Source organism: Balaenoptera musculus, chromosome 3, assembly GCF_009873245.2.
Source record: "Balaenoptera musculus isolate JJ_BM4_2016_0621 chromosome 3, mBalMus1.pri.v3, whole genome shotgun sequence".
Taxonomy (NCBI): domain Eukaryota; kingdom Metazoa; phylum Chordata; class Mammalia; order Artiodactyla; family Balaenopteridae; genus Balaenoptera; species Balaenoptera musculus.
Window position 1 is genome coordinate 163,571,537 of NC_045787.1, and position 135,056 is coordinate 163,706,592.

The 135,056-nt window shown below is 52.7% G+C and overlaps 7 protein-coding genes across 25 annotated transcripts in view; 2 read left to right on the top strand and 5 right to left on the bottom strand.

The window, feature by feature from the left end:
• Positions 1-686: 686 nt before the first annotated feature.
• LOC118892044 (GTPase HRas-like) lies at positions 687-44,920 on the bottom strand. The gene is made up of 5 exons (XM_036846074.1): positions 44,810-44,920; positions 44,455-44,645; positions 44,190-44,349; positions 43,445-43,659; positions 687-850 (listed from the first exon to the last, which is right to left on the bottom strand). The coding sequence occupies exons 1-5, from the start codon at positions 44,918-44,920 to the stop codon at positions 793-795; spliced, it is 735 nt and encodes a 244-aa protein (XP_036701969.1). The 3' UTR covers positions 687-792.
• A 1,869-nt stretch (positions 44,921-46,789) lies between these two features.
• Positions 46,790-47,884, bottom strand: TIMM29 (translocase of inner mitochondrial membrane 29). The gene is made up of 2 exons (XM_036846072.1): positions 47,693-47,884; positions 46,790-47,601 (listed from the first exon to the last, which is right to left on the bottom strand). The coding sequence occupies exons 1-2, from the start codon at positions 47,784-47,786 to the stop codon at positions 46,913-46,915; spliced, it is 783 nt and encodes a 260-aa protein (XP_036701967.1). The 5' UTR covers positions 47,787-47,884; the 3' UTR covers positions 46,790-46,912.
• Positions 47,885-47,923: 39 nt separating this feature from the next.
• On the top strand, positions 47,924-53,569 carry YIPF2 (Yip1 domain family member 2). 5 transcript variants are annotated; one of them, XM_036846067.1, is made up of 10 exons: positions 47,924-48,024; positions 48,180-48,240; positions 48,975-49,129; positions 49,224-49,304; positions 50,287-50,374; positions 51,629-51,745; positions 51,839-52,005; positions 52,084-52,266; positions 52,355-52,492; positions 52,589-53,569. In XM_036846067.1, the coding sequence occupies exons 2-9, from the start codon at positions 48,210-48,212 to the stop codon at positions 52,472-52,474; spliced, it is 942 nt and encodes a 313-aa protein (XP_036701962.1). In that variant the 5' UTR covers positions 47,924-48,024; positions 48,180-48,209; the 3' UTR covers positions 52,475-52,492; positions 52,589-53,569. The 5 variants fall into 5 exon arrangements, with proteins under 5 accessions (XP_036701962.1, XP_036701964.1, XP_036701965.1 ...); XM_036846069.1 differs by having other exon boundaries at positions 52,572-53,214; XM_036846070.1 differs by having other exon boundaries at positions 52,117-52,266; positions 52,589-53,214.
• CARM1 (coactivator associated arginine methyltransferase 1) lies at positions 52,992-93,461 on the bottom strand. Of its 3 annotated transcripts, XM_036846065.1 has the most exons (16): positions 93,096-93,461; positions 69,223-69,348; positions 66,806-66,912; positions 65,753-65,857; positions 63,790-63,900; positions 62,529-62,706; positions 60,310-60,400; positions 60,047-60,128; positions 56,147-56,232; positions 55,863-55,952; positions 55,281-55,418; positions 55,101-55,190; positions 54,892-55,004; positions 54,662-54,739; positions 54,352-54,420; positions 52,992-54,189 (listed from the first exon to the last, which is right to left on the bottom strand). In XM_036846065.1, the coding sequence occupies exons 1-16, from the start codon at positions 93,319-93,321 to the stop codon at positions 54,047-54,049; spliced, it is 1,833 nt and encodes a 610-aa protein (XP_036701960.1). In that variant the 5' UTR covers positions 93,322-93,461; the 3' UTR covers positions 52,992-54,046. The 3 variants fall into 3 exon arrangements, with proteins under 3 accessions (XP_036701960.1, XP_036701961.1, XP_036701959.1); XM_036846066.1 differs by lacking the exon at positions 54,352-54,420; XM_036846064.1 differs by having other exon boundaries at positions 52,992-54,420.
• Positions 93,462-94,945: 1,484 nt separating this feature from the next.
• On the bottom strand, positions 94,946-105,095 carry C3H19orf38 (chromosome 3 C19orf38 homolog). 2 transcript variants are annotated; one of them, XM_036847983.1, is made up of 8 exons: positions 105,003-105,095; positions 103,635-103,943; positions 101,546-101,638; positions 100,545-100,572; positions 99,764-99,807; positions 98,496-98,530; positions 96,394-96,401; positions 95,456-95,514 (listed from the first exon to the last, which is right to left on the bottom strand). In XM_036847983.1, the coding sequence occupies exons 1-8, from the start codon at positions 105,031-105,033 to the stop codon at positions 95,508-95,510; spliced, it is 555 nt and encodes a 184-aa protein (XP_036703878.1). In that variant the 5' UTR covers positions 105,034-105,095; the 3' UTR covers positions 95,456-95,507. The 2 variants fall into 2 exon arrangements, with proteins under 2 accessions (XP_036703876.1, XP_036703878.1); XM_036847981.1 differs by lacking the exon at positions 96,394-96,401 and having other exon boundaries at positions 94,946-95,514.
• Positions 105,096-111,181: 6,086 nt separating this feature from the next.
• On the top strand, positions 111,182-114,650 carry TMED1 (transmembrane p24 trafficking protein 1). Its single transcript, XM_036845737.1, has 4 exons — positions 111,182-111,475; positions 112,172-112,269; positions 112,409-112,592; positions 113,659-114,650. Exons 1-4 carry the CDS (start codon positions 111,293-111,295, stop codon positions 113,875-113,877), a joined length of 684 nt encoding a protein of 227 aa, XP_036701632.1. The 5' UTR covers positions 111,182-111,292; the 3' UTR covers positions 113,878-114,650.
• The window catches only part of DNM2 (dynamin 2), a 90,083-nt gene continuing 69,450 nt past the window's right edge, over positions 114,424-135,056 (bottom strand). For 7 of the 12 annotated variants that reach the window (XM_036845725.1, XM_036845727.1, XM_036845724.1 and 4 more), the window contains 7 exons: positions 131,826-131,939; positions 126,018-126,127; positions 123,123-123,234; positions 122,362-122,526; positions 118,046-118,278; positions 116,719-116,973; positions 115,205-116,136 (listed from right to left, as the gene is read on the bottom strand). In XM_036845725.1, coding sequence (XP_036701620.1) covers positions 116,067-116,136; positions 116,719-116,973; positions 118,046-118,278; positions 122,362-122,526; positions 123,123-123,234; positions 126,018-126,127; positions 131,826-131,939 — 1,059 coding nt within the window. In that variant the 3' untranslated portion in view covers positions 115,205-116,066. Of the gene's footprint in view, positions 114,787-115,204; positions 116,137-116,718; positions 116,974-118,045; positions 118,279-122,361; positions 122,527-123,122; positions 123,235-126,017; positions 126,128-131,825; positions 131,940-135,056 lie in introns of those variants that run through there. The other 5 variants (XM_036845733.1, XM_036845726.1, XM_036845732.1 and 2 more) reach the window with 2 other exon arrangements.

A 135,056-nucleotide genomic window follows, 5' to 3' on the forward strand; every position in this document is an offset into this window, starting at 1 on the left:
CCACTTTCTAACACACTCTCTGATTTCCTTATTTACTATGTCAATCATGTATTGACTATGCCAACAGCCTCTGTCCTTCGTGCCCCTCCACCGAGCGGAGTCTTTGTGTTGTTCACCAATGTATCCCGTGTGTCTGTAATAGTGCCTGGTGTGTAACAGGTGCTCAGCAAACACTAGTCAACTAAATGAATTCACCTGAACCACCAATAGGACCCTTTGGTTTAGAATTTGAAAGGTGTTCACTGAGACGAGTGACCAAAATGTGAATGATTTTTAATTATTTTTAAGTTAATACTTTACATTTAAAAAACACTAGGGCTTCCCTGGTGGCACAGTGGTTGAGAATCTGCCTGCCAATGCAGGGGACACGGGTTAAAGCCCTGGTTTGGGAAGATCCCACATGCCGCGGAGCAACTAGGCCCGTGAGCCACAACTACTGAGCCTGTGCGTCTGGAGCCTGTGCTCCGCAACAAGAGAGGCCACGATAGTGAGAGGCCCGCGCACCGCGATGAAGAGCGGCCCCCACTTGCCGCAACTAGAGAAAGCCCTCGCACAGAAACGAAGACCCAACACAACCAAAAGTAAATAAATAAATAAGCCTACACCTTTAAAAAATATATATAATAATAATAATAAAATGGCAAACTAGGGAAAATACCCATCAAACACCAAAGAAGACCGTAATGGAGAGATTAAGAACTAAAAACATATAGGTCATATAGAAAAAAGTAGCCCAATGCATCTCACAGGAAATGTTTCTCCAGCATTGACCATGGCATTGACACTGGAGATTTAACATCGAGAAGTTTCTCTTGTCCTCAGGGATACATTATCCTCCAGACACATCCATCTGCAACAATACACAGAGATTATTGCCAGCCTGGAAAGTATCCCCAAGTCTCAGTGTTCAGAGCTTTTACTGGGGTTTCTTAGGTAGGAATCACTGATTGAATACTTACATGATCAAATTATTGCCCACATGGCTGAATCTCCAGCCCCCGTCCCCACCTCCCCTCGCTGGAGGTCAGGCTGATATCACGTGACTCCAACCCTATCCATCTAATTACATGGTTGGTGTTTCTGGCATGGACCCACCACGAGTCATCGAGTTAGCATAAACGATCCAGGGGCCCACCATGAGTCACCAAGTTAGCTTAAACTGTCAAGTGTGTTCCGTCTAACACCATATACAAAAATAAACGCAAAATGGATTAAAAACCTAAATGTAAGACCAGATACTGTGAAACTCCTAAAGGAAAACATGGGCAGAACACTCTGACATAAATCACAGCAATATTTTTTTTGGATCCATCTCCTAGAGTAATGGAAATAAAAACAAAAATGAACAAATGGGACCTAATTAAACTTAAAAGCTTTTTCACAGCAAAGGAAACCATAAACAAGAAGAAAAGACAACTGTCAGAATGGGAGAAAATATTTGCAAACGAAGCAACTGACAAGGGATTAATCTCCAAAATATACAAACAGCTCATAAAGCTCAATATCAAAAAACAAACAACCCAGTCAAAAAATGGGCAGAAGACCTAAATAGACACTTCTCCAAAGAAGACATACAGATGGCCAAGAAGCACATGAAAAGATGCTCAACATCACTGATTATTAGAGAAATGCAAATCAAAACTGCAATGAGGTATCACCTTACACTGGTCAGAATGGCTATCATCAAAAAATCTACAAACAATAAATGCTGGAGAGGGTGTGGAGAAAAGGGAACCCTCATACACTGTTGGTGGGAATGTAAATTGACACAGCCACTATGGAAAACAGTATGGAGGTTCCTTAAAAAATTAAAAATAGAGCTACCATATGACCCAGCAATCCCACTACTGGGCATATACCCTGAGAAAACCATAATTCAAAAAAACACACACACCCCAATGTTCATTGCAGCACTATTTACAATAGCCAGGACATGGAAGCAACCTAAATATCCATCAACAGAGAAATGTATAAAGAAGATGTAGTACATGTATACAATGGAATATTACTCAGCCATAAAAAGGAATGAAATTGGGTCATTTGTAGTGATGTGGATGGACCTAGAGAGTGTCATACAGAGTGAAGTAAGTCAGAAAAGAAAAGTAAATATCGTATAGTAACGCACATATGTGGAATCTAGAAAAATGGTATAGATGATCTTATTTGCAAAGCAGAAATAGAGACACAGATGTAGAGAACAAATATATGGATACCAGGGGGGAAAGTGGTGGGGTGGAAGGAATTGGGAGACTGGGATTGATACATATACATTATTGATACTATGCATAAAATAGACAGCTAATGGGAACATACTGTATAGCACAGGGAACTGTACCTAATGCACTGTGGTAACCTAAATGGGAGGGAAGTCCAAAAGGGAGGGTATATCTGTATGTGTAGGGCTGATTCATTTTGTTGTGCAGTGGAGGCTAACACAACATTGTAAAGCAACCATACTCCAATAAAAATTAAAAAAAAAAAAAAAGCTTTTGCACAGCAAAGGAATCCATAAACAAAATGAAAAGACAACCTACAGACTGGGAGAGAATATTTGCAAATGATGCTACCAACAAGGGATTGATTTCCAAAATATACAAACAACTCATGCAGCTCTATATCAAAAAAACAAACAATCCAATCAAAAAATGGGCAGAAGATCTAAACAGACATTTCTCCAAAAAAGACATACAGATGACCAACAGGCACATGGAAAGATGCTCAGTATCACTAATTATTAGAGAAATGCAAATCAAAACTACAGTGAGGTTATCACTTCACACCAGTTAGAATGGCCATCATCAAAAAGTCTACAAATGATAAATGCTGGAGAGGGTGTGGAGAAAAGGGAACCCTCCTACACTGTTGGTGGGAATGTAAATTGGTGCAGCCACTATAGAGAACAGTATGGAGGTTCCTTAAAAAAATTAAAAATAGAGTTACCTTGTGATCCTGCAATCCCACTCCTGGGCATATATCTGGAGCAAGCTCTAATTCGAAAAGATACATGCACCCCAGTGTTCATGGCAGCACTATTCACAATAGCCAAGACGTGGAAGCAACCTAAATGTTCATCAACAGATGAATGAATAAAGCTGTGGTATATATATACAGTGGAACATTACTCAACCATAAAAAAGAATGCAGTAATGCCATTTGCAGCAACATGGATGGACCTAGATATTATATTAAGTGAAGACAGAGAAAGACAAATATCATATGATATCACTTATATGTGGAATCTTAAAAAATGATGCAAAAGAACTTATTTACAAAACAGAAATAGACTTACAGATATAGAAAAAAAACTTATGATTACCAAAGGGGATACCAGGATGGGAGGAGATAAATTAGGAGTTTGGGATTAACACATATGCACTACTATATATAAAATAGATAAACAACAAGGACCTACTGTATAGCACAGGAAACTATACTCAATATCTTGTAATAACTTATAATGGAAAAGAACCTGAAAGAGATTATATATATGTATAACTGAGTCACTTTGATGTACACTTGAAACTAACAGCAAAAAAAGTGTGTTCCATGGGGCTTTCCAAGAATAGCCAATACATCCTATCACTTGAAGAATCCCAAGGGTTTAGAGGTTACCTCCCAGGAGCTAGGACAGAAGCCAGACCTCTCTTTGGGTAATTCTTCACTATACAGTGTTACACTTCAATTTAAAGTTTATCAAAATAATAACTCTGGACTTCTCTGGTGGTCCAGTGGTTAAGACTTCACGCTTCCACTACAGGGGGCGTGGGTTCGATCCCTGGTCAGGGAAGATCCCTCATGCCGCCTGGCGTGGCCAAAACAAACAAACAAAAAACCCCAAACTCCACATGTAGTCCAATTGTAATAAAACTGTAGAATATCTAAAACAAAGAGATGACTTTCAGATCAGCCAGAATAAGAACAATTATACAGAGCGCTGACATTGCAGAAGCAGCATTGGAAACCAGAAGACAAGGAATCATAACTTCAATAAGTAAACAAATTTTGGATTCTGAAACACCAAAGTCAACTTTGCACTGAAAACAACTTTCAAGAACATAGTAAAAGGGACTTCCCTGGTGGTCCAGTGGTTAAGACTCCACACTGCCAAAGCAGGGGGCCCGGGTTCAATCCCTAGTCATGGAACTGGAGCCTGCATGCTGCAACTAAAGAGCCCATGTAGCCAAATGAATAAATATTAAAAAAAAAAAGAACATAGTAAAAGGCAGACATTTTCATTCAAATAAAAAGAGAGAGTTTGCCACTAGCTGACCTCCATAAATGACGTTCTGGACTTCTCTGGCGGTCCAGTGGTTTAGATTCCACACTTGCACTGCAGGGGGCGCAGGTTAGATCCCTGGTCAGGGAAACTAGGATCCCTCATGCTGCGGGGCACAGCCAAAATTAAATAAATAAAAAATAATAATTTTAAAAAATAAAATGGTATAAGAAATTATATTATAAGAAATTTTTTTTTAAAAAAGGACATTCTTCAAGCAGAACAAAAAGTGATCTGAGGGAGAAGGACTGAGAACCAAGAAGGAATGTTGAGCAAAAAAAAAAAGTGGTAACTGTGGATAAATCTAAACACATGTTGAATTGGTAACACTAGTAATAATGCAACGTATTTTTGAAGTTGAAAATAAACAGTTTAGAACTATTTTTTTAATTAGTATGGTGGCCAGAGTTGAGCAGACATTTCTCCAGCATAGAAGACAGACCAGGTCCCTGATGTCTATGTGTCAGGTCTGGGGATGTGACATGCGAAACCTGAATGTACAAATCCCTCTACAATCTCCCTGCGGTAAGTGCTCCGAAGGCAGAGTGTATAGCAAGAAGCCAGAGCCTGAAAAGCTGTCCTTGGCTAGAAAGATGCTGCAGGTGACACCCAAAGATGGAGCTGGCCTTAAGGCAAAGGGTGGGACCAGTGGGGCCTGGGGAGAGAGAGCCGGCCTCTCAGCACAGCTGGCTTCTGCGTACATGAAGAGTTTGAGCTTCCAGGGGATCGCGTGTCAGAAGTGGTTTTGCAGCTGCCATCGGCCCTCCCCAGCAGCTGAACCTGTGTGTCCAGGTGCCCTGGGCCCAGCCCAGGTGTGTGTATTTTCGGTTTCTGAAGAAGAAAGAAGTCACGCTACAGCACAGAAGATGCATGAGAACCAACTTGAGCATCCCTGTCATCTCTGAAAACAAGTGGCTGGCTGTTATGTAAGCTTAGATACGTTTCTGTCACCTTGAAATCATTTCCAATGTAAAAATATTTCCTCAACAACACTAATCGTGAGGGAAATGCAAATCTAAACCACAGTGAGATACTGCCTGACACGCATTAAGATGTGGAGAGGGCTTCCCTGGTGGCGCAGTGGATAAGAATCCACCTGCTAGTGCCGGGGACACGGGTTCGATCCCTGGTCCGGGAAGATTCCACATGCCGCAAAGCAACTAAGCCCGTGCACCACAACTACTGAGCCTGCGCTCTAGAGCCTGCGAGCCACAACTGCTGAGCCCGCGTGCCACAACTACTGAAGCCCACACGCCTAGAGCCCGTGCTCAGCAACAAGAGAAGCCACCGCAATGAGAAGTCCGCGCACCGCAACGAAGAGCGGTCCCCACCCGCTGCAACTAGAGAAAGCCTGCAAGCAGCAACAAAGACCCAACACAGCCAAAAATAAATAAACTTTTTAAAAATACGCTCTTTAAAAAAAATAAAACGTAAAAAATTTTTTAAAATTAAAAAAAATTTGTTTCACAGCAATTTCCAGACTAGGGTACTGGTGAGATATTTTCTTTTTCTTCCTTTTTTTTTTTTTGGCCACACCACACAGCATGCGGGATCTTAGTTCCCCAACCAGGGATGGAACCCACGCCCCCTGTAGTGGCAGCGCAGGGTCTTAACCATTGGACTGCCAGGGAAATCCCGAGATATTATTATTAACTTAAGGTTTCAAACCTGCAGGTTTCCTGTGTTCTCCATTTAACCACCTGACCACTTAAAATCAAAGTGATTTTCCTCTCATTGGACATGTCAGCGCACCAGCTTGTAAGTCCCCCACAGCAATGGAAGGGTGGCCTTTATGCAGGTAGCCCTGGGGGTGAGGACTGCAGGGGGAAGCCACCAGGTTGAGGTTTTTTTTTTTTAATATTTATTTGTTATTTATTTATTTGGTTGCACCGGGTCTTAATTGCAGCAGGCGGGCCCCTTAGTTGCGGCTCACGGGCTCCTCAGTTGTGGCATGCGAACTCTTAGTTGCGGCACGCATGCGGGATCTAGTTCCCTCACCAGGGATCAAACCCCGGTCCCCTGCATTGGGAGCGTGGAGTCTTATCCACTGCGCCACCAGGGAAGTCTCCAGGTTGAGTATTTAATCCATCTTCACTGTGAACGAAAGACACCTCCTTCCTCCGGCTGCGCTCGGAGACCCCCGCAGGTAAACCTGTTTTGGAAGTCACATGGTTGTGTGGCTGGAATGTTCTGTCCCTGCCTTCGCTCTTCTTTAATTAAGTCCCTGACCCATGCCTCCATCTACCTACGCCATGATTTAAATTTTAAAAAAAATTCTATGGTTTGTACACTTGTGCTTTCTTCATTCTGATTTTATGATAGTGAGACCTATCAGGAATCTACTCAAAACAACTAGTCTGGGGCTTCCCTGGTGGCGCAGTGGTTGAGAGTCTGCCTGCCGGTGCGGGGGACACGGGTTCGAGCCCTGGTCTGGGAGGATCCCACATGCCGCGGAGCAGCTGGGCCCGTGAGCCACAATTGCTGAGCCTGCGCGTCTGGAGCCTGTGCTCCGCAACAAGAGAGGCCGCGATGGTGAGAGGCCCGCGCACCGCGATAAGGAGTGGTCCCCGCTTGCCGCAACTAGAGAAAGCCCTCGCACAGAAACGAAGACTCAACACAGTCATAAATAAATAAATAAATAAATAAAAGAACGTGAATTTCTTTAAAAAGAAAAAAAAAAAAACTAGTCTAGCAACATTACTAGGATTAGAAGCTGATCTCGTATCTCATGCCTTCTGTATGCATAGAAGTCATAGTATAATGGATAAAGGCGCTTCACAGGAGACTTGGCTCTGTTTACTAGCCATGGGACCTTGGGCAAGTCATATAACCTCTATACATTATCTTCCTCATCTGTAGGGCGCTATTGGGTTAAAATACGAATACTGTACTAGGAAATCTCTTGTACATATTATAATAGTTTAGTATTTAGTATACTGATTAATATTCAAAGCCCTTTGTTACCATGAAAAATTAAACATCATAGAGTGTATTGTGGTTATTAAACTAAAGAATGTATGTAATACACTTTAAAGTTTTTTCAACAGAAATGTTAAAACAAACTTGCAATCCTTAATTATTCTATATGTGTCTAAAAATTCAATAAACTACAATTTATGAGCCATAAAAAAAAAAAAAAGCCTGCAAATCTGAAGAAGGCAAAGCTGGCGTGCAAATACGTAGCACAAAGGGCTTCATCCAGGTCATCTCCAAAGTCCCTTTCAAGCAAAATTCTCTGCCCAGAGGTTGCAGACCAGGGACTTCCCTGGCGGTCCAGTGGTTAAGACTCTGCACTTGCACTGCCAGGGGCACAGGTTCGATCCCTGGTCTGGGAACTAAGATCCCGAATACCACTCAGTGCTGCCAAACAAACAGAGATTGCAGACACAAATACCAAAGGACAAACGGGAATGACCATGAGCTGAGAGCAAGCATCTGCTCTTAAACCTTCCTTCATCAAACAGGGAGCTGGGTTCCGGAGGGTCCCTGCTTGCGGCTTGAGCTGCCAGGCCAGGTCCCGCAAAGAATCGCCAGCTCCAGGCCATACAGAAGCTCATCCTTACCTTTAGCCTTGGCTGTACTCCTTTTGGGCAGCTCTGAGGTCACTCCGTTTTCAACAATTTCATATCCCTGATTTTGTAAAAACTTGTAATACATATAATATAAAATTTACCATCTTAACTACTTTTTTAAAAAATTATTTATTTATTTATTTATTTTTGGCTGTGTTGGGTCTTCGTTTCTGTGCGAGGGCTTTCTCTAGTTGCGGCAAGTGGGGGCCACTCTTCATCGCGGTGCGCGGGCCTCTCACTATCGCAGCCTCTCCCGTTGCGGAGCACAGGCTCCAGACGCGCAGGCTCAGCAATTGTGGCTCACGGGCCTAGTCGCTCCGCGGCATGTGGGATCTTCCCAGACCAGGACTCGAACCCGCGTCCCCTGCATTGGCAGGCAGACTCTCAACCACTGCGCCACCAGGGAAGCCCTTAACTACTTTTAAGTGTACAGTTCAGTCTTGTTAAGTATATTCACAACGTTGTGCAACCAACCTCCAGAACGTTTTTGTTTTGCAAAAGTGTAACTCTCTCCACATTGAACACTCACTCTCCTTCCCCCTCCCCCAGCCCCTGGCACCCACTCTCCTACTTTCTCTCTCTGTGGATCTGACTCCTCTAGGGACCTCATATAAGTGGAATGATACACTATTTGTCTTTTTGCATCTGGCTTATTTCACTGAGCATGATGTCCTCAAGGTTCATCCATGTTGTAGCAGGTGTCTGAATTTCTTTTCTTTTTGAGGCCGAATAATATTCCATTGTATGAAAATAAACTCAAAATGGATTAAAGAATTAAATGTAAGACTGGATACTATAAAACTCCTAGATGAAAACATAGGCAGGGGCTTCCCTGGTGGCGCAGTGGTTGAGAATCTGCCTGCCAATGCAGGGCACACGGGTTCGAGCCCTGGTCTGGGAAGATCCCACATGCCGCGGAGCGACTGGGCCCGTGAGCCACAATTACTGAGCCTGCGCATCTGGAGCCTGTGCTCCGCAACAAGAGAGGTCGTGATAGTGAGAGGCCCGCGCACCGCGATGAAGGGTGGCCCCCGCTTGCCGCAACTAGAGAAAGCCCTCGCACAGAAACGAAGACCCAACACAGCCATAAATTAATTAATTAATTAATTTTTAAAAAAAATAGGCAGAACACTCTTTGACATAAGTCACAGCAATATCTTTTTGGATCTGTCTCCTAGAGTAATGGAAATAAAAACAAAAATAAATAAATGGGACCTAATTAAACTTAAAAGCTTCTGCACAGCAAAGGAAACCATAAACAAAACAAAAAGGCAGCCTACAGAATGGGAGAAAATATTTGCATTTTCAAATGCAAGGGATTAATTTCTAAAATATACAAACAGCTCATACAGCTCAAAATCAAAAAACAAACAACCCAATAAAAAAATGGGTAGAAGATCTAAATAGATATTTCTCCAAAGAAGACATAAAGATGGCCAACAGGCACATGAAAAAGCACTCAACATCGCTAATTATTAGGGAAATGCAAATCAAAACTACAAAGAGGTATCACATCACTCTGGTCAGAATGGCCATCATCAAAAAGTCTACAGATAATAAATGCTGGAGAGGGTGTGGAGAAAAAGGAACCCTCCTACACTGTTGGTGGGAATGTAAACTGGTACAGCCACTATGGAGAACGGTATGGAGGATCCTTAAAAAAACTAAAAATAAGCCTACCATATGATCCTGCAATCCCACTCCTGGGCATATATCTGGAGAAAACCATAATTCGAAAAGATACATGCACCCCAATGTTCACTGCAGCACTATTCACATTAGCCAAAACATGGAAGCAACTTAAATGTCCATCAACAGAGGAATGGATAAAGACGATGTGGTACATATATACAATGGAATATCACTCAGCCATAAAAAGGAACAAAATAATGCCAGCGTTGGTGGTATAGTGGTGAGCATAGCTGCCTTCCAAAATAATGCCATTTGTAGCAACATCGATGGACCTAGAGATTGTCATACTGAGTGAAGTAAGTCAGACAGAGAAAGACAAATATCATATGATATTGCTTATATGTGGAATCTAAAAAAAGGCTACAAGTGAACTTATCTACAAAACCGAAATAGAGTTACAGATGTAGAAAATAAACTTATGGTTACTGGGGGGAAAGGGGAGGGGAGGGATAAATCGGAAGATTGGGATTGACACATACACACTACTATATGTAATAATAAGGACCTGTACTGTATAGCACAGGGAACTCTACTCGATACTCTGTAATGGCCTATATGGGAAAAGAATCTAATAAAAAGTGGATATATATATTTGTATAACAGATTTACTTTGCTGTACACCCGAAACTAACACAACATTGTGAATCAATTATACCCCAATAAAATTTTTTAAAAAAGATACATGCACCTCAATGTTCATAACAGCACTATTCACAATAGCCAAGACATGGAAGCAACCTAAATGTACATAGACAGATGAATGAATAAAGAAGCTGTGGTATATATATACAATGGAATATTACTCAGCCATAAAAAAGAATGAAATAATGCCATTTGCAGCAACATGGATGGACCTAGAGATTATCATACTAAATGAAGTAAGCCAGACAGAGAAAGACAAATATCATATGATATCACTTATATGTGGAATCTTAACAAAAGAAAGAAAAAGAAAAAGATACAAATGAACTTATTTACTAAACAGAAATAGACCCACAGACACAGAAAACAAACTAATGGTTACCAAAGGGGAAAGGGGAGGGAGGGATAAATTAGGAGTTTGGGACTGACATATACACACTACTATATATAAAATAGATAACCAACAAGGACCTACAGTATAGCACAGGAAACTATACTTAATATTTTGTAATAACCTATAAGGGACAAGAATCTGAAAAAGAATATATATATATATATATATATATATATATATATATAACTGAATCACTGAGCTGTACACCTGAAACTAACATGACATTGTAAATAAACTATACTTCAATAAAAATATATATATTCCACTGTACGGATGGACCACCTTTTGTTTATCCAGTCATCTGTTTGATGGACACTAGGCTTACTTCCACCTTTTGGCCACGGTGAATGTGGGTGTGCACATATCTGTTCAAGACCCTGCTTTCAATTGTTTTGGTTCTATACCCAGAAGTGGAATTGCTGAATCACATAGTAATTCTATTTTTACTTTTTTGAGGATCCATCATACTATTTTCCATTGTGGCTGCACTATTTTCCATGCCCACCTGCAGTCCACAAGTGTTTCAGTTTCTCCACATCCTCACCAAAGCTTCTTATTTTCTTTGTTGTTGTTTTCTTATACTAGCCATCCTGATGGGTGTGACATCTCACCGTGGTCATCCTCCTGATATTTCAAAAGTGTTTTAACTCCATTTGTTCATTTAAATAGGTTTTATTACTTTTTTAGAACAGATTAGGGTTCATAGCAAAATTGAGCAGAAAGTTCCCTTTTGTCCCCTGCTCTGTCCCCCCAATCACACACACACACACACACACACGAGCTCAGAGCCCCCCACTCCCAACTATCCCATGAACATCCTGCACCAGAGCAGTGTGTTGGTCACAATCCATGAATCTACAATGGACACATCATGATCACCCAGAGTCCAGAGTTTACAGTAGGGTTCACTCCTGGTGTTGTACACTGATGGATTCTGACAAATGTATCTCACCATAAGAGTATTGTTGGAGAGGAAGAAATTTTTCTCTACCTTTCTAGGTTCTTCTGGCTGCTCTGAGAATTAAATTGACATGAGACAGATGAACAGGAGGAAATCAAACTAAGTTTAATAACACATATGCATGGGAGAGACCCAGGAAAACTGACTCAGTCACCAAAAGTGTCTTAACTCTGTAGCAGCTTTTGTAAAACCCCCAAAAAGTAAGCCTTATAGGATTATTTCAACACCCAAATGGCTGTGTACAGAAGAAGTGGGGAGACTTTTCAGAGGACTGCTCCCTCATCAAGGCCATGGGTCAGAAACCCAGCTGGGAGAAATCAGAGCTGCAGATGTTACATGCACCTAAACCAAGAATAGTGGGGTCCCTGCAGGGGTGATGAGAACCTCCCAAAGGCAGTTGTCCCCAAGTGGAGTCAAACCCAACCTTCGGAGCACTCTGCCTACACTGAAATCAGTCCATGCTGGACTCAAACAGTGAAAAACTCTAAAAATTCTAGCATGAATAACATCCAGAAGAGCTGGGTTCTCAGAGCAACCCTCCTTGTTGGATTTTTTTTTTTTTAATTCAAAGGACTATGAGAATTTCAAATAAATATTTTTCATTTAATTATTTGCCGTAAAGGGTTACAGCCACCTATGAAACTTGAGGACACAGTCCACCCAAGACCGCCCTCCTTTCTGATATCAATTGCAAGGTCAGGGGTCCTCGAGACCACCGTCAGGTTTGGTAATTTGCTGGAAAGGCTCACAGAACTGACCTGAAGCTGTTATGCTCACAGTTACGGTTTATCACAGGGAAAGGATATAGATCGAAATCAGCCGAGGGAAGGAGGTGCATGGGGCAGAGTCCAGGAGAAGCACCAGGTGCACAGCCCCTAGTGCCCTCTCCCCATGGAGGCATCATTTCCTCTCCCATCATCGATGTGTGATGATGTACACAGAGTATGGCCAACCATGGATGCTCACCTGGGCCTCAGGTTCAGAGTTTCTACTGAGGCTCCATTATGTGGCCACGATTGATTGATTGTTTGGTAGCCCACAAGGTTGATCTTAGTCTACAGGTCCGCTGATACCGTGTGACCCAAAGCCCCCACCTTAAATCACACCGTGGGTCTTTCTGGCCCCCAGCCTAAGTCATATCATAAGACTATCCATTGATTACATGAAATTTCTAAAAATCTTTAAAAAATAAATAAATAAATAAGACTATCCATTGGACCCAAGGCCCCCAGGGAAACAAAGACACTCCTATCAGGCCTGACATCTTAGCGATTATCTCCAGGAGCTTGAGACAAAGGCCAGACCTCTTTTGGGGCAAAGTTAAACTCTTTACTACACAGGTTTCCTCCAGAAAATGGTAAACTCCATGAGGGCAGGACTAAAACTATCTTTGCTGACTTTCAGCGCCAGGGATTTTGTTGGATTCCAAGAGTGGAGACTATTTTAAAAATTAAAAAAAAAAAACAAAAAGTTCTCTTTCAGTATTGAGGCATTTGGGTTATTTATTGGCAAGGGTCAGGGTGTGAATGCAAGGTGATGGCATTAGGAGGTGGGGCCTTTGGGAGTGATTAGGTCAGGAGGGCGGAGCCCCCGTGAATGGAAATAGTTCCCTTGTAAAAGAGACCGCGCAGAGCTTTCTCGCCTTCTTTATGCTGTGTGTGGATTGGATGAGACATCCAATCCAGAAGAGAGCCCTCACGTTGTAAATGATGCTACTGTGAACACAGGTGTAGGGGAGACCCTGCTTTCAGTTCTTTTGGGAACATGCCCTGAAGTGGATCATATGGTAGTTCTGTTTTTAACAATTTGAGGGACTGCCATGCCGATTTCCATAGTGGTTGTCATCACATCTGTTTTTACTCTTATCTCCTATTTAGAGCAAGTGATACTAGCTGCCACATAGGCTAATAACAGAAAATTTACTGTGCGAAAATTCAATACATGAAACAGTGAGCCCACTGAAATAAAACTAAAAATCTGCTCAAAAATCTAGGTGCAAAAGCATGTAGAGGGACTTCCCTGGTGGTCCAGTGGTTAAGAATCCGCCTTCCAATGCAGGGGACACAGGTTCGATCCCTGGTGGGGGAACTAAGATCCCACATGCCACGGGGCAGCTAAGCCCGCACACCCTAGAGCCCGTGCGCCACAACTAGAGAGCCTGCGCACCGCAACTACTAAGCCTGCGCGCTCTGGAGCCTGTGCGCCACAACTAGAGAGGAGCCCACTCACCGCAATGAAAAATCCCGCATGCCGCAAATAAGACCCGACGCAGCCAAATAAATAAATAAATAAATATTTTTAAAAAAAAAGCATATAGAGGCATACACCCAGCTGCTCTTTTCTTGAGGTTGATTTGTAGACCCACTATGAACTTTCGAGGTGGGCTTTTTTGTTCTTTATCTTTCCTCTTTTGTGTTTACGCTTTAAAACAAATGGCACAAACATCTCTGCTTTATCAGGCAATTAATCTGGAACAAACCTTCAACAAAGGGTACATGGGAAGGTTTTTCTGGCATCCTCTCTGGCAATTTTGCATATTCCATCTTCACAGTGGTTCCAGGAGATATTCGTGGATCTGTTGGTAGAAACACAAACTAACACAGAATTTGTAGCAGTCGCATGTCCTTGGAGCTGCTGGCAAATTAATTTCTTCACACCCTTTTTGCCAGGATAATAGCTAGAATGATTGCAGCTAATAGCACCAGGCCCAGCTGTCTCCATGGTAATATTATACCCTATCAATGTCACTTGCATAACTCCAAGAACACGGTTCATAGGATCAGTCCCAGTCATCTCCATGGTAACATTGTACCCTATCAACATCACCTTCATCCCCCCGGGAACACAGCTGCCCAGGGACCAAGGCAGACCTGGGAGAGGAAAAGATACTGGTACATTTTAAATCTCCATTAAAACTATCTCCATCTCTGTAGGTCAAGTTTACAATGTTTTAAGAGCAGAAAGGGCTCATAATGGTCTCAACTGTTTTGCAAGGTGGCATTTCAAAGCAGAGTTACATGGAGTAATGGCCTGAAATCCTACAGGTGAAGGGATCTTCCAGTGACCACATGCTGAAGTGGAGCAGCCTCCAAGCTATGGTCTCAAGAATAGAGAAAATTAGGAATCTTGGTCTTTGAAAAAGATGTGGCATTATGATGGCAGGGAACCTAAATATAACCTATAGCCACTGGGACCTAATGCCTGGGATCCAGTAAGTGCCAATAATTGCTCAGTGAGTGGGTGGGATTTTCCATTTGCTGTCGTTGTGAGGTCATTGTAGAGAAAGCCTTCTCTGCAGAATGTAAGGTGCAGGATGTAAATTCATTCAACTACAGATAATGACTGTCTTAGTCTGCTCAGCCTCCTAGAACAGAATACCATAGACTTAACAGTTATAAACAACAGAAATTTATTTCTCACAGTTCTGGAGGCTGAGAAGTCCAAGATCAAGGCTTCAGCAGATCTGATGGCTGGTGAGAACTCACTTCCTGATTTATAGAGGGACATCTCACTGTGTCCTCACATGGCAGAAAAAGGGGGCAAGAGAGCTCCCTGAGTTGCCTTTATAAGGTCACAAGTCCCATTCCTGAGGACTCCAGCCTCATGACTTAATCACCTCCCAGACTCCCCACTTACTGTACCATCACACTGGGGGTTAGGGTTTGCACATATGAATTGGGAGGGAACAAGCATTCAGTCCGTAACATTGACCGAGAGTGTGCACTACAGGCCAGGCACCAGAGAGGAAGTAGTGAACGAGGGAGACAGATCCCTGCTCCTTCAGACCTTCATCCAGTGGGGGAAACGGACACAGAAAACATCACTGAATACTTGGGAGAGGGCTTCCCTGGTGGCGCAGTGGTTAAGAATCCACCTGCCAATGCAGGGGACATGGGTTCGAGCCCTGGCCCAGGAAGATCCCACATGCTGCGGAGCAACTAAGCCCGTGCGCCACAACTACTGAGGTTGTGCTCTAGAGCCCGTGAACCACAACTACTGAGCCTCGTGTTCCACAACAAAGAAAAGCCACCGCAGTGAGAAGCCTGTGCACCGCAACGAAGAGGACTCCCGGCTCGCCGCAACTAGAGAAAGCCCGCAAGCAGCAACGAAGACCCAACGCAGCCAAAATAAATAAATAAATAAATTTATTAAAAAAAAAATACTTGGGAGAAAGACAAGGTAGAACAGGAGTCTAGAGAGGGATCTCAGCAGGGTGGTCAGGAGAAATCTTTTGAATAAGGTGATGTGGATCAAAGCCAAGGTGAAGGGATGGAGCCAGACAGGCATGTGGGGAAAAAAAGCTTTAAGGCTGAAGAAACAGAAAGTGCAAAGACCCTGAGGTATAACCAAGCCTGGGAAGAGCTAGGAACAGTGTGAGCAAGGAGGGCAGGAGTAGAAGATGAAGCAGGAGGGGTGTACAAGACACTGTGAAGACTTTCATGGTTAACAGATAACCTATGCTGTCCTCATAGTCACTGGAAACCATTTAGCAAGTGTTGAGGGCTGAAGAAAAGGCCATCTTGTTTCCTCCTCCAATGTGGTATGTGCTGAAAATTAGTTACCTTAAATGCCTTCTGAACAAGATGGAGAGTTCTCTGTTTTTGTATTTTTTATTTGGGGGGGCATGGTTAGGCTAAAGCACATGGTCTCACTTAACGCACGTCATCTTACAGGGTCTCCTGCCCCCTGGCCCCTGTATCCTCTTAGGTAACTAACCAAGAAGTCCCAGGGTGATGTGCTCCACAGAGGTGAACTAATGTAGAGGTCATGGCCAGGGCAAGGAGGGGCAATGGTTAAGACCTCAGACTTCAACCAGCCTACCTGGGTCTGAATTCAGGTCCTGCCACTTGCCTATAAATTGGGAACAAGGGGACAGCAAGAGTACCTGTATGAACAAAAAGAAAATATCAATAAAGAGATATAAAACTTAAAAAAAGCCGAAAAAGAAATTCTAGTGCAGATTTGAGTCGGTAGAAAAAGAATCAGCATAAATGAAGATAGGACAATAGTAGTTACTGAGTCTGAGTAACAGAGAGATAAAAGAGTGTGATGAAAAGTGAATGGAATCTTTTATTTTTCTAATTTTATTTTATTCTTTTTTTAAAATAAATTTATTTATTTATTTATTTTTGGCTGCGTGGGTCTTTGTTGCTGTGCGTGGGCTTTCTCTAGTTGCGGCGAGCAGGGACTACTCTTCGTTGCGGTGCGCAGGCTTCTCATTGCGGTGGCTCCTCTTGTTGCGGTGCACGGGCTCTAGGCGTGCGGGCTTCAGTAGTTGTGGCACGCAGGCTTCAGTAGTTGTGGCTCACGGGCTCTAGAGCGCAGGCTCAATAGTTGTAGCGCACGGGCTTAGTTGCTCCGCGGCATGTGGGATCTTCCCGGACCAGGGCTCGAACCCGTGTCCCCTGCGTTGGCAGGTGGATTCTTAACCACTGCGCCACCAGGGAAGTCCCTATTTTATTCTTTATACTTTGTTATTGTTCTCTCCTTTTGGCTTGTCCCCCCGTCCTTTTTTTTTTCTTTTTTCTGTTGTGGTTTTATTTTACCTTGTTGCAGTTGTTTCCATTTATAGTTTTATTTTTCCTAATATATTTTTTATCTTTCTAATTTTATTTTGTTTTTTATTCTTTGATATTGTACTGCTCCTTTTTTTCTTTCTTCCTTTCCCTTTTTTTTTTTTTTTAACCGCGCCACGAAGCTTGCCGGGTCTTGGTTCCCAGGCCGGATGTCGGGCCCAAGCTCCTGTGGTGGGAGCTCCAAGTCCAAACCACGGGACTAACAGAGAACCTCAGACCCCAGGGAATATTAATCAGAGTGAGGCCTCCCAGAGGTCCTCATCTCAGCACCAAGACCCAGCTCTACCCAACTGCCTGAAAACTCCAGTGCTGGACATCTCAGGCCAAACAAGCAGTAAGAGAGGAATACAGCACCACCCATTAAAAAAAAAAGTTCGAGCCCTGGTCGGGGAGGATCCCACATGCGGCAGAGCAACTAGGCCCGTGTGCCACAACTGCTGAGGGTGCGCCCTAGAGCCCACGAGCCACAACTAATGAAGCCTGCATGCGTAGAGCCCATGCTCCGCAACAGGAGAGGCCACCTCAGTGAGAAGCCCGCGCACCACAGCAAAGAGTGGCCCCCCTCGCTGCAACTAGAGAGGGTCTGCGTGCAGTAACGGGGGCACAACTCAGCCAAAAATAAATAAAAGAAAATAAATAAGTTTATTTAAAAAAAAAGAGAAAGAAGAACAGAAAAACCCCAAAGTTAGCAGAAGGAAAGAAATCATAAAGATCAGATCAGAAATAAATGAAAAAGAAATGAAAGAAACAATAGCAAAGATCAATAAAACTAAAAGCTGGTTCTTTGAGAAGATAAACAAAATTGATAAACCATTAGCCAGACTCATCAAGAAAAAAAGGGAGAAGACTCAAATCAACAGAATTAGAAATGAAAAAGGAGAAGTAACAACTGACACTGCAGAAATACAAAGGATCATGAGAGATTACTACAAGCAACTATATGCCAATAAAATGGACAACCTGGAAGAAATGGACAAATTCTTAGAAAAGCACAACCTTCTGAGACTGAACCAGGAAGAAATAGAAAATATAAACAGACCAATCACAAGCACTGAAATTGAAACTGTGATTAAAAATCTTCCAACAAACAAAAGCCCAGGACCAGATGGCTTCAAGGGTGAATTCTATCAAACATTTAGAGAAGAGCTAACACCCATCCTTCTCAAACTCTTCCAAAATATAGCAGTGGGAGGAATACTCCCAAACTCATTCTACGATGCCACCATCACCCTGATACCAAAACCAGACAAAGATGTGACAAAGAAAGAAAACTACAGGCCAATATCTCTGATGAACATAGATGCAAAAATCCTCAATAAAATACTAGCAAACAGAATCCAACAGCACATTAAAAGGATCATACAACATGATCAAGTGGGGTATATCCCAGGAATGCAAGCATTCTTCAATATACACGAATCAATCAATGTGATACACCATATTAACAAATTGAAGGATAAAAACCATACGATAACCTAAATAAATGCAGAAAAAGCTTTCAACAAAATTCAACACCCATTTATGATAAAAACTCTGCAGAAAGTAAGCATAGAGGGAATCTACCTGAACATAATAAAGGCCATATATGACAAACGCACAGCCAACATTGTTCTCAATGGTGAAAAATTGAAACCATTTCCTCTAAGATCAGGAACAAGACAAGGTTGCCCACTCTCACCACTATTATTCAACATAGTTTTGGAAGTTTTAGCCACAGCAATCAGAGAAGAAAAAGAAATAAAAGGAATCCAAATCAGAAAAGAAGAAGTAAAACTGTCACTGTTTGCAGTTGACATGATACAATACATAGAGAATCCTAAAGATACTACCAGAAAACTACTAGAGCTAATCAATGAATTTGGTAGAGTAGCAAGATACAAAATTAATGCACAGAAATCTCTTACATTCCTATACACTAATGATGAAAAATCTGAAAGAGAAATTAAGGAAACACTCCCATTTACCACTGCAACAAAAAGAATAAAATACCTAGGAATAAACCTACCTAAGAAGACATAAGAGCTGTATACAGAAAACTATAAGACACTGATGAAAAAAATTAGAGATGATACAAACAGATGGAGAGATATACCATGTTCTTGGATTGGAAGAATCAACATTGTGAAAATGACTATACTACCCAAAGCAATCTACAGATTCAATGCAAGCCCTATCAAACTACCAATTTTCACAGAACTAGAACAAAAAAATTCACAATTTGTATGGAGACACAAAAGACCCCGAATAGCCAAGGCAACCTTGAGAAAGAAAAACAGAGCTGGAGGAATCAGGCTCCCAGACTTCAGACTATACTACAAAGCTACAGTAATCAAGACAGTATGGTACTGGCACAAAAACAGAAATATAGATCAATGGAACAGGATAGAAAGCCCAGAGATAAACCCGTGCACATACGGTCACCTTATCTTTGATAAAGGAGGCAAGAGTATACAATGGAGAAAAGACAACCTCTTCAATAAGTGGTGCTGGGAAAAACTGGACAGCTATATGTAAAAGAATGAAATTAGAACACTCTCTAACACCATACACAAAAATAAACTCAAAATGGATTAAAGACCTAAATGTAAGACCAGACACTATAAAACTCTTAGAGGAAAACGTAGGCAGAACACTCTATGACATAAATCACAGCAAGATGCTTTGTGACCCACCTCCTAGAGTAATGGAAATAAAAACAAAATGAACAAATGGGACCTAATGAAAGTTAAAAGCTTCTGCACAGCAAAGGAAACCATAAAAAAGATGAAAAGGCAACCCTCAAAATGGGAGAAAATATTTGCAAACAAAGCAACAGACAAAGGATTAATCTCCAAAATATACAAGCAGTTCATGCAGCTCAATATCAGAAAAACAAACAAAGTAATCCAAAAATGGGCAGAAGAACTAAACAGACATTTCTCCAAAGAAGAGAAATACAGATTGCCAACAAACACATGAAAAGATGCTCAACATCGCTAACCACTAGAGAAATGCAAATCAAAACTACAATGAGGTATCACCTCACACCAGTCCGAATGGCCATCATCAAAAAATCTACAAACAATAAATGCTGGAAAGGATGTGGAGAAAAGGGAACCCTCCTGCACTGTTGGTGGGAATGTAAATTGATACAGCCACTATGGAGAACAGAATGGAGGTTCCTTAAAAAACTAAAAATAGAACTACCATATGACCCAGCAATCCCACTACTGGGCATATGCCCTGAGAAAACCATAATTCAAAAAGAGACATGTACCACAATGTTCGTTGCAGCACTATTTACAATAGCCTGGACATGGAAGCAAAGTAAGTGTCCATCGACAGATGAATGGATAAAGAAGATGTGGCACATACATACAATGGAATATTACTCAGCCATAAAAAGAAATAAAATCGAGTTATTTGTAGTGAGGTGTATGGACCTAGAGTCTGTCATACAGAGTGAAGTAAGTCAGAAAGAGAAGAACAAATACCATACGTTAACACATATATATGGAATCTAAAAAAAAAAAAAAAAGGTTCTGATGAACCTCGGGGCAGGACAGGAATAAAAACACAGATGCAGAGAATGGACTTGAGGACACGGGGAGGGGGAAGGGTAAGCTGGGATGAAGTGAGGGAGTAACACTGACATATATACACTACCAAACGTAAAATAGATAGCTAGTGGGAAGCAGCCGCATAGCACAGGGAGATCAGCTCAGTGCTTTGCGACCACCTAGAGGGGTGGGATAAGGAGGGTGGGAGGGAGATGCTAGAGGGAGGGGATACGTGGATATACGCATGCATATAGCTGATTCACTTTGTTATACAGCAGAAACTAACACAAAATTGTAAAGCAATTATACTCCAATAAAGATGTTAAAAATAAACGAATGGCGCCTGGGGCTTCCCTGGTGGCACAGTGGATAAGAATCCACCTGCCAATGCAGGGAACGTGGGTTCAATCCCTGGTCAGGGAAGATCCCATGTGCCGCGGAGCAACTAAGCCCATGCACCACAACTACTGAGCCTGTGCTCTAGAACCCGAGAGCCACAACTACTGAGCCCACGTGCTGCAACTACTGAAGCCCACATGCCTAGAGCCGGTGCTCCGCAACAAGAGAAGCCACCGCAATGAGAAAGCCCGCGCACCACAACGAAGAGTAGCCCCGCTCGCGCTATCTCCTACTTCATGACTTAGGACTTCTGGCTCCTGGAGGCAGGCAGGTATTTAGGTGAGATTTTTGTTTGCTTGGTTTTTACTTTTTTTTTTTTTTTTTGGCCGCACCGCACACCTTGCAGGATCTTAGTTTCCTGGCCAGGGATCGAACCCAGGCTCCCGTCAGTGGAAGCCTGGAGTTCTAACCACTGGATCACCAGGGAATTCCAAGATTTTTTTTTTTATTGAGGTATAGTTTTTTAAAATTAATTAATTAATTTATTTATTTTTGGCTGCTTTGGGTCTTCGTTGCTGCGCGCGGGCTTTCTCTAGTTGTGGCGAGCGGGGGCTACTCTTCGTTGCGGTGCGCGGGCTTCTCATTGTGGTGGCTACTCTTGTTGTGGAACACGGGCTCTAGGCATGCAGGCTTCAGTAATTGTGGCACGTGGGCTCAGTAGTTGTGGCTCGTGGGCTCCAGAGCACAGGCTCAGTAGTTGTGGTGCACGGGCTTAGTTGCTCCGTGGCACGTGGGATCTTCCCGGACCAGGGCTCAAACCCGTGTCCCCTGCGTTGGCAGGCAGATTCTTAACCACTGAACCACCAGGGAAGCCCTATTGAAGTATAGTTGATGTACAATATTATATAAGTTACAGGTGTACTATATAGTGATTCCCAATTTTTAAAGGTTATACTCCGTTTATAGTTATTATAAAATATTGGCTATATTCCCCATATTGTACAATATATCCTTGTAGCTTATTTTATACATAATAGTTTGTACCTCTTACTCCCCTACCCCTATGTTGCCCCTCCCCCCTTCCCTCTCCCCACTGGTAACCACTAGTTTGTTTTCTATAGGTGAGATGCTGTATGAGGGTCTGAGGAACCCAGGTACCACTGGAGTAGAAAGGAAGTAGATTTCGTTTGTCCTCTTTGGGGTCAATTTATCTTTGTCCAGGTTGCTCCAGATTCACCAGAATGAACTGATATCATTTTCCTTAAAAAGGGATGAAGGCGAGAGACTAGGAAATAAGGAATGAAAAAAGAGTTTAAAAGTTCCAGCTTCAGGAATTCCCTGGTGGTCCAGTGGCTAGGACTCCCCGCTTCCACTGCAGGGGGCACAGGTTCCATCCCTGGTCGAGGAACTAAGATCCTTAATTCCTCAAGACACCGATAAATAAATAAATAAATAATAAAAGTTCCAGCTTCACTCAAGTTTTCATGGGAACACTTACATGGCTTTAAATGCATAATCGTCCCCAATATGATTCAGTGTGTAATAAGTTATCATGAACTAATAATTAAAAACCTATTTGTAGGCATAAGATTCCTTATTCTGAGCCCTTAATAATACATTCTGAAAAACTCGATCAGTATTTCTGGAACAGGCACCATCTTCCCTAAAGAGCCATAACTGAGAACACAGGGCGAAGACAAGGCACGCATCACCTGCCCTGAATCCACGCAGGGAGCCCTGCACACACCCGGGAAGGCAGCTCTGTCTGCAGCCGGCAACAGCAGCTTAACGTAATCAATAGATAGAGGAAGGGGGGTGTCCCTCGGACCAAAGATTCCAAGCCATCACCCCTTCTGCTGGGCCCCTGATTTCTCATCCAACCAGATGCAAGCATCCTTGGGCAAGGGGTCGCTGGCATTGCAATCATGGGAAATCAGGCTCCGGGCTGCTTTTCCTCCCCCCCTCCCCCTCCCCCCAACAGCTAAGTTCATCTCTACAGATGGCAGATCCAGCTGACTCTTCAGTTAACTTCTTTGGGGGAGAGATTCTGGACAAGCCCCCATAAATACTCAACAAAGCACTACCCCTTCCCCCCCCCCCCCCACGCGTCATGCATCTAGTCATGAAACCCTGGTTTTTAATCCGAAGAAAACAAGTCCAACTTAATTTTTCCCACAAGTGGTTTCCAGATCAACCCTAGTTCAAGGCAAAGACCCGATCAACCCTAGCGCAGGGAACAGTGGGGTTAGGACAGGGGGGAAATGGCTAGTACCGTCCTGGTTAGAGAGAAGGGGGAATCTGGCGCCCTCTGGTGGTCACCACGCGCCACAACTCGTCCTGCTGTGCCGCTCCGTGGTGTCTGCCAGAACCCGCCCAGTCAGCTCTGAGGATGTCTTTCAATAGGTGAGCGGATACACACACGATGGTACATCCAGACAATGGCATATATTCAATGATAAAAATAAATGAGCCATGGTGGAGGGATGGATTGGGAGTTTGGGATAAGCAGATGCAAACTATTATGTAAAGAATGGATAAACAAGGTCCTACCGTGTAGCACAGGGAACTATATTCAATATCTTGTGATAAACCATAATGAAAAAGAATAAGAATGTATTAGAATATATATTTGTAACTGAATCACTTTGCTGTACACCAGAAACTAACACAACATTGTAAATCAACTATACTTCAATTAAAAAAAATATATATATATATATATATATATATCTGTTGTAGGTTCATCAATTGTAACAAATGTTCCTGACTAAAGCAAAATGTTAATAATAGGGGAAACTACTGGGTGGGGGAACAGGGGCTGGCGGGGAGTCCGTGGAGAATTTCATTACTGTATGCTTAGTTTTTCTGTAAACCTAAAACTGAAGCCTATTAATTTTATTAAAAACAGCTTTATTGAGGTATAGTTGACATACAGTAAACTGTGTATACTTAAGGTGCACAGTTTGATTCACTGTGTCGTGTGTATATACCCATGAAGCACCTGTGAACCACACTCCTCTCTCCCTCCAGACAACCACTGATGTGCTTTCTGTCACTAAAGACGGCTGCGTTTTCTAGACTTTTAAATAGCTGGGAATCATCCACTATGTACCATTTTCTTCTGGCTTCTTTCACTCCACCACGTTATTCACAGATAGGTGGCAGCTCGGATCAGGAGTTGGTTTCTTTTCACTGCCACGTGGTATGCCACTGCGGGGACATCCTCCCCTGTGTTCATGCATTCCCTGCGAGGGGCACTCAGGTGGTGTCTGCCTGCCCTGGTCCGCTTGGACTCTCAGCTCCACCTCCTCAGCTCCCTGGGCTCTCAGGGAGAGAGCGGTGCGTAGGTTCAGTAGTTGTGACACACGGGCTTAGTTGCTCCGAAGCATGTGGTCCCCAGCACCACAGCCTGGAACTTTCTCAAGCAGCACACTCGTGCGGTCATGTGGGTCTCAGGAGCCACTGTCCCTCCAAGACATGTCCAGTGTCTTGAAAACCTTTCATACATCTTGCCCAATCTGGGAGTTGTGTCAGACGGGAGAGGAAATCTGGTCCCTGTCACTCCCTTGGCTGGAGGGGAAGCTTCATCCCTCAGCTCTGGACCCTTCTCCTCGCCTTCCACCTTCCATCCTGTCCACTCTACCTCTGTGTCCCCAGCTCCCTCCCTTGTTACCAAAGCATCCTCTAGTCTACTGCCAGCTCTTTAAATATTTATTTAACTTGAATTATAGAATTACATATTTAATGTAAAATACTTAGGAGATATTGGTAAGCAACAAGGATATTGGTAAGCAACAAGGAAAAAAATCCTAATTCATTCTCCCACCACAGGCAAAGGACCACTGTTAGCTGACATTTTGTTCCCATCCCCCCAGATGTGCTGTCCTTTCTGTGATGGTGTCTGACTGCCCTGATACTCTGCAGGGCAAGTATTAGATCATCCTGGTGTCCCCAGGATCTAAGATACAGTCTGGCCTGACCTGGCACAGGTGGATGGTGACTGACTCAATCCCCTGCTCTCCTTTTCACACGCTTTGTTTTTTAAATAAATTTATTTATTTATTTATTTATGGCTGCGTTGGGTCTTCATTGCTGTGCGCGAGCTTTCTCTAGTTGTGGCGAGCGGGGGCTACTCTTCGTTGCGGTGTGTGGGCTTCCCATTGCGGTGGCTTCTCTTGTTGCAGAGTATGGGCTCTAGGTACGTGTGCTTCAGTAGTTGCGGTGCATAGGCTCAGTAGTTGTGACACACGGGCTTAGTTGCTCCGAAGCATGTGGGATCTTCCCAGACCAGGCCGTGTCCCCTGCATTGGCAGGCGGATTCTTTTTTTTTGGCCCCGCTGCGTGGCACGTGGGGATCTTAGTTCCCTGACCAGGGATCAAACCTGTGCCCTGCGCAGTGGAAGCGTGGAGTCTCAACAACTGGACCGCCAGGGAAGTCCCGGAAGGCGGATTCTTAACCACAGCGCCACCAGGGAAGTCCCTCACACACTTTAAATACAAGGGAGAGGGACTTCCCTGGCGGTCCAGTGGTTAAGACCCTGGGCTTCCACTGTAGGGAGTGCAGGTGCAATCCATGGTTGGGGAACTAATGGTCGGGGAACTAAGATCGCATAAGCCGCACGGGGCCAAAATACACACATACATACATACATGCAAGGGAGAATCATGTCATTGCCTCCCTTCTGTGACTTGCAGAATTCAATCACTACAGTATCTTGGAGAATTTAGTGAGAGAGAAACCCAAGGCATCCTTAGCTGAACAGCAGAGAGGAGTGTTGGATTTTTCACTTAGGATGAGCCTGGGTCGTAGGGCAGGGGGATTAAAAGGTCAGTATGTGTTTAAATTACACCAGTGTTTGCAGCAAGATGGGTGGAACTAGAGATTATCATACTAAGTGAAGTAAGTCAGAAAGAGAAAGACAAATACCATATGATATCACTTATATGTGGAATCTAAAATATGACACAAATGAACCTATCTACGAAACAGAAACAGACTCACAGATGTAGAGAACAGACTTGTGGTTGCCAAGGGGGAGGGGGATGGGGTAGGGATGGATTGGGAATCTGTGATTAGCAGATGCAAACTATTATATATAGAATGGATAAACAACAAGGTCCTACTGTATAGCACGGGGAACTATATTCAATACCCTGTGATAAACCATAATGGACATATATATAAACTGAATCATTTTGCTGTACAGCATAAATTAACACAACATTGTAAATCAACTACACTTCAATAAAAAAATTAAAAATTAAAAAAAATTACACCAATTGGGTCATTTGCAGAGACGTGGATGGATCTAGAGACTGTCATACAGAGTGAAGTCAGAAAGAGAAAAACAAATATCGTATACTAACGCATATATGTGGAACCTAGAAAAATGGTACAGATGAACCGGTTTGCAGGGCAGAAATAGAGACACAAATGTAGAGAACAAACGTATGGACACCAAGGGGGGAAAGCGGCAGGGTGGGGGAGGGATGAATTGGGAGATTGGGATTGACATGTATACACTAATATGTATAAAATGGATAACTAATAAGAACCTGCTGTATAAAAAAATAAATAAAATAAAATTCAAAAAATAAAATTACACCAGTGTTTAACGCAGTGTGGAAAGATTTCCCTAAATTGCTGCATGATGTTTCAGGACCTGAGGGGTAGAAAAACCCAGTACAGTTCCCGCTTGGTATCCAGGGGGACCGGTTCCAGGACAATCCCCCCTGTCCACGACCTGGGGATACCAGAATCCATAGATGCTCAGGACCCTGATATAAAATGGCATAGTGTTTGCATATAACCTACACACATCCTGCCATAAACTTTATTTTTTTATAAATTTATTTATTTTTATTTTTATTTATTTTTGGCTGCATTGGATCTTTTTTGCTGAGTGCAGGCTTTCTCTAGTTGCGGCAAGCGGGGGCTACTCTTTGTTGCGGAGCACAGGCTCTAGGCGTGCGGGCTTCAGTAGTTGTGGCTCACGGGGCTCTAGAGTGCAGGCTGAGTAGTTGTGGCACATGGGCTTAGGTGCCCCGCGGCATGTGGGATCTTCCCGGACAAGGGCTTGAACCCGTGTCCCCTGCACTGGCAGGCGGATTCTTAACCACTGCGCCACCAGGGAAGCCCTCTCCCATATACTTTAAATCATCTCTAGATTACTTACAACAGCTAATACAGTAGGAGTGCTATGTAAATAGTTGTAAATGCAATGTAAATATGTAAATTCAAGTTTTGCTTTTTGGAACTTTCTGGAATTTTTTTTCTCCTGAGTATTTTCCATCCATGGTTGGTTGCAAGGCAGGAGATAGATGGGTCCCAGGCTGGGCAGGTGGAGTTTGTCCCCTGTGGACAGACACTCCAAAATAGCAGGAGGGAGAAGAAGCTAAGCCCTGCCCAGGTTAAGAGACCACATATTTCTCATTCTTGAGGTCAAGAATACCTTCCTGACTACACACGCACAGAAACGCTCCTTGAAGGTCAAAAAGGGAGGGAGTGCCACCGATATAGTAGGTGATGTCAACCTACCCATAGGCCACTTAGCCAGAATCCATCTTGCCTAAGAGATGTGCACCCACACATGTGAGGACCCTGAGATAAACCAAATTTGGACTCAGAACCAGGCAAAGCAAGATGACTGGCCAAAGGAGACCCGGAAGAAATGCCCCATATGAGTGATACAAACTACCACTAGGGCGAGACTCTTTCTCTGAGCCCGCCCATGTGTCTATCCACACATACCCTTTTTCCTCCTAATAAACACTTTGCTTGCTTCACTACTTTCTGTCTCTATGTGGAAATTCATTTCTACACAGCTGACGGGCCAGGGCCTTGCCACCGACCACTGGTCTAGTGGCTAGGATTCAGCGCTGTCACTGCTGTGGCCTGACTTCAATCTCTGGCCTGGAACCGAAATCCTGCTTCAAGCCTCTGCAGGCTGAGGCCACCCGAGATCAGTGGGATCCCAGCATGTGGAACCCGTGGATACCCAAGGCTGACTCTAGCGCCAAGCCCCTCATCCTGCCATCCCTGTGGCTCTCTAGTTCTGGCCAGAATCTTCGCTCTCACCCCTCCTGAGTCTTAAACACCTTGTAGGTGAAGCCTTCCCAAGGGGAGAGGGCTGTTATCACTTTGCCTTCAGACAAGAAGTCCTTGAAATCTGGCAATAATGCATCAAATGTCTTAAAAGCATGCAGAGCCATAAGACATAAATCCCTCAAGTCATGTGTCATTTACAACACCATCTATCTTTTTTCCCTGTTTAATTTTGGTTTTTTTTTTTTGGCTGTGCCATGCGGCTTGTGGGATCTTAGTTCCCCAATCAGGGATAGAACCCCAGGCCCTTGGCAGTGAGAGCACGGAGTCCGAACCACTGGGCCGCCAGGGAATTCCCTCTCCCTGTTTTAAATTTCTGAGTTTCTTAAGCCTACACGCTTTTACTGGCTTCATGCTAAATAAAGGAATTCCATGTTTTGGCCTTAAAATACCATCTCCAAACTGCTAGTAACAGAACTGCTAGGAAGATAAGGAGACAATTGTCTCTCTCACTATCCCTTTTTTTCACAGCTGTAGAAAAGCAGGCTGCATCGGAAATATGAATTTGCAAATATATCTTACAAAGGGAGGCCTGTAAGACACCCATACAACAAAGATTATTTCTCTGTCCCATGAAAGTATCTTTAATCACTTAACAAAAAAATCTAATTCAGACTATTTATCTTTTTAAGTTGTTGTCCTGGTCATATTAAAACCATCGGGTAGCTTCAGAAGTGTTTAAATACTCCTGAGTTTTCTTTGCTAAACCTTAAGATGATTCTCGATGTTTCCCTTTTCCCGTTTGGAAATGAAAGCAAACAGAACTGAAGACTCTGCTAGCTTTTTTTGTTTAAATCAATTTCCAAAGTCACCCCATTTAAACTAGCAATTCTAGGTGGACGGAGGGGGCGGGAATCAAAGATATATGTACAAGAATATTCATTATAACTTTCTCTAGAAAGAATTAGCCGATAACAGATTAAGTAAATTGTAATGTAAAACTCACGTCGTAATACAGGTATTTAATAGATCATCAAGACGGCATCTCAATTGTAAATCAAGTATACTTCAATAAAATAAATTTTTTTTAAAAAAGACAGTATCAGGAACTCCCTGGCGGTCCAGTGGTTAGGACTCTGCACTTTCACTGCTGAGGGGGTGGGTTCGATCCCTGGTTGGGGAACCTGCATGCCGCACAGTGCGGCCAAAAAAAAAAAAAAAGACAGCATCTCAAAACTGTGGAGAGGGCTTCCCTGGTGGCGCAGTGGTTAAGAATCTGCCTGCCAATGCAGGGGACACGGGTTCAAGCCCTGGTCCGGGAAGATCCCACATGCCGCAGAGCAACTAAGCCCGTGCGCCACAACTACTGAAGCGTGCGTACCTAGAGCCCGTGCTCCACGACAACAGAAGCCACCGCAATGAGAAGCCCGCGCACCACAACAAAGAGTAGCCCCCGCTGGTCACAACTGGAGAAAGCCTGCGTGCAGCAATGAAGACCCAATGCAGCCAAAAATAAATAAATAAAATTAAAAAAAAAAAAAAAAACCTGTGGAGAAAGGACAGAGGGTTCAATAAATGGTGTTGGCATACGTGAAATAACAGAAAATATATTGGTCTCTGGCTCTGGATCCTGGCTCCGGACTCCTGAACCTGTTGTCATTTCCTGGGTGACAGGAGTGCCTTTTGTTCTAATGAGGCGACCCTGGGTGAGGCCCTGGATAGTTTCAGGATGGGGGCTGGGCGCCAGAAGGATCAAGCCATGGTGAGAAGCTTGGAACTTCAGCCCCACTCCCCTCCTCTGGAGATTGAGCTAATGATCCCTCTTGCCTACGTGATGAAGCGCCATAAAAATCCCAAAGGTTTGGAGTTCAGGGAGCTTCTGGGTTGGTGAACACGTTCACGTGCCCGGAGGGTGGTGCACCCCAACTTCATGGGGACAGAAGCTCGGGACCCTTCCGGACCTCACCCTATGTATGTCTTCATCTGGCTGTTCATCTGTATCCTTTATTATATAATAAACTCGTAGGCATGAGTAAGTGTTTCCCTGAGTTCTGTGAACTGTTCTAGCAAATTACCAAACCTGAGGAGAGGTCGTGGAAACCCCTTCTTCAGCCAGTGGGTCAGAAGTACCAGGGGCAGCCTGGGACTTGCAGCTGGCATCTGAAGTGGGGACAACCTTGTGGGACTGAGCCCTGAACCTGTGGGATCTGGGATGTGAATATTTTTTCCTAGTAAGTTTTTGACTTTGGCCACAAAGAAGTTTATTTTATGGAGTCGGATTTATCAGAGTTTCATCTTCTGGCTTTAGAGCCATACTTAGGAAGGCTTTTCCTAAGAAAAGCTTAGAAAGGGATAATCCCATGGTTTCCTCAAATAACTGTATGATTTCCTTTTTCCTCTAAGTAGCTTGTGTGTGTGTGATAAAATACACATAAAACTTAACATCTTCACCATTTTTAAGCTGCCAGTTCAGTGGCATTAAGTACATGCACATTGTTGTGCAACCAACCCCACCATCCATCCTCAGGTCCCTTTTCACCTTGCAAAACGGCAACTCTGTTCCCATTAAACACTAATTCCTCATCCCCCTCCCCCATCCCCTGGAAACCTCTAATCTACATTCTGTCTCTATGACTCTGATTACGCTAGGCACCTCATATAAATGCAGTAATACCATATTTTTCCTTTTGTGGCTAGTTTCTTTCACTCAGCATATCTTCAGGTTTCATCCATGGTGTAGCACGTGTCAGAATGTCCTTCCTTTTTAAGGCTGAATAGTATTCCACTGTATGGATGGACCACCTACATCTGAGGATGGACACGAGGGTTGTTTTTACATTTGGCTATTGTGAATGGCGCTGCGATGGACATGCTTGGATGAGTATCTGTTGGATTCCCTGCTATCAGTTCTTTTGGATACACACCTAGGAGTGGAATTGCTGGCTCATACAGTAATTCTACACTTAGCTTTTTGAGGAATCACCAAAAACAGCAGCTGCATCATTTTACATTCCCACCAACAGCGCATTTTGTTGGGTTGCATTTTCTCCACACCCTTGCCAACACTTGTTATTTTTGAGGTTGTTTTTTTTTTTTTTTTAAATTGTAGCCACCCTAACAAGTGTGAATGCACACATCTTTTAACCCAGCAATTCCACTTTGGGGAATTTAAACTCTTCCAAAACTTGCTTTTGTTAGTTCATGACATAACCTGGCCATCCTTCCATGTTGTGCATATAATTCTCACCCTCTTGTTGTTGACTGTGCTATTTCCTAAGAAGGATGGACCTGGGGTTAACTACTGTTTCCTCATGGACATTTACACTGATTTCAATTTTTAGACATTGCCACACTGCAACAAGTATACGCTTTATGGGACTACTCCAAGAAATACAGTCCTTAAAACCTACTTCCAAAAACCCAGCTTTCACTCCTTAATTTGCTAAGCACCCCTGAAAGACTGGAGTCTGTGGGCTGTTTGCTTTCAGACCGTGGTTACATGAGAGCTCCTGCACAGTCGGTAGGTCTCTGCAAACTCTTCCCCCAAATAATAGAGCTTTGGTGCCTGGACCCAAATTTCTGCTGAACATTTTGGCAAAGGGGATAGAGGTAGTTTCACGCTCATCTTTAATTCCAAACTGTGATTTCCCAGAGACCCTATGCCTGGGCGGTACTGAGCAGGCAGCAGGTGACCTCATCCGGTGAAAAATGAAAGACCAGCCAGCTACTCGGCTGCTGTTCCCTTGACCCACTCCCAGTTTCGTCTGATGTTCCACATTTCACTATGCAAAATTTAAGAGATGCAAAACTATGAAGACTCACACAACAGACATCCACATACCCACCCCCCAAGCTTTTCCAAGACAGCTCAAGTCTCCAGCCCGCCCCTCCCCAGAGGCCAGAGACAGTGGCTGTCTGTCATGAATCACACCAGTGTTTAGTATACCCTGACTCCCTGTATATCACCACAGAGAATTGGGTTTTGCTGGCTTTTAGATTTTTTTTTTTTTTGCTCTTTTTTAAAAATTGAAGTATAGTTGATTTACAATGTTTCAGGTGTACATCAAAGTGATTCGGTTATATGTATATATCAATATCTTATTTTCCGGGGCGTGACTGTAGCCGGTATGGTGTCTTTGGTTTCCACGCCATTGATCCTTGTCAGCAGGGAGGTGCCCGTTGACACATATATGGGTTTGCTGAGCCCTCTCTGTCCTTCTACACGTGTTTTTGTCGATACCCTGTAATCTTCTAAAGTCAACCATGTCCTCTGCAAACAGGGAGTTTTATTTCTCCTCCCCTCTGGGGAGGAGGCTTAGACGCCGAGGGGTGGGACAGGATGGACGGGGGCCGTGGCCTGTGGGGTCTCCAGGCCAGGGTGACTGCTGTGCTGGGGCCAGGGTTCAAGGGCGGGAGCAGGAGGCAGGAGAGGGCCGGCTGAGCAGGATCCAGGCTCTGGGGGTGCCGCCCCTCGTCCCTGCCCCTGGGGAGTGAGGACCTGGGCTGTCGCTGCCTGGCCCGTCCCTGTGGGTCGGGGGCTGCGCAGGGGGAGGGCCGTGGGCGCAGAACCGGCCGAGGCCACAGTCATTTCCAATTCTGTCTTGTTTCCTGTCCTATGGGGCCCCACCTGACACCCTGACTGCGGGGCAGAAGCTGACAGCTAGCGGTGAGTTCACGTCCCGGGTCCCCAGCCACCTCGACCACTGGGACTGGTCAGGGGCGCCTGGCACGGAGGGTCTACCCAGTCCCACTGGCTTGGGCTCCAGTCCTTCCTGTCATGAGGACGGAAGGCAGGGGTGAGGGATGGGAAAGTCTGCTGATTCCTGCCCTTCTGGGCAGTCCTGGAGCCCGTGCCCCCGCCCCTCAGTCTGTACCCCCAGCCACTCCTAGACGGAGTTGGGGGGCAAATCTGGGGAGCACCCATCCGCTCCAGCTCCTCTGGGTGCAGAGGAAGAGCAGGACGCCTCCCACACAGGCACGCACAGGCCTCCTCGGGAGCCAGAGCTGGAGGGGGACACCTGTGCCAGGTGACGTGGTGGAACCAGGCCGACAGCACAGGGAGGCTGGTGTGGTGCCCACGCAGGGCCTTATTCACGTTGCTCTGCTTTAGTGGGGTCTTGGTTCTGAGAAGTTACAGAGACCCCCGAACGCCCTCCTTGCAGGAACTTGACCACGTGCCCAGCCCGCCGACCCCTCCCCACGGCCGGGGGGAAGTCAGAGACCACACGGGCTGCCGCGCCCTGAGGATGTGTGCGACCTGAGTCGACGACATGGAGGAGCCCCAGGAAGATGTCGTGCCAGCTGTTTCGAGACTTAGAGGAGCTGATTCGAAAATTCACATGCAGAATAACTAAGCAAGAACAGCTGGGAAAACCCTGTAAAAGTGTGAATGAGGGACTAGGCACACCAGCTACAAGACATAGATAAAGGTTACACTAATGCTACCGTAATTACCCAAAGCCTCTCTAAGTCAGACAGAATCCTAGATTCCACTTTAAAAAGTGGCTGATTCAACCACATGAAAATCAAGTGTCGGCATGGGGGAAAAATCCCTAATCAAACTCAAAGGAACCATGAAACTGGGGAAAAATATTTACAGTTCTAATGCCCTTAATGGGTGAGGACTTTCTACAAATCAATTTCTTACAAGGCAAAAATATGAGAAATGATAAGAAGGGATAGTTCACACAAAAAAGGAAGGAATGATAAAATATGCTTGTTCACCTCGCTCCTAAGAGATGTGCACAATGACACCAAATCAATGTCACCATGCCCGTCTCACCTCAGCAGCGAGGTCACAGCTATGAGGGAAGGTCGAGGAATCTCAGAGGGTTCTGGTTGGGGGTCATCGGGTACCATGAACACACTGTTAAAGCTAAGAGCACAGAGGTGACAGACAGCATCCTCTACAGGTGGGAAGAGCATGAGCTTGGAGCCCTCCGCTGGCCCTTGTGCATTTGCCAGATCAGAAAAACATGAGTGCCCATCAGTAAGGAACTTTAATAAAATCATGATGGAAAGCAGCAACAAGTACAACCATATCTAAATGTAAAACTGTCATTCTGCAAAAGACACAGTTAAGAGAATGAAAAAGCTACAGAGTGGGAGAAATGATTTGCCAATCGTATATCTCATGAAAGAGTCGCGCAGAATAAGAACCAAAGTGCTGGAGGGGATTAACCAAGATGGCGGAGTAGAAGGACGTGCTCTCACTCCCTCTTGCGAGAGCACCAGAATCACAACTGGCGGCTGGACAATCATTGACAGGAAGACCCTGGACTTCACCAAGGAGGATACCCCACGTCCAAGAACAGAGGAGAAGCCACAGTGAGACGGTAGGAGGGGCGCAATCAGAGTAAAATCTAATCCCATAACTGCTGGGTGGGTGACTCACAGACTGGCGAACGCTTATACCACAGAAGTCCACCCACTGGAGTGAAGGTTCTGAGCCCCACGTCAGGCTTCCCAACCTGGGGGTCCGGCAACGGGAGGAGGAATTCCTAGAGAATCAGACTTTGAAGCCTAGTGGGAATTGATTGCAGGACTTTGGCAGGACTGGGGGAAACAGAGACCCCACTCTTGGAGGGCACACACAAAGTAATGTGTGCATCGGGACCCAGGGGAAGGAGCAGTGACCCTGGGGGAGACTGAACCAGACCTACCTGCTGGTGTTGGGGGGTCTCCTGCAGAGGCGAGTGGTGGCTGTGTTTCACCGTGGGGATAAGGACACTGGCAGCAGAGGTTCTGGGAAGTTCTCCTTGGCGTGAGCCCTCCCAGAGTCTGCCATTAACCCCACCAAAGAGCACGGGTAGGCTCCAGTGTTGGGTTGCCTCAGGCAAAACAACCAACAGGGAGGGAACCCAGCCCCACCCATCAACAGTCAAGTGGATTAAGGTTTTACTGAGCTCTGACCGCCACAGCAACAGTCAGCTCTACCCACCACCAGAGCCTCCCATCAAGCCTCTTAGATAGCCTCAACCACCAGAGGGCAGACAACAGAAGCAAGGAAAACTACAATCCTGCAGCCTGTGGACGAAAAACCACAGTTACAGAAAGATAGAGAAGATGAAAAGGCAGAGGGCTATGTACCAGATGAAGGAACAAGAAAAAACCCCAGAAAAACAACTAAATGAAGTGGAGATAGGCAACCTTCCAGAAAAAGAATTCAGAATAATGATAGTGAAGATGATCCAGGACCTCGGAATAAGAATGGAGGCAAAGATTGAGAAGATGCAAGAAATGATTAACAAAGACCTAGAAGAATTAAAGAACAAACAAACAGAGATGACCAATACAATAACTGAAATGAAAACTACACTAGAAGGAATCAATAGCAGAATAACTGAGGCAGAAGAACGGATAAGTGACCTGGAAGACAGAATGGTGGAATTCACTGCTGCGGAACAGACTAAAGAAAAAAGAATGAAAAGAAATGAAGACAGCCTAAGAGACCTCTGGGACAACATTAAACGCAACAACATTCGCATTATAGGGGTCCCAGAAGGAGAAGAGAGAGAGAAAGGACCAGAGAAAATATTTGAAGAGATTATAGTCGAAAACTTCCCTAACATGGGAAAGGAAATAGCCACCCAAGTCCAGGAGGCGCAGAGAGTCCCATACAGAATAAACCCAAGGAGAAACACGCCGAGACACATAGTAATCAAAGTGGCAAAAATTAAAGACAAAGAAAAATTATTGAAAGCAGCAAGGGAAAAACGACAAATAACATACAAGGGAACTCCCATAAGGTTAACAGCTGATTTCTCAGCAGAAACTCTGCAAGCCAGAAGGGAGTGGCATGATATACTTAAAGTGATGAAAGGGAAGAACCTACAACCAAGATTACTCTACCCAGCAAGGATCTCATTTAGATTTGATGGAGAAATCAAAAGCTTTACAGGCAAGCAAAAGCTAAGAGAATTCAGCACCACCAAACCAGCTCTACAACAAATGCTAAAGGAACTTCTCTAAGTGGGAAACACAAGAGAAGAAAAGGACCTACAAAAACAAACCCAAAACAATTAAGAAAATGGTCATAGGAACATACATATCGATAATTACCTTAAACGTGAATGGTTAAATGCCCCAACCAAAAGACATAGACTGGCTGAATGGATACAAAAACAAGACCCATATATATGCTGTCTACAAGAGACCCACTTTAGACCTAGGGACACATACAGACTGAAAGTGAGGGGATGGAAAAAGATATTCCATGCAAATGGAAATCAAAAGAAAGCTGGAGGGCTTCCCTGGTGGCGCAGTGGTTGAGAATCTGCCTGCTAATGCAGGGAACACGGGTTCGAGCCCTGGTCTGGGAGGATCCCACATGCCGCGGAGCGGCTGGGCCCGTGAGCCACAATTACTAAGCCTGCGTGTCTGGAGCCTGTGCTCCGCAACAAGAGAGGCCGCGATAGTGAGAGGCCCGCGCACAGTGATGAAGAGTGGCCCCCCCTTGCCACAACTAGTGAAAGCCCTCGCACAGAAACGAAGACCCAACATAGCCATAAATTAAAAATAAATAAATAAATAAAAATTAAAAAAAAAAAAAAAGCTGGAGTAGCTATACTCATATCAGATAAAATAGACTTTAAAATAAAGAATGTTACAAGAGACAAGGAAGGACACTACATAATGATCAAGGGATCAATCCAAGAAGAAGATATAACAATTATAAATATATATGCACCCAACATAGGAGCACCTCAATACATAAGGCAACTGCTGACAGCTATAAAAGAGGAAATCGACAGTAACACAATAATAGTGGGGGACTTTAACACCTCACTTACACCAATGGACAGATCATCCAAAATGAAAATAAATAAGGAAACAGAAGCTTTAAATGACACAATAGACCAGATAGATTTAATTGATATATATAGGACATTCCATCCAAAAACAGCAGATTACACGTTCTTCTCAAGTGCGCACGGAACATTCTCCAGGATAGATCACATCTTGGGTCACAAATCAAGCCTCAGTAAATTTAAGAAAATTGAAATCATATCAAGCATCTTTTCTGACCACAACGCTATGAGATTAGAAATGAATTACAGGGAAAAAAACGTAAAAAAGACAAACACATGGAGGCTAAACAATACGTTACTAAATAACCAAGAGATCACTGAAGAAATCAAAGAGGAAATAAAAAAATACCTAGAGACAAATGACAATGAAAACACGACGACCCAAAACCTATGGGATGCAGCAAAAGCGGTTCTAAGAGGGAAGTTTATAGCTATACAAGCCTACCTAAAGAAACAAGAAAAATCTCAAGTAAACAATCTAACCTTACACCTAAAGAAACTAGAGAAAGAAGAACAAACAAAACCCAAAGTTAGCAGAAGGAAAGAAATCATAAAGATCAGAGCAGAAATAAATGAAATAGAAACAAAGAAAACAATAGCAAAGATCAATAAAACTAAAAGTTGGTTCTTTGAGAAGATAAACAAAATTGATGAGCCATTAGCCAGACTCATCAAGAAAAAGAGGGAGAGGGCTCAAATCAATAAAATCAGAAATGAAAAAGGAGAAGTTACAACAGACACTGCAGAAATACAAAGCATCCTAAGAGACTACTACAAGCAACTTTATGCCAATAAAATGGACAACCTGGAAGAAATGGACAAATTCTTAGAAAGGTATAACCTTCCAAGACTGAACCAGGAAGAAATAGAAAATATGAACAGACCAATCACAAGTAATGAAATTGAAACTGTGATTAAAAATCTTCCAACAAACAAAAGTCCAGGACCAGATGGCTTCACAGGTGAATTCTATCAAACATTTAGAGAAGAGCTAACACCCATCCTTCTCAAACTCTTCCAAAAAATTGCAGAGGAAGGAACACTCCCAAACTCATTCTATGAGGCCACCATCACCCTGATACCAAAACCAGACAAAGACACTACAAAAAAAGAAAATTACAGACCAATATCACTCATGAATATAGATGCAAAAATCCTCAACAAAATACTAGCAAACAGAATCCAACAACACATTAAAAGGATCATACACCACGATCAAGTGGGATTTATCCCAGGGATGCAAGGATTTTTCAATGTACGCAAATCAATCAATGTGATACACCATATTAACAAATTGAAGAATAAAAACCATATGATCATCTCAATAGATGCAGAAAAAGCTTTTGACAAAATTCAACACCCATTTATGATAAAAACTCTCCAGAAAGTGGGCATAGAGGGAACCTACCTCAAGATAATAAAGGCCATATATGACAAACCCACAGCAAACATCATTCTCAATGGTGAAAAACTGAAAGCATTTCCTCTAAGATCAGGAACGAGACAAGGATGCCCACTCTCACCACTATTATTCAACATAGTTCTGGAAGTCCTAGCCACGGCAATCAGAGAAGAAAAAGAAATAAAAGGAATACAAATTGGAAAAGAAGAAGTAAAACTGTTACTGTTTGCGGATGACATGATACTATACATAGAGAATCCTAAAACTGCCACCAGAAAACTGCTAGAGCTAATTAATGAATATGGTAAAGTTGCAGGATACAAAATTAATGCACAGAAATCTCTTGCATTCCTATACACTAATGATGAAAAATCTGAAAGAGAAATTAAGGAAACACTCCCATTTACCATTGCAACAAAAAGAATAAAATACCTAGGAATAAACCTACCTAGGGAGACAAAAGACCTGTATGCAGAAAACTATAAGACACTGATGAAAGAAATTAAAGATGATACCAACAGATGGAGAGATATAGCATGTTCTTGGATTGGAAGAATCAACATTGTGAAAATGAGTATACTACCCAAAGCAATCTACAGATTCAATGCAATCCCTATCAAATTACCAATGACATTTTTTACGGAGCTAGAACAAATCATCTTAAAATTTGTATGGAGACACAAAAGACCCCGAATAGCCAAAGCAGTCTTGAGGCAAAAAAATGGAGCTGGAGGAATCAGACTCCCTGACTTCAGACTATACTACAAAGCTACAGTAATCAAGACAATATGGTACTGGCACAAAAACAGAAACATAGATCAATGGAACAAGATAGAAAGCCCAGAGATTAACCCACGCACCTATGGTCAACTTATCTATGACAAAGGAGGCAAAGATATACAATGGAGAAAAGACAGTCTCTTCAATAAGTGGTGCTGGGAAAACTGGACAGCTACATGTAAAAGAATGAAATTAGAATACTCCCTAACACCATACACAAAAATAAACTCAAAATGGATTAGAGACCTAAATATAAGACTGGACACTATAAAACTCTTAGAGGAAAACATAGGGAGAACACTCTTTGACATAAATCACAGCAAGATCTTTTTTGATCCACCTCCTAGAGTAATGGAAATAAAAACAAAAATAAACAAGTGGGACCTAATGAAACTTCAAAGCTTTTGCACAGCAAAGGAAACCATAAACAAGATGAAAAGACAACCCTCAGAATGGGAGAAAATATTTGCAAACGAATCAACGGACAAAGGATTAATCTCCAAAATATATAAACAGCTCATTCAGCTCAATATCAAAGAAACAAACACCCCAATCCAAAAATGGGCAGAAGACCTAAATAGACATTTCTCCAAAGAAGACATACAGACGGCCACGAAGCACATGAAAAGATGCTCAACATCACTAATTATTAGAGAAATGCAAATCAAAACTACAATGAGGTATCACCTCACTCCTGTTAGAATGGGCATCATCAGAAAATCTACAAACAACAAATGCTGGAGAGGGTGTGGAGAAAAGGGAAACCTCTTGCACTGTTGGTGGGAATGTAAATTGATACAGCCACTATGGAGAACAATATGGAGGTTCCTTAAAAAACTAAAAATAGAATTACCATATGACCCAGCAATCCCACTACTGGGCATATACCCAGAGAAAACCGTAATTCAAAAAGACACATGCACCCGAATGTTCATTGCAGCACTATTTACAATAGCCAGGTCATGGAAGCAACCTAAATGCCCATCAACAGACGAATGGATAAAGAAGTTGTGGTACATATATACAATGGAATATTACTCAGCCATAAAAAGGAACGAAATTGAGTCATTTGTTGAGACGTGGATGGATCTAGAGACTGTCATACAGAGTGAAGTAAGTCAGAAAGAGAAAAACAAATATCGTATATTAATGCATGTGTGTGGAACCTAGAAAAATGGTACCGATGAGCCGGTTTGCAGGGCAGAAGTTGAGACACAGATGTAGAGAATGGACATATGGACACCAAGGGGGGAAAACTGCGGTGAGATGGGGATGGTGGTGTGCTGAATTGGGCGATTGGGATTGACATGTATACACTGATGTGTATAAAATTGATGCCTAATAAGAACCTGCAGTATAAAAAAACAAACAAAACAACTAATACTAAACTTTCATTGGGTTATTTGTATGGAAATATGTTAATATAAATGTTTCAGACATTACATGAAATTTCTAAAAATCCTATATTTGTATTTGTATGGAAATATGTATGGAAATATGTTAATATAAATGTTTCAGACATTACATGAAATTTCTAAAAATCTTATATTTGTATTTGTATGGAAATATGTATGGAAATATGTTAATATAAATGTTTCAGACATTACATGAAATTTCTAAAAATCTTATATGTTCTGGTATAATGTTATAAGTAATAATCCTAGTTATTACTTTAAAATGTATATCTCAGAAATAACTAATTTTCTTGTCAACTGAATTATTATGAACTTTCATCAAATCTTTAACCATGGTCATTTTTAAGTCTTTTGTCATTTACAGACAGTTCTGGGTGTACTCTGATGATTTTGCAAATATGTTCCTATAAAAGGGTTTCATCTTCAAGAAATTCATGGAAAAGACTCTGACAAGTACAGGTTTCTGGTAACTGACTGTACTGCTGAACTGAATGAATAAGCATTTTCAGAACTCTAATGAAAAACTGATGAACTCATAAAAGTGCTAACAAAAGATCAAGATGAAAAAAAAATTAATTACATGGGACTGAGTGAGCTGATGAGGATGAGTATAATTTTTGTGACTTTCTCTCTGAATTTAAAAAAATAAAATCCCACAAGGACTCAGAGGCAAAGAATATACAAATCAATTTTCACTGCAAAGTAAAGGAGCTGTTACAGTGGAGGATTACTGGACTGAATGTCAATATTATGACATAGTATGAGTGTGTTTCATGTTTGGTAATTGCAATCATTGTTGCTTTTGTTGTGGTCATCCATGTACAATGCTTGGTGTCAGTCTATTTATCTCTTGTAAAAATAAAATACAGTGTGTGTGTGTGAAAAAAAAAAAAAAAAGAACCAAAGTGCTGGCGAGGACGTGGAGCGACAGGAACTCTCGTCCAGCACCGGTGGGGATGCATATGGCGCAGCCACCGTGGGAGACAGCTTGCCGGTTTCTTACAGAACCGCACACACCCTCACCACGTGCTCAGCAATCATGCTCCTTAGGATTTACCCAAAGGACTTGAAAACATACATCCACATAAAACCTGCATGCAATCTTCTTTGCTTTGCTCATGATCGTTAACAACTGGAAGCAACCAAGATGACCTTCAAAGAGGGAATGGAAAAACCATGGAATTCCATGAAACGGACTACGATTCAGGGACACAAAGGAACCAGCTATTGATTCACTCAAAGCATGGGTGAGTCTTAGACTTGTTTTGCTAAGCGAAAGAATCCAGACCCATGTATGACTCCATTCACAGGATGTTCTGGAAAAGGCGCAGCCCCAGGAGGATAAGCAGCAGTGGCTGCTGGGGCTGCGAGGCTGGGGGCTGACGCTGGAGCGTGGATGCGGTGGCCCTACCCTTGTGTGAAACCCACGGGCCGTGCATCCCAGAGACTGAGCTGTTATGTGTGCAAACTGAAAAAATAAAGAAAATCAAAGCTCGTTCACACTGTACAGCCCTCACCTCATCTGCTCTTTCCAGAACATTCCCTCGAGGAACATCAGCTCCACGTCTGGCCTGCCGGCCCGCAGCCCAGGACAGCCCTCAGGATTGGCTGTTGCCACGGAGATGGAATTCCCTCCCAAACCTCCCAGTGAACCATGAGGCCATAGGCAAGTGGCCCGCGGACATCAGCTTTCAGCCAGAATGCAGGGTCCCTTCCCCTGCGGCACTTGGCTGGGCCACCCCCAGGGCCACACTACAGGCCTGGCCCTGCAACCCCACTGAGGCCCCTGCCACCAGCTCTGCCCAGCCTGACGAAGACAGCGCCGCCGGGCCCAGGACGCTCCTCCTGCCCTGTGGCACCTGCAACCAGTGACCAGCACGGCCACAATGGAGCCGGGGCAGCACCCCAAGAGCTGCCGCAAGGCCGCGCACGTGCCTACAACCCCCTGACATCTGTGTCCTCAGTGAAGCTGGACACACACAGGGACCTCCAGAAGACAAGGTGACTGTGAGCACAGTGACCCCGAGGCCCCGGGAAGCCAGCGACGCGCCCTGCTGCTTCATGCTGGCCTTCCCGGAGGACGGTGCCCCCCTTGCACGGCACGAGTCCCTGACCCAGAAGGGATTGGCCTGGCCTGAATTTGGGCCCCGGGAGGGCAGGCACGCCATGACCACCTCCCCACCCAGGATGATGACTAAAGGGGCCGCCCTGGCCAGTCCAGAATTCTGGCCCAAGGCCAGGCGAGCCCTCTCAGAGCCGCATGTGGCCAGCTGGGGCCTGGACGTGCCCCACAAGGCCACTTCGGTGACCTGAGGTGGCTCTGGGAGCAACAGACCACCTCCACTGAGGGGGTGGCAGGGGCAGGTGGGCCGACCGCACCCCCATACACATAAGGAGGCAGGGCTGGCCACATGCCAGAGCCCCGCAGCCACCTGGTCCCCGCGAGGCAGAGCAGAGGGTGCTGCTGGGTGGGCTGGACCCAACAGCCTGCACCCTTGCCTTTACCAAAGTCAGTTACTGCCTTGCAGGGTCCCCAAAACTCAGGAGATACACCCCAGCCGGAGTCCAAATGAGCTCCCTGTCCCCCGAGCCCTTCCCTATGAAAGCCTCCCTCTCAGGGGAAGGGACAGCCTTTGTCTCAGTTTTCCCCTTTGCTGGTTGAAGGTGAATAAAGTTTCATGTGTTACATGCTAGACTGGCCCATTCTTGCAGCACCCAGGGGTCTCTGCAGGACGCCCCCGGGGCCCCCAGAGGCAGAGGGACCGCCAGCTGGATGAAGCTGAGGTTCCCGCATGCCTCCTGGGGGGCCACACACACAACAGCCTCCCGGGCTCAGCCAAACACCAGGGTCAAGACCATCAGATACTTTACAGTGACTCAGCATGTGCCCAGTGGGCCTGTATGGGGCTGGAGGAGAGTGATAGCTGGGGGGCCAGTGGCATCAGTTCACGACAGTCTGTGCAAAGCGTCCCGGCAGACCCATGGTCTATCTGTCACCTACCTGGGCTGGCTGGGCTCCGGCGGCGGCACTTCCTTCCTGCCCTGCATCTTCCCTGCTTGTGCCTCTTCCACGCCTGTCGCCTGTGCCTCAGTCAGGAGAGCAGGCACCTGCAGCTCAGGCAGCCCAGGCCGCCCCCGTCGGGCGGGCGGGCTCAGCTTGCTCGCCTTGTGCTGCCGGCTCTTGAACTCCAGCTTGTAGAAGGCATCCTCCACGCCCTGGGAAGAGGGGACCGGCTCGTTGGGGGGACCACTGTCTTGGCCTCAGCTGGAACCCCAGCCCCTTCCTCACCCCGCCCCGCAAACGGGGAGCTGGGCCCTGCCCATCTTGATCCCCAAGGCCACCCCGTTGGGAGGCTTGTCCTCAGCAACTCCCCCACGGCCTCCTGGGGGGTTGGGCCAATTGGGACCTACTTGCTGCTCTGGGGGTACAGGGGCCGGGGCCCCAGGGTCACCGCTCCAGCCTGGTCAGGGCAGCTCTCTCCGGGGACCTCCACATCCCCCGGGAGCTGTGTCGGCCCGGACCCGGATGCTAGCCTCCCTCGCTGCCCTGACGTCCGGGGAGACTTACAGCATGAGGGGCTGCTGGGCAACGGGGGTCTCAGAGGGTCCAAGAGGGTCCTGGAGCTGGAGCCAGAGCCAGAGCCAGAGCCAGAGAGGCTGCCCTGCGTCAAGGGAGAGGGGGCGGTAAGAGCTGCTTCTGGGCAGTGCCGGGCCCTGGCTGGCTGCAGGGCAGGGGGTGGGCGCACCTGGCACTTCTTGGCCGAAGTCTCCATGTACAGGACGCCATAGCTGCGGGCCAGGTCCTGGGCCTGCCGACACTCCACGGAACAAGTGGCCAGGTCACACTTGTTCCCCAACAGCACCCTGGGCATGTCGTCTGATTCCTTCACCCACTCGATCTGCTCCCTGAAAGGGGGAAGGCGTGAGCCAGCCAGTGAGCTGCGGGCTCGGCTGCACCCGGGGCACACAGAGAGAGGATGGGAGGCCCCCAAGGGTTGCCGGGCAGCTCACCTGTACTGGCGGATGTCCTCAAAGGATCTGGTCCTTGAAAGACTTGGCGTCGTTGACGGCAAACAGAGGAAGCCCTCCCGGGTGCGCATGTGCTGGGCCCGCATGGCACTGTACTCCTCCTGGCCCACCGTGTCCAGGATGCCCGGCAGGCACGTCTCCCCATCGATGACCACTTGCTTCCGGTGGGAGTCCTGGGGAGGACACTGCTTAGAGACAGCCGGCCCTCCAGGGATGGACCCTCCCTCGCTCCTCTCGTGCCCTCCAGGACCAATGACAAGGAGACCCCTCCTGCAGTGCGGTGGGAGACAAGCCCGTGTCAGGAGCTGGGCTGTGGACAGGAGCTGGGCCGGCTCACCTCTACGGTGGGATGGTACTCATCCACAAAGTGGCTCTGGGTGAGCTGGATGGTCAGGGCACTCTTCCCCACGCCTCTGGCACCCACCACCGTGAGCTTACACTCCGTCATCAGTCCTCAAGGGACCGCAGCACAAGGCACTGCAGTGGTCTCCTGTCCCACCAGCCAAGGAAGCCTCACTCAGCATGGCCAGACCAGCAGGGCACGCCCGCTGAGCTCCCTGGGCCAGCCTGCCCAGGCCCAGCCTGCCCTCTGTGCCCAGACACCCAGGTAACAGGGGCCCCAGCAAGAAGAGTGGCCCAGACGCTCACCTGTGATACCTCCAGCCCAGAGGTGGGTGGGGTCCGACCTCCAGCTGCACTTAATGACTGTGTCAGAGAAGCAGGGAGCCGGCCCCCCAAACACAGGGCGGACAGCTGAGAGCATCTCCCAAGCAAGCACCTGAATTAGAAGCTGCTGGGTAGGCAAAAGGCCTGAACTGGAGGTGCCATGGGCTGAGGGTACCAGTGCCCCACGAGAACAGGCCTTGCCACAGTGGAGGGCACAGCAGTGTGCCGGGATTGCCAAGTGGCAGCTGACAAGCAGCTCCAGCCATCCCCTACCTGGCATGCTGGTGCATTTGACAAGTATTCACTGAGCGCCTACTGCAGGCCAGGTGCTGCTCCAGGCGCAGGGTGACAGGCAGACAGAAAGAACCCCTGCCCTGGCAGGATGAGGCTCTGCTCCAAGGAAAAGATCTACATAAAGGGGAAATAAAGGGAAACCCACGAGGCCCCAATGCCAGAAGAAGTTTGGAAAACATAAGGCAGGTGAGGAGGTGGGCAGGTGCGGGCCAGAGCTCCAGGAAGCAGAAGCTGATCACAGGAAAAGCAGGAAAAGACTCAAAGGAGGTGTGGGAACAAAGGGACAAGTAAAAAAGGAAAAGGGCCTGGGGCCAACGCTCCTAGCTGGGGTGTCCCCATTTTGTGATGCTTAAAGAAAGGGGTCCCTTACAGGGTCAGTGGGCAGTGATTTTCTAAACTCCAGGTTTGCCTGGTGTGTGTGATGGCCATGCGGTGCCCGAGCTCTTCGCAGGGGTCCATGGGGCTCCGGCGGGTGGGAGACCGGCCTTGCCCCATGGTCACGGGTGGGCCTCCTCTCGGGGGCACCCAGCACACTTGTGGGGTCCCGGAAAACAGGGCCAGGGACACACAGCCAGAGGAGCTGGCCTGGGTGAGGCAGAGCGGAGCACCTCTGCCCGTGTCTCACCTGCGCCCCCGCGTGCCTGGCAAGGACAGTAGGCACCTCGCCCGGCCCGGCTCCTGCAGCCCCTGAGGACATCTAGAGGCCAACTCCTGGACGGGTCTGGAAAACTGAAGTGATTCAAGCTACTTAAGAATGAAAAGAAAAACAGAGAACTGGAAAATGTTCCTGTTACAGCCAAACATCCTTTTGTTCTGAGAGAGAAGCGAACCCAGGCTCCTGGCTCTGTGGTCCTCCATTTACTGAGCACTTCCCGGGGCGGCCCTGCAGGGCTGCAGGTGAAGCTGGGGAGCGCTTCCCAAGGTCGGGCAGGAAGGGTGTGGAGTCAGAGCCGCAATCCTCCCCACTCAGCCCCACTGCACACCGCGAGGGCCTGCTAGGTACCAAGTGCTTTCTGCTGGTCTCTGATTTTGCTAACACCCCGAGCAGACTGCGCTCCTGTTTACAGAGAAGGAATCTGAGGCGTGGAGAGGGCGCTTCACCTATCCCAGGTCAGTCTCAAAGTTCTTAGTAGAGCTTGGCAGCTACCTAACAACTGTGATACCTCAGGCTGTGAAGCCCAGTGGAAAAAGGCTTATTTCGGTCTAATGCTCCTTACTAACTCTGGCAGTGCTAAACGTGACATGGCATGCCGCTCTGCTCTCCCCAACTCCTAGACCAAGGAGGCCCTGAATTAGCGTCAGCTCACAATCAACAGGTGAGAGGGAGGCCCCCGATTTTGTGAAAACGCAGGGAGAGAACAGTGCAAATAATTTATTTCCGTCACTCAGCGTTTGAGGCTCACTCGCACCAACTGCACAATCCCGGGCCAACAGTCTGCCGGGGCTCAGAGCCCAATCGGGACCCAGGCTGGTCTGGGTTTCATCTCGCGACTTCCGACGGCACCAGCGGGTCGGCCTGGCTCAGGGCGAGCTGGTCCTTCTTCTCCTTCTGCAAGACCTGCTCCTCCCACAGCGCCTGGTCCACCTGATCGTCGGTGAGCACCACGGGCTTGAACTTCTCGTCGAAGAGCCGCTCGTTGGCCTCCGAGTGCAGCTGGTGGGGCCCGACGACGCGCAGACGTGCCGGCAGGTGCAAAAACTCGTCGTCGTTGATGTCGCAGTCGCGCATCCGGGCCCCCAGGACCCACCAGCGGCCCACGAAGCCCACATCCAGGATCCGGTCCGGGAAGTCGACCCAGCGGGGTTGCAGGTAGCGGCAGCGAGCCTGGTAGAGGCTGGCCTGGGCGTCGAAGGGCGCCTCGTACACCAGCGAGCAGAGGCCCAGGCTCACGTGACGCAGGCAGCCGCGACCCCGCAGCCAGAGCAGCCGTTGCACGAACGCCTCCGAATCGCGGTTGCGCGTGGCGGGCGCCAGCAGCAGGAGGGTCCCCGACGCGTCGAGCAGCGCCTCCTCAAAGGCCGCCTCGCTCGGCGCGAGGGCGCAGCAAGCCGCCGCGCCACCCAGCAGCCCCACGTACACGGCCGCCCGCACGGGTCGGGCCCTCGCCGCCGCCGCCGCGTCCCCGCAGGCCTCAGCGTAGTCCCGGAGCAGCGCGCGGGCCCAGGCGCCTGAGGGGAGAGAAGCGCGATGAGGGCGGTCCGGCCGCTGCGGCCGCCCACCCCGCCGCCTCCCGCCCCGCCGCCTCCCGCCGCTACTCACCCAACCGAGCCCACACGCCGGGCTTTGCGGCCGCAGTGTCACCAGTCTCTCCGCGGCTTCGGGGCCAAAACCTCTTCAGAACGGCCGCCGCCATTGTCTTCCGGCTTTGCGTGCGTACTCCGAAGAGAAACGCAAGGTAGGCGAAGCAGAAGGCCCGGGGAGTCTCTTCTGCTCAAGCGTCAACACTGCCGGAAGTGGCTTCCCATCGGAAGAGAGTAGAATACGGACCGACGCCGGATGTTGCTGTCAGATCGGAGTACGGCCATCTGTGGCTGGCAGGCTGGTTGCGCAGGCGCAGAGAGCCCAGGCCCCGCCGGTTGAGGTAGCCGCAGGTGAGGGGGCAGTGGGTGCACCTGTGGGGCGGGAGCGACGAGTTCACGCCCCGGTGGGTGCCGTTAGCCGCTAGACCGGGCTCGGGGCTGAGGCTAGCCTCCAGGAGGGGCCCCGAGAGAGGTCGGGGGCGGGCCTGATTGGCCTCTGTCCTCAGAGCGGGATGCGGTGACGGCCCTGAGCGACCATGGCAGCGGCAGACGAGCTGGCCTTCCACGGTGAGTGCATCCGCGACCGGGCCCGACTCCTGCTCCCTCCGCTGGCCGGAACCTCCCATCCAGGTTCCAACTCAGATCTAACCCGAACCCCAGTCAGCTGTGAACCCCGACCCAGGCATGAAACCCATCCCTAACTCGAATCCCGCTCCCGCCCTAAACTCAGGCCTCAAACCCGAGCCTCTACCTCATTCCAGAATCAGCCCTCAGTTGCGGGCCCATGTTAGAAGGGAGGGGACACACCTCCTTCCCACTCACCAGAGTTGAGGAAGACGTGCCCTGAGATGGGGGTGAACACCCAAGTGGTCACGGTTAGCGTTGGCCCCCAGATGAGCAGTGGGCAAAACCAAATTGTTTCGTTTGTTTTTGATAAATTTATTTATTTATTTATCTTGGTTGCGTTGGGTCTTCGTTGCTGCGCGCAGTCTTTCTCTAGTTGCGGCGAGCGGGGGCTACTCTTCGCTGCGGTGCGCAGGCTTCTCATTGCGGTGGCTTCTCTTGTTGCAGAGCACGGGCTCTAGGCGCGTGGGCTTCAGTAGTTGTGGCTCGCGGGCTCAGTGGTTGTGGCGCACAGGCTTAGTTGCTCCGCGGCATGTGGGATCTCCCCGTACCAGGGATCAAACCCGTGTCCCCTGCATTGGCAGGCGGATTCTTAACCACTGCGCCACCGGGGAAGCCCCAAAACCAAGTTGTCTTGACTCCCAAATACGCCTATGTCCCATATGCCTTTTCGACAGAGTTCGAGGAAGCTACTAACCTGCTGGCCCAGACCCCAAATGAGGCCACCACCAGAGGTGATCAGCTGGTCCCCCAGCGGCACGTGGCTGTGGCCATGGACTCAGGTGGCAGCTACGGAGCTGAGGACGAGGTGGAGGAGAGTGACAAGACCGCGGTGAGACCCATAAGTCCCCGTGCCCTGCCTCTTGTCCCTACCACCCACCCCTGCCCCCCCCCCACCTCCAGCGCTGAAAGCCTGCACTCTGCAGCTCCTACAGGAGGAGAAGCAGCAGCCTGGTTTCTGGACCTTTGGCTACTATCAGAGCTTCTTTGACGTGGACACCGCACAGGTCAGGCCGGGAAAGCTGGTGGGATGGGACTTGGAGTCACGCTTGGGGTTCAGCCACTAGTCACCGAGCACTTCTTGTGCACCAGGCCCTGGGCAAGTGCTGGCAATATGCACCTGGGAGAACAAGAGCTCCTACCCAGGCTGGTAGGTGTGACTATGTGCACTGCAGGGATGTGGCGTGACCGGGACTCTTGGGAACACGGGGGACACAGGTGATATGGTGGGTTAGGGAAGGGCCCACTGGAGGAGGTGAGCAATTTGCTGAGGCTTAGAGGAGAAGGTAGACCTAGCCAGGCAGAGTGGAGGGAAGCATAAGTATGTTCCAGGCACAGGGAACAGCATATGCGGAGGACCAAAGGTGAGAGAAGGCACACACTACTGCAGAGGCTACCTGTCACTCAGGCTGGAGAGTGAGGTGGGGGACTGGCGGAGAGAAGCCAGATCACCAAGGGCCTCACGAGCTATGTTAAGGAGTCTGGGTTTTATCCTAAGGGTGCTGGGGAGTCATGGAAGGGTTTAGAGCAGGAGAGGCTTGAGTAGCATGGAACATGGATTGGAGGCCCCAGGCCAAGGTGGGAGATGGTAATAAACCAGGGCTGCGGAGTAGGGAACACGTTGGGAGAGATGGGGGAAGGAGAACGCCCAGGACTAGGACTTGTTGACGACTGTTAATGGGGTGGGGGGAGAGAGCAAAAAGGGGAGTCCGGGGCAGCCAAGCTGGAGGAGGAGGAAGCAAAGAAGAAGATGGCAGGCCCTGAAGCGTCCTTCAGAGTGGTGGGACGCTGGGGTATTGCGTGGGGGCTGCCCCGGGGAAGGGGCGGGCTCCAGGCCATAGGAAGACAGGAGCCCCTTCTGGCAGAGTGTAGAGAGAGGAGGTGGGAGGTCAGCAGGGAAGGAGCCCCTAAGGAGCTTGACCCCTCCCCTCCTGGGTGGTGAAGAGCCCCAGGCGGGCTTCCATCCTAGGCCCCGGCCTTGTCCCCTAGGTCCTGGACCGGATCAAAGGCTCGCTGCTGCCCCGGCCCGGCCACAACTTTGTACGGCACCATCTGCGGAATCGGCCAGACCTGTATGGTGAGTGAGGTTGTGCATTCAGTTCATTCGATTATTCATTGAACAAACGTGGACTGAGTGCCAGGCCCCAGTATACAGCTGAGAACAAAGCAGAGTCACTCATGGAGAGCGTGAAACTTACACTCTGTTCAGAGAGATAGAGCCAAATGAGGCTGCAGAGGGCATTGTGGCTAGGAAGAGAAGCACAGGGTTTAGAGGATGGGAACTGCGATTTCGCACGGGTTGGTCAGGGAAGACCCCTCTGAGGAGGGTGAGAGAATGAGCCTGGTTGGTGTCAGGGCGGGGTGTGGGGAGACCCCGGGGAAGAACATTACAGAAGTGGGATGTGGTAGAAACAGGCCTGAACTGCAGGGCAGCACTGTCATTGGACTGGAGTGAGCTGCCAGGAGGCCACAGAGGTGACGGAACAGGTCACACAGGACTCCTATGCTGTGGTGAGAAGGGATCTTAGTTAAGTGTCCTTAGGTGCTCTGGGCCCGGGGCAGGAGCGGGGTGGGGGGGAGGGCAGAAGCTGGGAGACCAGGGAGGAGGTGACTGCTGAGGTCCAGCACGGGATGATGGGCCTGGCCTGGGGTGGAGAGAGCCGGGTGTTGGATTCTGGCATACGTCAAAGATGAAGCCAACACGTCAGATGTGGGGTGGAAGGAGAGGCGATAAGGAGGCTCCGGAGTTTTTGGCTGGACTACCAGAAAGCGGGAGTTGCTATTTACTGATGCGGAAAGGCGGGCAGTGTGGTGGGCTGGAGTGGGAACGTTGAATAGGAGCCGCAGGTTCAGGGCAGAGGCCCAGACTTGAGACATTTGGGGGTTGTCGGCACAGAGGTGGCATAAGACCCTGAGGTTGAACGAGATCACACAAGGGGTGAATGAACGCAGAGAAGAGGTTTGAAGACTGGGCCCCGGGCCGGCTCCCCGCTGTTAAAGAGCTCAGAGAGTCAAAAAGGTTGAGGAGTTGCCAGTGAGATGAGACAAAAGCAAAAACGTAAAGTCCTGGGAACCACATGGAGAGTGTTTCCAGAAGGAGGGCGTCAGCTATGTCAAAGGCCATCAAGAGGCCAAGAACGATGAGTGCTGGGCGCCAGCACTGGATTCAGCCGCCAGTTTGTCGCTGGTGTGACGCCGGGTCGATGAGTGGGGTCGATGGGGTGGAGGGGTGGAGGCAGCCTGGAGCCTGGGAAGAGGCTGGGACAAGATGGGACAAGTCACCTGTCCTGGGAGCTCCCACCCTGGGAGCCTGACCGTGCCCCGCCCGCAGGCCCCTTCTGGATCTGTGCCACACTGGCCTTCGTCTTGGCTGTCACCGGCAACCTGACCCTGGTGCTGGCCCAGAGGAGGGATCCCTCCATCCACTACAGCCCCCAGTTCCACAAAGGTAAGCGAAGTGGGCAAGGCCTGGTACCTGGCGGGGGGGCGGGGGGGGGGGGCGGTGCCGTGGCCCGGGGGCGATTACCTGCCTTGCCCGCAGTGACCGTGGCCGGCACCGCCATCTACTGCTACGCGTGGCTCGTGCCGCTGGCGCTGTGGGGCTTCCTGCAGTGGCGCAAGGGTGTCCGGGAGCGCATGGGGCCTTACACCTTCCTGGAGACGGTGTGCGTCTACGGCTACTCCCTCTTTGTCTTCATCCCCACTGTGGTGAGTGGGGCTCAGGGACGGGTGGGCCCCGGGCGCCACGGGGACAACCTGGTAGCCAGCTGCCTGTGTCGTGCCCAGGTCCTGTGGCTCATCCCTGTCCCCTGGCTGCAGTGGCTCTCCGGGGCCCTGGCCCTGGCCCTGTCAGCCGCGGGCCTGGTGTTCACCCTGTGGCCCGTCGTCCGTGAGGACAGCCGGCTGGCGGCTGTGCTGCTGCTCTCCGTGGTGGTGCTGCTGCACGCCCTCCTGGCCACGGGCTGTAAGGTACCCGGCTGCGGGGGTCACAGGCTGGGCCTGGGGTCGGGCGTTGGCTTGCTGCCTCTGACGCTGACCCAGGGCTGTCTCGGTTCAGTTTTACTTCTTCCAGCTGCTGCCTCCGGAGCCCGCGGCACCTCCCCACCAGGCCACATCTCAGCCCCCAACCGTACTACTGTCACCGTCACCGCCCCCGCCAAGGTCCGCAGCAGCCTAGGAAGGCTGGAGCCCGCAGGTGAGGAACTGTTTCCGGCTGTGGCTGAGGGGGTCTCCGGCCCCCATCCCAAGGTTAGAAGTCATGGGGCCACTCCTAGGAGTTTCTCTCTTTCAGGCCCAACATAAGGGGGTGCCTCTGCCTGCCCTGCCCCCCAGACGGTGACTGAAGGCTCCCCTGAGACCTCGAGATGATTTTGCTACTTTCCAGACTTTTCTTACAAAGCAAACACTTTTATTTTCTATGCAAAGGTGATTCAGAGAATTTATATAAAGGCGGGAGAGGGGCAGAGCAGGGAGCTTCCAGGGCAGCCATTGCCCCACAGGCCACCTGCCAGGACGGGCGGGCAGCGCAGGGGGCCACCCCAGCCTCGGCTGTGCCTGCTCTTCCTGGGGGACCCAGTTAGTGGGCCTTGGGCCTAGCCTGAGCTCCACCACATCCGAGTTTGGGGTGTTAGAAACGGGGAGCAGAAGTAGAAGAAAATTGCCTGTGCTGAAATGTACATTTCCTTCTTTATTGGTTTTTTTTTCTTTTCTTTTTTTCTTTTTTTGGAGAGGTCCCTGCAAGGCCCCTTCCCAGGCTGGGGAGGGACCAAAATGCCATCATAGTAGTAGGGACTGGAGCATCTACAAATACTGAAGGGGATACACAGGCCTAACGTTAGCTACAAGGAAAAAGGATGCCTTCCACGACAGACCCTTGAGGTTTCTGTGTCTGCTCAAGCGGCTGACAGTGACCCTTCCCTCCAGGCCCAGGGCCCACGGGGCCACCTGTTCTAGCTCTTGGTGTGGGTGTGGGACCTGCAGGGGCTCAGGGACAGGACAGCAGCAAGTGGCAGGGGCCGAGGACGGAGGGCCTTCCCGACAGCCGGGTGGGTTGTACATTCAAGTGTGAGGTGAACCCTTTGGTGGGAGGGGGCCGAGGGGCTCCAGAGGCCTGGCCCCGCCCCATCCTGAAGACTCGGCAGGGCTGCCCCTCGCCACCGAGCCTCTGAGTTGGGGAGAGGGGCTGCTGGCTCGGCCCGGCCGGCCTGATGTCTCGGAGGGTCTGTGGATTGACACTGGTTCTTTTCGTAAAAAAATAAAATTAAAAAAAGCAGCATGTCACGCCCATTGTGACCAAGGCCTGGTAGTTGAAGGGGAGGCCCCGCCTGGCCAGGACTGCCTTCCCACTGGAGGTAGGCAGGGGGCAGGCCTGAGGGGCCAGGGGATGGGGTTGGGGGGCGGGCGGCAGCTGCTCCCCTCCCTCCCTGCCAGGCCTGCAGCTGTCAGGCCCGGACACACCTGTTACAGAAGATTTCAAACCGAGGTCAGGGTGGAGAGGGCAGGAGCGGGTAACAGGGCTCCCACGACACGATCGTGTGTGAAATATGGCAGCGACACGCGCTCAGGGCCAAGATGTGGGCGGGCAGCGGGCTGGGGGCGGCGGCAACATCGTGTAAAAAAGTGTTCAAGTTCCCGTAGCAAAGAGGGCTGTGAGCGGGTGTTTGGGGTGAGAGCCACCCGGGTGGAGGGGGGGTGGGCAGGGTCTTCATTTGGTTTCCTGGTGCTGTCAGTCCGTTCCACGCTGGAGGGCCTAGCTCCCGTAGTGCATGGTGTTGGTTGGGATGGACGTGGGCGAGGCCATCGAGATGGCGGGGCCGCCCATGGTGAACTGGCTGTTGGCCGCGTAGTGGGCGCTGGAGCTGCCGCCGCTGCTGCCCTGGGCGCCGGAGGACCCTGTGGGGCGGGGCGTGGGCACTGAGGGGCCAGCTCTGCCCCCTCGCCCGCCCAGACCCACGGCAGAGTCAGAGAGAGAGAGCGCAGGCGAGAGGGCAGGCGGGCGCCCGGCGGTGGGCACCCTCACACCCGCGGGACCCTGCTCCCCCCGCCCACCGTTACCTTGGACAATCCCCGTGCTCATTATGGAGCCCATCCGGGAGTGGGTGTGATTGACAATCCCCGTGTTGGCTGCGCAGCAAGAGGAAGGAAGGAAGGAAAGGAGATGGCGTCACCGCCCCCAGCCCGCCCGGCCCACGTGCCCGGCGTAGTGGGTGCTCACACTCGGGTGTGGGGAGGGTGGGCGTGGTGCTGGCAGAGCGAGACAGAGAGGAACGGCGCGGGGGACCTCAGCCCCCAGGAAGAAGAAAAGGGGGTGAGGCCGAAGGCCTGAGCTCGCCCCCAGCGCCCCCCCCCCCCACCCTGCGCTCACCTAAAGGAATCAGGTTGTTATGGCCCACGCTGGAGCCGCCGGCGATAACACTGCTCAGGTCGTAGGCGGTCGGCATCCCTGTGCCGGGGAGGGAGATGTCAGGGGTGGGGGACAGTGTCCTGGGCAGGGATTTGAGGGGCCAGAACTGCCAGCGTTTACTCAGGAAGCACCGCAGGTGTGTCCCGGAAGTGACGCTGGCACCTGCCCCACCCACACGCGGGCCTGCTCACCAGCCACGGCCATCCCGCTGCTGAGGTTGTAGGTGCTGCCGGTGTTCCACATGTTCTCCGAGGGGGACGTGTAGTGGGAGCCAGGCGGCGGGGAGGGCGTCGTGCCTGTGTATCTGCGGCAGAGACGGACCGGTCGACAGGGCTGAGGGGCTGCAGGCGAGGAGGGGCACGCCCCCTCCCACCGCGTGCAGGCCAAGGGCCCATCCTACCTGAAGAAGGGGTTTTTCAGATCCAGGAGGTTACTGGATTTGGAGCCTGTCTGGTCTACCTGGGCCACAATACTGATGTCGTAGCTCTGTCTGTAGAGAAGGCAGGAGGGGCCAGCCATGAGCCGGCTGCGTGGATGGACTGGACCCCTGCCTCCCCCAGCCCCGGCCAGCAGCTCGCACCTTTTGTTGGCAATAAGCAGACATGTCCCTGAGAGCGTGTCCCCGGCCTTGGCGAACAGTGGTGACTGGAACAGGCACCGGACCTGGTACCAGTGGGTCAGGGGCTCCGTCGGGGCCGTGGACAGCCACACGGTCATTCTGCCAAGCAGGAAGAGGCACGCGTTTGCCTGGGCTGCGGCCCCCACCTCGTGCACCCTGAGCTCTCCCCAGGCATCTGTGCCCCGCCACCCAGGGGTCCCCTGGGGCCCTGGAGCCGAGACAGCCTGGCTGTCCAGGAAGTTAACACATAGCCCCACAGCCATGGGGCACCCACTCACCCTGACATACATGCCAAGAGACACAGTCAGGTCCCGTGAAGAACAGTCACTCAGAACAGGGTAGACACCCACCCTGCCACAGCAGCCTACTGGGTGAAGGCCAGCGCCCACTGCCTTTGGAAGAAACAGTGGAACCCAGAGGAGTCGGGTCCTGCCCTCGCGGCCCCAGTTCATCATCTGAGCCAGCCAGGCCTGGGCTTCCCAACTGCAGGCAAGTCCCTGGGGCCAGGGGCAGGGGCCACCTGCTCTGCCCTGTTACACTCACATGGAGCCAATGAAAGCGACGTCAAACCAGAAAGCCAGACCGTGAACCAGCCCGGAATGCAGCATGTGGAATTTGAATGGGATTTCTATCCTGAAAGGCAAAGGGCAGTGATTGCTGGGGAAGCTGAACAGGGGCTGCCAGGAGAGAAGAGGGGTATCCGGGTGTTGAGTCTCGAGGGCCCTGCCCGCCTGCCCTGGGAGGAGAATTCTGCCTGAGGGAGCCGGCTGCGGCCTTGACCTCTGGCAGGAGCCAGGCCCAGGAGGACGGGGCATGGGTGCCAGTACCTGTGCAAATCTCCTTCTTTGGCTTCTAAGAAGTTCACCGTGTACTTGACAGACTTGGCCATCAGGATCCGGATGTCAAATGTGTCCTGGGAGAGATCAGAGATGTGACCTGACTTCAGGCACGGGGTGAAGTCCTGAGTCTGGCTGCGGCCTCTAGGCCATTCAGCTAAAACCAGTTTGCCCCTCTCAGACATGCTGGGGGAGGAGGAATTGGTACAACACAATGGAGGGCAATTAGGTGACAGCTCGCAAAATGACAACCATTCATCTGCATTAAAGACTTGGCAGTTCCACTTCTGGGATTTTAACCTACAGATCTATGTGCACATGTACAAACTTACACATGGAGTTACAGATTGCCTATAGTAGCGACACGCTAGAAACCATCTAATGAAACGAGTGATGGCCCAACAATAAAAGATTATGTACATGAAAAAGAATGAAGAGGCTGTTTATGATGGGGAAAGATCTCCAAGATAAACTGTTAAACAAGTTCACACACACACACAAAAAAAACAAGTTAGAGAACTGTGCACTGACGTCCACTCCCAGCCATGACGGAGATTTCTTATCAGACTAACACTCCTGCCAAGAACTATATGAACTGAATAAAAAACAAAGGAAAAAAAACCCCAGTTGTCTGAAATCACTGGAGAGCGACCACAGCAGCCACAGCTTTGGGGCCAAGATCCGAGAGAGAGAGAGAGAGAGAGAGATGCTTTTCGGCCTGTGCCTTTACTCTTGGGATGGGGCCTTTCAGCAGCCTCCCTGGGTGGGGAAAGCAAAATGGGGACTCGGGATTACCAAGGCAGCTAGCACTCAAGGGGCCAAAATGCTAAAGAAAACGGAAATGTGGAAATTTGAGGTGGACATTCTGCACGTGATTCCACTTCGTGGCATTTGCCAATTCCTGAGCTACATGTGGGATGGGGGTAGGGAAATCAAGCAGAAAGCTGCTTCTATGAGATTAAAAAGCTAATGAAAGGTTCAGCACCATGTTGATGCTGGGAGGCTGGAACAAGGGGCCCTGTGAACCACCAGGCTCACCAAGACCATGAAGACTATGCCCTAAAGCAGCGGTTCTCAAAATGTGGTCCCTTCCAGAGCACCCTCAAGGTCAAAACTATTTTCACGATATAACACTGTTTTCTGCCCTTTTCATTTATTCACTCACCTGTGATACCACAACAGATTGAATGCACAAGCAGAATCCAGCTGTCTTCTGCTAAGCCAGCCATTAAAGAGATTTGCAAATTTAAAATGTCGCTAATTCTTGCTGGAAAGTTTTGCAAAATAGTTTTCTTTTTAAAAATGCTATTTATGTTAACATGTAATGGGTTATTATTATTATCCTTAAATTAACTAATGTGTATTTTTAAATTTCTTGGGTTTAGTTTTTACTGTCAATAGATATTGACAGTACATCATTCAATACATGCACACAAAATTTCTTTGGGATCCTACATTTTTGAGAATGTAAAAGGGTCCTGAGACGAAAATGTTTGAGAACTGCTGCCTTACAGGGAAGCCAGGCGATATACCAGTTAAGCAGAGTCTGAAAAGCAACCTCCAAATGTCTTAAATGCCTCATAGGACCAAGGTAATCTGTCATTATGGCTTCTTGCCTGAACAAAAACGAATCCTTGGAAAGAAAAACATCATCCAGAGCCTCTGTAATTTTTCATGCTAGCATTCAATGACCAGGCATACCAAGAGACAGAACCAAAGTACCAAAAACCAAGAGAAGAAAAAACAGAAATACAGTTACCACTTATCCAGATACTAAAAGTGATCAGAGACTTAGAATTAACATGTTTAAGGAAAAAAGGTGAACAAGTTTCACAGAGAACTGAAATAATAAAAAATAAGCAAAATGAAACTCTAGAACTGAAATTTTAGAAAACCAAGCGGGGAGGAGGAGTTGGATGGGCAGTCAAAATGAACTACAAACTTCTAGTTATAAGTAAGTACTAGGGATGGAATGTACACCATGATAAATATAATTAACTCTGCTGTACGTTATACATGCAAGTTGTTAGGAGAGTAAATCCTAAAAGTTCTCATCACAAAAAAAATTTTTTTTTCCAAAAACAAAAAAGAAATTCAGATTAGACATAGTGATGAGAGGATTGGAACTAGGAGATGGATAAGGAGAAAACATGAAAATTATGCAATTGGGATAGAAAAGTATAAGTATAGAAAAGAGTATAAGAATCATCCGAGAAATGGTGAAAAGGTCTAATGTATACATAATCAGAGTTCCAAAAGAAGAAAGAGAATGGGGCAGAGGTAGTGTTTAGAGATGCTGGGCTTCCCTGGTGGTGCAGTGGTTAAGAGTCCTCCTGCCAACGCAGGGGACGTGGGTTCAAGCCCTGGTCCAGGAAGATCCCACATGCCGCGGAGAAACTAAGCCCGTGCACCACAACTACTGAGCCCGTGAGGCACAACTACTGAAACCCTGCGCACCTAGAGCCCGTGCTCTGCAACAAGAGAAGCCACCGCGATGAGAAGCCCGCGCACCGCAACGAAGAGTAGCCCCCGCCCGCTGCAACTAGATAAAGCACGCGCACAGCAATGAAGACCCAACGCAGCCATAAATAAATAAATAAACTAAAAAAAAAAAACAAAAAACTGTAAGGCAAGAAGTACTACTAGAGATAAAAAAAGACACTTGTTATAGTGACAAAAGGATCAATCCAACAGGAAGATATAAAAATAATCCTAGGGCTTCCCTGGTGGCGCAGTGGCTGAGAATACGCCTGCCAATGCAGGGACACGGGTTTGAGCCCTGGTTTGGGAAGATCCCACATGCCGCGGAGCAACTGGGCCCGTGAGCCACAACTACTGAGCCTGCGCGTCTGGAGCCTGTGCTCCGCAACAAGAGAGGCCGCGACAATGAGAGGCCCGCGCACCGCGATGAAGAGTGGCCCCCGCTTGCCGCAACTAGAGAAAGCCCTCACACAGAAACGAAGACCCAACACAGCCAAAAATAATAAATAAATAAATAAATAATTAAAAAAAAAAAAAAATCCTAAACCTGTATGCACCTAATAACAGTAATGTCAAAAAAAAATAACGCAAAAACTATCAGAACTAAATGGAAAAATAAATCTACAATCAGTAATAGATAGGAAAAGCAGACCAAAAAAAACAGTACAGATAGAGAAGACTTGACCAACATGATTAACAAATGTGACCAAATTGATATTAATATAACAATGTACACAACAAGTGACTGGTATACATTTTTCTCAAGTACAGAGGGAACATAAACCAAGAGAGACCACATACTGGGCATAAAGCAGCTCTCAACAAATTTCAAAGGACCAAAATCATACAGTGTATATCCTCTGAACACAGACAAACTAAGACAGAACAATATATTGATTATGCTATACTTTGAAAGGAAAAAAGGTTAAATATATGTATATTTGTATAGGCACATTTAGATATAAGACTTATAGAAGAATACACAACAAAGACTGTTTGCCTATAGGAAAAAGAACTGTGTGGCTGGAGATGGAAGTAGGGAGGCTTTCCACTTTTATACTTCTTTGATTTTTGAACCATGGGTCTATACATCAGTTCAAAAATCTCAATAATTAAAATTAATCAAATAAAAGCAGTTCACCAAGGATCAATTCATCTAATGACAGTAAACACGTTACTGCATGCTTACTATGCACTAAGCACTCTACATGCATTGCTACTTAATTCCCAACATCCCTGTGTGAGAGCTCCGTGCAGGGGCAGAAGCTCAGAGAGCAACGGTGGCCTGCCCAGTGCTGCACAGCTTGCATAAGGCCTTACAGGAAAGCCAATGCCCCTCTCCCGTCACCCCAGAGGAGGGCCATGCCCCGTGCTACTGTGGTAGTGAGTGCCCTGGGTGCCCCCACTCACCACCACAGGCTGCCGGAAATACTCGTCCACCGCAGCACCTCGGAGAGCTGACAGGTCCACTCCATGGAAGGATGGCTGGTACCTGCAGAAAGCCCCCACCCCCCATGGCAAGGTCACCAGCAGCAGGACACAGTTGGGGCAGCCTGCCTTCTCTCCCAGCTGGCCCTCATCCAGCCCAAGTCTTTTAGGTCCTACTGAGGATAAGGAATAAGAGAAAGGTGGGGCCATCCCTGAGAAGGCAGGACACCCAGGGGCACACTCACCAGAAGTTGGCCTTGGTGAACTGCTCCATGTAGAGCTGTTCATCCGTGAAGGGTGCGAGGTGGACATCACCAATGGTGGGGAACATGTTTCCTGGGAGTGGGGGCAGGGAGCGGTGCTGGCGTCAGGGTGGGACATCCAGCAGGACCTGGCAGAGCCTCCAAAGGGCCCCAGGACCCCAGCTCTGGGCCTTCCCAGCCTCTCACTCATCATTCACTCATTCATGCACTCATGCAATGAAGAGATACTGAGCACCTACTCTGCCAGCGGCCACTGAATACTTGACATGCACCTCCTCACTAAACCTGTACAGCTAGCCAGGGAGGAAGGAGGGCCTGGCCTCAAGTCCCATTACAAGGGCTGGGAGACAGGAAAGCACCTGCCAGAACCTCAGGGGTAAGTAAGCAGTGCCTGGGGTGTGGCCAGGCCTCCAAGGGCCCTGCTCCGTCAGCCAGACAGTGTCTCTCGGATAGGCGTGCAGCAGGGAAAGCAAAGGAAAGTGCTGTGGACAGAGCAAGGGTGAGCCCCAGGCTATGGCATCACGGGCCCCAGCTGAATCCCCACCACAGGACCGCCCAGGCTCTGGCAGGCAGGGTGGACCACTTGCATGGCCTGAAACGGGAGGGGGACTCAAGGAACAGACAGATGAGTCAGAGCCAGTGGCAAGGAGAGCCAGGGCTCAGGAGGCCCCGCCTACTTCGAGAGTCTAGGGCCCCCAGTCACCTGGCCTCCAGATGTGGGCCTCCCTCCCTCCTCTTATTGCCGGGGAGAGTCCCTGAGGTGCTGGGAATCTGCCTTCTCAAGCCTTCCTTCAGCTGCAGCCACTGGGGTGGGGAAGGGAGGGGCTCACTGGCCCAGAGGCCACAAGCCAGGCCCCCTGCCCAGGAGGAGCCCATCAGCCCCCCGGAGCGTCATGAAAAAGTGCCCCCAGCCCTGAAGGCACCTAAAACTGTGCAGCTGCGGGGAGGGTTCCCTTAATCCCCCGAAAGAGCTTCCTGAGATGGAATGAAGCCACACTCATGCAGGCTGAAGGGGAAGAGGTTAGCCCCAGGCCCGATCCTGGACAGGCTGCTTGACCAGTGGGGTGAGTGTGCAGCTGCCCCCCGGAGCCTGACTCCTGTCTGTCCTTCCGTCCCATAAGGAGGAGCCCACACCCTGCTGGGGCTGCTGCTCACCACCCCCCCCGACTCCCACCGCCCCCCCGACCCCACTGCCCAGCTAGCTTGGCCCATCAACAGGGCAGAGCATGAGAGCAGGTCTAGGACAAGCCTTGGGGCAGCCTGGCTTCCCACACACCTGGGTCGCAGGACAGAGCTGTGGGGAAGGGCAGCCACCTCCTACCTCCCACCTCCCAGAGTGGAGCCTGAGGCAGGCCCTTCCCCACAGACCAACTCCTCCCCTGCCCTCCACGGGGCCCGCAAGTGCACGGGCCTCCCGTGCTCTGCCCTGGCAGGGGTCGTCTTGTACCACACACACACACACACACACACACACAGCCCCTTTCCTGTACAGAAATACTGAGAACGTGCCCAGAACTGAGCAGAGAAACGGACACGTCGGCAGATGTTCAGGGCCCCGCACAGACCAGACCACCAGTGACACAGATGGGCAGGTGTCAACAGTGACCCAATGACCCCAGAGCACAGACAGGCAGGTAGTGACACAGACAGGAGACCACAGACATCAGCTGCTCCCCAGTGCACAAGAACACCCATCCCACTCACACACACACACACCCCACCCCATGGTGATGAGCGCAGGAGCCCGTCAGGCTGAGGGCAAGGTCTACAGCGCTAGGAATGAAGACGACAGGGCAGTTCCTCGGGGAAGGTGCCGGCCACAGAACATGTCCTGCTCCGACCACAGCCCAGCCAGACACTGTCCCCCATGGGCCATGAGATGCCAGAGGCAGCCCAGTGGCTCTCCGCGGGCCTGAGGGGAGCCCCTCCGTACCCTGACCGAGCAGGCCAGGCAAGTGGACACGTGGCCTCGTTTGGGGCCCAGCCAGCTGAGGTCAGGTCCGGGTAGGGAGCGGGGGTGAAGGCCCAGATGCCTTCTGTACCCCAGGCCGCCAGCTCAGGCCAGTGGGGAGCTGAACCACACCTGTGCTGACTAAGCGGCAGCCAGGGGCTCTCTGAAGGGGCCCCCGGGGGCGCACCCCTGGCCTCGGGCCCAGGGAACGCCCACCCAGGCAGTGGCCCGCGCCGGCAGGGACACTCACCCCCAGGCCTCAGGTACTTCTTGGCGTGGAGGTAGCTCTCGAGCATGCGCTCGTTGAAGAGCATGTAGCCCATGGGCTCCGAGATGATGATGTCCACCTGCTCGGGGAGCGAGACCTCCTCCACCTTCCCGGGGATGACCACGATGCGGTCCGTGAGGTTGTTACTTTTCACCAAGACCTGAGGGCGGGCGAGCCACAGGGGTCACGGGGGTCCTCGCGGGGGAGGGCCTCCGTCCACACTCGGCCACCAGATTCCCCTCTGCCTCCCTGTCGGGTCGCCCCTCCTGCAGCTCCGCAGCCTCCTGATGTCACCTTGGGGACGAGGACAAGTAGGCCTTGCTACAGCTGCCAAAGCTAAACCTGGACACACCTTCCGACCCAGCGATTCCAGTGCTAGGAATCTGCCCTACGGACGTAACCTCACATGGAGAGGGGACACGTGTACAGGGGATTCGGTGCAGCATTTGTGCTCCAGACTGAGAAGCAGCCTCAGTGTCAATTACAGCCTGTGTCTCAACACACAGTGGTCCGTCCAGGCAAAGGGATGCTCTGCAACCACTAGAAAGAGTGAGGAAGCTCTTTACATGATGACACAGACATATCCCAGATGTATCGTAGAGAGAGCAGAGCCAGGTGCAAGACGGTGGCGTGTACATTCGTGTGGGAGCTGGCGGGTGGAGAAGCCCATGGGGGCTCATGGAGTGGCTCTGGGGAGCTTCCACATCCGTCTCTCTCCCTCCAGTGGGGGGGGATCTAGGTGGTTGGGAGCCAGAGGTGGGGGAGGGAAGCATCCTTACTGTTTACCTTTGTAGCTTTTAGGTTTTAAACTTTGTGGTGAGGGCTTCAGTGCCAAAAAAGCATCAACTGACAAAATGAAATCCTGTCGTCATCCACCTCTCAAGTGGGGCTCAGAGAGGTGGGCGGCTTGCCCCGGGCCGAGATCCCACCCTGGTCTGTGTGACTGCACAGTCCAGACCCTGAAGCACCAGGCCATCAAGCCCCTGAAGACCCCAAATCACCCCTGAACGCATTGGGCCACCACCCGTCATGGAAGGGAGACTACCTCAGGCCCAGCAAGCCCCTCCCCCTGAAACCACTCAGTTTCAGGGACAAGAGACCAAAGTAGAGAATGACATTCCCAGGCTCCCCTGGACCCAGGGGTCAGGTCTCCTGGGGGCTCCCAGCAGGGCTGGCTTCCCCAGGCTGGAGCAGGCACAGAGCTGGGGCACGGAGACAGGTTGGGCCCCCAAGGGCCACTGACCTCGGCGTGCTGGGCCATGGTGCTGGCTTCCACCGCGTAGATCTTCCTCGCTCCAGCCTGGGCGGCGAAAAACGACAGGATCCCAGAGCCGCAGCCAACGTCAAGAACAATCTGAGGGAGGAGGGGGCAGTGAGGACAAATTAGTGGTAAAGTGACGTGATCGTAAACATGTGTGTGTCACGGGACGCTCCCTCCCCGCAGACCCACCCACGGAGCACGCTCTCTGCCCTGTGGCCTGCTTCCCCTCTACACGGCCAGCTGCCCACGAGGGTGCTTTCTGAGAGCCATAGGAGGCTGCAGTTTGGATCCAAAGGTGGTAGAGTGGGACTTCTGAGGACAGCTAGGATGTTAAGACCGGTACACACTCTCAGACCCGATTCAAGAAGGAATGGTGTGCGCGGTCTATGCAGCACGTGGGAATGAGTGCTCACTAGGTAAGGACACCTCTGAGCCCCGCAGCAGAACCACTGAGACGCAGGGCTGACTGGCCAGGGCCACGCGGCCAGCAGGAGGAGGGCGGCCTCCCACCCCAGGCCCCACAGGGCAACCCCGCAACCTGGGAAGAGCCCCGGGGAAAGCTCCCACTCGGGTGCCCTCTCCAGGGCTGCTGGGCCCCAGAGCCCAGGCTCTGGGAGGAGTCCCGGCTAGCGTGTGGTAGACTGTCCCACACTCTGGAGTCGTCTGACTGCTTCCGCGCACAAGCGGAATCAGGATAAACGTTTCTGGTGCACGGGTGCTAAAGGAGACCTGCTCTGGGCACGGCGGTGGGGCACAGGGCGAGCGCCCAGCAGGGGCGCTGGTGCTGTCGGGTGGGAGGGCCTCGGGTGCCTCTCAGAGCTCTAGATGAACTAGGAAATGGATCTGCGTCCTGGGAGAGCTGGAAGAGGCTTTGCTGAAGGGACATGGGCTTCCCGGGCCCCAAGCACTGCCCCAACGCTGCCCACGCCAGCCGTCAGGGCATAGGGATGGCCGCTGTGTCGAGGATGACTCCTTCCCAGCCTGTGGGGCTCAGGCCCTGGGACCGGGAGGCTCAGTCACCTGTGGGGATTCTCAGCAATGCTGGGGGAGGGCATCACCAAGGCGCCAGATGAAATAGATCCACGTGCATCATGTGGAGAGTCCCCTAGATATGTCGAGAAAACCACAAGCTTTCATGTGGTTAAAAAGGAAAAACAAACTCTAGGCCATGGGAGGAAGAGAACAGAATAAAATTTCACCTCCGAATATATATACTCTGGTCTCTTTTTAATCACGAGTATATAGTTGATCCTTGAACAACGCGGGAGTCAGGGACGCCACCAACTCCACCACCCGGTAGAAAATCCGAGTATAACCATACAGTTGGCCAGCCATATCTACGGGTCTGCAGCCGTAGATTCAGCCAACTGTGGATCGTGTAGCACAGTTGCTCATATCTATCGAAACCAGTCTGCATGTAAGTGGACCAGTGCAGTTCAAACCCATGCTGTTCAAGGGTCAACTGCTCACTACTTGGTAACAGCAAAAAGATTTTAAAAGGAACTAGGGAAGTGACTAGATTACACTACATCCACGTAACTTAACAGTACATGCCAAGACACAACATTAAGTGGGGGAAAAGTATTTTTCAGGAAGCGAATGTAGAATACAGTCCTATTTTGTATATCTGTATTTTTAAAAGATTATAACCCTAAACTATATATGCTGGTATATGCATGGGGAAAATTTTGGAAGAAGAGAGCTTTACTGTTGGCAGTGGTCATTCTGGAGGGAAATGACAGAGGCCTTTCATGCCCATCTGATACACACTGGGCTTCTACAAAAAGTAGATTTTGCTTTCGCAATCTGAAAAAATTAAAGATAAAAATCAATGAACAAAGCGGGGGGAAAAAAAAAAAAAGAGGCTACTGAGCCAGTGAGGCGGGCACGGAGCCTGAGGGAGAGGGAGGAAGGCAGCAGGGTGGATGCAGCCGGCCCCGCTCACCTTGTCCTTGAAGTCCGTGTGGTTCTGCAGGATCGCGCGCTGGTAAGTGCCTGTCCGCACGTAGTCCTGCATCATGTTCTGCTGCTGGGACAGGTAGCCATAAAACTGGAACAGAGACATGCCAATGGCACAGGGCACGCAGCAGACAGATGGCCGAGGCCCTGGCCGACCCTGTGGCAGAGAAGGGTCCACTTCGGGCAGAGATCTCCCTGGGGAGGCCGCACCCCCTCTGCTGGCCTGGACTCCCCGGCTACCTGCTCCAGTAGAGGGAGCTGGAAGCTAGAGGCAGCCCCCAGGGAGGACACCACCACCGTCACCGTGGCCAAAGGACACAGTTGGTTGATACCTGGTCCTGGAAGCAACCCAGGAGAACTGAGGATATGCCACACGCAGGATTCTGGGATCAAGGGCCACCTGCCCCATCTTAGGGGCCCCAAAGAAGTGGAGGAGTGGATCAAACAGAACCCTAGAACTCAGAGCGCCAGGCAGGTGAGGTGCTGTGGGGTCTCTTTGTAAGACAACAGGCGATCGGGAGGCAGCGTGGCACCTGGGCAGGGGCACAGGCTTTGGCATCAGGCAGACCTGGCTTCCCATCTTGGCTCTGTTGCATAATAGCTGTGTGACTTGGAGCAAGTCACTTAACCTCTCTGAGCCTCAGTTTTCTCATCTGTAAAATGGGGACAACAATAGTACTTACCTCCTAGAGTTGTTGGGAGGGTTCAAGTGCTTCCGTACGTGTCAAAGCGCTGGGGCCAGTGGCTGGCATGCCCTACGTGTTCAGGACACTGTAACTATGCTATCATTACTCAAAATGCCTGTGGACCTGAGCTTCACCTGCACTCAAATCCTTCCAGCAACCCTCATAGGCAGGCACTGGCATCTCTGTTTCACAGATGAGGAAACTGAGGCCCAGCAAGCGGAGGAAACCTGCCCAAGGTTACTCAGCGAGTAAGGGGCAGAGCCAGGACATGAACCCGGGTGGGCCTGCCCTGTGCCGCGCGGCCTCTGGGGGCCACCGGGGGCAGCAGCCTGGCCCAGGCAGTATGTACCCACCTGGAAATACTGCACAGCAGAGGACTCCTCCGTGCGCTCACTGAACACCGACCGCTCCAGGGTGTGGCCCCGGCAGGTTTTCAGGATGTTATAGAAGGAACAGAAATCTGGAAGGGGGAAGCCAGGTCATGTGTGGCCGGCTCAGGGGTGGCGGGCTCTGTCTAGGCGTGCACCCCGACTTTTCTACCTTGAGCATGAGTGATCTGAAACCCCCCCACACACATACACATACACACAAATGTTGAAGAGTAAGGAAAAGAAGAAGGGCAGCCAAGCCTGCCTCTTGGTGACTGGCACGGGAGAAGGCAGGTGTCAGGGGCGAGCGTGCTCCACGCGGCTGGCGCTGCTTCGCCAAAGGGCAGCTTGGCCAAAGCCTTCAAAGGATGACCCGGCCGTCAAGTCTCTGGGACTCGCCCCAGCAAATACCCGTGGGTCCACCCACAGCTCACGGCAGTGTCTGTGGGTGGCAAGTGGACACAGGGACGCCACCCCAGTGTCCGGTCAGAGGGGACTGGATGGACCCCAGTGGACACTGAGAAGCACATGACAGAACCAGTCACCAGGGGTCTGCAGGACCAGATGTTACGTGGCAAATGAACTATGTTTATGAACACAGACCACTAAGTTGCATCAAGAAAAAGAAGCAAAACAAAATCATGAAGACAGATAGGATGGTGGGGGCCAGGGGCTGGAGGGGACAGGGAGGGGGAGGGGGAGTTAGTGTTTAATGGGAACAGAGGTTCAGTTTAGGAAGATGAAAATGGATGATGGAGATGCATGGTGGAGATGGCTGCACAACAACGTGAATGTGCTTTAATACCTCTGGAACCTGGACACTTGAAAATGGTTGATGGTAAATTTTACGTTAGGCGTATTTTAACACAATTAACTAAAAGACAGGACTTCCCTGGTGGCGCAGTAGTTAAGAATCCTCCTGCCAACGCAGGGGACACAGGTTTGATCCCTGATCCGGGAAGATCCCATGTGCCGTGGAGCAACTAAGCCCATGCGCCACAACTACTGAGCCTGCGCACCACAACTACTGAGCCCTCGCGCCACAACTACTGAGCCCATGCACCTAGAGCCCGTGCTCTGCAACAAGAGAAGCCACCGCAATGAGAAGCCCGCGCACTGCAATGAAGAGCAGCCCCCGCTCACCACAACTAGAGAAAGCCCACGTGAAGCAATGAAGACCCAATGCAGCCAAAAATAAATTAAAAAAAAAAAAAGACACCTAAAAGACAATATCTTAAAAATATACAGTTTGGGAAGACAAAACCGTTCTGGAGCTGGATGGTGGTGATGGTTGCACAATATGAATATACTTAATACCACTGAAATGTACACTCAAAAAGGGTTATTAACATGGTAGAATTGTTGCTATGTACACTTGACCGCAATTTAAGAAACTGACAGGATTGAAAGGAAAAAAAATCAGAATGTAACTATCCATGAAGCAGAAGAAGACTAGGCGGATCTAAAACATCAACTCTTAATGATAACCCTGGTGGTGTTTCTGTAACTTATCTTTTTAAACATTGAGTTGGGATTGATTTTGTATAAAGAAGGAAACGGAATGTGGAGCTCCTGGCGGGAGGTGGTCAGCCATGTGGCTGCTTTCTCCCAGCCCGGCGTCTCTCAGCTCTGAAGCCAGGCCACCTGAGGGCGGGCAGTCCTGAGGGTCTGGGCTGGGGGAGCCTCCTCTCTCCATCGGGGGCACTGAGACAAGTAAGAGGGCTCTGGGGAAGCTGGGGGCAGCCGTGGGCAGGCGGCCTCTCCAACCTGGGCTTTCCTGCCCCAGCCCCTGCGCCGACCACCAGGCCCACTGACTTCGGCTCTGCAGGGACCAAGTCCGGTTGCTGGACCCTTCGAGGGGTCTCCAGCCCAGGGCGGCTCACCACCTCCACTGCTGACCCCCACCCAGAGCCACCAGCAGCACTCGCCTGGGGCTCCGCAAGCCCTGCTCGTGTGTCCCCCAGATGGGTCTGCTTAGAACCCTCCAGAGTCTCCTCTGCGCTCGGAACAAAGCCTCTGCCAACCTCAGGACCTTGTCTCACCCCATCCACTGCTGCGGGAGGGCTGGGCCCCTGACCCCCATCTGACCGGCTCCTCCAAGAGGCCTGGGGTGTGGGCAGGTCAGGACAGGCCTCTCAGAGGAGGGGACATATAAGCAGAGCCCAGAAGGACCCAAAGGAGCCGGCGAGGTCTGGGGCAGAGTGTCCAGGCAGCGAGCACGTACTCTTACCGTGGACATATTTCCATTTGGGAATATTTCTGATGTTGGCGGGTCATTCGCTGGGTCAGATGAACGGGCTATGATTTACCCGGGCTCCAGGCCCCCCGCCCGCCACGGCTGAGAGCCTAAGCCCCCTGGCTCTGGGCGCTCCGTGTGCTGCTGGGACAGAAGGGAGACGTACCGCTGGGCGTGGCGAACTGGATGAGGACGCTGTTGCAGCCCAGGGTGATGATGAAGGACTGCTTGCCCACACGGCTGCACTCCGTCTCCCGGGACACCGAGCACTTGAACACACAGACGTCTTCATCTGCGAGAGGAGGGAGGCGGGCGTGAGCCGCCAGGTCCCGGGGCCACCTCCCCCACCCGCTCACGGCACCCCAGATTCTTCCAGGGTGCCCCAACACCCGCCCCACGAGCGCTGCCATGTGCTCTGCCTGCCCAGCCTACGCTGAGGATGAGGCGCTGACTGATCAGCGTCCCCAGCGGGGATACAGGATGCAGTCTGTCCAGCAGGAGAGGACAGTTGTCCACAGGGCAACCGGGGCTGAGGTGGGGGGACAGGGAGTCGCCAGGCACTGGGGGGCCCAGGGGGGGCACCTGTGCCAGGACGTTCCCTCACGGAGCACCTGCTGGTGCCAGACCCCCTGTCGCTCCTGGGCACTGCGGTGGGAAGACACAGGGGAGAGAAGGGCAAGTCTGGCAGGCTCAGGGGGTCACGGGAACCCAGCGGGCAGCCCAGGCCCAGCTGAGGGAGTCGGGCCTTCAGCCACCAGCCCCTCCGTGTCACATGGGGGCGTCGTCGGCCTTCAGAGCTGAGCAGGGGTTGGGCGGGGGTCAAGAAAGAAATGCCAGTGGTGCCTCTGCTTCCTCCCGCTGAGCCCCTTCCTTCTTGCACGTATTTTGAGTGTGGCCACAGGAGCCTGACGGCCCGTGTTCATGCCCCGTCTACTCCACTTAGTGTGTCACCAGGGCAGGTCTGAGCCCTCAGTTTTCTCATCTGTCAAGCGGGACTAACGGTGGGGCAGGGGTCGGGCCCAACACATGCATACAGGAAGCACTGCATCCCCACGCCCACCACTACTACTGTTACTAGTCATTCACTCAACAAGCATGGGGCACCCCACCTCAGCCGAACCGTGAGACACGGCATCACCAGGAGACAAACCGACCCGATGCTGTAGCCCGGATGTGGGGCAGCGGGACAGACACCCTGGTCCCATCACGAGGGGACAACAGACAGTGCCAGATCACAGGGCCGTCTGCAAGACAACTTCCCTGGTTGCCTCAAAACGGTCAAAGTCAGGAAAGGCAAAAATTGCTGGGAAGTATTCCAGAGTGAAGGAGACTAAAGAGACGTGACCGTCAAACGCCAGGTGTGGTCCTGGACTGCAGCCTAATGAACACCGTTCAACAGCTACAAAGGACACGTGGGGAAATGTGTGGACTGCAGGAGCCACAACTTTAAATGATCTAGATGTGACAGGAGCATTATTCTGCAGAAGAATGTTCTTATCATTGAAAGATACATATGGAAGGAAAGTGAATTCTTGTGATGTCTGCAACTTGCTTTCAAGTGGTTCACCAAATCAACAACAAAGACAAAATATATTTATAGAGAGAAGCATGAGTACAAATGTGCAAAGTGTTCCCAATCACCCTCATAACAGCCAAAACAATCTTGAAAAAAAAAACAAAGCTGGAAGACTCACACTCCCCGATTTCAAAACCCACTACGAAGGTATGGTAATCAAAACAGAACAGTACTGGCAAATGGAGAGACACATACATCAACAGAATTAGAGTCCAGAATAAACCCTATGTTTATAGTCAATTGATTTTTTTGTTTGTTTGTTTTTTATTTTTTGGCCATGCCTCACAGCACGTGGGATCTTCGTTCCCCGACCAGGGATCGAACCCATGCCCCCTGCCTTGGAAGCACAGATTCTTAACCACTGGACCGCCAGGGAAGTCCCGTATAGTCCACTGATTTTTAACAAGGGTCCTGAGAACATTCAAGGGGCAGAAAATAGTCTCTTCAACAAATGGTGCTGGGACAACTGGGTCTCCCTGTACAAGAGAATGAAGCTGGACTCCTACCCTCACACCATATATAAAACCTGACTCAAATTAATCAATGACCTAAACATAAGAGTGAAAGCTATAAAACTCCTAGGAGAAAACAGAGGGGTAAATCTCTGAGACCTTGGATTTGGCAATGGACTCCTAGATATGACACCAAAAGCAAGAGTATCAAAAGAAAAACTACATAAACCGGACTTCATCAAAATTATAAACTTTTTGGGGAATTCCCTGGCAGTCCAGTGGTTAGGACTCGGTATTTTCACTGCCAGGGGCCCAGGTTCGCTCCCTGGTTGGGGAACTAAGATCCCGCGAGCCATGCGGCACGGCCAAAAAAAAAAAAAAATTTTTAAATAAACTTTTTGCATCAAAGGACAGTATCAAAAAAGCGAAACGACAACCTACAGAATGGAAGAAGATATTTACAAATCATATACCTGATAAGGATCTATTGTCCAGAATATATAAAGAACTCTTAACAACAAAAATATAACCCAATTCAAAAACGGGCAAAGGACTTGAAGAGATGTTTCTCCAAAGGTATACAAATGACCAGCATGTGAAAAGGTGCACGTCATCATTAGTCATTAGGGACCTGAAACTCAAACCCACAATTACATACCACTGCACACCCAGCAGGATGGCCGTAATTTTAAACAAAAAAGGGGGAAATAACAAGTGCTGGCGAGAAATTGAATCCCTCAGACCCCGCTGGTGGGAACTTAAAATGGTACAGCCGCACAGAATTACCATTTGACTCAGCGATCCCACTTGTAGGTATATACCCCAAAGAATTGAAAGCTGGTATTCAAATGAATACTTGATGCAAATATTCAAAGTGTTACTATTCAAAACAGCCAAAAAGTAGAAACAACTCAGATGTCCATCAACTGATGACTGGATAAACAAAATGTGGTCCATCCATACAATGGAATATTACTCAGCCATAAAAAGAAATGAAGTCCCAACCCACTGATGAGCCTCAGAAACATTATGCTGAGTGACAGAAGCCAGACATAAAAGGTCACAGGTATATGATCCCATTTATAGGGAACATCCAGAACCAGTAAATTTGTAGAGACTGAAAACAAAATTCGTGGTTGCCACGGGCTGAGGGTGGGAGAATGGGGAATGACTGCTTAATGGAAACAAGGTTTTCTCTTTGGATGATGAAAATATTTTGGAAATAGAGGTGATGGTTACCTGATACTGTGAGTGCACTAAATGCCACTCAATTGTTTTATGCTATGTGAATTTTATCTCAATAGAAAAAGAAAAATGTTCCCAATGGGTGAATCTGGATATGAAGGGCCTACGGGTGTCCGCTGGGCCCCTCGCTCTCCCCTTTTTTAGTCTGAGCCCTAAGCCTGGGCCACAGCCTGGGTTTCTGCCAGACGACCTCCCACCTCTGGAGCCAGGTGCCACCTCCTGGAGGGAGGGGGGAGCAGGGCACAGGCAGCCTCCTGACAGCGGGCAGGAGGGAAGAGCGGATTAGGAGGCCAGCCCCAGGCTCACAGCCACGCCGCACTCACAGGGGACCCAAGACAAGGTGCTCCCAAGTCCAGCTATAAATGGGTCTCAGGAAGGGACCCGAAACCTTGACGTGGTACCCATGCCCACTCCTGGGGCAGAAAATAAAGCCGATCTGTCAGCTACTCCTGTGTGGCAGCGAGCAGACCAGGGAGGGCCTGTTTACAAAGTAGCCTGGCAACCCGACCAGCTGCCCTAGGCAGTGCCTGCAACCTGGCGCCAGGCAGGCGACCACAAGGACCTGTGGCTAAGGGAAGCTTGGCCGCATCCAGAGGCTCGGGCCAGGGAAGCCAGGGCTAAGGGCAACCTGAGCTGTCCCATCACAGGTGGGACCACCAAAGCCCATGGTGCCAGCACTTTGTATAAGTCACACCAGTCCCTGGCACACAGGGGATGCTAGGTAAATATCTGACACACCAAAAAAAATTTTTCAAAAAGCCGGACCAGGCTCCTACCTCTTTTAAAGCCGCAGGAGAAGTCCAAACTCTCGGACTGGCAGTCAAGGACCTCCGCTCCCCAGCCCCTTCCCCTGGCCACACTCAGCGCCCCAGCCCCCAGTGGGCAGGGCTCCGCACCTTTGGGCGATCGCCGTTCCCCTCTCCCCCCCAACTGGGAGGGGCCCCCAGGACAGTGGGCAGAGGTGGTGGCGCTGGGCCTATCCCAGCCAGGTGGTGCAGCCTGCCTCCTGGGCCCCAGGGGAGGGGTTCCTGGGAGAGGGCTTCTCTCCCCTGGTCACACCAGGTGGCACATTCGGGGGCTGTTGCGTGCACACAGCCCGGAGAGGTGGGGAAAGGAAGCGGGAGAGGGGCTGGCAGACTGCCACGTCGCTCTAACTGGGGACGACCACAAAGGGGGCTGCAGGCCCGGAGGCTGTGCTGGGTTCCCCCCGCAGCCAGGTCGGGCAGAGCCGGTGTCCGTCTTCCCTGCAGTGATGGGACGGGAGGGCTGAGCGGTGAACAGGCTCCGCAGAGGCTCACCCAAGACGGGCTCTGAACGGGAAACGAACTCGGCCCAAGGAGTATTAGTCATGCCGCAGCCATCACAAACGTGTCCACCCTGCTCCTGGACCCGGCCTGCCGCCCCGGGCTGGCCTCCCAGCCACCACACTGCAAAGTCTGTCCCGCCCAGGCTCTGGAGCCAGGGGACGAGGGGCCGGAATCGCCAGGGACAAATCCACAGGAAATGCAGAGCTCGGGGTGCAGCGGGGGGAGCTAGGAAAACCACCCCATCTGTCTTGCTCCCTGGGGAGCAAGGTCCCTGAATATCCAAGTCACAAACACCGAGCTTCCACAGGCAGCGTGGCCCAGCACCCACCCACTCACACCCTGCTGAGACCGGGATGGGGCTGGGAGGTCAGACTCTGAGTAATAACTTCCCAGGTGCCAGGCTCTGTTCCTGCGCTATCCACGGACCCCTCACAGCACCGCTGTGTCTACTGCTACCACCCCCACTGGCTCTGATGAGAAAAGGGGGCTCAGACAGGTTAGGTATCTCGCTCACGGTCACAGAGCGAGGGGCTGAGCCGACTGGCTCCAGGTCTGTGCTCCTAGCCAGTGTGTGCACCACCTCTCTGGCCTTCTATCTGTAAAAGACCAGAAAATAGATACTTTCAGCTTTTCAGGCCATTTAATCTCTGCTACTGTGACTCAACTCCACCACAGAAAATATGTAAAGGAACATGGCTATGTGCCAATAAAACTTTATTACAAACCCGGCAGTGGCGTGAGAGGAGACACCCTCCCCATCCCAGAGTGGGTGAGGAGAGCCGGGTGGCCAAAGTGACAAGGATCCCCAGGTGATGGGCACTGAGGCCAGGGGCACAGGGGCACCGTGGGAGGCTAGAGATGGCACCTGACCAGCCAGGGAAAGAGACTGGGAACAAATGCTCCAGCGAGAGGAAACAGCATGCGGGAAAGCAGAGAGAAAGGGGGTGGTAATACGGTGATTTATAATACATATGTATTTGGCCCCTGTTCCTGGCACAGAGCTCCTAAAACTCTTGGAGTTTCCCAAGTGATAAGAGCGATAAAGGTGTCTTTTATGATTCATGTGAAGCCCACCCCTTCAACCACCCCAGGATATAGGACTTACAAAGCCATGTGGGGACCAACCAAGTAATTAGAGGGTTGGAACTTTCAGTCCCCCCTCCTCAGCCTCCAAAAAACCCCAAAAGGACAGGGTTCAGGAGAGCTTCCGGGTTGGTGAGCACGTGGAGGTGCTGGGAGGTTGGCACCCCCGAAAAGGGCACGGAAGCCCTGCACTGCTTCCCACACACCTCGCCCTATTCAACTCTTCCATCTGGCTGTTCCTGAGTCACATCTTTTTATATTAACCAGTCATCTAGTAAGTAAACTGTTTTCCTGAGTTCTGCTGGAGCAAATTAATCAAACCTGAAGAAGAGGTCCTAGGAACCTCTGATTTATAGCAGGTTGATCAGAAGCACAGATGACCCAACCTGAACTTGCGACTGGCATCTGAAGTGGGGTGTGTACAGTCTTGTAGGACTGAGCCCTCAACCTGTGGGACCTGACACTACCTCCAGGTAGACAGTTGCAGAATTGAGTTGAATTGTCAGACAGCCGGCTGGTGTTGGAGAATTGCTTGGTGTGTGGGGACACCCGCCCAACACCTGGTGATCAGAAGTGTTCAGTGTGAGTACTGAGAGCAGGGGACACACACAGGAGCAGTGTTTTTCCTTGCAGGGGCCCAGCAAGGAGAATGCGGGCGACTGGGACTTCCTGGCTGCAGCCCAGAGAGGTTGCAGAGGCTCCAAGGCAAGACGGGCGATTTGTAGGAAGGCTGTGGAGGAGGTGAAAGAGGCCCCGGTGGACCTGTGGCTCAGAAGTCTGGCTCCCCCAGAGCCACGGGCAGTACCCAGAGGGACCCCGTGCTGAGAGAGGGCCAGGGCTGGAGGGCAGCTGCCGTCCCGGCAGGAGACGACGGAGGCTGGGAAGCAGGCGGCTCTTGGGGACAGGCTGCCTGCCCCCACCCAGCACAGCGCCACCCGATGTCCCTCCCTGTCGGTTCCCTGGACAGCACCATGGGACCCAGGGCAGCAGAATCTGGCAGACACTGAGGCACAGGGGCTCCCCGGTCCCAGGCCTGAAGGCAACACCCTGCTCCCCACCCTCACTCCTGGGCCCAAACCAGGGCCCGGCACCCAGGAGGGGCTCAAAAGAGTTGGCGGCCTCAGGGAGGGGTAGGCATCCTCTCTCAGGGACACTGACCAGACGACCCGGGGGACGCGCTGGGCCTCCAGTCATGTCCCAGTCACAGCATCCGACGTGGCTGATTTGCTGTGGTCTCTCCCCTGCTTGCACCCCTCAGTGGTTCCCCAGAGCCTTCTGGAACAAGTCCAAACTCCTTATGGGGCTCGCGAGCCCCTGCTAACATGGACGACCTCGACACAGCCCCTCCATCGCCCCGTCAAGCCACGCTGACCTCACCACCCTCCAGACCATGGGCAGAAGGCCTTCTCTCCAGCCTCCGTGGCTCCACAGACCCTCCCTGGTACCCTGCCTCTCTTTCCCTGCATCCCTGTCACCTCCTCCAGGTGGAGGAAGACCAGGAAGGTTCTCCAGCACTTCCTGGACGAGCCCTGATCGTAGGCTGACTCCTTATTGAACCCAGGGCTCCGCACGTGGCTGGCCCAGTGCCCAGCTCGGCACCTGGGGATGCTGACCTGCACGCCCCCCCCCCACCAAGGGCCTGGAGTCAGGGAGACTGGGCCCCTTCCCTACATGCAGGAGGCAGCCAGAATGGGGGTCCACTTGCCCAGGCCGAGGCCGTGTGTGGCCTGGGGAAGGTCACTTAACTACTGGAAGATGCTGGGCACTGGGCAGCCCCATGGTAACCTCTGCCCTCTTTCCCCTTCCCCTTTGCTCTGGAACAAGCAGGGGGTCCTTGAGCCCTTCAGGCTGGACAGACCTGTGTCAGAGGGACCCAGAGGAATGGAGATAACTGCCTGGAGTCAAGCTCTCTCCTCCCGTAGAACCTTCCATCCTCGCGTGAGATGCGAGAAGCTCTTTGCCTCTTGGAGAAAAGAGAGGTGGAGGGCCAGACGGGAGAGTAGCCACCAGCTCAGGGGGAAAAGAAAAGCGACCGACACAGAAAAGGGCCACATGTCAAGTCCTTGCCTTTCTAGCAGAAAGACTATCACAGCCACAAGCAAGGAATAATTAAAGCTATTTACCTTGGCAGACTTGGGGGTGGGGGGACGCCTGTCCACATGTGAGGTCTTTTATTAAATCACCTCCTACTGCCAAATAAAACACAGGCTGTTCACCTTCCAGAGGAAAATATTCCACAGGAGAGAGGAGAGTTGGGTGAAGAGGAGGACGAGGCGTGGAGAAATGGGGGTGCTCTCCTCAGCCCACCCTCTGCTCGGGGCCATCGGCTCGCTGGGTGGCTCGGCCTGCAGCCCGCTCGGTGCCAAGCACGGGCATGAGGGCACCGCAGTGAACAAGGCAGCCAGGGCCTGGCTTCCCGCGCTCCCGGGCACCACAGGGAGGCAGGCGACACCAGTGGGGAGGCCGGGTAAGAGGGGCTGGAGGGACTCGGGGGTCTGATACACACGATGCCCTGTGCAATACAGATTACAGGCTGCCTATAGGTGGCGACATCCAAGCCGAGCCAGGCCCCGGGGGATGCAGGGCTCGCCTTCCTCAAAGGGCCTCCCGTCTTCCAGAGGCACCAGGCCCCACTGCCCCGCTTCCGCAGCAGGGAAGGTCAAGAGGGCCATGGTCAAAATGATGGGTATCCAGGGAGACATGGGTTCAGGGCCAACCGTGCCGCCCTCCAGATGTGACTGCGGGCCTCAGTTTCCTCATCTGTCCAAAGGTGATCGTGGCACAGCCTGCAGGGTGAGAGGACACAGCCCACTTGGAGGGCCCCACCACCTGCCTTCACCCCGAACCTCAGGAGCCCCATCTGTGCAATGGGGATAAAGTGAGGATAAAACCCTCCCTGCCATGAGGATTCCATGAGAGAAGGGAGGCATTAGTAAGTGTCCTATGCACTTCATAATCAGGAGCAGCCATGGTTACGGTCGCGGAAGAGAATCCCACCCCGGGGAATCCTAGCCCGGCTTGGCCTCCCTCTCTGGCTGTAACCTAAGCCGGCTGCTCCAGTGCTGTCCTCGCAGACGTTCCGAGCAGCTGCTGCCACACTGCTCAGCCCTGGGGTATTTGAGGACCATGAGGTCACCCTGGGCTCCTCTGGCCTGGCCCTGTCCCAGGTCAATCCCAACCCCTCCCCCAAGCACCCAGAGCCCCCGGCGCACTGGGCCAGCCCCCACCTGGGCATCTCTGTCAAAGATTTCTGACCCAGAACTCCCCTTGCGGGGCCTTATCCTACAGTTCTACTTCTAAATGTCTGCAAAGATACACCTAGATACAGCACTGCCCAAAGCAGCAGAAAACCTAAAGAGCCACTGAATGAGTGAAAGAAGGTACAGCCGATGGAAGGACATAGATTTCTGTCTGTAGACGCTGACATGTTAAGATGACCAGGCCGCACTGTTAGGGGCAGACGGTGTGAAATACACACACGCCGCAGGTGCAAAAATGAGCAGGGGGAGCCGGGGAGGCGGAGGGGCCAGGCGCACTGCCCGCCTGGGGCTCGTCTAGAAAGAAGCACCACGAAATGACTGCAGGGGCTGCCTCTGGAAGGGAGGCACCCCCCTCTCCCATGGTTTAAACCTGCAGAACCTTGAGCCCAGTGGGCTCCTAGGGAGATGTGGGCACGCAAGCCCGTGTGTGCCTGAAACACGGCGCGGGAAGGGTGCACCGGAAGACGAGCGGCGGCGCGGGGGGGCAGGCCAGGATCAGGCAGGACGAAGAGACCGACTTTTCATGCTACACCCTCCTGAGCGGTTTGAATTTCTACCACGTTCCTGACAAAAGGCAATCGTGACAGCGGGGGAGGCCTGGCGCCCACTCAAGTCGCCTGGGCCCTCTCCGAAGTGAGCAGGTCAGGCCCTGCTGGTGGGGAGAGGGTAGTGGGAACGGCTCTGATCTCTCCTCTGCAGCCTCAGGTCCTGTGACCCAAGTGACCACTAGGGCTGGAGGATGGAGGACACCGGCTTCTCAGCCGGTGACCGTCTTGCCTGGCACAGGCCCGCACCCAACCCACCCCCCCTTAGTGGGTGTGATGGAGGAGAAGCAGCAGGCGGGGCCAGGCTGGGGTGCCCGGGGCCACTAGAGACTTGGGTTTCCTGAAGCCCAGGGTAGTTCCTCTCCCCCTGCCAGGGAGGCCACACTGCACGTGCAGATCCCAGAACTCCAGCTTTGGAGTCCGTTAGACCCAGCTTTGAATCTGGGCTCTGCCACCTGGGGCCCCACCCACCACCTTTCAGGTCTAGAAAAACAAAATAATAATGCATCACTCAGCACCGTCATGAGGACCAACACACCCTGTGCCCAGCCCAAGACGCACAGGCACACAGCAGGGGTTCTGAGCACAAAACATTCACCTCGGGGCCCCTTATCCCCATGGCACTCTGACCAGACGCAAAGATTGGAGAGAAGGAATCCCAGAGAGAATTCTGGACACAGGACCACACTGGGCCCAGACTAGGCATCTGGCCACTGGACCAGCCCGACTGGGCACCCAGCCAGGCTTGGTGCAGGCCACTCAGACCCAGACCAGCCATCTGGCCGAGGATGAGAGGCACCAGCTTCCTACCGTGATTGGAGAAGTTTTGATTCTAGATTTCAAAGGTGCCAGGTTGGGTCTTTAGGCCACATCAAAGTGGCCTCTTGTGAAGGCTGACCCCCAGTGTTGGCTGAACAGGAGGTTACCTCCCTGGGAGGAGACAAGATAGGGGGCCCTTTGCTCTATGGGCAACGTTTTCTCTCTTAAGGTGGCAGTGACTGCTCTTGGTGTTTGCTGTATTATCCTTCATTCTTTGAAAATATTTCACAATATAATAGTCACCCACCTCTGCTGGCCCGCCCCTTGTCACCTCTCCCCCCCTTCCAGTGGGGCTGACCCCAGGCTGGAGAAGAGGCCCCGCACTGGAGACACCCAGACCTCCTAAGTCAGCTCTGACTTCAGGGGGTCAGGGGCCCGGGAGGGGGTGTCGGCAGGGATTCCTCTCAAAGGGCTGGTCCCTGGGGGCTGGGGGGGCGATATCTGCCTTTAGGGCTTGGAGGCTCTGGTCCTGCAGGCCTGGTCTGGAGGGGCCCAAAGATGAGTCTAACTGTGGGGGGATGTGCGGAAGGGCAACCCCAAGAGAAGAAGGACCAAAGAAAGGGCTTGGCTTTTCTGAAAAGAATACTAGGGGCTCTGACTTGGGCGGGAGCCATTACATGCAAATGTCTGCCCCCTCCATGCTAATCAGCCTGCAGCCCTGGGCTTTGTGAGCTACAAAAGGAACAGCAGATGTGCGCCTGTTCCTTGGCCCCTGAAAGCACGGGGGCTTAGCGGATAACTGGGGGCAGGGGGCGGGGGGCGGGGGGTAGAGGCAACAAAACCAGCAGCCCAGCCCCTCACTCCACGCGCTGGGCTGCCAGCCTCCTCTGCCGGGCCTTTCTTCTCCGGCCATGACTTTGAAGCTGTTGATATACGTGGTACCAGGCTAACACCTAACACAGTGCAGTAGCTCAGCTAATGCTCCCACCCACCTTCCTGGGCACACTTAGCTCACTTTCAAGAGGGGAAACCAAGGCACAGAGAACTGACATGCTGGGAGCGGCTCAGCCTGGGGACTCAGCAGCTCATGAAAGAGAGCCGAACCCCATGCCAGCCTCTGGGAGGAGAGTTGGCCCTGGGGGGCTGTGGGGACCACGCTCAGGGCCCTGGGAAGGACACGGGCCCTGGGCCCGGGCAGAGCCAGGCCTGGCTGGTTGACCATGGCTGGCAGGCACCATCTCCCTGAGCCCGACGGAGCCTGCCTCCTAGGGCTGGGAGGGATCACTGAGGGCGGCCACCACCTGTGCCAGCAGGAGCTGGGCTGGCAGTGCTCCGTGAGGACGGAGGCGGGCGGGCGAGCCCTGTCAAGGGCAGCAGCAGGACCCCCTCAGAGCGGCTGGTACGCTCCACACTCTGGCTCCCGCAGCTGCCGGGGACGCTGCGCCAGCACAGGCAGCTGAGCCAGTCGGTGTCTGGGGGACTCAAACGTGTCCCTCCTCTGGCCAGCTGAGGGGCCTCAGCCCTCAGATCAGGGTGGCTCCAGGGAGGCCAAACCGGAAGAGGCCGGAGGACGGGGCAGAGGCAGCCTCGGCGGCGGAGTGATGGAGGAAACCAGCTCAGGGGGCTGAGGCCCACTTGCAGTCCCGGTGGAGGGCCCATCGACAAAGAAAAAGGTGAAACAGGATGTCCTGGGGCCTCACGGCTGCCGGAAGGGCCTCCGCCAGGCCCCTGGGGCTCCGGGAGCCCCTCCGGCCCCGCCTCCGGCCTCAGAGAACAGGATGTTTGAGGTAGGAGGGCCCCTTCCCGCCCACCCGTGGCTGCCTCACCAGATGTTGACTCCAGATGTGGCCCAGGCAAGAGGGGACAGAGGCTGCCTGACACCATGACAGAATCGGCAACGAGGCAGGAATGAGGAAAGACTGGCTTCGGGCTCCAGAAGAATCCACTGGGGTCACTGCCCCGACACAGGACAGAGACCACAAGGGCCAGGTGCAACCTCTCCTTTACGGCATTGACTCCTCACCTGCGCCCGAGGGGTGGCAGGGCTGAGTCGAGATGTCAGGGCCAAAGCTGGGTTGGCATGCGACTGCCGCCCACCACTGAGTGCCTCAGTTTCCTCCCTTACGAAACGGGGATGAGCTGTGGCTCCGGGGGCTCCCCAAGGGGCTGTTCTGACGGCGAGGCAAGTCAATGAACGTAAAGTGCCTGGCACGGCGCCCGCCCGCCACATGTTTGGGCTCAGCCCACGTCAGCCACGGTAGGGCCTCAAAGCGGTAATAGGCAGGGCACGGGGGTGGCGTGGCGGTGGAAGGGAGTCATGTGGCCCGTCAGCATCCCCCACCCAGGGCTCATCCATCACTAGGGACGCCAACCTCTGGTCACACAGAGGGCTCAGACCAGAGCCAGGCTCTGCGGAGGGGGCCTCCGGGACACACAACAGAAGTCTGGGAGCCCCAGCCTGCCTTTGCTTTCCCCTCCAGCTCAGGGAAGAATGTGGCAAGCTCCTGGAATGTCCCTCTTGGGTCTGCAGGACGCCCCCCAGTCTGCCTTTGATTGTATTTACTCACGTGCCCCCTGTGGGGGGATTAAAAGAGCATCCCTTGTTCATTAGAGCACTGATCTGCCAGGGTCCCTGCGGCCGACCCCGCCAGAATCTCACCAGTTCCTGTGCTGTCAGGCAGGTTTCTACACACAAAACCGTTAAACGAGTAACACATCCAGCCAAAAGGAACCCCAGCCACGGGAACACAATTCGCAGGGGAACAAATCCGCCAAACAATCTTAAAAGAAAACAGCTCAGACCCGCTTACCGAAGCTGTGGGTGATGAATCAATTAAAAGAGACAGACAAAAAGAGGGAAGCAAAGGGGTTCTCCTCTCACTACGCAAGGAATGGGGGTTGGTAGGAGACGGAGCACACCCCCCGGTCCCCCCGCCCCGCCCCACCAGTCTGGACCTGTTTTCAAGTACGCGCTGCCTGCCGTCAGGGGACAGACCCACCTGACCAAACAAAACCCACCCAGAGGCTGGGGGACAAGTTCTAGGTCTGGCTTTGGGTGGCGGTTACATGCATGCACACACTGTCAAGTGCACCTAAGGCCCAGGCGTCTGTGTGTGTAGATTAAACAACAATTAAAGTAAGTGATCTAAAGAATAACCACCAGAGGAGACGCATGAGGGCCACAGAGCCTCCATATCCAACTCCTGCAGGCCTGGGTGAAGCCTGGTCTCAACTTCCTTCACAGAACTGGTTTTCAGGGAACAAAAGGGGTGGGTGTGGGAGAAGTCAGGAACTCGGGGTTCTTAAACCAAAAGTCGGAGCTGTGTAGCGTAACGAGCGTCAGGGCAAGTGCCGTGGTTTCTCCGGGCAGATGTGAAGGGTGCCAACAGCCCCGCCCCGCACTGTTCCTGGGACCCCGAATCCTGAAGCTTCCCAAGCAAGTCCCGGAAGTGAGAAAACAGGAGGGTGAACGCACAAAGTGAGTCATTCGGGACCTGGAGGGGCTTGGGCAGGATCTCCAAGGCCACCTCCTTGTGCCCTTCCCAGCTCCTCCTGTACCTGTCTGGGGGTTTCACAATCACCTCTTCCAGACCGCACAGCAGGTTTAGGAGACCAATGATATCTTACACCATGTCATTCACCTGCTGTGTGTGCGGGGCTAATACCAGCCCCCAAGACCACTCTCCATGCCCCAGGAAGAAACGAGTGAGAACTAGGGTCACTTGGCCAGGGTCACAAGGTCAAGTCAGATAAGGCTCCACGGCCTATGCTAACCATGACCTCCAGCTGCTTCTGACTCTGGAGAGGACTGCTGCAGACCAGGAGGGAGAAGGGCGGGCATTCCAACCCAGGAATGCAAAGCAGGCCTGTCCCTTGGCCTGGCCGAGAGACAGGGACCCAGGAGAGCAGGACTGACCCAGAGATACAGCAGACCCCAGCTAAGCCACTGCCCCCTGCCCCCGGGACTTGCCTCCTTCCCACCTCAACTCTCTCCGGCTGGTGGCCTCCTGACTCATTCTCTTCAGACTGGCTCCTGGGCCACTTCCCCCCCGCAACAGCGAGAGGGGTTCTTCCTCCGCCTTTTCTCTGCTCCCCGAAACTAGGAGTGTGCCTACAGTCCGGGCACAGGTGATCACCTGCCACCAGCCAAGCCCCTCAGTGGAACCTCCCCACTGACAAGGAAGCTGAGATCTGGGAGGCTGAGTCATTCGCCCAGGATCACCCTGCCAGGAAAGGACAGGGGACAGAACTACGCTTGAGCCCAGACACAATCACAGGTGTCGCTTCCCTCCCCAACACTCTGGGAAAAAGCGCCAAGCCCCTTGCTGGGGCCCAGCCCTCCCCCTACTCACCCTGCTCCAGCTACACTGGCCCCTGGCTGTCCTTGGCCATGCGGGCCCACAAGCTCACTCCCCAGCAGCTCTTCCCGCCTGCTGAGTAGCAGACACTATTTTAAGCACTTTACTTCTATTAGCTCACAACTCATAACAACCCTCCAAGGTAGATGCTACCAAGACTCCCGTTTTACAGCCGAGGAAACTGAGGCACAGAGCAGTCACGCCGATGGTGAGGCGCTGCCTCACCTGCGCTTCTCCTGGTGGCGTTAATGCCCCATTCTGAGCAGGGACCATCTGTGACCAACCCCTTCCTCCCCCTCACTTTGAGCAGCCCCTCCCCCAGCACTCTCAAGCCTCAGTACGTTTTACCTCCTTCAAGGCGCTGACCACTAGCGGGTGACTGCTGACTTAATGCCTATCACACACACACCCCCCAAGACCCACAAGTGTGGGCCCACGTGCTTAACCCCAGCTCCTAAAACAGTATCTGGCACACAGTGGATGCTCAGTAAAGTTTTGCTGTTTAAAGTTAGACAAATGGTAACGACCACAACGCGACAGCAAGTCCACTCTGAATACGTTTCTGGTTGAAAGGATGAAGGTTCAGGTCTCCCCATTTTCGGAGAACTGCTGGTGGGCCCTGCTGTCCTGGGTCGCTCTCCCACTCTCCACCCAGCCTTCAGCCTTCCCCAGACCTGCCATCCGCCTGGGTTCCCTCCCCCACCCCAGCCCTCGGATGGGGCTGCCCCTCCTGAAATCCCGTGACCTGCCCTTGGCATTCCTGCCTTTCAAAGTCACTCCCCCTGTCTGAGGACGGGGGACACACACACACACACACACACACACACACACCCCGCTCCTCCCACTGACCATCCCTTACAAGCCAGGGGCATCCACTTCACTCCCCAATCTGCTGCTGTCCTCAGGGGCCGTCAGCCTTTCTCGGGTCACAGATCCCTCTGAGGAGGATCGAAAGCAAGGGAGCCTCTCCCCCGAAAAATGCACAGAGAACCAACCGCAGCGTCACAGCCACAGTTTACCAGGAGCACACAGACCTAACAGGCACTTTAGAAGTGCTGCCTCCGGAGAGGCTCCTCTGAGGTCCCAGCCATGGACTCTTGTTCCTCTACCCTTATGCAAGTGGCATATAATTTCAAGGGGTCATGGGACGCCCCCCTCCCAGGGGCCATCCAAGGACTTCGGGTTCAGAGTCTCAGCTCTGAGCTGCCTGAAGCCCCTCCCAGCCTCCACTCTCCATGGGAGCAGCCAAGTCTGGCCCAGGTCTGGCCCTCCAACCCCCCGTTCTCCCCAGCTGGGATGGGTATTTCTCCCGACGTCCTGGCAAACTCACCACCTCCTCAGGTGCCTCCTCAGGCTCCCCAGGAAAGGAGCCTCGCCTGCCGCCAAGAGTTCTCTTGCCTCCCCCATTCTGCTAGATATGACCTGGTCCCAGAAGGCACCACAGAATCACCTGAGTTCACACCATACTCCTCCTTCTGCCCAAAGGCCCTGCACGCCCACCTCACGCAGCCCCACACCTAATGCCTGCGCTTGCTGCCAGGTGCTGCTCACGGCGCCGGCCACTGTCCACCTGTGATCTCACGTATGGGCCCAAACAACCCCAACGGGGGTACCGCGCCAGGCCCTTAGTCCCCGCCTGAAACACGTGCGGCCCAGTGTGTTTCAGATTACAAACTCTTCAGATCTGAAAAAAGCTAACAAGGTTCAGATAACGTGGATTATCCCCAGCAAACTATAGGAAACGTCCAGAACCGAGCACAGTCTTGCAGCCAAAAGCAGGAACAGTCATTCTAAACTGGATACCCAGAGATTACAGAAATCCCCACGTGGCAGCTCAGGGGGGAATTGTGCCCCAGTTTGGGTCAGGTTAGAGCTTGCTGTCAAATGAGTAAGAAGTTAGGTTTTCATACCTTTTAGATTTCCAAATTGCCAGTGAGGGCCTGTGGGCTACACAGGTGCAGGGAGAGGTGAGGAAGGGGAGGGGCTTGGGAGGTGGGCAGTGGGCGGGGCTCGGGACTGGAAGCCTGGTCAACTTGGACTGGGGTAACAGCCCCCAGCTCCACGGGGCTCAAACTCAGCGGCCTAGAGAAAGGGATGGGGGACGAAGAAGGGTGTGGGCTAAGGGTAAGAAACATTTTCCCACCCCCGATGGAAACCTGGGTTCAGAGAAATGCCTCTCTACTTTAAGTAACAAACCACTGCACAGATCCCACATCCCGCAGAGCAACTAAACCCGTGCACCACAACTACTGAGCCTGCGCTCTAGAGTCCGTGAGCCACAACTACTGAGCCCACGTGCCACAACTACTGGGCCTGCATGCCTTGAGCCCGTGCTCCACAAGAGAAGCCACTGCAGTGAGAAGTCCACGCACCGCAACGAAGAGTAGCCCCCGCTCACTGCAACTAGAGAAAGCCTGCGCACAGCAACAAAGACCCAATGCAGCCAAAAATAAAATTAAAAAAAAAAAGAAAAGAAAGAAAAGAAACAAACCGCTGCAAGTGAGAGGGCAAATGGCTCCTGGTGCGAGGCCTGTGCTGGGCGGCGGCGAGCAGGGAAGGGACTCTAGCCATGTGGGGTACCTGCCCCTTCTGAAGGCAGCGCTGCCATCCAACTCAGCCTCGGGGTGTGAAGGCCCAGGGTTGCCAGCCTTTCTGCTTTTTCAGAAGTGCAAAGCCAGATTTTGATGTGAAATCCCCCGATTTTTAAAATACTGGGAGTCTCCTTTTAACCACATAGTGGAGCTAGCCCTGCAGGCAGGTCACTCACGACCCCTGGCCATGGGTCATGGCCTCTGCCATCTGCCCTTTGCCTTTGCCCTGGGCAGAATTCACCTTTTGTTCCATAACACGATTCCTGGCCTCTGACACGCTTCAGGGGCAGACTAAGGTGAAACTATTCGGTTACATTTCTGTTGCATTCTCTCGCCTGGAAGCTTCTGAAGGCTTCTCTCTCCTTGCTCCCGTCTACAGCGTAACCTGCTGCCAGAGTAATCTTCAGAAATACCATTCTTATCATGTTAGGCCCCCGTGAAAAATGGCAGGCCACTCCTGATCACATAAAGGAAAAGGCCCTGTCACTCGGGAAAGTGACCTGGGCCCAACCTTGTTACCCATCCTTTAGTTCCTCCAAGGGACCCTTTTGCTCCACACCAGGCTGCTGTCCCCACCCCCCACTTGAGCATGTTTCCATAATCCAGGACTATCCTTCCCAACACTGGTGGCTACATCCACATCCTACCTACTGTGGCCAAGGTGACTGTCTCCCAGTGTCTGTTCCCCCTTTCTCCCACTGAAAGAGAAACCCTGAAATTAGCTGAGTACAGGGCTGCTCAGACTAAAGACTACATTTCCCAGGATCCCTTGCAGCTAGTGGTGGCCATGTGACTGCATTCTAGCCAATGGGATGCAAGCAGAAGCACCCAGGGCCAGCTTCTGGGAACCTTCCCTAACCTAACAGACACCTGGCAATGCTCTTGGCATCCTTTGTCCCTTCCTTTATCCTGCTGTCTGACAACCAGGGTGTAATAATAGCTGGGCTCCAGCCGCCATGTTGATCCATGATGACAAGACCCGAACCCGGGATGTGGGAGAGGGGTTAGCTGGAAGGACCTGGGTCCAAGGACTTCCTGGAGCAGAGCTTCCACACCAGCCCTGGTCTGCCAACCTCCAAGGCTTCAGGACGAGAGCACAAGAAATGAATTGCCATCTTGTTTAAGCCACTGCCACTTTGGGTCTCTGTTATGCACAGATAAACTGAATCCTGACCACCCTTTTCCACTGAACCACTCTGCAGTGAGCAGAGGGTCCAACAGCTGTGAACTCCAAAGCCAGCTCTGCTGCCTGCCAGCCATGTTATTTGGTCAAGCCCTTTCACCCCTGCTTTTCCAGCAATAAAATGGGAGTGGTGTGCCGACCTCCCAGAACTGTTCTAAGGACCAGTGGTAACACACAGCAAGGGCCACACCTATCAGGCTAACTGACCCACACGATCCAGAAAGTGTACTCTATCTGGCCTGAGCAATCAGGACACTTCACAATCAAAACAAACAGACCTACACAAAGAAGGGCTTTTCAGTTTCTCTTAAGCTGTGGAAGATCTGCCAACCCTGGCTGGGGCTGAGTCCCCAAGTCCCGCCTCCTCCTGCCTGTTTCATTCATTTATCCCAGGGGTCTGCAAGCTTTTTCTGTCAAGGGCCAGTAAGTAAACATCTTAGGTTTTGCAGGACTCTATGGTCTTGGTTGAATATTCTTCCTTGGGTTGTTCTTTTCTTTTTGTAGAGAGTGTTCAACACTTCAAAAATGTACAAACCGGGACTTCCCTGGTGGCTCAGTGGTTAAGAATCCGCCTGCCAATGCAGGGGACACAGGTTCGAGCCCTGGTCCGGGAAGATCCCAAATGCCGTGGAGCAACTAAGCCCGTGCGCCACAACTACTGAGCCTGCGCTCCAGAGCCCGCAAGCCACAGCTACTGAGCCCGTGCTCCACAACTACTGAAGCCCACGTGCTTAGAGCCCGTGCTCTGCAACAAGAGAAGCCACCGCGACGAGAAGCCGGCGCACCGCAACGAAGAGTAGCCCCCGCTCGCCGCAACTAGAGAAAGCCGGGCACAGCAACGAAGACCCAATACAGCCAAAAATTAATTAATTAATTAATTTTTTAAAAAATGTACAAACCGCCCTTAGCTGTCACCGGTTAAAAAACTGGCCACAGGCCCGATCTGGTCCACAGGCCATAGCTTGCCCACAGGCCCTGCTTTATACTATTACCCTTTCCCCAGCTGCCCCCAAAGTCAAGCATTTGCGTCTGTCAACACTGGTTTAAGCAGGGCCTGGCACACAGTAAGTGCTCAATAAATGACAGCAGCCAGTAGCAACTAGCAGGCACCACTGAAACGTGAATGCCTTTTGGTGTAACTGGCTGGGTCTTCCCCCCAGCTTGACACTGAATGTCCTCAAGGCTGGGTGGAGGACAAACTCTTCCAAACCCTCTCACTACCACCCCCCCGCCACAGCTGCCAGGGGTGTGGGCTACCAGGAGGGTGACTGAAGGAAGTCACAGGGTCCTGATTCCGGGACAGCAGGCCATGCTTCACCTTGCTTTTACAGAGGGTTTTTCTCTGGGGTTTCCACCCCTGGCAGGTCCCTCATGAACTGAAATTTAGCCCCCGTCAGAGCCAGCCCTGCCGTACATCCCTTCCTAGCCGATGCGGCAGGGACAGGCCAGAGGACCAAGAGAGAAAAGCAGCACAGTCAGCTCCAGAGAGGCCGCCACGGGGCTGAGGAACTGAGAGTCTGTTCTGCTCGCCGCCCCACCGCCCCATGATGGGCTTCCCGAGGAGCTGCCTCCCTGCAAGGGGATGGCAGCCCAAGTCCAAGGACTCCAGAGGCCGTGCCAAAGCTTCCTCAAGGCCCGGGAAGCTGGCAACTCTGCCCAAGGAAAACGGCCCAGTTTTGGTAGCTGCCATTTAGCCAATCCCAGGGACACGGGCCAGGGTGACATCAAGTGGCAAGAAGGGGTGGGGAGGGAATTCCCTGGTGGTCCAGTGGTTAGGACTCTGCACTTCCACTGCCGGGGGCCTGGGTTAGATCCATGGTCAGGGAACTAAGATCCTGCAAGCCACGAGGCCAAAAAAAAAAAAAAGAAGGGGTGGGGAGGGTCACCGTTCACTTCAGGGTGACTGGGACAGGACCTTCCTCAGCTGTCCTCTTTCCCATAGGGAGAGGGCAGACGTCAAGGAAAGGGGCTGGATGTCCTGCTGCCCACACCCATCTCCCAGCCCTGCCGCCTGAGACAGAGGTGGCAGCCCAGGGGCCCCCCTCCCATCTGCTGGGGGTGCAAGGCAGGTGGGCAGCCCCGCAGCATAAGGGACTCCCTCCTAGAAAAGCCAGCTCTTCACCATTCCACGTCAGTAGCATCACCGCTGATACCATCTATAGACAGATCTACCCTTCACCGCCGCACACCCTGCTCCACAACCCCGTGCTGCACTTCCCCCGCATTCCGGGGCCCCCGGTGGCACTATTCCCATCGCAGGTGAGGAAGCGGAGGGCGCGTGCGTACAGGTGTCGCTACAGGGCTGCTACAGGTGACATGGCTAGTTCAAGGCCGCGTAGCTGGTGACTCACCCAGTCACACTCCACGTTCAGGACCCTCAGCTCCCAGATGTGAGACACTGGGAGATTCGGGCGGATGTCTCGGGCGACCGCCCACCCGCCCCCACCCCAGCTCCACCCACAGAGGCAAATGCCCGGGATCTGGAATCACCAGCGGCTCGCAGGACCTCGCCTCACGAGGGACAGGTGAGCGCAACAGGGCTCCTGCAGCCTTCTCACCTGGCCAAAGCATCTGGGTCCCAGAAGGGTCCAGGATGGGAAATGCTGAGGCCAGGGACGGAAGTTCATCCCAAGAGAAAGCCTAAAGCTCCCAGCAGCAGCGTGGTTCACCCCTAAGTCCCCCCAGTGGCCGGACCACCTCTGCCTTTTTCCAGGGGACCGTCAGCCAGCCCTCCACACCCAGCAGGCCGGGCCTGATCTCTGATCCAGGACTTTGCACTCCCCCAGCAGACTTCAGAGCAGTTCTTCCCCAGATGCCCGCGCTCCCCAGGCGGAGCTGCCTCAGGAACCAGGGCTGCCCTGCCCTGAGCAGTAACCCGACCAACTCTGAGGCCATCACCAGGCCTTTACCGGGGCAGGTGCTGCCTCCAAAGAAGAAGTGTTCGTTCATAGAGCAAACACGCTGTGCCACAGTCCTGTCATCACCTCCATTCTACCGCCGAGGAAACTGAGGCACAGAGACCCACAACTACCCTCAGGGCACCAGTCTAGCCCACGTAGTGGATGCCCCCCAAAATATGTCCAAGCCCTAACCCCCGGAACCTGTGGATATGACTTTACTTGGAAAAAGGGTCTTTACAGATATAATTAAGGATCTAAGATAATCCTGGATTTAGGGTGGGCCCTAAATCCAGCGACAGGTGACCTTACAGGAAAAGGCACAGAGACACAGGGGAGCAGCCATGTGAAGACAGAGGCAGAGACTGGATTTCTGTGGCCTCCAGCCAACCAACGCCTGGAGTCACTGGAAGCTGGAAGAGGCAAGAAAGGATCCTCCTCTAGAGCCTGTGGAGCGAGAGTGGCCCAGCCGACACCTTGATTTTGGACTTCTGCCCGTGAACTATGAGAGAATACATTCCTGTTGGTTTAAGCCACCAAGTTTGTTACGGCAGCCCTGGAAAACTAATACAACCAGCTTTGGCCAACTCCAGAACCCATACTTTTACACTAATACCTCACACTAATGTTACTTGAGCCTAAAGAGGAAAAAATTATTTCAGACCCCTGAGGCTTTATCATCAGGAGTCTGAAATAATTTCAGACTGAGGCTCTCAATTTGAGAAACATGGACTTTCTCCTCTTGACGAACGCTTCAGTTATGAATGACCTCTAAAAAGGGAAGTGTTCCCTTTGTAACTAGTAACAATTCCGAGTAGATCCACAAAACAAAAACACAAAAGTAAAAACTCTCCTGGAGAAACATGTAAAGAGAGGAAACTACGTGTAGAGTATATGAGAACGCTCTGTATTATCTTCCTAGTAATTCTATCAATCTAAAACTGTTCTAAAATCAAAAGTTTATTTACCAAAGATAAACCACCTCTCCTGGAACTCCTTTGAGGATCAGCCCTGGAACCCTAGTTTGAGAAACACTGCCCTTCTTTGTTCTGTATCCCATTAATGCACGTTGAATGAATGGCCATGCTTGTGATCTGGGGGATCCTGCTGAGCTTAAGTGTCTGTCCTGAGCTCCGATGCCCACCGGGGATACCCTTCTTTCTCCTCATCTGATCCAAGAAGACCCAGCTCTGCCCCAGCAAAAAGAGGTGCAACGCTGGGGACAGACGCACAGCTCCTTTATTTTGGGTTTTCCAAGTTGAGGTGTGGGGAGAATCCTGTGTGGGAACCAACTGCTCCACACACTTCCCTTCAGAAATCCCCCGTTCCCGAAGTGGCAAAAAACTCACACAGGCCAAAGCCAGGAGAGGCCCCCTCAGTGACTCCACAGAGCATCAGTGCAAGAAACCCGGAGAGACCAAGCTGAGTGTAACAGAGTAACAAAATGTGAAGGAGGGGGTCCTTCCCTGGTGGCGCAGTGGTTAAGAATCTGCCCGCCAATGCGAGGGACACGGGTTCGATCCCTGGTCTGGGAAGATCCCACATGCCGAGGAGCAACTAAGCCCGTGCGCTACAACTACTGAGCATGCGCTCTAGAGCCGGCGAGCCACAACTGCCGAGCCTGCGTGCCACAACTACTGAAGCCCGCGCGCCTAGAGCCCAGCGCTCTGCAATAAGAGAAGCCACCGCAATGAGAAGCCCGCGCACCGCAATGAAGAGTAGCCCCCGCTCGCCACAACTAGAGAAACCCCACGCGTAGCAATGAAGACCCAACACAGCCAACAATTAATTAATTAATTTTTAAAAAAATGTGAAGGAGGAATCGTGACCGGAGAGAACTGATAAGAAAGAGTAACAAGAGAAAGAAAAAGGATGAACTACAAAGACTTGAGGTCCTTGGCAAACACATTTGTGATTTTTTTTTTGTCCACCTTAATGTCAGTTTTGAAACTAGCTTCACAAAATGTAACCAGCTTCTCACATCCCCCAAAAGGAAGATCGGAGGACCGTGGCGAGGGAGGAGTCCGTGTTAGCTCTTACTTCGGAGCTGGGCATCCAGATAGGGGCCCTCCCCGTCCACGTTTCCAAGAGACGCACACCCAGCAGCTCGCACCACCCTCGCAGGACCCCTCTCCCCTGCTCTAGAAGTTTCCCACTCGGGAGTCCAGAACGCCAAGCTCTCCAGATGAGTGGCACAGGGTGCTCCAGGCCCCCCCAGACTGGGCACCACTTTCCAACCGTCCTTGGCAGTCCAGAGGGTCCCCTGAGATGGCCAGAGGCTGCCCACACCCCTCCCTCCTCCCCGCTAGAGCGGCCACACCCGCCCACAGACTCCCACCTCTCCCACGCCCAGGCCCCCTCCCCTCCCACCCAGCGCCCCCACCCCCGGCTTCCTCCGAATTCTTACTTTGCACTATCGGCCCCCCACTTCCTGCCCACCCCCTCCCAATCTCAGGGCCCTCACTACTCCCCCATTTCCCGCTTCCCTCTGTACGCGGGGCACCTCACCTCTGGCCACCACTCACGCCCTCTTTTCTCTTTCTGCCCCTTTGACACCGTTCCTCCACACCCCTCACTCGGGGGCCCCCCACACCCAGCTCCCTCGGCCCGGCCCCACGGAGCCCACACCAGGCCCGTAAGGATCAGGGCCCCTCACCCTCGGGACCCCGGGCCCCTCACCGCGGCCGCGTCCCGTCCGCCCCGGGCCCCCCGCCCGTCCGGCCTCGTGCGCAGCCCCCGCGCGCAGCCCGGCCCTCGGCCCGGCCCTGGGGCCCCGCACTCACGGCTGTAGAGGGCGATGCCCGCCGCGTCCGGGCCGGCGCGCACCTCGAGGCGCAGCGCCTGCTGCTCCGCGTGCCGCTGGATCTCGCCGTTCGCGTCGCCGATGGTGAGGAGGCGGGCGCCGGGGAACACGGACACGGCCCCGCAGGGCCCCGTGACACCCGGGCCGGCCACCCCCGCGCCGCCCACGCCCGGCCCCGCCGCCGCCGCCGCCGCCGTTCCTGCCATCTTAGATCCGGCTCCAGGCCCCGCCGCCGCCGCCGCGCCCGGGCCCAGGCCGCCGCCGCTGCCACCGCCGCCGCCGCCGCCGCAGCACAGGCCGAGGCCGAGGCCGAGCCGGGTAGCGCCGCCTGATGGCCACGCGCCGCCTCGCCGCCACCGCCGTTGCGGGCCAGCCCCGTGACGCAGCGCCCCCTGCCGGCGGCCCTGGGCTCTGGGAGGAAGCACGCTGGGGGGCGGGGCCGGGTCGGCCCCGCCTCGCCCCGCCCCGGCCCGCGCAAGCGGTCGCAGCTTTGTGAGGTGACTCCTTGGCCCAGGAACAGCGAGGGCGGGAGCATACGTCAATAGTGGTGCTCGGCCGCGCGGACACGCCCCTAGGTCTGGGCCCCGCCCCCAGCCCGGCGCGGCCCGAATGGCCGCGCTTTGTAAGGCGGTGCGGCTGCCCAGCCCGGAGCGCGCGTCAAAGGGCGGTGCTCGGCTGTGCGGACACACGCCGGAGCCCCGCCCCGCGCAAGCAGCCGTGCTGTGTGAGGTGGCTCCCCAGCCAGGGGAACGGCGGCGGCTGGCCTGACGCCCGACGGGCTCCAACACGCCCCTGAGGCTGGGCTCCGCCCCTGGTCCCGCCCGGCTTTGTACGGCGGCTCACTGAGGGGCGGGGTCCAGCTGCGAAGAGGCCCCGCCCCTATACCGGTCCTGCTCCCCACCACTGGTCTCGCTTTGTGAGGCTCTGGGTTCTTGGGGAGGACCGGAGTGAGGGGCGGGGACAGGACGTAGGGACACGCCCCAGCCTGTGGCTCCACCCCCAGCGCGCCCGGTGGAAAAGCAGTTTGAGCATGGACTTGGCCTCTGCACACCACCTGTGCCCCCTCTCCGAGCACTCAACCTCTCCTTCTCTCTTCCCCATCATCTCCAGCCGCTTCCCCCAGTGCCCTCCTCCTCCATCCTTGGCCCTTCGCTGTCTTCGCCCCCACAAAAAAATTCTTGGACCTCTGTTTTAGCCCCTTCCCCCCCACCCCAACTCACTCTCCCTTCCCGCAGTGATGGCTGATCAGTGAATCCAGCAGATCAGGGCCTAGTGCCCCTTTCCATACACGGATACACACACCCATCTTCCCTCCAAGTCCCCCCTCCACTGCGCCAGGGCCCCATTCTCCTGTTTGGTGGCTTCCAAAGGTGCTTGCGGCCGCCCACCATCTCCAGCTGCCACTCTTCCCGGGACCTGCTTTTTTTTTTTTTTTAAGGCCCCACCGTGCCGCATGCGGGATCTTAGTTCCTCGACCAGGGATCTAACACGTGCCCCCTGCATTGGGAAGGAGGAGTCTTAACCACTAGTCCGGCGGGGAAGTCCCTGGATCTGCTCATTTACTACTCATTCTCCTCAAGCATTCCATCATTCCACCTCCTGTACTCACCAATGCAAGGACTTTAGCAGAGACCCCACATGGCACTGCCCCCCTCCCTACACCCCCATGGGCCTCCCCATACACCACCCTGACTGCATGCAGTTGAGGGGTACTGCCCCCTCCCTCCCGCCCTGCAATCAGTGATTGGACCCCAGAGGGCCTGGGCTTGAAGGATTACACTCCATAGAGGCCTTGGGAACAGCTCCAAACATTATAATTAATAACTTAGGCATGCCAGCAGGGCACATAGAATATAACCCCCAGGTACCCTATGCTCCAAAAACCCAAGTCAGGTGTGGCATGGGACGAAGGAAAGCGGAGGGGTGTGTGGAGAGCTCAGACTTCATAATGGCCCAGCTGAGGGATCCTAACAGCTCCTTCCGTGGTGGTCTGAAAAGCTGGCAATCCAAAGAGGCTTCCTGCTTTCTGTCCAGCCTCCAGGCTGATGCTTGCATCCCCTCTCCCACTCCTGCTCCTCTGCGAGGAAGGTCCCAAGGCCAGGGGGTCCCCTTCATTTCCTCTGTTCACTGCCCTGAGGAAGCAGCAGCCAGAAGTCCCCAAAGTAGCTGGAGGGAACTGAGACCCTACAAAGCCCAGCCAGCGCAAGGGGGAGGGCTGAACGGAGGGCACGCAGATAGAGGGAAGGGCTCCCCTAGCAGGCCTGGAATGTGCTGAATTCTGGGGGCTCGGGTGAGGATGATGTGGAGGTGGGCTTCTTCCAGGTCCCAGAGTTGCCAGGTGTCACAGCAGAGCCTGAGGGAGCATCCTGGGTGGCTGCGTCTTCTTCTGAAGTCATTTTCTTTGTCCGTGGAGGAAAAATAGAGAACCGGGTGATTTGGGGTTTCAGGATCTCGGGTTGCCCCATGTTCTGAACCCGAGACTCCCCCAGTCCATCGGGTCTCACCTCACCCCACACACACACAGCTTCAGCGCCCTGATCCTGCCTTCCTCTCTGCTGAATAGGGAACCAGACAGCCTGGGATCGAATAACAGCTCCCCCTCTTCCTAGGGGTGTGATCGCCCCCTTTGTGCCTCAATTTCCTTTGTGCACTTTTGTACAATGGGGGAGAATGCCAACACCCCCACCCCGAGGTGGCTACGACTCATAAATATGAACACTGTATGGCATAATTTCTGTGTAAAATCCAGAATAGGCAAATCCATCAAAGCGACAGAAAGTAGAATGGTGGGTGCCAGGGCCTGCAGTGGGGGTGAAACAGGGAGTTGGTGTTTAATAGGGACAGAGTTTTTTTTTTCTGGCCACACCGTGCGGCTTGTGGAATCTTAGTTCCCCGACCAGGGATTGAACCCAGGCCACTGCAGTGAAAGTTCTGAGTCTTAACCACTGGACTGCCAGGGAAGTCCCAGGACAGGATTTGTTTTGCAAGATAAAGTTCTGGGGATGATGGTGGTGATGGTTGTACAACAATATGAATACACTTAATGCCACAGAACTGTACACTGAAAAATGACTAAAATGGTAAATTTTATGTATATTTTACAATGATTTTTTTTTTAAAAACTAGCAAAGATCACTAGAATTTACTGTTAAGGAAAAGAAGCATCATGCATAACAGTGTGGTTAGCATGCTGTCATTTGTGTTAAAAAGAGTGAGGATATAGACTTGCTATTTTTGCCTTTGCTTGTATGTGCAGGAAGCTCCTAATGGTGATTTACCTGTACGTCTGTGTGCAGAGGGGGAGACCAGGGGTGGAGAGGGATTAAGAAAGAGAAGAGAATTTTACTATGTATATAATTTGTACATTTGGATGTATTTCATAGTCAAACAATTTTTTAACTAAAAAAATATATTTTTAAAGTCACCAGGACTAAGATACTGAGAAATAAGTTATTTTTCTCCTTCCTTTTCTCTGTTTTCCACCGTTTCATTTTAAATGCCTTAAAAAAAAAAAAGCGTGGGGGTGCGGGGGAGGCAGTAATCACCAGGCTAGTGCCTTGAGCGGTGTGACTTCTCACAGAAGGTTTCAGAACTTGCCCCGCCTGCCAGGCTTTTCTTAACAGCTCAGGATTTGTTCCCTGAGCTGAGATCTCAGAGGGCTGGACAGGCCGGTGCCAAGCCCCTTCCTCCCCACCATCTGTATACCAGTGACTGGGGACCAGTCTCCATCTGCTCTGTGGCAGCACTGGGTGAGGTGACCTGTCTCCTGTCTCTCCAGAACTCCGCCACGCCTCCTTCTCCCTCGGCCCACTCATCCACTCCAAAATCAGTGCCGTGTTTCCCATCCCCTGAATCTACCTGACCTGCATCTGTTCGCTTCTTCCACCTCCGCTGCCAACACACTGGACCAAACTACCCGCCACGTCTGCCGCCTGAACCATTGCCGGGTCCCCTAGCTCCCGTCCGTCCACTGTCCCCACAGTCTATCCTTCCCGCAGCCGCCAGAGGGCGCCCGTGAGCACATAGATCAGGTCAAGTCCAACCTCTGCTCTGAATTTTTCATGGCTCACCCTTCACTTGGGGTCAAAGTCAAAGTCAAAGTTCCGCGCGGCTCCCCTCTCTACTCCTCACTCCGCTGCACCCCTACTGGGCCGTGCCAAGAACGTGTCCTGAGCCTGGATCAGTCCTCCGCAGCTACCTCCTGCTTGTCGCTAATCTCACCATCTAAGTGAGCTTCCTGGTCACTCCCACCCCACGTGGCATTGTCTGTCTCCCCCTGTAGAATTAAGAAGCTCTGAGGGATGAAGGGCCTCATCTTGTTCTTGTCCAGATGCCCAGGAAGGCTATGTTGAACCCATCCAATCCTCCCCCCACCCCCCTCCCCACCATGGTGCCCCAAGCAGACTGACTCCACCCCAGGCTCCCTGACTGAAGTCCCAAAGCATCCACTTACACAAATGGAACTTCTGAGGCCGCCTCAAGGGGGACCACCTGCACCCCAGACCTGTACCCCTCTCCGCATGGAGAAGAGCTAGCTGGACATTTTCTTTTCTTTTTTCTTTTTTTTTTTTTTTTGGCCGGGCCATGCCACACAGCATGTGGGATCTTAGTTTTTCCCACCAGGGATCAAACCCGGGCCCCCTGCAGTGGAAGTGTGGAGTCCCAACCACTGGACCACCAGGGAATTCCCCTAGCTGGACATTTTCTTTTTTTTTTTTTTTTTTGGACATTTTCTTGATCCATCGTGTCCAGGGGTCAGATATCTCTAATTTAGTAAACTAATAATAATAATAAGTACCTCAAGGCCATCACAAGATGCAGCTGTGTAGAGGAGTCCCATAGACCTGGGTTCAAATCCCAGCCAGGACACTGTGTGATCTGGGGGAGCAACACCCCTTGCTAAGCAGGGGGTGGGGAGTGGGGGTGGGAATGGGGGTTGAGACCCTCCCCCTTGAAAGGGAGACACATGTCTGGGACAGCTAAACTGAAGTTCCTGAAACTGAACACAAAAGTAGGCTTTTCTTTATACCAGGAGCGAACCACAGTGTGCACCAGATTGTCACAAGGCTCCATGACCCCAAAGAAGCCACCAGGTCACCCTGAGTCCCTTGTCACCATTCTGAGTGCAAAGGCAGTGCTGACAACCAGGGGCCTGCCCACTGCCCCACGAAAGCCTGGACAACGTGCCTACCTCCAATCCCCTGGAATTTTCCAGTGCCAGCTCTCGGCTCACAAACAATCCCTGCTCAGTGATTCTGGGCTTTTCCCAGACCCCAGAAGCTCAGGGACAAACAGGTCAACCCAGCCTGGTGGTAGCCCCAACCTTCCCATGGTCAGGACAGTCAGCAGTAAATCGGGACCGAGAAACAGGATGACTTACGGAGATGGTAAACAGGTAGTTATCGAAGGACATGTCTGCAACAGAAAGACAAGAAGACCAGGATGGGGGCCGGTTCAGATTTCCTGCTCACCGCCCTCCCCAGGCCCTCCCCACAAGCCCACAGGCCCCAAGTCAACCATGAGGAAGGGCATAAGGTCCATCACCCCTCATCCTCTTTGCCCCCTTCCAGCCCATTCTACAGGGTGAACTGCACACAGCTACAAATTGAACTGTGTCCCTCTACGGCTTAGAACCCTCCCTCAGGGACCTCTGGCTGCCCTCCGGGAAAATGGTGCCTTGTCTCCACTCCCACTTTCCAGAACACCTCTCAGCTCCTCCCCCACCCTGGGTTGCCCGCTCTTCACCCAGCTACTCCCTGCTCCCCCCTATAGGTCTCTGATTCAACACCACCTCCTGTGGGGACGACCCTCCTAGCCCAGACAGGGTCCGGCCCGCCATGGGCTGTTTCCCCACTGGAGTATGGGCTTGTAGACAGAAACCACCTCTGTCTTGGTTATCCTGGGAGCCCCCAGACCTCAGCACATACTCGGGGTGCTCAATAAATACGTGAGACAGTGAAAGAAGTACAGAGAATGGAGTTTTCTCTGCTTGGAGCCCCTTCCTGGGCATCGCACTTCACAGGCTGGCTCCCTCTCCCCACCCCCAGTGGAAGCCAGCAGAACAGCACATTCTGGACCACAAGTGGGGCTCCATTTAAGGACGGTGCCAGGCACTGTGAAAGCCGGGTGCCCTGATGGTGGACAAGACAGATGCAGTTCCCCACCCCCTTGGAGCTGATGGTCCAGTGGTGGAGGCGAGTGTCACACACCCAAGCGCGCAATGATTACTTAATTGTGTTTCTACTGAGGGCTGAGAGGAACGACAGGGCACTGGGGGCATGTAAGTAGAAAGAGTAGATCCTGCCTAGGAAGTCAGGGAAGGCTTCCTGAAGGAGGCGACCTTTAGACTGAGACCACAGGGAGGAAAAGTATTCTAGGCAGAGGGCAGAATGAGTGAAAGGCATGAGGATGGGGCAAGGAGAGGTAAGAGGTGAAAGCTGTTCACACCAAAAAAAAAAAAAAAAAAAAAAATAGGTGAACCTGGTCAGGAAACGGCAGGGGATGGGGGAGAAAGAGGGGAGCATGTGTTCTCAACTCTAAGGGAAGTGAGCAGCTGTAGAAGGGGTTCAGTAGCAAGTAGTGAGACCCAATGGCATTTTGAGGCAGTGACACTGCCCCGGTGAGGGGCAGGAACTGGGAGGCACAGACCTGTGGTGGCGAAGTCAACCTGGGCCCAGCAGGATTCTCGCTCCCTGCAGAGGGTTTCAGGAGAAAGTGATGACTTGTCTCAGGCAGGAGGCTCGTTCCGGGTAGCCCTGGTCAAACTTGGCCCTTCCTCCCCACCCCACCTCCGCATCCTCCCTGAATCCCCTCAGATGGAAATTGTCTCGCAGGAGCCCCACAGCCAGGTGAAGTCAGGATTCCATCACCGGGGCTACTGCTAGTTCTCTGCCACTAGGCAGCACGGTGTCCACCCCTCTCTCAGAGGGGAGAAACCGAGGCTGGAGCCAGTAGATTCTGATGCCCAGGAACCAGGGCCACTGTCTACAGGCTACAAGTTGGGCACTGCACAACCCCAGGGGGCACCACTTGCCTCTCCCACAATTGTGGATTTCTAGAACGATTACTTAGCAAATTTTGGCAACTGGCCGTAAAGGGATGCGAGGAAGCCTCAGCCTCCTCATCTGTAAAATGGGGCCACTCCTAGTGCCTGCTTCCAGCGCTGCCATGAGGATCACGTGAGCTCAGGGTCCAGAGTCCCGCAGCACAATGCTGGGCACACTGTAGGCGCTTCCTGAATAGCACCTGTTTCTATTAAGCCAGCCTCCCACCAGAAGACGCTGTTTGGGGTGGAGCCCTGGAAGGACCCTTCTTCCCCTAGAACCCGGCCAGCTATCAGAGTCTTTAATGGCCATCAGGAACTCCTGCCTTGGGACTGAGTTTTCTTTCCCCAAAACCACCCTCTGAGGGTCTCCAGGGATGGTCTCACCGTTTCTTCTGCAAGCTTTTTACTTTAACTGGGAGAGAAAAAAAAGTGTTTGTTAGATTTTGGTCCTGGTTGCATCCTGGTTGCAAAAAGCCAAGAAACCAAAAGGCCCACATACATTTGTAGCCCAGCCTTCCCTTCTTCGCTGGCAAATTTCCCACTCAACAGGGGAGCTACTGAAGACACTTTTTTCCCCCCAATTTCATGATCAATGTATGTTGGTAAAAACTTCAAACAAGGTACGAGCATGTAAAATTGTTGGGTTTTTTTTTTTTTTAGTCCACACCACGTGGCTTGCGGGGTCTTAGTTCCCCGATCAGTGATCGAATCCGTGCCCCCTGCAGTGAAAGCACTGAGTCCAAACCACTGGACCACCAGAGGATTACCGCTTTATTTTTTTTTTAAAGACTGAGTTCAGTGGTGCCAGGGGCTGTGGGAATGGGGAGTGGGGAGTCGGTGTTCAAAGGGGACAGTTACAGTTTGGGAAGATGAAAGAGTTCTGGAGATGGATGGTGGCAACGGTTGTACAACAAAGTGAATATACTTAACGCTGCTGAACTGGACACTTAAAAAGGGTTAAAATGAAAAAAATTAAAAATTTAAAAATTTAAGAATAATTAAAAAAAAAAAAGGAATTCCCAGGTGATCCACTTTCACTGCCAAGGGCCCGGGTTTGATCCCTGGTTGGGGAACTAAGATCCCACGAGCTGCGCAGCGTGGCCAAAAAAATTAAAAAATAATAATTTCTTAAAAAGGGTTAAAATGGTAAATTTTACGTCATGTATATTTTACAACAATTTATATATGTACATATATATATACACATATACGTGTATATATACATATATAAATTGCCCCTGCCCACCACCATCATCGAAATTCTGGAGGGTTCTTCACTGCTAAACCTCTGTAGTAAGGACTCCCAACCGTGCTCCTAAAAATGGGTGTGAGTGGGAGTGCATATACAAGTTCCGGTGGGCCATGCTTTCTCTGCCTGCCGTTACCTTTCCTGATGACCAAGGCAATGGTCACCAGCCCAGCGAGGAGGAGGAAGGATCCAGCCAGGCTCAAGGAGAGTGCCAGGATCCAGGTGGGCGCTAGAGGAAGATGGGAAAAGAGAGATTGGGCAGGTCATGGAACTGTGGGGTTGCAGGGAGAAGGTGGGACTCCTGTCATCCCTCCATTTGTTTTGGATGTTGCTAGACCCTGGGGACCTAGCAAACCTGTTTCTGGCCAATTAGCATATTCCCGCCTTCTGGCCAACCTGATTGGTTCAGGGAGGGGCATGTTGCCCAAGCTGAGCCAATGAAAGTAATTTCTGGACTTTGGCTAGACCACTGGGAAGAGAGGTTTACTCCTCAGGCCAGCGTTACAAAGCTGGTAGGATATATACCTGGGGCTCCAAGGTACAATTTTGACACCCTGAGAGGGAGGGCCTGCCTGAGAATAAGACACAGAAGAAAGCAGAGCTGAGAAGTGGCACATGATTCCTGACATTGGTGAGCACCTGGATCCAGCCATGCCTGAAGTCAGTACTGTTCAGTGAACCAACAAATCCCCTTTTGTCACTGAAGCCAATTTGAGTCAAGTTTTCAGTTACTTGTGGCCTGAAGAGTCCTGCTGGCTGGGTAACAGGGGGTCAGACAACATCCATTCCCAGTCACATGGTGGACCCTGAGGCCCACATAGAGGTCAGCCACAAAAGCATGAAGCCCCAGCTCCAGTTAACGTCTGCAAAAGATTCGGCTGCCCCTCCCTGGAGAGAGGGGGAAGCCAGCAGGAGATGCCCTGATCCCAGTGGAGGTCAGGAACTAGCCAGGAGGGGAGGAGAGGCACACACTTGGTGTTCTCAGTGTTAGCCCTTGTTCATTCATTCACCTGGGGCAGGAGGGATGTCACCTCCCCACTCTGAGACCACAGGACCAAGGTGAGAGAAGGGGGCCTTTGACTGTGGAACTTGAGGCCGGGGAAGGACACAGAGACTGTTCTGTCATCACAGACTGTGGGCCTCTGCTGGCAACAAAGTTCTCTTTGCAGCAGGAAAGTTCTGACTGATGGTGAAGCAGAGGCTCCACCCAGAGGCTCCTTCTTCACTCCGGCTCCTTGATCCAGAACCCAGGCCCAGCCCCCTCTCTTGGAAAGACCAGAGGAAGGCATTAGCCCTCCCAGGGCTTCTGTCTCACTCAGACGAAAAGCCAGGGTCCTTGCTGCAGCCACAAGACCCTGCACAATCCTCGTTGCCTCCCCCCTGCCCTCATCTCCCCCAACTTTCCCCCTTGCTCACTATGCTTCAGCCGTATGGGGCGCCTCGATGTCCCTCAAACACACCAGGCACGCTCCAGCCTCAGGGCCTTTGCACAGCCTGCTTCCTCTGCCTGGAACACTCCTGCCCCTGACACTCACGTGGCTGGCTCTTCATCCTTCAGGTCTTTGCTCAAACGTTTCCTCCTCAGAGAGGCCTTCCTTGGCCACTCTCCTCTCTATTTAAAATGACACGCTTGGGAATTCCCTGGCAGTCCAGTGGTTAGGACTTGGCGCTTTCACTGCCAGGGCTATATTTCATCCCTTCACCAGGCTATATTTCATCCCTGCCACTTTCTTTGTCCCCTGTTGGCAGACTGAATGTTTACCAAACTCCTTATTTATCGTCTGTCCCCATCCCTCGGAATGTCAACTGTGAGACGTCAGGGACTTTGTTTCATTCACTGCTGAACCTGCAGTGCCAAGGACAGTGCCTGGTACATAGCAGGTGCTCAAGGGAGGGTGGAGGAGAGCATGCAGGTTTAACGCCTGGATTTCAGGGAGGGTGAACGCATGCCAGGTTTAACGCTCTGCCACCTGCTGGCTGGGTGACCTGGGCCAGTCTCTTCATCTCTTGTGCCTCAGTTTCCTTATCTGGAAAATGGGGAGAATGGCTGTACCCATTGCATGGGGTGACTGTGAGGACTAAACAAGGAAAAGTGAGAAAGTCTGGCAAGTTGGAAGAGGTGGCTCGTCCTGTGATGACTTCCAGGTGGAGGGAACAGCACCTACAAAGGCTCCGTGGTGAGAAAATGGAGCCCGGGGCAGTGAGGAATGATGGGAGGGCCTTACCTGGGAAGGAGACGTGCATGGGCTCACTGAGGTTCGACAGTTGAGGCTGCCTGTGCTCGCCGAGCACGCCATACTGGCAGCAGAATGGTCCCCCTGGAACCTCCCTGCTGCCACCACTCAGGTTGAAGATGACCTCGAGCTGGTCCGCGGGGGCCTGCAGGAGCTGCACCACCTCCTCCCCTTGATACAGTGTGAAATTCGCCCCCGGGAAATTCCTGGGGGCCATGCATGAGATGTGGATGGGGTCCTCCTGGCTGCTGGGATGTGGGGGCACCAGCATGATGGATGGCGCTGGGATAGCCAAGGAGCCTGTGAAGCAAGATAGGGGAGGCTTGCTGGGTGGTTAGAGCAGAGGCCAGCCTGGCTGTGCAGCCTCGGGCACGTGGCTCACCCTATCTGGGCCTTGGCTTTCATGTACAACTGGAAGCTAGTCATCCCTACCCTACTGTGATGTTGAAGGGGTAGAGTGCCCAGCACGTGGTGAGAGATCGCTGCATTTGAGTCATTTTATTATAATAGCCGTGGATGTTACACAGCAGGGCAATTATACTTGTATTACTTCGATCAACAGCATTGACTACGTGCCAGGCCCTGTTTAGGTGCTGGGGACAGAGCAGCGGACGAGATAGACAGACAGACGGACAGATAAGGTATGCCTGCCCCGGGGGTTGACTTTCTCAGGGAGACAAGGGTGGTAGGGTAGCCACAGAGGGCTTCCATGGAGACACGGCACAGGAAGAACCGGGGGCGAGCATTCCAGGCAGAGGGACAGTCTGGGGCAAAGGCCACAGGCTGGAAGGGGTGTGGTGTGTTCAAGGAGCCTGGGTGGCAGGAGGGAGGGTGACCGAGGGGAGAAGGGGAGGGCAGAGGGGTTCTATCTTGTTTTCCAGGCTGTGGTGAAGAATATGATTTTGGGGCACGACTTCCTGCAGGAGGGACCAGTGTCTCCCCAGCCACTCACAGGCTCCCGAGCAGAGTGCCTGGCTCAGGTGAGGTCGACACAAGCCTTCCCTTCTCTAGCTTCCCCGCCCCACCCTCTGACCCCCCAGCAGATCCTCCTGTTGCCCCAGCCCTGGAGGTAGGAGCCTGCAGAGGCCAAGCAGGGCTGAGTCATGGGGCGTGGGCACTGCTGTCTCTGGTGGGGTGGCATTTCTGATACCCTTGATGTGGGTGGGGATAATGAGACCCGACAAGAGAAATCCATGCTCCTGGGGCATTTCCAAGGCTCTGGGGGAAAATCGGTCAGGGCTCAGCTTCTCCAGCACCTGGTTTCTGCACACACACTCCCTCCCTGCCACCCCCCAGCAGAGGCAAGGTTGGGGAGGTGGAGGGAGCGGAGCAGGGGTGGCACAGGGGCACCAGGCTCACCGGCTGCAAAGAGCAGGACGGTCCAGGGCATCTCTCCTCCCGCGTTTGGCCAGGAAATCTGGCTGAGACCAGCGCGGCCCACGGCTCACCGCCAGCTCCTCCTGTGAGGCCAGAGCAAGGAAAGAAGAACCAGGACTGACTTGAGCCGAGTGTTTCCTCATTGGCAGGAAGTTGCACACACACACTTGGGCACTGAAAGGGACTCTCTCCCCTCCCCACCCCTTCCACGGACGCACATCAGACCCTGGCATCTCGCTGTTCCTTAGGGGCCAAGTTTCGGCACATGGGAGGGGGAAAATGAATGAGATGGTCCAGTGCGTGGTTTTTTTTGTTTTTGTTTTTTTTCCCCTGAGAACTCCTGGGCATGAGGAGGCACGAGGAACATGGGTTTTTTGGGAAACCCAGGCCCAAGTCACACAATGTGGCCCAACCAGTGCTGAAGTTGAAACGTGGGGTGGAAGTTGGTAGGGCATGGTGGTTAGGGCTTGGCCTCTGTGACCTCAGGCAAGACAAGGTCCTTCTTGGAAGCCTCAGCTTGCTGCTCTGAAGAATGGGGCTAAGAGTAGTGGACACTAGCTCCAAAGAATTCATGTCATGAAGTGCAATGCCTAGTGTAGTGTGAGTGTTCCCAGTGTGAGGCCGCAGAGGAGAAAAGTCTCAGGAGCTTCACCAGCCAGGTGAAAGGAAACACTAGCTCCAGAACTGAGGAAATGACATTGTTTGCAGCATAAATTGCCTCCTGTTGATAGCCCAGAAAGGTCTGTCTTACCAGATTTGCTTTGGTCTCCAAACATTTCTGGTCAAGTCCAGCAGGTAGGTCCACCTGGAGGTTTACACCCAGGAAGGATGTAAGCATGTAGTTGCCAAATACTAAAGAGGGCCATTAGAGTGGACTTTTTTCTTTGGATACACAAAGCTCATTTCAACCTCAGGGCCTTTGCATGTGTTCCATCATCCCTGCCTGGAACACAATTCTATAGACCTGGTCAAATCCCACTTCTGCTTCAGGTCTCAGTTTAAATGCCATTTTGAGGAAATCTTTCCAGATTCCTCTGGACTTAGAAAAAATGCCTTTGCTGAATCCTGCCATAATACCTTGTAGTTTTCTTTGATTGCAACTAGCATGCTTGTATTTTCATGCTTGTCCATTTCATCTAACTTATCAAACTTATTGCTATAAGCCTGTTTATATTCCCTTGTTAGGCTTTTAATATCTGTGGGGTTTCTAGTGATGTCTCCTCTTTCATCCCTGATAATAGAAATTTGTGTTTTTTCTCTTTTTTTCTTGATTAGCTTTGCTAGGGGTTAATCAGTTTTATTAATCTTTTCCAAGTAAAAAATTTTGGCTTTGTTGTTTTTCTCTATTTTCAGTTTTCTATTTCATTATTTTGTTCTTTCTTCCAGTTACCATGTGTTTACTTGGCTCTTCTTTTTTTTTTTTAATTTATTATTTATTTTTTTCGCTGCGTTGGGTCTTTGTTGCTGCACGTGGGCTTTCTCTAGTTGCAGTGAGCGGGGGCTACTCTTCATTGTGGCGCGCAGGCTTCTCATTGCAGTGGCTTCTCTTGTTGCGGAGCACGTGCTCTAGGCACGCAGGCTTCAGTAGTTGTGGAGCGTGGGCTCAGTAGTTGTGGCTTGTGGGCTCTAGAGTGCAGGCTCAGTAGTTGTGGCGCACAGGCTTAGTTGCTCTGCAGCATGTGGGATCTTCCTGGACCAGGGCTCAAACCCGTGTCCCCTGCATTGGCAGATGGATTCTTAACCACTGCGCCACCAGGGAAGTCCCTGTAACCTGGAATTTTGAATTCAGAAATAGCCACACATACCTGTGTTGGTGAGCTGACACACAGATTATGCCCTTAAGAGACAGGACTGAGGAGTCATGGGCAGGGTGAAGGGAAAGCAATGACGGATGGTGACTCCCTGGGGTCAGGGAACTGTTAGCAGCCAGGCCTGAAGTTGCTGGGGAGAAAACAGTTCTGGAACTTGGAGAGAGCTGGAGTTACAGGCTTTGGTGGAAAGATGCAGACCAACAGGGTAGGAGCCAGGGAATAGATGCCTAGACCTTCCTTTCCTTCAGCCCTCAGATATCCTACCAGGGCTGAACCCAACTGGAAATAAGAGGAAAAGGAAGCCAAGTTGACCCGGTGTGTAGATATCAGCTCCCTGCCTCCCACTGCGAAGCAGTACAGGGAATGGTAGAGAACAGCTCTGGTGGGGCAAAGAAACACTGCCCAGCACATGGTCTTGTAATCTTTTGGTTATAATTTCAGGGGATCCCTGACCTCCAGAAGCCAGTCTGCCAACTCCCCATGGTCATAAGAACCCCAGGCTAAGATTCTAGGCCAACATTACAAACGGAAGAGGGACTCTGTATGATGTGGCCTCTGCCAAAGGCTCCCATCTCTTCTCTGGCTACTCCTCTCACCCACCCCACCCTCATCTCCCTTCTGCCTCTTGAACTCTCTTGAGAGCCTTTGACCTCAGAGCACTGTTTTTGTCCGCTTGCCTCTTCTCCCTTCTATTTCAAACCTGAGCTTCAAGGCCACCTTCTTGGGGAAGCTCTCCGACTCCATCCAGGTGAAATGAGCCACCCCACCCACACACCTAGCATTTACTTCTCAGCGCCTCCGACTACCTGAAATCATTTAGTGGAGCAGCACTGGGAATGACAGCTCCACGAGGACGTCGTCTGTGTTATTCACAGTGTCACTCAGTAAATTTTGTTGAATACTTCGGGAGGGGGAGGGTTTCGTTTAATTGAGGGAAACAAGAATCACCCATTCACCCCAGACAACAGTGAAAATGGCAGAGCTGGTAGCTCCATGGGCCTCCACCTCCACCAAAACATCGACCAATTGAGCAAAAGTGGTAAGAATCAACTTTATCCAAACTCTGGAAAACAGCTAAATGTTTATGCCAGCCAAGGAAATGCTGAATCAAGAAGAGGCAACTTGATCATGGCAGGAAAGCTTTTTGTGGTGTTTTCCCTGCTCTTCCTCATCTCCTGCCCCAGCACAGTGGAGGACTTGAAGACAACAGCCTGTGTCTTCAAGTGAAGTATAGGGCCCTGGTCCCCAGTTTCTAAGGGAGCAGAGCAGCCCTTGTTCTCACAGTATTGTTTGTGTCTGTTCTAAGATGTCTGGGGGTTACCTGAAGGACTGCCTCAAGGTGCTTGTCTGTTTAACTCAGAACACATTCTTGGAAAACACTGTAAGGCAAAGGAAGAACCCACAGTTCTCTGGGGCACAAGATTACAAGTGACATACCAAAAGCTGGGAGGAAAAGCTGGGGTGAGAGTTTCTTTGGGTAATTAAGGCATTCAAAAGCACCCATACACACTGGGGAACTTAGAAAGCAATGTGAATGCCCAGGGCAGGACAAATGGTCAGAAAAGACCTAAGAAGACCCTACTCTTTCATCTCTGGCTGATTTCTAGGCTTGGTGCAAACAGGAAGAGAAGACTAAGGCAGAGTTATAAACACCCAGGTGAAGTATTGATGTGCCCCAGCAGAGACTGGCAAAGAGTGGGAGAGGTTTTTCATTGTTTTTCTTTCTTCCTTTTTCACTCTATATGAATCAACACCACCCCAATTTAAAAATGGACAAAAGACTTGAACAAACATTTTTCCAAAGAAGATATACAAGTGGCCAATGAGCGCATGAAAGGATGCTCAATATCATTAGGAAAATGCAAATCAAAACCACTATGAGCTTTCGGGGGTTCCCTGGTGGTCTAGTGGTTAGGATTCCGGGCTTTCCCTGTTGTGGCCAGGGTTCAATTCCTGGTCGGGGAACTGAGATCCCACAAGCTGTGCGGCACGGCCAAAAAACCCCAAAAAACAAAACCACTATGAGCTTTCAGCGACTGTGAAGCTGAGGGGATCCTAGGGCCGGGAGAAGGATGTCAGATATCACTGTCCTCCCAGCTCTAAGGCCCTCCCCCGATGCCCCTCAATAAAATGGCTTGACCCCCTAAAAAGAGACAAACAAATCACTATAAGATACCACTTCACATCCATTAGGAGGGATATACTAAAAATAAAATAGAAAATAACAAGTGTTGATGAGGATGTGGAAAAATTGGGACCCTCGTACATGGTTGGTGGGAATGTAAAATGGTGCAGCCACCGTGGGAAAGTTCGGCAGTTCCTCAAATAGTTAAGCATAGAATTATCATATGACCCAGCAATTTCACTCCTAGGAATACACTGCAAAGAACTGAAGGCAGACACTCAAATACACATGTTCTTAGCAGCACTACTCACAACAGCCGAAAGGTGGAAACAACCCAAGTGTCCAACAGATACCCACACAATGGAATACTACTCAGCTATAAAAAGGAATTAAATACTGATATTAAGATGAACATTAAAAACATGCTAAGTGAAAGAAGCCAGGCACAAATGGTCACACATCCCATTTCTATGAAATATCCAGAATTGCCAATTCCATAGAGGAAGATTGGTTGCCAGAAGCTGGGGTGAGGGGGGAATGAGGAATAATTGCTTAATGGGTTCAGGGTTTCCTTCTAGGCTGGTGAAATGTTTTGGAAGTGTGTAGAAGTAGTGGCTGCACAACATTGTGAATATACTAAATGTCACTCCACTGGGTTGTTCACTTAAAATTATTAATCTAATGCAATGTGAAATTCACCTCATTAAAAAAAAAATCCTTAAAAAAATAAGTTATCACTCATTCTCCACAACTACTTCAAAATGTCCAAGTAGTGAGTCTGAATGATAGAAAAACTTGGAACAAAAAGGACTACGAAGCGTGACCATACATAAACTTTGACATTACAAAGTGTTACTTCCCCACGCTCTCCAAACGCCAGAAACAGTTGACAGTCACCAGCTGTATTCGAAGAGTAACTGCCACCACCTGCCAACCTCTCTCAGGCCTGTCTTGAAAGACTCAAAATTTCCATCTGAACATTTTTCTTATGTTTAGCTGGAATCACCAGAGTCCATTTCTCCAGTGACATCTTTGCTTATCTGCTTAGGTCGCCTCCAAATCCTCTAAGCCAGACTGAGGGAGAGGTTAATTGGCGGCATGCCCAAGGAAGGGCGATAAACCTGGAATATAACGGATAACATTTACTGAGGGCCTATGATATGTCATGCACTAAACAAGCACCTCACTTAATCTTCACAACAGCCCAATGAAGTAGGACTAGTATCACCCCCCCCCCTTTTCTTTAAATATTTATTTGGTTGCGCCAGGTCTTAGTTGCGGCAGGCGGGCTCCTTAGTTGCGGCACGTGAACTCTTAGTTGCAGCATGCATGTGGGATCTAGTTCCCTGACCAGGGATGGAACCCGGGCCCCCTGCACTGGGAGCGCCGAGTCTTAACCACTGAGCCACCAGGGAAGTCCCCTTACCCCTTTTATGGATGAGAAAAGTGAGGCCCAGCAGAGTGATGCCTCAAGTAAAGCGTGAGGCGTGCTTTGAACTAGGCAACCTGCCTCCCAAACCCACACTCTCTTCTCCGCTCTTCTCTTCTGACGCTAAGCACCTCGGCTGTCATTCTTCTTACCCTAGGCCAATTCAATCACTGTTTACCTTCTGGCCCTCGAGTTTGAGACCATTGGGGTGCAGGGCGGGGCCAAGCCGCCGTGCTAACTATATGCAAGAAATTTGGGGCGCTCACTATAGGCCAGGCCTCATCTCAATTTTCATCACCTCTAATTCACAAACGAGGAAACTGACAAAGTGACAGCTCTAAGGCGCCAAGGAATGAGCGGTTAGGCATCCGACCTGGCACCAAACTCACAGACCTGGCACAAGTTGCCCCCCATGTTAACATAAAAGGGTCTCCGTCCACCCTAGCTGAACCTTTTTAGACGAGCCCTACGGGTCGCGTGCAGGGCCATGCCCTGCCTCTATTTCCAATCCGCTACACCCAGGATGGATCGCACAATCGTCGTTGCGCGCGGGGTACTCTGGGAAAACCGCAGGAAGGACCCGGCCGCCTCCACTACAGCTGTCTTAACTTTTGCCTGAGAAGAATGTACCATCGTGTCTTTCTTTTGTACTTTTGCCCCCTCAACTAGCGTTTGAGACTAGAGGTGGAGGCTTTGCAAAGAAAAGTCTGTAGAAAGTCGAGTGTTTTCAGGCGCATCAGGCATTCATTAGGGCAGCTATGCCCTCAGGGGGTCCTTCACTCCTGGCTCCGCGGGCTTCGGACAACGGGCAGAAGCGGCTGCCAATGAGCCCCACCGAGTAGCAGAGGGGGCAGGGCTAACTCTTTAAAGGAACCGCAACCTATTAGCAGACCAGAGGGTGACCCGGATGATGGCGGCCGGCGCGGCCTTAGCCTTGGCCCTGTGGCTACTATTGCCGCCAGTGGGGGTGGGAGGGGCAGGGCCCCCGCCGATCCAGGACGGCGAGTTCACGTTCCTACTGCCTGCGGGGCGGAAGCAATGTTTCTATCAGTCCGCGCCGGCCAACGCAAGCCTTGAGACTGAGTACCAGGTAGAGGGTCCCGGGCCGTAGAGCGAGCAGAGCCAGGGAGATAGGGCGTGGCCATACAGACCAAGCAATGCATGCATTGAAGAGGGAAGGAGGAGGAGCCCGTGCGTAGGAGCGCGGGGGCGGAGCCAGGGAGAGCTAGGCGGAGGGGGCGGGGACAGCGCGTGGGAGCGGAAGGGATGGGAATAATGGCAGAAGGCGGGGCTAGAGTGGGGCAGCGGGGAGGCGGGGCCATCGGGAGAACGAGGGAGCCCTTCAGAAGGCAGGACCCTAGCGAGTGGGCGTGGCCAAAAGGGTTGGGTCGATTGCGGGAGTTGCGAGGCGAGACCAGAATGCTGTACAGGAAAGGGCGTGGCCAACCTGAGAATTTCTCGGGGGTTGGGCTAAGAGAAGGCGGCTGGGCTCCGTCTTCTCATTAGGGGTGTGGCCAAGCCGGGACGTGGTCTCTAGGGGGGGCGTGACCAGATAAAAGAGCCGGTCCTGAGGCCACCAAATCAATGGGGGCGGAGTCAAGGCAAGGGGCGCGGCCAGAGGCAGGGGAGAGGGGCGGGACTGGCTTGCAGGTGTAGGTGTCAGAGCTCAGGTAGGCCCCTGGTGGTGGTCGGTACGGGTCTGTGCGGGTGGGCCGAGCCCTGGCCTTCTCTGGCAGGTGCCCTTGGCCTACCCCTAGACCTCCACCCGCTCTTACCTGCCCCCCAGGTGATCGGAGGTGCTGGGCTGGACGTGGATTTCACTCTGGAGAGCCCTCAGGGAGTGCTGCTGGTCAGTGAGTCCCGCAAGGCAGACGGTGTGCACACGTGAGTTAAGTCCTGATGGCTGCCCAGGTTCAGTTACAGCCCTGCCCCTCACCAGCGGCCTCGGGTTACCACCCTGCCTGCCTTGAAAAGTCTGGCTGGCCGGCCACTCAGGGTCATGTCTGTGTGTCTGTCTGCCCAGGGTGGAGCCCACGGAGGCCGGGGATTACAAGCTGTGCTTTGACAACTCCTTCAGCACCATCTCAGAGAAGCTGGTGTTCTTTGAACTCATCTTTGACAGCCTGCAGGATGATGAGGAGGTGGAGGGTTGGGCAGAGGCTGTGGAGCCCGAGGAGATGCTGGATGTCAAGATGGAGGACATCAAGGTGCGCCCAGGCCAAGCTGGGGCCACTCCTCCCAGATCTCTGGCATTGGACCCTACCCTCTCACCTTGACTGGGGTCCGCCTTGGCCTGACCCTGCCTTTCCTACATATTGGTGCCCCCAACCTAGTAACAGTAGAACATTTCTAGGTGTAAACCTTGTTCTTTTTTTTTTTTTTTTTTTATAAATTTATTTATTTATTTATTTTTGGCTGTGTTGGGTCTTCGTTTCTGTGCGAGGGCTTTCTCTAGTTGCGGCGAGCGGGGGCCACTCTTCATCGCGGTGCGCGGGCCTCTCACTATCGCGGCCTCTCCCGTTGCGGAGCACAGGCTCCAGACGCGCAAGCTCAGTAGTTGTGGCTCACGGGCCTAGTTGCTCCGCAGCATGTGGGATCCTCCCAGACCAGGGCTCGAACCCGTGTCCCCTGCATTGGCAGGTGGACTCTCAACCACTGCGCCACCAGGGAAGCCCTAAACCTTGTTCTAAGGGCTTAAATAACTCATTAAATCTCCATAACCACCTTATATATAGGAAGCGTGCTCTAATTATCCATTTTACAGTTGGGGAAACTGATGCACAAAATGGCTAAGTAACTCTTCTAAGGCCACACAGCCAGCAACTGACAGAGCCAATATTTGAACCCAAGCAGTCTGGCTTCACCTACTGCTATTATTAATCACTAATATGTTCTTTGTACTTAATTAGGCATTCAGGAATTTCCCCGGCAGTCCAGTGGTTAGGACTCCAAGCTTCCACTGCCAGGGGCCGTGGTTCGATCCCTGGTTGGGGAACCAAGGTCCCGCAAGCCATGCGGCACGGCCAAAAAAATAATTAGGTATTCAATTCTCATGGCAACTCTGAGGTTTAATTCTGAGGAGGAAACTGAGGCCCAGAGAGGTTATTTACTTGCTTATGGTCACACAGCCATTGAGTGGCAGAGGGATATAGACTCAGGCAGCCTGGCCACTGAGTCTGTGCTCTCAGCTGTCTCCCCCTCTCCCCCCAAACATGAACTCTCACCCCATTCTGCAGGACAAAACCTTGACCTGCTTCTCCCTCTGTGCCGTAGGAGTCCATCGAGACCATGAGGATCCGGCTTGAGCGCAGCATCCAAATGCTGACTCTGCTGCGGGCCTTTGAGGCACGTGACCGCAACCTGCAAGAGGGCAACCTGGAGCGGGTCAACTTCTGGTCGGCCGTGAACGTGGCCGTGTTGCTGCTCGTGGCTGTGCTGCAAGTCTGCACGCTCAAGCGCTTCTTTCAAGACAAGCGGCCCGTGCCTACGTAGCCCGCTGCCATGGAAGAACAGGCGAAAAAGAGGAGCAGCAAGGCGCATGCGTGTGAGACTTGAGGAGGGTCCCTTCCCCAGCTTAGTTTCCTACGGGAGGGGAGGCTGTGCAGTTTGGGCCTGAGGTGTGGGCCCCCCCTGCATCTCCTCCCTTCAGGGGCCGGGTAGGGAACACCAGCTGGCTTGCAGACATGGGCGCTCCAGGAGGGGTGGCTTAGCACCCAGAAATTGTGTATGGGGGGCACTGCAGCGTTCGAATGCAACCCTTGGGTTTTCTGGCCCTGCCTCTGTCCCCTACTGTAACGTGCCTTAGCCGGAGTCTTCCAGCCTGCACCAGCCTTACGCGGTGCAGACGGGGCCCAGGAAGCAAACTCCCCCTTCCCTTCCCCACTGGCCCTCCAAGCCAGGTCCCGGTAGGAAGGGGCTTGCTGCTGTGGGATGCCATGCCTTCCTTCTTCTCCTTGTGGCTCCATCTGAGGCCTGTGCTACTGCTGGGGGTGGCCTGCTCGTGCTAGGGGCCGGGAAGGAGACGTGGCCGCAGTGTTCTTGCGAGAACAGTCACTTTATTGACAGGAAGGGGGCAGGCTGGGTGTGAGGTCTGGTAACAGAACTCCAGGAGCGGGGCCTCCAAGACCACCCGCCCCTCCCACTGTCCCTGCAGGGGCCCCAGACAGGGCTGAGGGGTGGCCCCAGCCAAAGCCTGCACAGGAGCCTCATGGAACAAAGGGCGGTCTGGCCTGGGCACCAGAGTCAATAAATTATGGTCAGAAAAATCACAGAGCCTGGTGATTGGGCCACAGGGACACCAGCCGGGACAGACCTGCCCCCAAGGGGGCAGCCAGGCAGGCGGGAGGGGTCTCCCACGAAGCTCAGAAGAAAGGTCGGGCAGGAGCTGATGGAGGTGGTCGCCTGGGCACAAGAGAAAAATCAGAAAGCAAAGTTTAACTGTGTCCCCGGCTGGGCTGGAAGGCCTGTGCCCCCAAGAGGGCGAAGGGGACCTCTGGGGAAAGTCCTCAGGAGACTGTGGGTGGGGAGGGGGCCTGACTGCGGCACAGTCTGGGGCGCAGGGCCAGGAGGCCCTCTCCCCTCAGTAATTGCGACGCCTGCCGCAGGCCCCCGTCCTGGCCTCTATTACCAGCGCCGTCTGGGGTGCAGGTGGGGGGACAGCCAGGCCTGTGTGTGTGTGGATGTGTTAAGGAAAGTAAAAGCTCTCCCCTCCAGAAGTGAACCCTCTCCCCAAGAGCAGTGCCGTTTGGGGTGCAGGTGGGAGGGGGAAGGCCAGCAGCCCCCGTCCTCAGCCTGAAGGGAAACACAAAAGGCCCACACAGCAGCCACCAGAAGCGTCTTCCCTTTATTTTAGTTTATTAATAGGATACAGAGTGCAGGCACTTACAGTGGTCAAACCGAGTGAGCGAAAAGGTCTGCTCACAGAGAGGCCACCTGGGCCCGACCCGTGGGGGAGGCCTGAGTGGGAGTCCAGAGGCCCCCGAAGCTTCCCCACCCACTCAGCCCTGAGCCCAGGCTGCCCTGGGGACCCAGGAGGAGGAGATGGCCCAGGGAGGAGAGAGCGAGGTTGGCCGGGCCGAGTGTTCCGGACCTGGGAAAGGCACCTCCGGCAGCCGAGGCTGGGCCGTATGGTTAATACGGCCAAGGAAGGAATATGTACAACTTGGGCGGGCGGGTAGCGCTGGGCCCACTGGGCCTGGCTCGCCGCTGGGAGCTCCCACTGCTGAGAAGCAGACACACTCCTTGTGCCCCAGCAAGGACTGGGGGGTATGGACACCCTCGGTGCCGTTTCTGGAAGGCCTGGCCTACTCAGGCTTTCCTGGCCAGAGAAGCCCCTGGGTGAGCACCACCACCCCAGCCTGGACGCCTCATTCAAGATGGCACTCGGGACGCAGCTGCCTCCTCTGCTACCTGAGACCCCATCCCCCAAAGTGCAACACCCCGGCTCCCCTCGTCCTGGGGCTCCAGGGCCCCTCCATTCAGTGCTGTGTCCAGCCGGGGATGGGGGCCAGGCCAGCCCCTGACTGGGGCCAGGGTTAGGGAAGAGTCAGGGGCTGCCTGCAGGGAGCCTGGTCCCGCGCGGGGACTGGAGGGCCAGGGGTGGCGGTGGATGGGCCTGGACCACCGAAGCTCCTGCACCGAGGGTCCTGCTCGAGGACCCCCGAGAACAGGCCGCCCGCAGCCTAGTCGAGCAGGGATGGCTCGGCTGGGCGGATAATGGTGGGCCGGCTGGGCGCAGCAGGGGGTCTTCTGCTGCAAAGAGAATAGAGACAGACGGGGAAGGGGAGAGGGCAGTGAGGCTGGAAGCAGGGCAAGGAGGACCCAGGCCCCACCACCGCTGCCCCAGGCTGCTGCCCGAAGCCGGCTGCTCCTCTAACGGCTGCTAGGGTGCTGGAAAGGAGTGTGCCAAGCCTGGACGTCAGTACCCCTGCCATCACTCCCTTGCTCTGTGACCCTGGGCAAGTCCCCCGCCCGGCCTGGACCTCAGGTTACTCACAGGAGAAGTGGGGAGGAAAGACCCTGGCCTGCAGGGTGGGGAGAGGCAGGGCCGGCGCAGGCAGTGACTGACGTGCGTATCCTCAGAAAGGGAACAGGTCAAAACCGGAAGAAGGGGCCCCGTGGGAGGGGACCTAAGCTACATGACGGGCCCATTTGCTCACGAAGAGGACAGGCTTGAGGGCCTGGGAGTCACCCTGACTCCACCACTCTGTGATTTGGCCTCTCTGGGTCTCAGTTTCCCCACCGGCCCAATGGGGACGCCAGTGACTCCTCCGCTCCCTGCAGGGCGCAGGCCGGTGGCTCTAGGTGGCAGGCGGCGAGGGGGTCCAGCCTTACCTGGGCACTCCAGGGGGGATGCCGGGTGGAATCCGAGCTGGCCGAGATGGGATCTGAGGCGGGGCTGAGAAGGGGTCATTGTTGGCAAACACGCTGGGGTGGGGCCCGGGCCGGGATGGGATGGGGGGCGCTGAGAAGGAGGCTGCTGCCCCCACCGGCACAGGAATCAGGGGGGGCCCCGGGGTGGGGCCCCTCACTGCTGGGGGCCGGCCTGGGGGGTGCATGCTGGACACAGGCCGGCGCTGCAGAGTGGGGCTGTGGAGGAAGGAGAGGGTGTGAGCTGAAGATGGGGGGTGGCAGCACTGGCCGCATCCGCGTGGCCGCGGAAGCCCGAGGCGGGGCATGGGGTGCTGGCCACAGTGGCCTCCTCTGTAACATGGGCTGGCACCAGCTACCACCCAGCCAGATGCAGGTGAGTGCCCGGTCCTGGGCGTGGGGCAGCGCAGATACACTGGGCCCCTCCGTCCAGCCCCAAGACCTGAGCCAGGGCGCAGCACCTGTCCTCAGCTGCGAAGGGCTCCTGCTTCCCTCTGGCCTCGTTCCCTTGGGCATTCCCCTCTCACTGGCCCCACTCGGGGCTCCCCCGCTCCTCCAATCCCCCCTCTATAGCCAAAGATCCTTTCAGAGCCCAGCCCTGCCCTTCAGATCAGGTCCAAATGCCTCCAGAGGCTGCAAGGCCCACAGGCCTCTGTCCCAGGTGCCCCCCCCCCCCACCCCAGACTCCCCTCTGGGGCCAAGCACTTGATGCCCCTCAGGCTGGCTGCTGTGCCCTCTCCCCGAGGGCTCAGTAGGGCTGGCACCTTCTGAGACTTCCCTGACCGATCCTCTCTCCTCCCACTATCTGTCCTGTCACTGGTTAGATGTCCCTGCCTGATGCTCTGACTTGCCCATGCCAGGGCCGTATTTCCATCTCAGCTCCAGGGTGGACAGGGCGGGGGATGCTGGTTACACCCTCCACGTGTCCCTCCAGTTCCCCCCTGCCCGCCATTCTCAGCTATGCTCTGTGCCCCAGGAGGCTCTCCCCTATGGCCGGGGTTGCCCAGGCCCCTCGCCCTCTCTGGCTTCTGTTTGGGGCTTAACCAATGGAAGGCACCAGGAGACAGGCGGGCCTTTAACCCTCCGTCTCCAGTCCCTTCAGGCCTAGGCGGGGAGGCAGTCCCACACTGTGGCTAGCCCTGGGTGCTGAGCCATCCGTGGTCGGGGGCCCCTGCACCCCGCCCACCCATGGGTTGTGCCCTGATGGACACATGGGGGCGTGGCAGGGGGTGGAGCTGGGATCCCGCAGGCAGCAGCCCCTGCAGCCTGCAGGCGACCAGGCCTCGCAGACCTGTGGCTGCTGGTGCTCTGGAGCCAGGTGTCATCAACGGGCGGGGGCACGGGCGTGGACACCGTGCTGGTGCTGATGTCCCCGATGATGCTGAGCGCCTCCTTGAGCGCGTGGTACATGCGCAGCATGTCGTCCCGCCGCTGGGCCTGGTCAGCCGACTCCTCCATGAGGCTGCTCTGGTCCGCCGATGAGTACAGGTAGGCCAGCAGCTCATGGTGGATGAAGGCCTTCGTCTGAGGGCAAGGGTTGGAGAGGTCAGGGCTTCCCACCACACCAGCCAAGAACTCAGCCAGCCTTGCGAATGGCCAGAAGAGCCTCCAGCGTGCTGGGCGGGGCTTCGTCTTTCACCTGACTGCAGAACATGGGAGATACTTACAAGGAGGTGAGCTTTCCACTCAGTTGTCTCCCGAGTCCCTCAGGGGTGCTTGCAAGTGTTCTTCCAACCCATTTCATCAGATTCTTGTGAAACTTATTCCTAGAATCTTATCTTTTTTTTTTTTCCTTCCACACGGCTTGTGGGATCTTGGTCCCCCGACCAGGTATTGAACCCGGGTCCTTGGCAGTGAAAACACGGAGTCCTAACCACTAGAATGCCAGGGAATTCCTGAATCTTATCTCTTTTATTGCTATCTTTTCTCCCATTATATCTTTTTTTTTGGCTGCACTGGGTCTTCGTCGCTGTACATGGGCTTTTCTCTAGTTGCGGCGAGCAGGGGCTACGCCTTGTTGAGGTGCGCGGGCTTCTCATTGCAATGGCTTCTCTAATGGAGCACGGGCTCTAGTAGTTGTGGCTCGCGGGCTCTAGAGCGCAGGCTCAGAAGTTGTGGTGCACGGGCTTAGTTGCTCCGCGGCATGTGGGATCTTCCTGGACCAAGGCTCGAACCAACATCCCCTGCGTTGGCAGGCGGATTCTTAACCACTGTGCCACCAGGGAAGTCCCTCAGTTACTTTTCTTGGGATTTCTAAGTATACATGTTCATGTTTACATACAAATAGTTTTTCCTATCCTTTTTGATGTTCACACCTTTAAATTATTTTTCTTGGGACTTCCCTGGTGGCGCAGTGGTTAAGAATCCGCCTGCCAATGCAGGGGACATGGGTTTGGTCCCTGGTCCGGGAAGATCCCACATGCCGCAGAACAACTAGGCTCCTGCGCCACAACTACTGAGCCTGTGCTCTAGAGCCCGCGAGCCACAACTACTGAGCCTGCTCTCTAGAGCCCGCGAGCCACAACTACTGAGACCGCGTGCCACAACTACTGAAGCCCATGCGCCTAGAGCCCGTGCTCTGCAACAAAGAGAAGCCACTGCAATGAGAAGCCCGTGCACCGCAACCAAGACCCAACGCAGCCATAAATAAATAAATAAATAAGTAAGTAAGTAAATAAATAAATAAATTTTCTTGTCTAACTGCATTGCCTAGTCACCCTACAAGAAGATTATATGAAAGTGGAAATGGCCAACTTGTTCTTGATTTTGGAGGGGATGCTTCCAGAGCTTCCCCATTAAGGGCAAGAGTGGTTTTGAGACTGAAATATCAATTCAATGGATGTATGAGATCTCATAAGAGAAGTCTCCTTCTACAATTGTCCTTTTAAGAATGGATGTTGGGGACTTCCCTGGTGGCGCAGTGGTTAAGAATCCGCCTGCCAACGCAGGGGACACGGGTTCAAGCCCTGGTCCAGGAAAATCCCACATGCCGCGGAGCAACTAAGCCCATGCGCCACGACTACTGAGCCTGCAAGCCACAACTACTGAAGCCTGCGTGCCTGGAGCCCGTGCTCCGCAACAAGAGAAGCCACCGCAATAAGAAGCCCGCGCACCACAACAAAGAGTAGCCCCCGCTCGCCGCAACTAGAGAAAGCCCACATGCAGCAACAAAGACCCAACGCAGCCAAAAATAAATAAATTAAATTAATTAAAAAAAAAAGAATGGATGTTGATCACTAATTATAAGAGAAGTGTAAATTAAGACTACATTGAAGTATACCTCACACCAGTCAGAATGGCCATCATCGGGGCTTCCCTGGTGGCGCAGTGGTTGGGAGTCTGCCTGCTAGTGCAGGGGACACGGGTTCGAGCCCTGGTCTGGGAGGATCCCATGTGCCGCGGAGCAACTGGGCCCGTGAGCCACAACTACTGAGCCTGCGCATATGGAGCCGGTGCTCCGCAACGGTAGAGGCTGCAATGGTGAGAGGCCCGCGCACCGCGATGAAGAGTGGCCCCCGCTTGCCGCAGCTGGAGAGGGCCCTCTCACAGAAACGAAGACCCAACACAGCCATAAATAAATAAATAAATAAATATAAATTAAAAAAAAAAAAAAGAATGGCCATCATCAAAACGTCTACAAATAACAAGTGCTGGAGAGAGTGTGGAGAAAAAGAACACTCCTACACTGTGGGTGGGAATGTAAATTGGTGCAGCCACTATGGAAAAAGTATGGAAGTTCCTTAAAAAACTAAAAATGGAATTACCATATGACCCAGCAATCCCACTCCTGGGCATATGCCCAGGCAAAACTATAACTGGAAAAGATACATGCACCCCTATGTTCATAGCAGCACTATTTACAATAGACAAGACGTGGAAGCAACCTAAGTGCCCATCGAGAGACGAATGGATAAAGAAAATGTGGTGTATATATACAATGGAATATTACTCAGCCATAAAGAAGAATGGATATGATATCACTTATATGTGGAATCTAAAATATGATACAAATGAATTCACTTATAAAACAGAAACAGACTCACAGACATAGAAAACAAACTTATGGTTACCAAAGGGGAAAGGGTGGAGGGATGGATAAATTAGGAGTTTGGGATTAGCAGATACAAACTACTATATATAAGATAAAAAACAATGTTCTACTGTATACTGCAGGGAACTATATTAAATATCCTATAATAAACTATAATGGAAAAGAACATGAAAAAAATACATATATGGATGGATGAATTTTCCCGAACTTTCAACATGTACAAAGATGACAGTGCTGTACAAAGATGATAGTTTTTCATTTGCAAACCATGTAAATGCACGCGCTAGTCAAACATTTAAATTCTGAAAAACGAGTAAAAGGGAAAATAAAATATAACCTAAAGATACAGTGAAAACTCCTTTGTCCACTCTGGCCTCCTTAGGCCCCCTGAGTTCTCCCTCTAGGGAGCAACTGGTCACTAGGTCCTTGTACAAACTTCCAGATTTCTAGGCATATTATAGATAGACAGATAATTTCTCTTCCGTTTTTACACAAATGGAACCTTTCTGATCATTCTGTTATGCTCTATAGCTTTTCTGTTTTAATAAAGTTATTATAGACCTGGAGATAGTTCTCATCCTTTTGTTTTTTGGTATTTTTTGCAATAGATTGGATATTTATTTAACGGATTCTAGGAAATTGATAGAGATTTCTAATCTTTGGCCACTATAAAACACGCTGAAAAGAATAACCATGTACATGCTCAATTTGCATGTTGGCAAACGTCTCTGTGGGAGAAATCCCTGCAAGTAGAACTGCTGGGTCAAAGCATACATGAATTTAAAAGTTCATGGCTGCAGCAAATCTATACGTGAAAAAGGTACTAGGACACCCATGAAACTTAACACTGACCACCACTGAAGAAGAGACTGGGAAGAACAGAGTGAAAGGGAAGGGACATGGGATTTTTGCTTTGGACTCTGTCGTATTTAGAGGTTTTATAGTCACAATGTAAACTGAACCTGGGTTACATAGCTTTCCGAGTGCCTAGTGCTGAGCCCAAGGCCTGAGCCCTCCCAGCCGCCTGGAGCAGGAGACATCAGTACAGCTGCACTTCACCGAAGAGAAGCCTGATACCCTGAGAGGCTCAGGAGCCCCGGGGGTAGCAGGTAACACCCTGGGGTGAAGGCAGGCCGGGCTGCAGGCCACCAGGAGGCCACAGTTGGGGACAGACTCAGCCTGGGTTTGAATCCCACCCCTCACTCTTCTGAATGACTTGGGTCAGGCTTCTTGACCTCTCTGGGCCTCTGTTTTCCTGTCTATAAAATGGGGATGATAGCAGGCCCTCTCCCAGGGTTACTGTAAGGCTGGAAAACTTTAGAGAAAGTGCACAAGCGTGGTGGTAGCTTCAATGACACGATTAAACGGGAGTGTGAGCCCCGTGTGTCTGTACCTTCCTATTTCCCAAGAGAGGCTGGGGATCCTGATTGTGTTGTTTAAAAGGTGGTGAGACTCACTCTCATTTCTGATTTTATACAGACTGTGTTCAGCCCAAATCTGGCTGCGGCTGCCCCCCTGTCTTGGGGGAAGGGGGACCCGGAGGGGCAGGCACTCACATTGTTGATCATGAGGTGCATGATGGTCTTTGGCATGAGGTCACGGATGGACTTGTTGATGATGGCCACATAGGAGTCCACCAGGTTCCGAATGGTCTCCACCTGCCGCTCCAGCTGCGGGTCCATGGAGAAGGTGTTCTCCTGGGCTCCGTCCTCATTTTCTGCCTGCAAGCGGGGAGGGGAGGCCATGAGGGGTGACTGCAGCCTGAGTCCAGCGTGGGGAGCCCCCCTCCTCTGGGGATCGCTTGCCCTACCCGACCCGCAGCTGACCCTCTGGGGCTGGCCCCTCATGGCCGCGTTGGCACCACGTGGCCCTGCCTGCCCCTGGGCTGAGCTGCCCGGACCTGGGGGTGACCACAGTCCAAGGTGGGCTACTGCCTCTCACCTGGGGATGGGAACAACACGCTAATTTGGGGGCCATGTTCACTCCGCCTCAAGGACAGGAAAAAAGGAGAGAGAACAAAGCAGACAGGATCCCGGTCCACGTGCGTCCCTGTCCTTGACTTTAGTTGGAGAACCTTCTGGGCGCTGATGACAGAAGCCTCTCCAGCCCTTTCTGCTTTGTCTGCTCAAGAGGGTATGGGCTACATGCCCTCAGAGAGTGCTGGCAGACACAGCCTGGAATGACCCATCCCGTGAGATGCCGGCCGCCCTTCTTCTCCCAGGTGGGGCAGCTCAGCCCAAGGTGTGCCGGCCGCCCTTCTTCTCCCAGGTGGGGCAGCTCAGCCCAAGGTGTGCCGGCCGGGCAGGGCGCTCCTCACCTGGTCCTTCTCAGGGTAGACCCCGGCTCGGAGGAATGAGGCCTTCCAGCTGTCCACGTCCTCCTGGGAGTCACAGGCCAGCTCAATCTGCCGCAGGTCCTTGTAGACGTTCCTGTGGTGAGAGGGAGGGAGGGAAAGGCGCATGCTTGACCCTGCCCGTGGGCCCGGTGGGTGCAGTGAGCTGGAGCTCAGGCTCTGGGGTTGGCCTGACTGACCAGGATTCACCCCTGACCGGGGGCACTCACGACCAGAGGCCCCAGGATGGCAGCAGCCCCTGCACCCCATTGGGCTGATGGAGGCATGGTGAATTTGTGCCTGTAACACCCAAAACCGTGCCGAGAGCAGGGCGTGTGCTCAGCAAGAGTCTGCATCTAGTGGCATCTGCAGTGTTTTGTTTGTGGGCTCAGCTACTCCTCTCCTTCCCCTGGGAACTGCCCATCCCCTCCTTTATGCTCTCCTGGGGGAGCCAAAGGCTGCCAAGGACCCCTCCAGAAGTGGGCAGTGACCCACGACACCCTCCGCCAGTTGGGGAGCTCCCATCAAGGTGTTTCTAGAGAGGCTACAGCGGCATCATCCAAAAGAATGTTCTGGCCTGACGCAGCAGCCACGAGCCACAGGTGGCTTCTTTCTGAGCATCAGGAATGGGGCCAGCGTGGCCGAGAAAGTGAATGTAAAATTTTATTTTATTTCCATCAATTTACATTTAAGTAGTCACATGTGGAAATCCAGAAATGAGGGGATATATGTATACGTATAGCTGATTCACTTTGCTGTACAGCAGAAACTAACACAACATTGTAAAACAACTAAACTCCAATCAAAAATTAATAAAAATAAATAAACAGTCACATGTGGCCAGTGGCTACTGCCTTGGACAGTAAAGGTCCAGCATGTGCCCCGATTCCTGGGAGGGAGGTGGAGCTGGCCAGGGCAGGACTGAAACTCCCAGCAAAGGCTTGTGAACTGCTGGGCAAATGTGGGTCTGTGAGCGGAAGGTGCGGAGCCAAAAGGCTGGGGGAAAAACGGACAGACACTAACCAGTGTTTATAGGCAGTGTTCTCCATATATAGGCCAGGATCCATGCTACACGCATGCCATCCTGTCCCACAAGGCAGGTGTGACTGAGACGGCCAAGCTGTCCCAAAGTCTTCGAGTGAGATCTGGGTCTGAGGTTAGGCACGGATGGCCTCACAACAGTGCTCAGGCCAACCAGCAGTCAGTGAGTGGCTGCCCTGAGACTTCTGGAAGGAGTTGAGAGCAGGGAAAGGGAGCATGTCTTTGTTGCTCCTCCTCCTCCTTCCTGCTGCCTGGAACATCATCATGATGGCTGGAGTTTGAGCAGCCATCTTGGACAAAGAGGAGGAGAGCTGAGAAATAAGAAGGAGGGCCTGGGCCTGGATGCCTGTGGGGTTGTCCAACCTGCCCCGGATGGTAAAGTCTGGACTTGATTTATATAAAAAAACCCAACTTCTATCTTGTTTCTGCTACTATCATTCTGGGTTTCCCGAACTCACCCCTAAATGATACATTAGGTAATATCTTCACCCCACCAGCTGCACAGGGGATCACAGGGCCAGGGAGGTGGGATGGCTGTCTGGCACTACACAGCCAGGAAGAGCTTCCCAGCAGGCCTGTCCCATCGCAGAACCCAGGTTCTCCCACACACCCTAGGGCTTCTTAGGCAGGGGAGGTGGGGGTTAGGGAGAGATGAGTCTAAAAGGGTTATAAAGGTTTTTGGAGCCAGCTGATGGTCAAAGTGGGTCTCAAGAGTTTTAGGCCAGCCCGGAACAAAGCAGGATAGAACGATTCTTGCACAAAACAGGTGGCTCAGCTGGATTTGGTGCGTGTGGATGGGCAGTGGGGAAGGTGGTCCTGGGGCCAGGAGGGAGGATGTCCGTGCCTGCTGGCCAGTCATGAAGAACCTCCAGGCCCTGGCTGACAGCTGACCCCTGACTTGGGGGTTCCCTGGATGAGGGTGTGAGTCTGGGCAGGGGCCCTCCTGGGTCCACGCTCAGCCCTTCCTCCTGCTCTCAGACCTCCTGCCAACTGGGTCTCTTCCTGAGCTGAGAGAAGCATCTTTGCTTTCGCTAAAGTCTCCCACCAACGCCCCTTGGCATGGGTTTACCGAGAGCCTCCTGGGCCCTTCTCTTCTCTGTTATACTGGCCCAGGGATCTTATCCCATTTAGACTTGAAACACCTCCACGCAATGACAACTCCCCAACTTCACGTTCCTGCCCGGAGCGCACTCCTGAACACCAGTCTCTCATACTTACCCAGCTGGCTCCCCCGCGCCCCACGTGGTGTCTCACAGGCCCCTCTCCCTCAGCATCACCCCAACCCAGCCTCCGACTGGCCCCGAGCCTACTCTGCCTCTGCCTTCCCCATGTCAGCCAATGGCAGCTCAGTCCCTGAGCAACACCTTTCTTGCTCTCATACCCACACCCACCAGGAGTTCAGTCGCTCTACTGGAGTCCACCCCTTCCTCCTCTATGTCCTCAGCCCCACTTGGGTCCAGCCCCACCATCTCCCACCTGGGCCAATGCAGGCGTCTCCTCCCTGGTCTCCCACGCTTGCCTCCTCAGCCTGTTCCCCTCGTGGCCACCAGGGGGCGCCGATGAGCACCAGAGCCAGGTCCCATCCCTCCGCTGCTCAGAACCCTCCACGGCTCCTGCATCGTTTCATCCTCATCTCTCCCCAGAGGGGCCTCCCCACCCCGCTGACCACCCCACAGAAGCACTTTTCTGTTTCTTGACTGACACCCTTTCTGGAATGTGAGACCCCAGGGTAGGGACTGTTCACAGCGAGTGCTCGGTGGACACTGGTGAAGGATTGAACGGGGGCCATTGGTCTCCCTGGGACCTCGGGGGGTGGGGGTCGGGGTCGGGGGCACTCACCTCTGCTCCGTGTTGAAGATGGCGAAGACGTGCTTGTTGGACATGAAGCCCTTCTCCACGTCGCGGATTTTGAGGTTGTCCAGAGGCAGCATGTACTTCTTCTCTTTCTCCTGAGGGTGAAAGGGGAGGGGTCACCCTGGGCTGTTTAACTGAGGCCCTGAGGCTGCCCTGGGCTGGACTCTACCGGGAGGACCACCGCCAACACCTGACGCCTCCCATGCTGCTTTTCCTCGGGTGAACTAGTCTGCCACCGCCCTCCCCCTCGCTTACCTGCCCCAGCCACGCTGGCCTCTGTGACTCTCTGAACATCCCAAGCAGGCTCCTACCCCAGGACCTTTGCACCTAGCATGCCCCCCCCACACCCCCGCCAACAGCGGCCTGGTGCCCTCCTTGCCTCTTTTGTACAGAGGGACCCTCCAGGCGAGGCCTGCCCTGACCCCACCCCAAACTCTCCCCCTACTTTTCCCCTTGGCGCTTCCCCTCACATAACACAACACACCATGTATCTGTTTTTTTTTTTTTTTTTTTTGGCTATGCCACTTACGGGATCTTAGTTCCCTGACCAGGGATCAAACCCACGCCCTCGGCAGTGAGAGCACAGAGTCCCAACCACTGGACCAGGGAAGTCTCCCCCGCCACCCCACAGATCTTGCTTATTGACCTAGGGTCACCTAGACCGACTCATTGGGTCCTCAGGGGTGGAGACTCCCGTCTGTTTGGTTTACTGCTGACACACAGTGGATGCTCAAAACTGGCCGACTCTGACTACCCAGATTCCAACCACTGAGTGAATGGAACCATTAACACGACTACTTCTTCACGACGAGCCTGCAAGTGAGTTACCAATATGATCCCATTTTCGAGAGAAAGAGAGAGACAGACAGACAGACAGACAGACAGACGGAGGCATAGAGGGGCAGGCAGTGGGGGCGGGGGAGGGAGCTGGAAAGAGAGGCCCCCTTGAGCTGATGCCTGAGTCCCAAAGCCGGGGTGGCCCTGCTCAGAAAGTGCCAACTGAGTGCTGGGCATGGCAGTCCTGCCGGCTGCTGGGGAAAGCAGCTCAGAGAGGACGCGTCTCCCGGTCAAGGGCACGGGCCTGCTGAGTCTCAGAGCTGGGAGTCACACTCCGGAGCCCAACTCCTGTTAGCTAAGCACCTACGATACACCTGGGCCCGTGCAGATGCATTGCTATTAATCTTTACTGGGGGCGGGGGGAGGAGGTGGCAGCGCATTAACTGGGTTTTCTACATCAGGAAACCAAAGCACAGCATCAGGGTACCCCCCCCCCCGCCGCCTCTCCCCGACTCCCATTCGACCCACAGCAGCTCTCAAGGACTGAGGGGAAGTGCTGCTTGTCTGCAGCTCATGGAGCCCTCTCACACAGCCCTGCCAGGGAAGCGTCGCGCTCAGAGAGGGAAGCGGGCCACCCAGGGCCACGCAGCAGGTGGAGTGGGCCACGGTGGGATTCAGAAGCCAGGTTCTCCCCACTGCCCTCCTGGTCTTTGACCTCCCGAGCACCTTTGGAGAAGAGAGACCTGCCCCCCTCACACAGCAGCTCACTTCTTTTCACCCATCCTACCCCTGACCTCCGGAAGGCCTCAGAACAAAGCCCAACGTGGCGGTTCCTCCCCAAATCAAGAGCAGCCACAGTGGTGGCGGGGAAGGGGCCCAGGGGCCCCCCAGAGGGTGGAGGGCCACTTGGAGTTTCAGGACTACTCAACGGGAGGCAGGAGCAAGTGGCAGGCTCGGTGCGTGGGCTCAGTCCTGACTGAGGTGTTAGGAGCTCAGCTGGGCCCGGCCCCTCCCCAGCCATGTGCCCTTGGGCAAGCCACTGCCCCTCTCTGCCTCAGCTTCCTCAGCTGTCAAAGATGGGTAGGAGTCTCGTCCTCCTGGTGCAAGGTGAGGGCGGACACCGTGAAAGCCCCGAGCACATGCCCACCCCAGAGCTGGTGCTTGCCAGGCGCCAGGGGTTTTCTTTTGTCTGTCTGTCTGTCTGTCACTCTTATGCTCCAGGGTCGGCCAGACCACCGGGCTCTGGGCAAGCAGAGGAGCCAAGGAGGTGGGAGACCCCATTCATGCTGGGAGCCGGGGCAGGGGAGCGGGGTGCAGGCAGGCCAGGGAACGCGGAGCCCGGGGCCCTCCCACCTCTCAGGGAAGGATTTTGGGGGGCTTCAGAAAGGGCAAGGGCAGGAGTTCCCGGTCCGGAAGTTTGTGAAGAGCCTCTGCTGCCCCCACCCTATCATGTCATGAGGCAGGAAGCTTCCAGTTGGCCGGCTACGGCCAAGTAACTGAGTCACAGCCCTTTCGGGCCCCGAGTGAGACGCCACATCTGGAAGTGTTTATAGCGTGATTCCGCCCAGAGCACAGAGGCTGCCTTCCTGATGCTGCCCGCACGCACGCACACACACTCACACACACTCACACACACACACACGCACGCACACACGACACAGACACACACCACACAGACACGGAGGCGTGCATGTACCCCGCCCCCACCCCCAAAGAGACCTTCTCCTGCGCACAGAGGCCACGGACCCAAACCCTCCCTCCTGCGCCCCCCCCCGCCCGCCTCCCCCTCGCCCTCCCCCACCGCCTCCTTAGGATTTCCTGAAAACCCACAACTTTCTCCAGATGCACGCTGGCCCCGGCCGTGCCACGTCAGAAGAGACGAAGCAGATCATCGCGGGCGGACCAGTGGCTTCCTCGCCTGCTCGGAGGTGCTGGGGCGCTGTGGCCCTGCTGCTGCCCAGGGGGCCCGCGGGACGGACAGCCGGCCCCGCCAACCCAGTGTTCAGACTACCTGTTCAGGGGGCTCTGAATGTGTACAGTAGTCTGCACATTGGTTAGGCTGGGCTCGGGCGAGCGGCGCGTCGGGATGGGCCCCCCACCCAAACTCGCTGCCACCCACGCGGCGAGGCAGACCAGGAGGTGAGTGCCACTGCCCACTGCCCACCGCCCTCCTCCCCACGGGCCGGAGGCCTGGACAGAAGATTCTGGAATAAAGAAGAAGGGCTTGGGCGGGGGTGGTCGCCGGGGAGGAAAAGAGGCGCCGGGGAGAGGCAAAGAGAGCCCCGACACCGGCTGAGGGGTTGGGGGCTCTGGCGGAATCAGTCTCCTATTCCCACCCTCCAGTAACCACCTCCTCTTGTTTATTTTTTTAAATAAAGAAATACTGGTGTCTTGCCTCTCTCTGAGGCTTCTCTACGATGGTGGCCTGACCCCGGGGGTGGCCACCCTGTTGTGTGATTTTCAGGGCCCTTGCTGGGATCCTAATTTGGGGGGGAGGGGGTAGGGCGGGGGACGGACAGACAGACAGACAGGATTTCGCGCCTGCCCCTCCCCGATCTCAGCCCGCTTTGTGTCTGGGGTGTACACGGGGCCCCATTCACAGGTCTGCTGGTTCTCATTACCGCCGGCGGCGCTCGACCCTCCTCCCAACACTGCCCCTGCCTCTGCTCTGGGGCCCCGAGGGAGGGTCTGGGGCTCCTGCTTTCAACCCCTAGATGAAGGAGAAACAAAGGGCCCCTCCTTAAGTCAAAAACTGGGCTCCCAATGGTGCCATACAGCGAATCGCCAGGCTAGGGTTTGGGCCCAGAAGCCCCCTCTCCAACTGCCCCGGGGACCCCCAAAGCCCAAAGGTGCGAACCAGCTCTCAGCATATCTGACAGCTGATGCAGCACAGAGCAGACTGGGTTTCAGACTGCGGGGGAGGAAAGAGAGGGAGAAGAAGTGCAAGCGTCATCCCCACCCACACTGCACCCCGGCCATTTTGAGGAGCGGATCTGGCCACGCAGGTTCCTTGAGGAATGTGCGGTCCCGCCCACCCTCCCTCTGCATCTCGACCCAGGAAGGCGCCAGGGTCCTGGACAACCCCAGTTTAGAAGCAGCCACCCAGGCAAGGTCCCCTGGGGGACTCGGGGCTCCCAAGCCTTCACGACACTCCAGTGCTGAGCCTCCGGCCTCGCGGGGAGTGGGATGACGACATTCTACTCTTAAACACCCGCCACTTGTTGGAACCACTTCCTGCCTGGGCAGTGGGGAGTGGTCCAGGTGTGGGGCTGAGGTGCCTCGGGTCAGGGAGCCTGTGTCCTGTACCCACCGCATGGGGACACTTCCCCACCCTGTGACATGGGGGCAAGTCACTGCTCAGAACCTCAGTTTCCTTACCTGACAAAAGGAATGTGAGTATCTACTGAGGAGGAGGAGGAGGAGGAGGAGGAGGAGGAAGAGTGCCCTCCGTGTGGGACCATGGCAGGCTCTCCTAGCCAGTGAGCCTGGCACAGGGCAGGGGCTTCATAAACAAGAGAGAGCTACCCAGAGGCACCAACGGAGTTCTACCTGTCTTGTCTCTGAGCCTGGGTGGAAATACATATGGTTGGGCACAGGCCTGCCTGTGCTGGGATGGGGTCAGCTGCCAGTGAAGCCCCAGGTGTGGGGGTCACCCCAAAACCCCAAGGGGGGAGAGCCAGGTAGGGCAGCTCCAGGGGCGACCAGAGAAGCCGGGCCTCTCCTCGGGGGGCAGCTGGGCCGGGCTGGAGGCTGTGCCATCCCATGTGGGCAAAGCACAGAGCGGAAGCAAAGATTCAGGAGCATGTGAGCAGAGGGGTGCGTGTGCCTTCCTTGTCAGGCACCTCCTTCCCTCCTGTGGCCACGTGGTGATGGGCACGGGGCAGCCATCCTGGACCACGAGGAGGAGCTACGTGTTACGATGGCCATGGGGGAGGCGGAGCCAGGGCCCTGGCCAGCCTCACGGCACAGGGCTGCCAAGCTCGCCGGGATGCGGGCAAGAAACAGACCACCTCTGTAAGTGCCTTCATTTGGGACCTCTGTCACAGACCCAAATCGATAGCCACCTAATACCACCTTGACGACAGGGAGCGCCTGTGTTGTCTCTCACAGGGCAACCCAGGAAAATGAGAGAAACACAGTGGCCCTTGCTGGTGGCCCCTGGAAGCCTGTGTCAGGGTGGCAACAGGCAGTCACACCAGAGGAATGGCTTCACTCCCAGGCCACTAAGACACAGTACTGTCGTTCTGTTAAGAGAACTAAGCCACGCAATGGGCCACTCAGGACGGGAGGATGGGCCGCGGAGGAGGAGGGACCTGCACGGCAGCACCCGGTGATGCTGCCCGCTGGGCCAGGGGACAGGGGTGCACTCCCTCACAGCCCCGTCCACAGGCTCAGGGAGACCATGGCACGAGGCAACGCGCAACACCACTCCCTGTGCTTAGTACTCCTGGTGCTGTACCCAGAGGCCTCCCTCATCCTTCTGAGGAGGACAAGCACATGTGGAATGATCTCAAGACAGACACCGTGACCGAGCACCTCAAAGGTGCAAGGGCCGTTCTACCTCACTTCATGGATGGGGAAACTGAGGCCCAGAGAGGCTAAGGGCCTGGCTGAGCCTGGGTTAGCTGTAGACAATGGAACCCCAGCAGCCTCACCGTGAACCTGAGTCCCCGACCCCAGGCCGTGCCCCCTCTGAAAGCCCCCCGCCTTGCCATGATTTTGAAGGGTGGGATCAGTTTGGAGCCTCCCCCACGTCCCTTTCCTCCTCAGGGAGCCCAGCCCCCATGAGGCACGACCACACGGGGGGCCGTGAGGGGCTCGGATATGATGCACAGTGCCTTTGGACACGCTGTGGCCCTGGCTGATACCATCCTAATGGTAAGCTTTGGGGCACGGTGGCGCTCAGGGAGCCTCTCCCGAATGAACAGCAAGCTGAGGGAGCGCCACACGGAGGAGGGAGGTGTGGAGAGCACGACCCACAACTGCCCAACCGTCCCACCCCTGCCAGCCACTCACCTCCTCGTCCTTGTACCACGACAGTGACTCGGCCGTCAGCACAAACCAGTACTCCTTGGAGCCGCCCTTCATCAGGCTGATGTTGTTGATGGTCAGCCAGCCCCTGCGGATCACCTGGGGGGGTGGGAGGGAGGGGCTCAGCGGGGGACAGCGGCCACCACCCAGCCCAGCCTGCCCCAGCGCGGTGGCCAGCGCCCTCGCCCCCAGCAAGGCGGGAAACCGGGGACCACGGCAGAGACACCTCCAGCCCAAAGCCAGGCAACACGACTCCAGGCCACCTTGCCCCAAGCACTTCCCAACGGAGACCAACGTGGGGGCCCTCGGGCGGGCAGACGTGCACTCACTCACAGGCCCCAGGGTGATTGGGAACTGGGTCCCTGGGGAGCCCCTCTGCGCTTGGGGTTAGGTTGAATTAGCACAGGTGGCAAAAGGTACGCCCAGCTGGAAGGGGCCCAGAGGAGGGCATCCCAGGCTTGTGGGGGGGCGCCATGTCACGTTGGATGTGACTGAAGGAATCACACTTGTCTTGGTGAGACGCGGTACCAGCGACACCCTTGGGCCCTGCCCCTCGCGCCCTGTGGAAGGCGGCTGTGCATGCAGAGCTGGAGGAGTCGCCCAGGCAACGGGGTGGCTCCTTTCAGGCGCCAACTGGCAGAGGCTTGATTCTGCTGCCCGGCTCCCCCAGGCAGGCGCTCGGTGGGCACAGGGACCTGCTCTGACCAGGAGTCGAGGCCAGCCCCCGCCCCAGGGCTCCCCTCCCCACAGGCTCTTCTCAGGATATGAGGATGAAGAGAATCCTCCACCCAGAGGGCTGGGGACAAAAGTCTGAGCCCAGGGGACCCGCCAAGGACCATGCCCCACTCTGGCTTTAAGCCACGTGGTCCCACTTTTCTCTGACTGGCACATCCGGGTTCTGGGCTGGGAGACCCCCTCGATGGGGCTCGTCTGACCACTGCTGTCATCTGAGCAGGAGACGGAAGCCAGGCCTGCGTGGGGGACTCACCTGACAGCTAAACGCAGGTAGCCTGGGGCAGGCCACACTCCCATGTTCCCCGGGCCAGGGAGGCGCCTGTGGGCTGGAGCCTCCCACCACTCCGGACTGGGGACCCCGGGGCAGCGGGAAGCACGAGTCGGCGCAGGCAGGGACGCCCGGGGCCGAGCTGCAGGAGGTGGGTTGTGAGTGGGCACAGACAGCTGGGAAGGGCTAGCGCTGTAACCCCAGGCTGGGGTAGGGCTTTGGGGCTGCCTCCGGGGCCCACATGCCCCCTAGTGGATGGGTCTCACGAGGGGCTCCATCCTGTCCACTCTGTCCTGCCCCAGGCACACCCGATCTTCACAGGGCCACCGCCCGCCTGTGGCTGGAAATGAGCTCTTAAGCCTCAGAGACCAGGAAGGCAGAGGCGGCCCCAGAGCGGCCAGGGACCTCTGCACCACATACAAGTCCCTGCCCAGGCTGTGCCACCGTTGAAATGCCACCTGGCAGCCCGCGCTAAGGCTTCTCCCTCCCTGGGACGACGAGACAGCACCTGGGAGTCTCGTGGCCGTCAGGGAGCAGGCAGAGACTGTCAGCCCCAACAAGGTCATGGTCTCATTCCTGGCAGCAGGGTGACCGACTCACCCTGGCTTCTCCAGGAGGCCCCTAGGTTTAGCCCTCAAAGTCCTGGGAACGCCCTCAGTCCCGGGCAAAGTGGGACGGGTGGTCAGGCCGGGGGCGAGGCTGGTCTCCAGACTCAGGCCCGAGGCCGTCCTACAAAGGACCCAGGAAGGAGCCCCTGCATCTGGCAACCACACCCAGCTCCAGAGCTGCGTGGGTGCCTGTCCCCGCCTGTTCCTCGCTCCCCCAGGGGCAGGGTAGGGCCTGCCTTGTCTTAGTCCAGGTCTAGAGTGGGTGCTTCTAAACTTCAGTCATTGATCGACAGCCGGGGGCGGGGGGGAGGCTGTGCGTGCTGGGTGCTCCCCAGAGAAGAAGTCCTCACATGGCAAGGCCTCCACACTCCCAGGCCCAGCCTCGTTCCCAAGGGCGCAGATGTGCCCCCCACCGCCACCCCTCGGTGGCCGAGCTGGCTCGCCTGCCTCCACCCTGGGTCAGTAGAGGTCAAAGCTAGCAGATGGGGCCCTTGTCATGCTCCAGGGCATGTGGCCATGCTGGAAATGGCACATCTGAGCCTTGGGGCAGGAGGCTGCTAGTTAGGCCTGGAGAAGCACTGCCCTGCCTCAGGTCCCTTTGCCCTTGAGCCACCCAGAGAGCTGCCTGTGCGGGAGCCCAAGGGGATTCAGAGACAAAATCCCGCCCCGGGGAGGGGCAAGCTGCTGGTGGCAGACACAGGCGCTGAGTCTAGAGGAAAAGGAGTGGTCGGGCCTTCTCATCCAAAAGCCAGACTTGTGCCCAAGGGACTGGGCTTAGAAAAGGGGGGCGGGGGCGGCGGGAGTAGGGTCAGCTGGGGAGACAGAAGAGGCAGGCGGGGTTCCCATGCTCCAGGGGGCAGGCACGCTGGGGGCGGGCGGAAGGGCTGCCAGGAGCAGCAGCTGCCAGGAGAAGCGACGCGGCTGGGGCCCACCTCCTCCCTGGGTGAGTCGCCTGGGCAGGGATGGAAACCACGGCCGGGAGACCCAGGAGCCACAGCCACGCACACGGCAGGGCTGGGCTTCGTGGCTAGGGGTGCGGAATCTGGCAGGAAAAGAATGACTAAACTTCTCAGGGTGTGGGTGTGGGGAGAAACATGCCCCTGGGCTGTTTGGAGGGAAGAAATCATTCAAAGGGGATTGGGGGTGACACACGGGGAAAGTGGGAACCATGGGCCCAAGGACTATCCATTTCTCCCGCAACCGCCCCCAGCCATGGCAAGCTTTGGCCTCTTCTGCATCTTCCAGGTCCTGTTACGGGTTCAGCTCAGCTACTGGAAAGATCCCGGGGTCACCAGAAGATCCCTGCCAGAGGGCAGCAGCAGTAGGGCCCGCCCAGTGTTGGGGGAGAGTACCCGGGAGAAGGAGGCTTCGGTTAGGGCTGGTGGCCCAGGCCATGGTCTCCAAGGTGGAGAGCTGGGGCCGAAGCCAGCTGCCCAAAGGCAAGCACCTTGAAAAGAGCCCAACTCTCAGAAGTGAGCATTGCCTGCTCCCTGCTGGGCTGGGCTGGGCCACACACAGAGAGGAGGTGTTACCTAAAACAGGGATGGCAAATACCATTCACCAATCAATGGGTAGCACTGTGGTGAGAATTCTGGGCACTGTGGG

Coding starts and splice junctions, on each gene's coding strand:
- LOC118892044 (XM_036846074.1), bottom strand. CDS start 44,920: ATGACGGAGTGTAAGCTCACGGTGGTGGGTGCCAGAGGCGTGGGGAAG. Junction 44,646..44,809: donor AGTACCATCCCACCGTAGAG/GTGAGCCGGCCC, acceptor TGTCCTCCCCAG/GACTCCCACCGGAAGCAAGT. Junction 44,350..44,454: donor GAGGACATCCGCCAGTACAG/GTGAGCTGCCCG, acceptor TCCCCCTTTCAG/GGAGCAGATCGAGTGGGTGA.
- TIMM29 (XM_036846072.1), bottom strand. CDS start 47,786: ATGGCGGCGGCCGTTCTGAAGAGGTTTTGGCCCCGAAGCCGCGGAGAG. Junction 47,602..47,692: donor CGGCGTGTGGGCTCGGTTGG/GTGAGTAGCGGC, acceptor CTCTCCCCTCAG/GCGCCTGGGCCCGCGCGCTG.
- YIPF2 (XM_036846067.1), top strand. CDS start 48,210: ATGGCAGCGGCAGACGAGCTGGCCTTCCACG. Junction 50,375..51,628: donor GAATCGGCCAGACCTGTATG/GTGAGTGAGGTT, acceptor CCCCGCCCGCAG/GCCCCTTCTGGATCTGTGCC. Junction 51,746..51,838: donor CAGCCCCCAGTTCCACAAAG/GTAAGCGAAGTG, acceptor CCTTGCCCGCAG/TGACCGTGGCCGGCACCGCC.
- CARM1 (XM_036846064.1), bottom strand. CDS start 93,321: ATGGCAGGAACGGCGGCGGCGGCGGCGGCGGGGCCGGGCGTGGGCGGC. Junction 55,191..55,280: donor CTGCTTATTGCCAACAAAAG/GTGCGAGCTGCT, acceptor CCTTCTCTACAG/ACAGAGCTACGACATCAGTA. Junction 55,005..55,100: donor CTGAAAAACCCCTTCTTCAG/GTAGGATGGGCC, acceptor TCTCTGCCGCAG/ATACACAGGCACGACGCCCT.
- C3H19orf38 (XM_036847981.1), bottom strand. CDS start 105,033: ATGCCCTGGACCGTCCTGCTCTTTGCAGCCG. Junction 101,639..103,634: donor CATGCACGTCTCCTTCCCAG/GTAAGGCCCTCC, acceptor ATCTTCCTCTAG/CGCCCACCTGGATCCTGGCA. Junction 95,515..98,495: donor ACTACCTGTTTACCATCTCC/GTAAGTCATCCT, acceptor CCACGGACAAAG/AAAATGACTTCAGAAGAAGA.
- TMED1 (XM_036845737.1), top strand. CDS start 111,293: ATGATGGCGGCCGGCGCGGCCTTAGCCTTGGCCCTGTGGCTACTATTG. Junction 111,476..112,171: donor GCCTTGAGACTGAGTACCAG/GTAGAGGGTCCC, acceptor CCTGCCCCCCAG/GTGATCGGAGGTGCTGGGCT. Junction 112,270..112,408: donor AAGGCAGACGGTGTGCACAC/GTGAGTTAAGTC, acceptor CTGTCTGCCCAG/GGTGGAGCCCACGGAGGCCG.